This window comes from Falco cherrug, chromosome 3 (assembly GCF_023634085.1).
Source record: "Falco cherrug isolate bFalChe1 chromosome 3, bFalChe1.pri, whole genome shotgun sequence".
In the NCBI taxonomy this organism is placed as follows: Eukaryota; Metazoa; Chordata; class Aves; order Falconiformes; family Falconidae; genus Falco; species Falco cherrug.
In genome coordinates, this window is record NC_073699.1 from 37,780,350 (window position 1) to 37,924,528 (window position 144,179).

Genomic DNA, 144,179 nt, shown 5'->3' on the forward strand with positions numbered 1-144,179 from the left:
CCGGGAACCGCGCCGCCACGGCCGCGGGACACCCCGGGGCGCCCCGCCGCGCAGCCGCCCCGCGCCGTGCCCCCCCCGCGCCGCCCCGCCGCCGGCTCGCCCAGCCGGGGGTCCGCCCCGCCCCCCGCCGGCGCCCGCACGCGGCGGCCGCCGCTGCCGCGCGCCGCCCAGCGCCGCCGCCCGCCGCGCCCCGCGCGGCTTTCCCACGGCCGGCGGCGCGCGGCCGCGCCTCCCCCGCCGCCCCGTTCCCAGCCGAGGGGGCGGGGCCCGGCGGCCGGCCGGCGGCGGCAATTGGCCGAGGCCAGGCCGGCGGCGGCCAATGGGGGCGGCGGGGGCCGCGCGTGGCGGTGCTGAGCGGCGGGCGGTGGCGGGCGTGCGCTGCCCGGCTGTCTGCTCGCTTGCCCGCCGCCCGCTGCCCGCTGCCCGCCCGCTGCCCGCCCGCTGCCCGCGGCGGGTAAGAGACGAGGCGTGGGAACGCCATGGGGGAGACGGGCGCGGGGCGAGGCGCGGGGCGCGCGCTGGGCGCCCTCCTCCCGCGCGCCCCCCGCCGCCTGCCCGACGGCCGCCCGCGCCCCGCCGCCGCCATGAAGCGGGCGCACCCCGAGTACAGCTCGTCGGACAGCGAGGAGCTGGACGAGGCCGTCGAGGTGGAGAAGGAGAGCGCGGACGAGAACGGGTGAGCGCCGGCGGGGTGGGCGCCGCGGTTCCCTCCCCTCAGCCCCGCGGAGCCCCGGCACCCCCGCTCCCCGCGGGGTGGCGGTGCCTGTGGTGACCGGTGTCCCGCTGCTCCCCGCAGGAACTTGAGCTCGGCCGCGGGCTCCGTGTCTCCCTCCACCAGCTCGCAGATCCTGGCCAGGAAGAGGCGCCGAGGGGTGAGTGCCTGCGGCCGGCCGCGGCTCCGCGCAGCCCGGCCCGCCCGCCCCTGACCCCCCGCTTTCTGCCCCCCCAGATCATCGAGAAGCGTCGCCGCGATCGCATCAACAACAGCCTGTCCGAGCTGAGGAGGCTGGTGCCCAGCGCCTTTGAGAAGCAGGTAGCGCCCGGTGGCCCTCCGCGCTGCCTCCCCCTCTTGCCGGGGTGGAGGGTCACCCCTCTTAACGTCTCTGGCGCTGCCTGCAAGGTTCCGTGCTTCCCTTTCTCTCCTAGGGATCAGCCAAGCTGGAAAAAGCAGAGATTCTGCAGATGACTGTCGATCACCTGAAAATGTTGCATACAGCAGGAGGGAAAGGTAAAGTTTGGTGCCTGACAGCGGGTCAGTGGCTCCGCAGAGGGGCTGCTGCCAGAGGAGCGCGTTCCCTAGCATTTGGTGTGCAGTGTGCTGTGGGAGTGCCTGGAGAAAGTGAATGGGAACTCTCTTATGTTTTGTCAGGAATTTGGGACTTTCTTCTACTTGACAAGATTTGCAGCATCGCTGGCACTGTAACATTTTACAGTGCTAGCTCCGGGTTGTTCTAGGGGAGAGTGATTACGAGTCTCTCTAGTGATGTGTCAGCACTGTGAAGTGAAGCGGCTTTTGGCAACTTGGAAAACACGAGGTTTTTGTTGTGGTCAATTATTTGCTTCTCTAACTTTATGAAAAGTTCAGAACGCAAACTAGGAAAATATACAGGATGAAATGGGTAGTGAAGAGAACTAGCAGCAATGGTGAAATGCACTTTTAGGGAAAAAGCGTGTTGCCTGCAGAATTCCCCTCTGATAAGCTAGGACTAGTGTTTCTGATGAGTTTCACTGCACTGTGGTTTTGCTTGGACTGGGGAGTCGTGGAAAAAACAAAAGTACTTTCCTCCAGTGATAGTGTCCAATTCCAGTTTAAAAATGGCAGCCTGTGACTGGTCTTGGGACTTGCAGCATCACAGCACAGATAGAAAAGAAAAGCTTGTTGGACAAAAAAGAAGGAGGAAAAAAAAAGGAGCTTGGCAGCTAATCTATGGTTGGGAATACTAACCACATCCAAGCGAAGTATGCTTATAGGGGAGGGTGGAGTGGGGAGGCTACATGTAGGCAATGACTAGAAAACAACGTCTTAAGAGTCCATTTTTTGTTCTTTTCTCTTAGGCTATTTTGATGCTCATGCTTTGGCTATGGACTATCGGAGTCTAGGGTTTCGAGAGTGCCTGGCTGAAGTTGCTCGATACCTTAGTATTATAGAGGGTCTGGACGCCTCCGATCCTCTGCGAGTTCGACTTGTGTCTCATCTCAATAACTACGCCTCTCAACGGGAAGCAGCAAGTAGCGCACACACTGGCATTGGACACATTCCTTGGGGCAGTGCCTTTGGACATCACCCTCACATATCTCACCCGTTGCTGCTGGCTCAAAATGGGCACGGTAATACCAGTACTACAGCTTCCTCCACGGAACCGCATCACCAGACCAGAATTGCTGCCCCACATGCTGAAACTTCCTCACTCAGAGTGCCCCCAAATGGCAGCGTTGGACCAGTGCTCCCGGTGGTCACATCGACTACCAAACTGTCTCCTCCTCTCCTCTCCTCCATGGCATCTCTGTCTGCATTCCCCTTTTCGTTTGGCTCCTTCCATCTGCTCTCCCCCAATGTGCTGAGCCCGGCTACACCGACGCAGTCAGCAACCCTTAGCAAACCATACAGACCCTGGGGGACTGAGATTGGAGCCTTCTAAGAACTAACTCTTTAGTAAGGGTGGGGAAACCTACAAACCTAGCTGAGCTGGGTTATGCAACGCTTAAAGTTGAAGTTCTTAATAACTGGGACAAAGGTACAGCTTCACCTTAACTAAGTTTGTCTAAAAACTGTCTCTTTGGATTTTTCTTTTTGTTTTCTACATTTTTGTATTAGGAGTTTGTTTGTTTGTTGGTTTTTTTTAAATAGTTGCTGAAGTTGTCCAAAAATAAAATTACAATAGTCGTTAACGCTTGTGTTAGATTTGTGCTGAGCATTTAAATCACTTTTGTAAACAGTTTGTTTCAAATGTTTCATTATTCTTGAGTGTGTCAGACTGCCTTTTTATGAAGAGATATCACCTATTATTGTTAGCAACAGCCTAGTTTAGATATTAATTTTTCCAAGACCTCTTTTCTCAGCATTAACAAGCTGTGGGTTTGTTAGTATTGTGACATTGAGATGTCCTATAAAGAATTACTCCTTTTGTAAACTATATTTGAGTCTTATACTTCTGAACAAAGCGTTGACAAATCAGATGGACCAGCTTGACCAGGTTTTTCTATAGAGCTCAATTTCTATTTCTTCTGCAGTGGTTTGGTATATTTGGTGGTCTTATTCTAGTCCCTAGTGGACATTTACTCACATCTCAGAACTGCAACACTATTTCTTCCATGGAAAGGAGCAGTACATGCTTTAGAGCAAACTCTAGAGTGAGGATGGTGCAAAAGCCAAATTATATTGGTGGTGGGTTTAGTTGCTGGGGAAGTGAAGGGAAAAAAAAAAGTTGTCACCTGTAGTAGTCTTCCAGCCAGAGCTAGTCATATGCGCATCCATTTCATAGAGCCAGATTCTGCTCTGAGTTACAGTGGAGTAGTTGTTCTGTGACCCTGTGTTCTTGGGTAACTGAGGTCAGACTCTGTCCCTCTGCGAGCTTCAAATTTGCACCTGGAATGAATGATGCTGGTATTTAAAGAGCCGATGGAATGGCACAGTGGGGAACTGTTCAGTGCACAGCCTTCTTGCTCTACAGATGTATCCTAAACGGTTGATTTTTTCTGTCATGTTTTAGGTGCAGTTCAGACCACTCCTTGTTCTGTAAGGGCTCTGCTGAATTCTTGTGTGAGTGAGAGTGTGTGCATGTACATACATTTTGGTTGTTTTCATGAGAATTTTAATCTGAACAGGTTTTACCTAGTGAGATTCACTGGACGGGGTTTGACTGCTCTTGTATTTGTGTTGTGGCTAAATAAAGGAGAAAGAACAAAGTATTTTAAATGACATGATTGTTTGATATATATCAGTGGAGAATTCTGTGCCTCTGGGTGTTACGGGAGATGTCAAACAATTGCTACTTAGTCCTGCTGTGGGCATTTGTATTTACTTTTTTCTCAAATATTATGGCATACTTAGCTACAGTAGCTGTGTACATGAGGAACTGCAGTGCCTCAGGCTAACAGTGGAGGGAAGGATAACGTAGGAGTCATTTTGTGTGTCACTTCTACTTGCCTGGCAGTGTGTGGGCGACAGCAAAGGCACCAGGGTTACTGCTAAAGGAGAGGTTAAAGCTGCACTACACCTGAATATTCTTACTGTTTTGTATAAATATTAAAAAGTGATCATCTTTGCAGAGGCCTTTTCTAACTCGTGTCATATAGCTCTGTAACAAAGTCTTGTGCCTAGCAGTTGGGTTTAGCTTAATGTTCAGTGCATTAGTGCAGAGTCTACCCAGGGTCTCTTGACTGATCCTCTGTTTGTTATTGAGTGGTACTACCAGTGTCTTACACGTTTTCTTGAACTAACAACCTGTCAGGCTTACACGTAGATAGATTTTCTCCAGATGTGGTCTGTTAGAACATCAACAACTTCTGGAAGTACCTTGCTTCTTTCCTGTACATTTGAATTTATAGTACACTTGTGTTGGTAAATGGCACATCCTTGTCTGGATTTAGCTCTGCCAGAATAGCAGAAAGAGCTCGGCCCTGTGGGAGACGAGACCTTTTTTTAAAGACGGGCTCCCGGGCCAATTAAGGAGTGGCATTGATGAGAGGCTTTCTCGGAAGAAGGATTGCCGTGAGGCTGGAAAGAGTGGGAGAGCATTCAAGTGCGTAACCTTGTTTTACCTTCCTCCCTAGGCTGTAGGAGACCACTGCTAGAAACGAAATGCAAAACGCTGTGGGAGCTAGAAATATATAGGTGTTATTAAGGAGAGATTATAGAGCACAGTATTTCATGTAGAAACATGAAATAAGAGGCTGTAAAATTCCAAATCCAGTTTCCTTTTCACAGTGTGTATTGTCTCCTGTTTAATTATGCTCTGCCCTGTCCCTAATAGGTTTTTATACCAAATTAACAACTCCTACCTAGAAGATTGCTATAGTGCATGCAACTATTCTTTAGATCTTTTAATAAATGGCAATGCTTCTCAGCCTTTTAATGGTTATTTCATTGACATTCAAATGACTTTGCCTGCCTCTAAATAGCTGGCTCTTTTGTGTAGAAAGACCCCTATAATTATTTTCGTCCCACTGTCCTACTCTTGAATGGACTTCAGAAGCAGAGAGTGCAATAAAAGTTTAGCTGCTGGTGTTTGTCTCTATACCCACTGTCTTCTCTTTCCATTACCAGTGGCAAAGGTATTAATGAGAAGTACTAATTTTATTCAACTGTTGCACTAAGTCTATATTAATTTTTAGGGACTCAAAATCTACTGATTGTTATTGTAGAAAGAGATGAATGGATTCTAGCAACTGACAAAACCTAGTAATTCAAATGGGGAAGTGCAGGACTCTATTGCTACTTGTGCTGCTAACTTACTAAATTATGCTTGGCAATCACTTAATCCATGTCTGTGTTGTCAGCTGTGAAAAAGGGATGGCAGTGCTTGTTTTCCCTTCATCAAGACACAGTGGTGGTTAGAAATTTTCTATACGAATGACAATGCTGTTGTTTCTCAAAAACTACGGTTCTGAGATGTGTGGCTATTCTTCTTTCCTGTAGGATGCTAGGTTTCTATGGACAAAGTGAGAAAGGCAAAATAAGCTTGCTTCTACAGACAACAGATATCTCCTGAACCCAAAACATTTATTTGTTTACCCTATTGCAAAAGAGCAATTCAGGAGCACAGGCTTAACCAGAGGGATGCCGGAGAAGAAAGGAAATGCATATGTGACTTGATCCCATGACCCCCTGAACTACCTTCAATTGCTTTGGATGAACTATGTCTGTCCGGAAATCCTCAGGCTAAAGCTTTGTGTGGGATTTAAGATGATGTGTATTTCTTATAAGCTAATATTATCTTCCTTTATCAAGGAAGCTGGATTTGAGTGCAGAATAAATTTAAGAGGCTGGTGAGTGCTGCATAAAAGCAGATAGAAACCTTTGGAAATCATTCTGCGCTGTGGCGTAAAGGCACAGCTCATGAAAGTGACATTTTTTAGCTTTTGGAAAGAAGCTGTCAGTAGTTCTTAAGACAGTTTCTGTTCAGTGCTCCTGTCTTAACACTAGTAAGTATGACAGGGTTTATTAGGATCATGCTGAAAACCCCATGAATCCTGGCTATTGCTCTCTTCACTCACACATCAGCATGTGAGTCCCCAGGTGACAGGAGCCTTCCTAGACTATTGCATAGTGGTGGGAAGCCTGCCAGGTTTTTTTTTGCCTCAGCAACAAACAAGCCCAAGTGAGCACTGATAAACTGAAATCCTTCTTCCTGTTTTATATTGTGTGCATATTCACAAGTGCTGCTTGCCAGAAACTCCCAGTTTGGATTGTAACATACTCTGTATGGAGCTGGAAGTCTGCAGTGAATAGTGTGGAGGTCATGGGCTTTCTGCTGGAAGGCAACAAAAATGATTTACAAAGCCTGTTTCTGAGGCCATACATGAAAGGTTGTGGAGATGGGTTGTGGTACTTGTGACTCAGTACACCAAGGCATGAATATGTCCATGTATTAACCAGCCTGCCCTGCCTCATGCACTACATGGGGCAGTGTGTGCGCTGCCGGTAATTGAATGCCACTCTCTCTCCATTTGCCCAGCTTATAAATAAAAATTAGAGCAGTCCCTTTCTTCTGGAGTCAGAAGATGCAGGCATTGACTCATGCTTGCAATATAGTAGCTTGACTGCGGAAATAAATGTTGAAATGCCAATGCTTAGTAAGATACAGATACTTGAAGGTGTCTTTTGGGAGTCTGAAGTGTTCATTTGGTGAAAGCTTTTATTAAGGAAGTGCTTGAGTATTATATGTTGTTCTCTCATATTCCAGCTAGTCCCACGCAATTTTTCTCTAGCAAATTCTGCTCATCATTCTTGCAGCTTGAAGCAGTGGACCAAACTGCCTTGCTTTGACCTGTGCTGTGTACAGCTTGCCCAAGCCCTCCCAGCAAAGTAAAGTTCATAGGCAGTTGTTTTTTCATTTTTCTTGATTGCACCATGTAACACAACTGTATAATGCGGGGGGTGGTGGGGTGGTGGTGGTGGGGTATCTATGTGCTCAAAAGAGCTAAGCACTGGGGGCGTTCTGCCCTGCTTATAGAGCCCTTAACCACATTACGCTGCTTGGACCGTTTCAGACCAGGCCCCTTTCTTCAGGTGAAGCCTCCTGGAAAGGAAGAGGGGGTTGCTGGAGCCAGCTGTGCACATCTGCATTGCTGCTCGTCGAGGCAGCCTCAGCACAAGGAGATCTCTGCAGATGACTTGCTTCTCTCCGCATTGGAAAGGCTTCTTGGAGCTTCCAGATAGCTTGTCTCTCTCCAAGGTAAGCTGTAAAATCTAGGCACAGACAGTGGCAACAGGTTAAATGCTGACAGTACGTGCATTTCTCTGTTTTGCACTGCTTTCACAGAATAAGGGTGCTGGGAGTAGAAGAGTTGGTGAAACAGCTCTGTGAGAGAATGGCAGGGAGCAGGAAGGAAGGCTGATGTGCAGGATCAGAGGAAAACTGAGGCTGTGAACAGATGGATGAAGACTTGCATTGTTTGCATTGCCTGTTGCAAAGATATGGAAATGAGTGACATCAGATGACAAAATAAGCTGCATGAAGGTTTGTAAAGGATTCAGAGTAGGGAAGGCAATACTCTTGGTATTCATAATTCTGCTCAACAAGCCAGAATCAGATGAGCAACATAGAAAGACTGAGGCACATAATTTAAAACCAGTAAGGTGCTGAAACAAATGTGTGTGAATTTCTTCATTGTATTTGATGGGTCATCTTACTGGCTAGGGAGGAACCAGGGCTCAGATGGACTGTCGCTGGCTGTAAGAATGCATCACAGGATAATTTACTGATTGCATTTGTACGATCTGGTCAAGTGAGTGTAAGGAGTTCAAGGAATTAAAGCATGGTCCATGCATGAGAGGGGGCTTGTGACCCAACTTGACAGAGAATTTGATACATCAGGATAACTGATACAAGCACCTAATGACTGGCAGCCACTTCCACAAATCTCTCAGCCTTCATCAGTGGCTACCACCTAGCTGCTGGTGCAGCCACTTAGCTCCTGGATTTTGGGGTGGTGTTTCTGGGCATGTGTTAGCTGTCTACATAGTTATGAGGTCTCCTCCATCAGGTGAGTAGGGCAGCTGCACATTCAGTCCAGTAGTGGAAAACTGGCTCTTCTAGTGAAAGTGAGTATGGAACCTGCTTTTGAGATAAGGAACATCTGGTAGAGAGAATGCGGGGTTGTTAACTCGCTTTGTATTATATATCTACTATTGATAGTGCAGATAGTAACTTAGTAATACTGCTTCTTATTATCATCAAGCCTGTCTCCTTTAACAGAGGCCATTTCAGAGCCTGAATTTCAGTATCAAAAGATGAAATGAGAATAATCATAATCTGTTGTTGTTGTTCAGCAATGGTTTTGTAAAAGTTTGTGGGATTGGATAATGATTAAAAATGTAGAAAAAGGAACTGAAGTGTGTGCTGTAGGAACTCTTTTACATGGTACACAGCAGGTAGATCTATTTTTTACTTCATCAGGAAAACATCAATGTGATTGAAGAATGTTCCCTGTGTAATGCAGATGCCTAACTGTCTGTAGATTGCTCCTTTGAATTTCTCTGGGATCCATTGCGTCTTCTGTTAAGAGGAAATTATCAACAACAAGAGGAAATCCTGTACTAGTACTGAATAGTCCTTATTTTAAAGGTACTTCCCTTCTTGTGGGAATTGTATATAATCAGAACAACACTCCATAAAACAGACAAATTATTTTAGAAGGAGACAGGTCAGCCTTTTATTTAAAAGGTCTGACGTTATTGTACATAAGAAAACCAATTGTTAGAGTGGATGACATTCTTCCACGAGCTGCCTGTGCTTCCCAAAGGTGGGACAAAGTTTAAGGCACTGGTAACAGGAAGCTGGGGCTCCTTAGAGACTTTCATGCTTTCTGGAGCACGCAATGACAAAAATACTCTTTTTCTTCCCAAAAATAGCATCAGGAATAAGAATGATTGTACTTTACCCTGTTAAGGACTGGAATAGGTGGAGATGCAAATGATGCACATACATGTTGGACAAAAATAAATATCCATTCAGCTGGGGTGGGCACGAGTAAGGTGCATTAGCCAGCGGTGTGTTGGAAAGGCCATGCAAGGAGAAAGAGCAGCTCTTTTGAGGACAAACCCTTCCCTTCTATTAGGTTTCCAAGATCTGACCCTCTGTATTTCAGCTTCAGCTGCACACACCCTTGTCATCACACAAACCAGTACGGGCTGAGCAAGGGGCAGGCGCAGCTCCCACCTGAAGCCAGGGGCTGAGCTGCCACATGGCCACAACTGTCCCCCAAGATTTGGGGCATGAAATCAACAAAGCACACTGAGAGGTGTGATTATAGATCTAAAGCTAAGTGGTTGTCACTTCTGTTAAATCTGTGCCTGTTTCAAAGGAGAGGGTTGAAATCCCTGAAATCCCACCTACCTGCGGCGCCCCCCCCCCCCCCCCCCCCCCCCAAGCCCAACCAGCCATGAAGCTGTGAGAGCCCTGAATGAACCACTCACTGAAATAAATTAAAGGAAAATCTGTTACGGGGCTTTAAAAATCTTTGGGCTGTTGTTGTTTTAGGCAGAGCTTGTCTAACTTTTATCTCCTCTCTGGGAAGTAGGGAGGCTCCCTGCTTTGTGGTGCTGACAGAGGTCTGCAGGACTCTACACAGCCCCCCCGGCCCGACCTCATCCTGCCAGTCACCAGACTGAAGCCTCATTTTCTGCCCCTGCAGCACAGCAACATCCCAGGCTGAAAACACAGCTTCAATGGCAGGGCTGGCTGAGAGCCACAGGGGCCCAAGGCTGGGAATTCCCATGGTCTGCCCCCAGGGACAAAGCTGAAGGAGTGACGCATCAGGTTTCCGGGTAGAAAAATCTCTGCTTTTTTTTTTTACAGCATCAATATTCTCATAATGTGCTAGCCAGACAGTCTGACTTTATGCATTTTTTAAGCAAAGAGGGAGCAATAGTGAAATTATTCTTTAGCTTTCATTTTGGCTGTATACTTTCTAATGCGAAAGAAAAAAAAGGTTCAAAATCCTTTCCTGCTGCCAAGTCCTCTGCTAGGAAGCGCAGCCTTCCCTCCGCACGATTTTCATTGCCTTGCGTGAGATAGAAACCCAGCCTGTACCAAACGGCTGCTGAGAAAGCTGTGATTCAAGCTTTATATAATGAAATACTTTTTATACCAGAGTCTGTTGGGAAACAGCCTGTTCAGCTCCAGCTATCTGCATTGCATTAACTTTTATAACCCAAAACTCCCATCAGAAAGGAGATTGTTACGAGATTGTATTTGACACATCCCAAACAAGGTTCCTTCAACAACTGCGCCTGACTGGCAGAAAAAGGCTAGAGAAGACTTTGCCAGGGGCTAGTGCCACCTCAGATTTAATTCTTTGGCGGCAGTGCCTGCTCCTCACTCGTTTGTACTAGAAGAACTGTTGCACCATTGCTGCTAATCCTATGGGACAGTGAGAGGTGATGAAGACAAATTTGTACACCTAACTTGTACCCAGCACCTATCCCCACCTTGTTCCAAGATGGCAGAAGCTGCAGAATGAAATGTGTTCCAGGGGAGTGGGTAGGGCACAGGGGAAAAGCTGAGACCCCTTTTATGTTGAAACCTGACTCTAAAGAGGAGGTTTTGATTAATAAGCCTCCTTCTCCCTATCCCTAGGGCTTTTTAGTCTCAGCAGTATGACATTTGCCACCCCACCCCCCACCCCCAGTTATGTGATATTTGCAGTGTCCTGTGGAGGTGTAGCACTACGTTCTGCATAGGGAGTTTGGACTCAGAAAGTTGAAAACCAAATAGCTGAGTTGCTTAGCTGAGGGGTTTCAGGCTGGGTTGGTTTATTTCTGCAGGACTTCAGCAGTTCCTGGATTCAAAGCACAGCTGCTCCTGACTTTCTGGAAGACATAGAGTGAGTTCTTCTTCAGATCAGACGGAGCTACTTCCCGCGTCAGAGTTTCAGGCAATGAGGAGCACAGGGAACATTTAGGAAGCTTTTCCTAGTCTCCTACACTTAAGCAAATGTAAGCAAAAAAAAAAAAAAAAAAAAAAAAAAAAGAATCCAGTTCCCACAGTACCCTTCAGTACCCTTAACTTTAAGACTCTATTTCACACTCCAGAGTCTCCTAACACATTCAGCTATTTCAGCAACAACTGGAGTCCTTCACTATTCCCTGATGAGAAGAAATCCAGCCAGTGGTTGGAATGAAACAGATTTCTTAGGCAAAATTAATACTTCCCTTAGATGTGTTTTGTGTGTTTGATTTCACAACTCAACACTGTATTTTTAACACAGTCTTTTGTATATAATGTAGTAGGTCTCAAATAAATTATATGAAAGCACAGCTTCCTTTATGATGTCTCAGATAATCATATGTATGGTTCATCAGTAGGGCTGAAGGCCTTGGACTTGCTACTTAAAGCCCTCCAACTGAGAGGGATAGTTGGTGACACGTAGGTTATCTTCATGTGGACCGGTTCTAGAGAAGAGTGGGTTTAAGGGGGAGAAAAGTATCCATCTGAGGAGCTCTGTGTGGGGGTGATGGTGGAGGATGCACAGCTGAAGGCTCTGTTCAGATGGCACAAATTGCAAGTGTGGCACTGGGTCATGGTAGGGGTATGGGGAGGTGCAAGCTGGGATCCCAGTGGAAACTTGCAGTGACAAAAATATCTTTTTTTCTGTGAAAATGTGAAAATTGGCAGTTAGAATGCAGATTTGTGAGAAGTTACAGGCATGAAAGGAAACTGGCTGGGACTGTGTAATTGAGGAAGGGCTCGTGTGTGAAGGGAGAGGATACTCTCCTCAGTCTTCCTCGTTTTCCAGAGATGCCATGGTGGTTACCAAGACTGCATGACTCAGTAGTAACTTGGACACCAGAGGTAGGATCGCCACCAGCTGGGCTGCACCTTTACTCAGACTGAAGTTGCCTCCATTCATGAAATGAACGTAGTTACTTGGATGAGAAGCTGGCAGTAAAACATTTTTCCTTTTGCACAAGGTGACCCAGAACCTGAATTGCTGCAGACACAGCTGTGCTCTTACAGTCTTCCTTGGGCACAAGCAGTACTGTAGTAGATTATTTTTCCCCTGACTAATTGCTTGTTTCCCTCCTGTTACCTCTCTAGTTCTACTGCCTGATACCAGGAACAATCACAGATGTGTAGCCCTACACGCGGCTCGGTTGCTTCAAATAGCTGATCTGTACCTTGGAGTGATGGCGAGAACCTATACAAGAAATGAACAAAGAGCCCTTTTAACCTTGGATGAGTAGTCTCTTCATGATGTGTCAGGAAAAAAAAACCATATTTTGGACAGGAGGCTTGTTTAGGGGTCCCTTGTAAGAGAAGAAAGACTAAACCACCTTAGAGCAGGTAGGAAAATTTTTCCGGAGGACATGCAAAAATATGTCAGTTATGTCTCTTCTTAGGGAGTGTACAGAAAACACATTACAAATTAATGTCTCTGGAACAATTTCATTTTATGCTCTGGCTTTCACAAGACAGAGGAGGAAGGCTGTGAGGCAGCAGAGCAATCAGTGTATTCAGTGGCATGGCCCATGGGACCAAAGGAGTGCTGTTTGGGGCGGGGGTGTTGGCTACACAATAGCAATGGAGCTATTTGGGAAACGCTTTCATACAATTTTATGAGAGAGAGAAAATAGACGCCTATAGAAATAAATTTTACAACTCTGTTGGTTTAAAAGAGAATGAGAGTGCAATGAGGGTGCTTTTGTTCCAGCAGAGGACTTTATAGCATGTATTGTCTCCTGACGTCTCTGGCTTTCTGCAGGTTGGGGTACAGTGGGCTGACTCCCTTTGGTTTTCTTTCCCTCTAAGGCCAGCAACTGTGTCTGGGCTCAGTTCTAACATGTGGGGCACAAGGGAAAGACGATTTCCTTAAAATAAACAAAACAAACCCAAGAACCTGTGCAGAGGCTTGGCACCATGGGTAATAATTGAAGTTTCACCCTGCTGTCTTCATGGGGATGAGATCACTGTTGCAGTCCAAGAGTGCCATTTCTTCCTGGGACCTGCGGGATCAAGTGTTGAAAATGGTCAAAACTTCAAAATAATAATTTCAGTACCACTGAGTACTGAGAGATCCCTTACAGAAAATAATCTAGTGTCAGGAAATAACTTTCTGCTCTGGAGCTGTACTGGCATCTTGATGGAGCTAGAGCATTACACTTCTGCAAATACCTATTCCAGATGAGAAGTCATGCTTATGGTCTTAATAGGTTTGAATGAACTGTTATTAAAAAATGAGAAAATAGTACCGGGAAGCCCAGTCCAAAAAGTGGAATGCAGTGCACCCACTGGACTATCGGAGTCCTGCAGGCTCACAGACAAGCACGCCTAGAAAGTAACAGCAGTTGTGGGCGTCACTGCAGATCCTCCTTCCCGGACCCTGAACTTCCTTCTACAATCTCAGAGGTAACCTGGCCTGTGCATCACATGCAAGGGCTGGCATGGCGTGACCTTAACAACGTGCGCACCAATAAGGCATCCAGTTGAGCAGGGAAGGATCAGTGTTAACAATTTTTTTCCTAACAGATGCTTAATTCTAGACAATTTGTCGAACAAGTGCTGGTATCAAAACCGAACCAGGTCGCTTTGACTTTTAAGAGGCAGCGATGCCTTGGCTAGGGAGGGAACCTGATGATGGCAAAGCACAGGGTTTGCTTCTCATGTTGCTGAAGTGCCAGAAAGGAAGCCCAGGCTCCTGGGAGGGAATGTTTGCCATCTACTTCCCTCTGTTGACTGAGTTACTGAAGTACACTAAACTTGGGTAAACTGAAGGAAAACCCGACAGACAATAAAGCGGGGTTGAAAAGCAGACAATAGGCCAGATTCCTGGCATTTGTGAGCCGGTGGAGGTTTGCTCAAACTACTGCAATGGCTGAGGACTGACCCACTTTGCTCTTAGTTTAAGCAGCCTCCTTTATACAAGACCATGCACTCAAAAAGAAAAGACGTCTGATGTGTACACACTTTTGCAGGTGCTTCATCTTTTTAATGTCTAAATAATAACACTCCAACCTCAACTTTTCTTTGCATCAAACTGTCAGTCATTGCTGGCACTTGGCATAAAATCAGGGAGGAAAGCGAAACAGAACTACAGTATTCTTGTTCCAATGCTGTTCTTAAAACAGCAACTTCGTATTAGTCACCACAGCTACCAAATGTGGGCAGTAGTTCGGGAGAGCTTTCCAAGAGTATTGCTTTCTGTCACTGAAATGTTGGTAAATGCACACTGGCGGGAAGGCTCAGTTTCCAGTCCTTCATGGAGTGCGATAGAAATGTAATATGCATTACAGAGAGATACTTTTCTTAAACCCTAACAGGTCATTTGCACTGGAATCAAACAGCATAATATCCATCATCCTGTCCTGCTCTGCCTTGACCACAGAGTATACATTTCCCTCTTCTGGGCAGGGAGAAATGGCAGCAGTGACTCATGTTTGACGCTTATGTCATTTGACATGAAAACCATTTCCACTGGAGACTTGCAAGACCCTGGCTTGCAGTTTCTTTTGTTTTCTCACTACTTCTTTTGCACCCTCCTACGTGACATTGTGTTTGAAAATGCTGAAAGAGATGCTCAGTTGGCATAATATCCACATGATGTATTTTCTGCTGACAGAAGAGTGTTACTCAAAGGGGCTTCACCTCTCTATAAAGCACCCCTCAAATCTGAACAGATTTATGTTTGTGCTGGTTGCCTGAGGTGCACTGCAAAACAGCACGTCTGTGCCCAGGAACAGACTTCACCCGTGACAAAGGCACCTCCATGGCCTCGACACAACCCTTCTTCTGGGCGTACGGGTGGCTTTGAGATGTCCCCTGAATTGGCTGAAAGAGCACCACAAGCTCTGCACCGTCTTTTGACAAGTGAGCTGAAGTGCCCCATGACCTGCTGTACACTTTGCTGCAGCTCACCCTCTGCTGAGATGCTCCTGCCTGGGAAAGAACTTAGAAATACTGTGGATTTCTTTAAGAGAGTAAATTTCATAAAGCTTTTTGGCAACAAGATGCGATCATCTGCCCATCTGCAGAATATATTGGCTGGCCACCACATGGTAGTTGTCAAAAATAGCCATGGGATCTCCTGAACGTGCCAAGGAATGCTGCAGCTCTTTATTGGTGGCCTTTGATCAGAGGCACAAGCTCATGATTTTCTTGGCTCTGTTTAGCAGATATATGTTTTAGGACTCTGGTTTTAGCTGTCATCACCAGGCATCGTTTGTTGTTGTCTTTACTTCGAGCCTGCTCTGGTACATACAACTACCAGTGGATTTTTTCAAAGGTCAGTCATTTTTTAACACTGGGATGAACGAGGTTCTTCCCTCATTCAGCTCCTACATGATGCTGTGCTCACTTGGGGTACCCTGCCAGAATCCTAAATAATTCTAAATGACATGGAATCACTATTGTGCTCTCCTACTCCCAGCAGTTCCTTCTGGTTCCCTCAGATGTTCTGAGTGATGGACCACTGGGGCCACACCCAAAACCATTTATCATTAAATCAAGTGAGTATAAATGTTCTGTCATTTACATCTCTCTCCAAAAGGGCTGATAAATAAACTCCTCTTTGGGATGGATTAAAATAGATATAAGTAATCTTTGCAGTTACCTTCACAGATGCCTAGCTACAACCTATACAACATGTCCTTGACTTTGGTTTTAGCTGTCAACACAATGGAAGATTCAGATAGGATGCACAGGGCTGTGGCCTGACTTTCTGCTTTGAGGATAGGTTCGTTTGTGACTGGGAGTTATGGTAAAGCAGGCAAGCTCCTCCGTGCATTTCTTCTTGCTGTTGACATGAGACCAATGTTGCCTTGCATTCAACACATGACGTCTTGCTCTTAATACATACTACTGCTTAGATACTTTGTTGAGATGTAGAGTCTGTTATTGTCTGTATGTATTGTACCAAACCTACTGTTCTGACGGCTTCATTAATAATGTAACAAAGACTGATAAACTCGTGAGAGCTCTGGCAAGCTGGAAGGTAGCTCACCCAGAAAGTTCATCTGTGTCAGAGAGTGAAGAGATGCAGCTCCTGAGCTGAGTCCCACACAGAGTCACACACAGATATTTAATCAGGTAAATTCTTTCTTTGTAGGAAGCCAAAGACGGTATTTCGTTTGCTGATACTGCTTTTTTTTTCAATTTGCAGTCAGATACAGCTACTGTTTGGCTGCATGTGATGAATGAAAGAATGATTGCCATAGTTCCAGATCAACAGCAATGTGCTTTCCACTTCAGGGAAAATTATGCCATGGTATCCAGATAAAAAGAGGATGTTGTCTGAAGGGCTGTAGTGTGCGCCTTTTCTTATTTATTCAAGTGACTCTAAATGTTTCCTTTTTACAGTGACTCAGCTTTTCAGCTATGAGGTTATGAATGACCTGTTTGGAGCTTGATTCAACATTTACTGACACTGTAGTACACATTTCTGTTGGTATTAGTGAATATTCACATCAAATCCTCCATTAGCTGTGCAAAGATCAAATGAATGACCACATCTCTTAAATGTTATCTTGTCCTTTTCTATGAAGTTTACAGTTAATTTTCAATTGTGTGGTTTTTAACATGCAAAGGTTTAAATGTATAACTGAAAAGATTTTACTTTGAGGATGAATTTATTGTGACTGTTATAGCACCATCAGTTTTTCTTTAGAATAATAAAAACTGAGATAAAGTTTCAACATCAAAAATTGATTCAGTATTTCCTTAGGGATGAAAACGTAAATATCAAAACCAATTAAATCCTAATATAATACAAAACATTTGCAGCACTTACTAGCAATGTCCAGTTAAAGAATTCCATATATGCTCAGAATACCACAGCGATTTCATTTAGGATAGGATAGGATGGGATGGGATGGGATAGGATAGGAATTGGACTGGTTCAATTGGAAGGGACATACAACAGTCATCTAGTCCAACTGCTTGTCCAATTCAGGGCTGACCAAAATTAAAGCATGTTATTAAGGGCACTATCCAAATACCTCTTAAACACTGACAGGCTTGGGACATCGACCACCTCTCTAGGAAGCCTGTTCCAGTGTTTGACCACCCTCTCAGTAAACAAATACTTCCTAACACCCAGTCTAAACACCCGCATTCTCTTTTAAGAATTCATGAAAATGGTCTTGGCTTAAATAGATTAAGTAAGTCAGATTGTGATTAATGGGAAAGGGAAAGAAACTTATCCTTAAGTAATTTTGCAGATCCACATCTGGTTTTTGAGAGGCAAAGTGGATTATTCGCAAATTAAACACTTCTTCAGTTTGACAACAAGTTTAGATTCTATGCAAGTCCTTGTGTGTGACTTAAACAGTTTTCCATAGGGTAAGCATTGCACTCTTTCAAGAAGCACCTATGAATTGATGAGGTCCAAACACCCAAAATGATGTGTTACCTTGTTATTTATGTTACTTTACCCCCTTATGCAAATCCCAAAGAATGACCTGCATTTGCCATGAAACACTTTTACCAGGACCTGTGAGTATTTTCTTGTTTTATAGCATGATGGAAAAAATACAGAAGATGGGGTAACCAGGCATATTTTGGAAATTGTCTGCTGTCTCCTTTACATATTTTTCTCTACCGTGGTCTCTGAGACCTCTTTTGTTGGAAAATATTAAGCAGTTTGTAGTAAGGGTGGTGGTGTCCTTCCTAAGATGTTCAATAGCACCTGAGAAGTTATTGAATTCACATTTTCTTATGACTGCTGTACCAAACGATCCCCAGTGCCATGCACAGGCTTACTCAGAGGATGGTAACTTGTAAGGGTACCTAAGGCACTTGTTTGGGAACTTGGACCATCAGAGAGGCCCACTTAACTAAGGTAGGTATCATGTGAGTCCTCCAAAATGTGAGTGAGAAGACAAAATCAGAAAAGCTTTACTTTCTGCTTTGAGTTGCCTTGAATTTAATGCCATGTATAGGAACAGTATCTGTGCTTCCAGCGACTTTTCGAAGGCATCTTAAAATCTGTTAGTGGTGGCCAGATAATTGCAGCCAGCTGAATGCAGGACATTTTCACCAGAACCATGTACATATCTGGCCTGCTCTTTGCATGGGAGTGGCCATTCTGTGCCGTGCAGGTGGCCTCTGGTTCCTGAGGAGGCTGTTTCTGTGCTCGGCTATAGACTATTTCTCTTCTTGTACATGACAAATCCTCCTTGCTGGCCCCTTTGTCAGAGGGTGGGTTTTTTTTCTGCAGTGTTTTCAATAGTTATGTGAAAATAATTTTATAATTCCATATGGTGTGGTTAATGCTTCATAGATTATATTGCTTTAGGGACATATCATACCCAATGCCTATGAAGACACGCAGGTAACAGTTTCTCCAGTAGCAGGCTGATTGCTACCCTTGCTATTGAAGGTGCCACATCCTTAATTTTATAGTGGACTTGTTCCTCAGATTTAAATTTAATAAAATATCTGTGATTACTGACATGGTTACCTCTGTGGTGTAGCAGCTATCTCATGCAATGCAATAAATAGCATGAATATTCATGGTATCACCCACATACCCACTTGCTTTTGTCTTCCTAAAGCCTGTCACTTCATTGATGCAACTTATCTCCATCTCAGACATTTTCTCAGAAATAACCCTCAAGATGGTAAGATTCAAGAGCATTACCTAATTTTGAGAAAATTGTGGAGTTGTTCTGACTCTTCTGTAGGCATTTTGAAATTTCAAATTTATAGTTTTTCTTTAAGAACAGCTGCTGAATAAAACTGCAACTGCTCTAGCTACTTGCAGCTGTATTTTCAGCCAGCCCTTGTCTGGCTGAGTGTAATGGAGATAATTTCATATTCAATTTCTGTTTGCTTTCTTTTAAGACCGGTGTAAACATAGAGGTCAGCTGAAGAACAATACTGTCTTCATAGTGATGCAAAGATGCGAAAGCATGTTCTAAGCCTTTTTCTTAGTGAGATAATATGCACTGTGCAAAGGCTTTTCTGTGCTTTCAGTCAGCTACAGCTTCTACTAAAAGGCTAGTGGAAAGAAAATAAGTCATTGTTAACACCAGAATAACGAATAAATCACTGAATGAGAAAGATCATGTTTTCCCGTGTTACACAAACCAAGAAAGATTAAGTTTACGGGTATAGCCATGCTGGGAATCAGCATCAGATTATTTGTGTTTGATTTCCACTGCAGGGAGAGAAAGATCAATACTACATTCCGCAGAGATCAATATACTGCTTAGAAGCATGGTGTGTTTCTTTTTTAATTATTCATTTTTGTTTACACTCCAGATCTGTACATCATCCTATGCTGGGCATAGGACTTTAAAGCTACAAAATGCATACAGAGCTCTGTCAAGATGGGATACTTAGTTGAATTCTTGGTTTTGTCCTGCCTTTAAGTCCATTGGAAAATAGTCTGAAGTGTGGTGGAAAAAAGGAGAGGTACAGGCTATACCTATGTGCTTTATTCCCTTGGGAAGCAATTATCTTTGATTTAGAAACCTCTTGCCTTTCTCCTTTTTCCTGGAGAATCCGTAGAGCATTACAGGTAAAATAGTATCTGGCTGCATGGTGGTCCCCCTGTGTTACAGGACAGGGGAAAGCAGGGATCCCCTTCCAGCGAAGTGAATTATTTTCCTCCAAACTAAGAAAAATCTAATTTCTCTCAGAAACGAGTAAAATAGGAAGATGAAAAAACATTCCCTATGTTTTATTGGCCCAAATAAAAAGAGAGGAATTTTTCTAGTATTAAAACATAGAAAAAAATCCAGTTTTCCATATGAACTGGGACAGTGCTCCATGCTTACAGCAGTAAGAAGTAGCATCTCTGGGTGACCTGTGCTACCTAGGAGGGTTTTTGTGTGGCAGCTGTTCGCCCCAGGCCAGAAGCTTTGAAAATTGGAAATGAGCATGGGTATCCATGAGTCAGGAGAAGAACCATCCCACTCCTGAGACACTGGGTGGAGGGAGGCTCCCTCCTCAGGGGAAGGACTACGCTTTGGCTGGTGACTGCCAGGAACAGGAGCTGGCTTGTGCAGGCCAGGGAGGCACATCTGTACCTCCGTGTGTGACACCGTGGAGCATGGCTGTTGAAACAGAGCAAGCCTCAAGAGTTGCACTGCTTAAATGGGGAAGAAGTACAATAATTTGGCAATGTATAGACAAGCAAACTGTACCTTTGAGGGATGACTGCTTTCGTGCTGGTGTTAGAGTAGGGGTGGGTGACTAGGGTTCAGAGTGTTGGGGAGCTGCTGGTCTGGAGGAACAGAAGATCTTTATCCAGGAAATTTCCCTTGTTTCACAACAACTTCAGAGTTTCTTGCCTGCCTGTCTTTTTTTGAAAGAACTGATGAGCTTCTTGAAGACACAGCAGATAGCAGACACCACTACCAGGTAAAATCAAACACCTGTGGGGCTTACAGTCATGAGATGCTACAGATACCAGAAGTTTTGCATTGGCCTGAAAAAGTGATTAGACGTCTTAATAAAAGAAAATATCCATCAGGGATATTAATGTACTATGTAATTATTGCTCAAGCAGCTTTAGAAGTGCATATTGTTGGAGCCTGGAGGAGCATTGCCATGTGTCTGTACTGTTGCTATACTCATCTTTGAGCATCTGTAACTGGCACCGGTAGTGGCTGAGTACTGGGCCAAATGACTGCTTGGTCTCAGACCCAGTGCTGCTGCACTTGTAAGTGAAGGTTCTAAAGATGCAAAACCTTCAAGACATCATTCTTGCAGTTAGGGACTTGTCTAATCCAGAGGAAAACAGTAGGAAAAGAAAAAAGAGTCTGGAAAAGCTTAAAAAAATCAGTCAACCTGTTGGGGAGCCCTGCTCAGAGCTACAGGACAAACCCACAAGTCCTGCCCACACTCTTCCCATCCCACCCACCTCTGGCAGAGGTCTTGGCAGGGAGGTGCAGCGAGGGAAGTGGCCGAGTGGCTTTGGAAGTCAGCCTCAGCATCACAGCAGACAGCTGGACTGACCAAATGCCTCCTGGAGGAGAGAGGGAATTAGATTCACTTTAATACCCACAAAACTCACAGAACACCCAACGACTAACTGGGCTTTAATAGAAAAATACAGCAGCAGCCAGCCTGGCTGCAGGAAGAGTGAGGAACCATGATATGGGAAGCCTTGACCAGAGGAACCTGCTGCACTGGAGGAAAAAGAGCTGGAGTCTGGTTGAGGACAAAGTGCCAGCTCTGCCTTGACTCCAGGGTCTGCAGAGACCTGCGCAGCCGGGGTGGCTCTGCCTGCCCACTGCACCAGCCGAGCCAAGCCAGCGGTGAGCCGGAGCCCACCAGCTGTGCTACAGCAGCTGGGAGCTTGCGTCTGTGTGTGCTGGGACTCCCAGCATGGAGTTGCTTGACTGGGGAGATCCTGTTTTCAAACTGGCTGAGCTCAGCCAGCTCTAAGCCCAGGCCAGGGAGCTTAGGGCTGTTTGAATACGTCCTTGCATATGGGACACAAGAGCCAGCAGATGCTTTGGGCAATGCAAAGGACTTTGTATGGCCAAGACTGCTTGCTACATCTATGAACATTAAAGATGCTTTGGCCTGGAGGCCAAATGGTGCAAACAGCCTGGGTAAACAATCACAGCATCCAAACAGTGCAGCTGTGTGCAGGCTGCCTGGCGGGAGCGTGGGACTCCCCAGCCCTGCCTGGGACCTGCCAGGCACAGCAGCAGCTTGTACTGACCAAAAGCGTGCCTGGCAACACTGTAAACACCGTGTGTTCCAGAGCTCTGGAAGAAGATGTCTGGCTTATCAACTTCTTGGTAAAATGACTAAGTAGGGAAAACGGTATTAGGTGGGTTTTTTGTTTTTCACTGCCTCCTAGTCCTCCACAACTATGTAGCTCTGAAAGAAAAAATATCTGTCTTTGGCCTTGATATGGAGAGACTGAGCACCCTGGATAACCATAAAAATAATGGGAAATAATAAGGAAGAATCTCTGTTATTTCAATGTTGTAAATTCCAGCTTGGTTTGCTGATGAGCTGTATCAAAGTATAGAGGTACCCTCCTAAGAAAACACATATGCCTGCCTGCCTTCAAAAGTCATAATGGATCCTTTCATAGAAAATTACTAACTTTTTAAAACTAGTCCAAGCATTTGATTATTGCATAAAGCACGAGGGTGAAAATGCACTGAAAAATACAAAAGTATTGTAATTTCTACAGTCAGCTCTGATACAGAGCCAACAGCTGGCCAGGACCTGCAGGTAATGCCCAAAGCTGATGACCCGCTGTGAGCTGGGGAGTGCAGGGGCATGCACCCATGCAGTGGTGTCAGTGCTGAAGGGCATCTTGGATGGCTCCAGAGTGCAGCTCCCAGGATGCCCTGTGATCCCACTGTCCTGGTTTCAGCTGGGTTAGAGTTAATTTTAATCCTAGTAACTGGTACAATGCTGTACTTTGGATTTAGGATGAGAACAATGTTGATGACACGCTGATGTTTTAGCTGTTGCTGAGCAGTGCTTACACTAAGTCAAGGACTTTTCTGCTTCTCACACCACCCCAGCAGTGAGTAGACTGGGGGGCCCAAGAAGCTGGGAGGAGACACATCCAGGACAGATGACCCAAACTGGCCAAAGGGATATTCCATACCATACGATGTCATGCTTTGTGCATAAACTAGGCAGTAAGCTGGCAGGGGGCCGCTGGGTGGGAACTGGCTGGGCATTGGTCAATGGGTGGTGAGCAACTGCATTGTGCATCACTTGTTTTGTGTAATCTATTATTATCATCATCATCATCTTTATCATAATTGTTATCATTCCTATAATTATTATTATCAGACTTTGTTTCTCTTCTATTAAACTATCTTTATCTCAACCCACAAATTTTACTTTTTTACCCCATTTCTCTCCCTGATCCCACCTAGGGGGACAGGGGAGTGAGTGAGCGGCTGTGTGGTGTTTGCCTGCCTACCAGGTCAAACCATGACACCTGCACACATATCACCTTCCCACAGGACTCTCCTGACATCCCAGGGATGGGGGCGAGCTCAAAGCAGAAGTGACATCCCCACCTTTGCCCTTGTCCTCCCCCAGCCCGGCTGCTGCTGTCAATTTTCTGCTGTCTCCCAGTGGCAGTTGGCAGCCTCCTCCTTCTCAGCAGTTCCTAAGGGATGTCTTCTTCCCCTACAGCTCTGCCGCAGGCTGTGGCTGCACGGGCAGGCACCCAAGCTGACACACCGGGCTGGGTTGAGTCACACCAGGCTGGGCTGAGTCAGGCTCCCTCCAGCTCTGGTAGGGTGTCCTAGGGCCACGGCACAAGGAAGGCTGAGCTGGCCCTTCACGGGGACATCTAAAGGTCTAGCAGAAACTGTTAATTCAGGCACAGGCTGTGTTTTGTCCCAAACCTGTACCTGAAGGCAGAAGACATGCATTTATCCAGTGCTGCTCCCAACCTAATGCCTATGTCAGGAATCATATGCAATCTGGGTAACCCGTTCTTGGTTAATTGAGAACTGTTCATATGCCACTGCGCTCCACTGTTTTTTTCATCATTTGCAAATGTGTAAGTGTAAAACAGTGCAGGAAGAAATGAGTTGTTGAGTCCGGTTGCTTCTGCTGTGAGCATCACCCTTTCCTAGCCTCCCTGAAGTCCAGCTGAAAAGTAGTGAGGTTTTCCTGCTTCCATCCAGCACTCAGGAGAGCTGGTTCAGACTTACTAGGAGTAGGAACCAGCTCCTGAACTCCAGACTAACAGAACACCTAATTTTAACCTGTTTATTTAGATGACTATCTTATCCTTTGGCTTACATACAATACCTGCCTGGTGCTGTATTCTTAAGGAAATGTAGCAAAAGCAACGAATTTTGCCCAAGGAAAAAGTTCTATCTTTTATGTTTTATATAAACCCAAATCCAGATTTTAGGGCAAATGTAGAGCACCATCTCCACGAAGCAGGTTTCAGGATAGTGCACAGCTTGACAGGCTTTTCAAAATAAAACCGTCAGTACTTGCCTGTTAAATAATCAGAGCTTGCCCTCTTCTGGTCACGGGCAGTTGTACACGGGGATTTTTTATGACCGTGTGGAAATTATTATCTAAAAGACTCATTGGAAAACTGCACATTTTGAGAGTTAATCTTATTGAAATATATTTTATTATATTTTACTTGTTTTCCAAAAATTGTTTAAAAAACTGTTGCAACTATAATAGTTAAAAGAAATTTGAGGTGTAGCTCATTTCTTTTCTTATATCATACTTGTCCAGGCTGTATCTTGGATAATGCCTTTCATGTCCTCTATCTTCAGGAGCTGCCCAGAGGCTTCCTTTTCTGCTGCTTTCCTTTCAGACCCATCTGATGAAAGGCAGCCTGTTACAGCAGGAAGGCGTTTTGCAGCAGCTATTTACTGCCCCCCAGAAGAAAGGACCATGGCATCACATGGTAAACTTGAAGGAGGTAAATGTTTCCCTAAGTAAATTATCAGTTAGGTGCATTCTTGGACATATGAATAGAAAAAGGAACCTCCATTTATTTCCCCAGAGGAAAAGTTAAAGCTCACACGCTATCAGAGCATCAGTGTAACACTGCAGTTATCAGTGGCTTACACACAGACATTTTATTGTACATTGGAGAACCCCCTAATCTATTGGGAGTGCAGAGCATATTCCAGTTTCTGTTGCACATGCAGCTGTGGGTTACATTTACTCATATACTGTAGGTTGGATTTTAGCCCCCCTCTGCCTTGTGCCCCAGTTCCAAGTATTAGAGGGGGAGTGGAGAAAGTTCAGTGTTTTGAAGAGAGGCAGCTTCACAGGTGACCATCCTCCCTCCTCTGCTGGGAGATGAAGTCCACTTTTCAAATGTGAGAATAGTTTCATGGTTCATTTAGCCCCTGATCTGCTGATGGTTTTTGATGCTAGCTTTTCTTGCGCTTCCCTATACTTCTGACTGCTTTTATCATGTCCGTGGTCTTTCTTCTGAGCTGGCTGCTATGTGTTATCTGTTGCTTTCTAGGCATGTTTGAAACGTCAGTAATACAGATATTCCCCTAGTCACGAGAGTTTCTGATGATGGTGTTGCAACTCCTGGCTACTCCTTGTTCCACACAAGAATATCAGCCTTTGTTGGTCTTAACAGCTATCCATGCTTGTGTCACTCATATTACAGTGGAGTTAAAGCTGAAAACGTCGGGACTCAGACTTCAGATTTCAAAGTCACCACCTACCTTATATAAAGTCCTAGGGTAAACTGCGCAGCAGACATGATGGATATCCTTCAGAGGAAATCCTTGAGATCCCTGATGTTTTTAGAGATGATACCCATTATTAAGACAGACCACTGCATGGCACTATTGCACCAGCATCGCTGCAGCACCGGCCCTGAGGCCGGGGAAAGATTATCTGAAATTGTCCCATTACCTGCCTCCCAGTATCCCTTCTGCTGAGTGAATGGCTGCCTCCTTCCACCACTGAAATATGACCAGAATGGGACATGTGCTGCAAGATGGAAGTAAACCCTGCCTCTTCCCATGCAATCCTCTCTTCCTTCCACCATATACCTGATGAGAGGGTTTGATTCAACATGGTGATCTAACAACAGCTGGATAAGAAAGAAGATGTTCATGCTGCCCTAAATGGAGGTTTTAAACCATGTCCCTCTCCTTCTGGGAAACAAGAGACAAGTACTTCTCTTCTCTGTATGGTTTAAGGTGCTGGAAGTAAAACCCTTTTCCTCACTGGTCTCAGAGCCCATCCGTCTGACAGGACTGGTAACAGGCAGACAGCTCTGTGCACGTGTGCATAAGGTGTTGCTGTACAACAGTGATGTGTTTGGGAATTCTGGACTGAAGGAACGGCTAGACATTGCTATTTGGCTCTACAAAGGTTAGGATTTTGTTCCAGTCATCAAAAAAAACAACCATCCTTCACATGACAAGAGGCGTGATAATGCTTATCAATGTCTACAGGTATCTTAAGGGTGGGTGCCAAGAGGACAGGGCCGGGCTCTTTTCAGTGGTGCCCAGCGACAGGACAAGGGGCAATGGGAACAAACTGCAACTCAGGAAGCTCCACCTGAGTGTGAGGAAGAACTTCTTTACTCTGAGGGTGACAGATCACTGGCACAGGCTGCCCAGGGAGGCTGTGGCGTCTCCTTCTCTGGAGACATTCAAAACCCACCTGGATGCTCTAGGTGCACCTGCTCTAGAGGAACCTGCTTTAGCAGGGGGTGGGACTAGATGATCTCCAGAGGTCCCTTCCAACCCAGCCATTCTGTGACTCTGTGATAGTAAAGGGGAGAAAAAAGGCATTGATTTCAAGTTCTGGATCAGTGATGGGTTTAAACTCTACATCCAAACCTCCCGACCTTGGAAATGTTTGACTTGCTTTGGGCACACATTTTGTGGCTTCAGTTGAACCATGTGAAGTGTGACAGGTCTGAATCATTCCAGTTTGATTACTCAAGCAGTCTCCTCATGGCAGCCTTGACATAAGTGATGAACTAACTAATAGGAAATGGAGCCCTACCCATATTCCGAGGCGTAGTCCTGGGCTCTGCACAGACCACAGGTCAGAAGTGCCTTTCTACATGTGCTACACATCTCTGCCCTGCTGCTGAGCCATCATATATTTCAATGAGAGGAGGGAGCATCGGTGTGGCACAACACCAGCGCTCCAGGCTCCCACCTGTCCTGCGGGAGGTTTCAGGCAGCCTATGGAAAATGCTCTGCATGTCAGCATCAGCCACTCATGGCTCATAGCATGTAGTTTGGCATCTACAGTTAATCAAAGAAGCAGCCTATTTTATTTTTTTTTATTTAAAAGTCCTGAGCACTCCACTTGCTATGGAATTGAAAAATAAACTGAGATTATTTCAAGTAGCCAGAATGGTAATACTTTAAAAGTGGATGTTTTGAATGTTTTCTTTCTTTTCAAGGACATCCTTAATCTGTAACTCCACGTGAAAGACCCATGGCACCAACATGCTTTTGGTACCACAAGCAGTGAGGAGCTAGGAAGGCAGCACTAAAGCAAAGTACAAAGGAAATAATGTAAAGAAACAGGAGTAATAGAAGGCAACAGCAGCTCTCCAGTTACTTCTTTTTACTATTATAGATTAAATATGCAGTGTCTTGGCAAACTGGCTTTCAAAATATAGTTGTACACAAATAAAATGAACTCTAGACCCACAACTGTTAAAAGATCCAAGTGAACATGAGCAGAGCGTGGGCTCTGAGATGGGTCTATGGTGCTCACACTGCCTTGCTCTTCCCTCGTTTCCCTGGTGCAGCCTTGGTACCTGTTGAGCATCATTCCCCAGGCAATGCCCAGGTCTGGGGTGAGCGTGTGCTGGGGACCATCCCAAGGGGCACTTTGGGTGTGGACACCCTCGTTTGTGGGAGAAAAGAGTTTAGCCCCATGGGGGCGATGCAGGCTGCCCTGCTTGGCCTCAGCAGCAGAGATTTGTCCTTGGCCTGTTTTCAGGGCAAGCATAGCCAGGAGAAACAGGAAAAGGGATTGAGGCATGACCAGAGCTTGTTATATCAGTAGACAGGAAAAACTGTAAGTGACTTGCCATTGGGAAATGTAACTAAAATACAGGAGCCCTCAAACCAAGATTATAGACTTCAAATTGGAATATAAGCTTGACTGAATGACCTTTTTTACCGGGGCTTAAAGCAATGTACAAACTTTAGAGGCTTGGCAACTTTGAAGCTCATGACATCCAGATTCAAAGTTTGCTATTTGGCCTTTCTGCCAGGTTACTTCTTGCCAGAAAGACAAGGAATTTAGGCAAGGAAACGCAGCTGCCGTAACAAGTTGGAGTACTGCTCTCATTCTGCGGTACATAGCTCGCTGCACACAGAGCTGAGCTTGCAGCCTTGCACCTGCATCAGCTTCTGCTGCTTTTTGACTGCAGGCCGAGTCTGCCAGGGGCATAACTTGGCTCTGAAATAAAACAGGTTGCATGGGTCAGAAACCGACTGTTACAGATCTGGAGCTTTTGGCCCATCCCACCAAAAGAGCAAGTAAATGGTGCCACTTTTGTGACTTTAAATCAGAAAACTAATCTTAGAGGTAATTCTTGATCACCTGTCCAGTTCTAAATGGGGTCCAATTCAATTTTATATCTCAGTTCTGCAGCCCAGCAGCTTCCCTAGCAATTCTGTGTTTTTCAGTGAGTCCTGTAAATGAATCCCTTTTACCCTGAAAATCAGTGTGTTAACAGCCAGAATCTTGCTGCAGCTATTGATGTATGCACCCAGAGCTACCTTATTCACTTTTCTTTCCCCAGATTCCCTTTTTTTCCCCCAATATTGAGTCAAGATTAAGAGGTGCATGTGCATGTGTGTGTAGTTTGTTCTCTTTTTTAATAATCGCAGTGCTAGAGGTTACATTTATAGGCTCAGTTTATGGGGTAATGTTTCAAAACAACCAGCCTAAGCACTGGAAAACACATAGCAGGGGTTAATCCCACATTAGCAAAGAAATAGGCTTGTTTTATTCATAGGTCTTATTTAAGTCTCATTTCCATGCTTTTATGACTACATTAGGTTTTCATCTCACATGGGCACATGTCAGAGAAGTAATGGAGCGAGAGAAGAGACAAGCCCTTTTTCAGTTCACAGAACCCCAATTCTTTATTAATCACAGCTTGCTCACAATGACATACAGGAAAATAGCACTAATGAAGAGTAGAATATGCAGGCAGCAACCTCCAGGGGGGTAGGGACAACTTCAAAACTGCAGCTATTTTGGGGATGGTGTAAAAGGTTTAGTGATATTGTACTTGGCACAAGCACCCTGTCTAGTCATTCGTCCTGCTTCAGCCCTCTTAGTCCTAGAAGTCTGTCACTAGGTAGGGTTGGCTAACACTGAAGAGTAAAGGTCATGATGAATGGAAGTCAGCAGTGTCAAAAAAAAAGGTAACGACTGGCTCATGGGTTTCAGGTGAAATATTTGGTAGCCTCTTGTACTATTACGCATAATGTGGTAGCATCAGATAAGTATCATAGATCATGGCACCTACAGATAAAGCCACTTGATGCTATCTATTAGTTGCTCCATTGATAAATTTTCAAGTGGTGAATTAAGCTTGGTTTACAATTAGCATTTATATGGCAGTTTGGCATCATTCAAAATTTGTCACAGCTTGATGGGTTACAATGTGTCTCTTAAATTTGCCCCAAACTGATCCCACTTGGTTTCATTCTGTTGCACAGCCGTATTTGTTGCCTCTCACTTCAAAATCAGAAGCAACACATACTCTGCACGGCAATTTAACCTCAATTATACAGCACACTACAGAGTCCTGCAGCATAAGCTGTGTTTAAAGAAACTACATTTTAAGAGCCTTTTGTCTTGGACAGCTGAATGTGAAGTCACGATACCTGTGAACTAGTCACTGTTTCAACAAAGCTTATCGATGGCAAAGCATTCTAGGTTATTAGGCAATGACTGGTCTCTAGCACCATAGAACTACTACTGACCTCGTGGTGGTTTGGAATGAAAGTCGCAGGGAATGGAATTAGACATGAGGTGCTTCATATGAACAGACCCAGCAAATTCAACTGAGTGGAAATAGACAACATCAGAAGCCTGTTACAGGACATGTAAGATTATGAAATAACTTGCATAATGCAATACTTGTATTTTTTAACAAAAATGTAAGTATTTACAAAATAAGATCCAAGTTTTTTAAACATCAAGCAAATCATTCTGCAAAGAGACCGCATTGTTTTTGTTTTTATTTTTGTTTCTTTTTTAAAGTTTTTTTATTGAGTTCTTGATTTTTATTTTTTTTTTTAAACCATGTCATACATTTCCCATACTGATATCGCATGATCCATAATAATATAGGCAGGGGGAGTTTACTAATGGTGGGGATGGGTCACATCCACCATCGCTGTTTTCAGCCAGACAGTTCCACCTGGAGCTCCTTGTTTCTACGGACCTCTGCAGCATGCCTCTCCTGGAAAACATCAAGAAGGGAAAAATCAAACCTCTTTCTCATTCCATCTGCCCAGGGAAGCTCCTGATGACAACCTGTTTAGGTTGTGCATTTGATGCTTGTGCAAAACTTGTTTCACAGCACAACCATCTTTAAAGGATGCAACTCCAGAGAGGTGTCATCCACCAGACCCGCCTGAGGCACGTTTGATGTTTAACATTCTACTTATGCTGTGGAGCTCAGTCCTTTATCTGATACGACCTTATAATCCTCAGCACCTCACAGAGTTAAATTTTAAAGGCCCACATAGAGAGCTGCTGCATGCAGCGTAAAACGTGCCATGTACTCGTATTTGCCCTTTGAATTCCCAGATGTTGAAATACAGGAAAGGATGAGTGGGCTTGAATTAATTGCTTGAACACTGTATGCAGAAGTGTTGATGACTGTGTTATCTGTAGCATTTAGGAAGTATAAATAAATTTAGTATCACCAAGAGGGGTCAATCTGAACCTCTCAAACATCCCTTTAGACCGTATGATGAAACTAGTTGTCCTCTCCATTTTTTCTCTGGCTGTGATGGAGAAAGGATGCAGTTACCAAAAAACAGTGCTAGACCCTTCTGTCCACTTTCAGCCATGTTTTTTTCCTTTTACAAAAGCAGTCATAATTAATTAAGACTTATTTGAACCACTGTATATTCAGACACTTCTGTGGAAATGGATCTGTGGTCAGGAACAACAGCTGTCAAATGAATTTAGGAATGTTCTGCTTGAGATGTTTATAGAACTATGATTTTTGGCAGCTTCTGGGTTTTTGGTTTATGCTTCTGTCCTTTCAACTATCAGACTATCAGACTTCTACCTCTTGTGTCTGATCACTGGGAAAAAAACACCCCAGACATCCAAAGGACAAGCACAAGATGCCTACAGAAGTAGTCACTTAGCTGACCTTGGTTTAAGGTACTCCCTAGACTCCATGCTTTAGAGTCTTTTATGGTAAAAAATGCACAGGAGGCAACAGTTACATTTGTATTGTTTGAGTTGGACTATGGATCACAGGCCAAGGCAGCTTATTGCATCGATTGATCTTGTAAATCAGTTCTTAAAAGATCCATAATTCTGAATGCTAGAGTTTATAAGAGTTGTTCCTTGAGGCTCCTATTAACTGCAGTATACAGAAGTTATTTTTGATTGCAGGAACTTCTAGGCACCAGTACCTTGTGGCATCCACAGTTCTGTATAACTTTTGAAGATTTGGACCCAGATATCTCACTTCTTTTCCTGCATATTCAAGGGCTGCTTTTATGTTGGCAAAACTGTATAGTTACGCAATTCTTAATTACTGATCTGTACAAACATTCCAAAATGAGTTACTGTCATCTTTGTCCAGAAGCCTTCTTTGGATTTCATGCACGTATGCTGTCATACTGCTGTGGAAATGGGGTTTAACAGTCTGTTAATATTAACCTAGGACAGAGAGATGCTTCAGCTGTCCTTCCTATTTCCTTTTGGACCTCAAGGATGACTAATTGGCTTTTGCCTTTGTTTTCATGAACTTTGGAATATGTGCCTGCAAACTAATCTAATGCAAAAATGTCAAGTAATCTGGATAGAGTTCTTAAGCTCAAGAACCAGCCCATTTGTGTAGTTACTTGTACCACCATCCTTTGGTTTCTGTTGTTTCTTTCGTACTCTCTGAGACTTTGGTCTCCACCAAAGAAGCAGAGGTGCTTGTGGAGAAGATCTCATTGAAAACCCCTGAGAGCTATTTTCTTTCTGTTAGTCAATTTACTCACATATTAGAAAGTTCATCACTGGGAGAAACAAGTGATCACTCATGCAGAACTAATTTTTTTTTCTTAATACTTCTAAATCTTTATTTGCATGTTTCCCTCTGGTGTGTGGCAGGGTTGCTTTGGAGAAGGGCCCTCTTTGTCCTGCATGGTGGGGTTTGTGATTTACCTATTTCCTCTGGCTGTACCAAAGATCTCCAAAAGAAAATTCACACTCTTTTTATTGCAAGTTTTATGGAAGAACAGACCCCTTTTGATATATAGGGAAGATTTTTCCCCCACGTGTTTTCATCTTCCTCCTCTGAGAAACCAAGAACTACAGACACAGGACAATTGTTTGATTTGACCAATGAGTTTTCTTAAAAGCCCAAATCTAAACACAAGTGACCTTTCATTTGTTCACAGCACTTTTTAAAAGCTAGAAAATCAACCTTTCTCTGGAAAAAGTCCAGCCAAGGCCATGGAGATTAGGAAACTGGAGCATCTCAGTCTCTCCTACAAGGAAAAGCTGAGAGAGCTGGGCATGTTCAGCCTGGAAAAGAGAAGGCTCGGGGGGATCTCATCAATGTGTAGAAATACCTGAATGGAGGGTGCACAGAGCCTGGCTCTTTTCAGTGGTTCCCAGTGACAAGACCAGAGGCACTGGGCACACACTGAAACACAGGAGGTTCCCTCTGAACATCAGGAAACACTTTTCCACTGTGAGGGTCACTGAGCACTGGCACAGGTTGCCCAGGGAGGTTGTGGAGTCTCCATCCTTGGAGATATTCAAAAGCCACTTGGACATGGTCCTGGGCAGCCAGCTCTAGGTGGCCCTGCTTGAGCAGGGGGGTTGGACCAGATGACCTCCAGAGGTCCCCTCCCACCTCAACCATCCTATGATTGTGTGGTTATAAAAGTTCAGTCTTTTTCAAAAGTGAGTGGTGGTTTAGATAGGCATCAGGTGCTCTTAAAATTCATGGAAGTGTAGCAACTGAGATAAGAGCTACCCACAACATCCCTTTGAAATGTTCATAGGTTTTCCTTTCTAGTCTAAGGTGAGGAGTGATGGTGTGGTTACCTTCTCTTGGAGACGTTCAATAAGAGCAGCTAAATTAGCTTCACGGTTTTCTTTGATCTGTTCCATTTTCAGTATCAGCTTTTCCTCTGCCATTTTGCTGAAGTTATTGTTCTCCTCCAAAGCTTTTTGAAGCACTTCTCGCTCGTGTTCCCTCTTCTCTGCCAGATGTTTCAGCACCTGGGCCTCCTGGGACTGAAAACAGAGAGACAGAAATACTGATACGGAGCAAAGTAACCCCCATAGGGCAACAGTTCACTGCTTACGGAAACCGTGAAAAGTTTGTTGCTTGGTTGTTCCATGCACTGTTTGGAAAGATCACTTCTGGGTATAAACCAGATTAGATTTAGTAACAGGGGCTGAGAAGCACTAGCTAAATGTGGGGTATGTGCCTGAGGTGGCAGCAGCAAAGAAGTGTCCATAGCACTTCTGTTAATAAGAAATGCTGTCGTGTTACTGCTCGGGGTCGTCTGGGTTACTGCAGTAGTTGCTCAACCTCTGACAGCTGCAGTCTTTCAGCTATGAGCATTTTAGTTGTAGGGACAGGGGTCTGGGGGCTGAAGGCATGTACAGTGTTAAAAGGGAGGTTGCCGACACAGGAGAGAGGTAGGCTGGATCATCCTTTAATGTGCCTGAATAGTTAGTAACAGGCTTTGAAGTTTACTGTCCTGAAAGAGACAGAATCAATCCAGACAATGTGTTTCTTTTCCTGTGATATTTATGTTTGGCTTCGCCTCACTGATCAGGAAGGGAAAAAAAGTGGGTTTTTTTTTCTCTATAGAAAATAACAAAGAAGCTATTTTTAGTTAAAAGTTCAAATTTTGCAAGGAAGATGAAAACTGCAGGTAGGAATGAAATAGATGCAGCCCATGCACAATACTGTCATTCTTCTTTATAAACGCATTGCTCAGAACCATAAGCTTTGTAATTTATTTAAAATCAAATTACTAATATGAAACCACTAATCCTAGAAAAGAAGCCAAAGAACTTGCAGCATTGGGCCCATCCTCCAGGGAAGTCTAGTCAAAAAGACAATATATTTCAGAGCAGTTATTTGCAAATGATAAACAACATTGTAAGCTTTTGGATAAAATTAATTAGAGGGAGCATGAGAAGGAAACAGAAAACAGGGAATGGAATATGTCTCCAGGAAGCTAAGGGCGTATTTCAGTGCAGATCACAATGCACTGTTGCCATTGTTATCCGTAAAAATGAATTAGTCTAAGGCCTAAAATAAGGGCTTTAACCAATAATTACAATTAGCAGTAATGAATCCTATTAAATTCTATCATGTGGCTTTAAATGGAGTGCAAAAAGCTGCAATTCTTTTACACGAGTGAGATCCAACTAGGAGGAGAAAGTGAATATTTTAATGAAGGTAAGAGATACATAACGCCAAATGCACTGATGAGGCAAATTGAGCAAATTCTAGAAAAGGCAGAAAAACCCAGGCAGAACATCTTGCAGCAAGACACTGGAGTAAAATATATCTGGCTTTGAAAGGCTGTAATGGCTTGCCTGAGATCAGAGGAAAGCGCTGCTTTCATCCATCTTGGCCACTTAATATATTTGCTTTTTCCTCTGGCCTGGTTGCCATTAAGGGCTCATTTCTCAGCCTGTGATCCCTGGAGCACTTGTTAATGGGAATGGCCTAATGAAATGGTTGGTAGCTTCCAAAGGCTCTTCCTGGCTCTTACCCCCATTATAGTATATGCTGAACAGAGAGTAATAGAGCAAGCATGTTTCAGATCTTTGACTCAGAGAAAATAACTGCTGTGCAGGCCAAAAGATGTTGCAAAGAGAAACAAAAAGTCCCCAGACAGGTGCAGCCAAAAGCAGAGGGAGTTTCACTGGTAGAGAATACAAGGAGGATGAGCCAAAGGGCAAAAGAATTGGGCAAAGAGGGAGTTTTGTAGACTAATTGAAAAATCATAAAAGCCCCATAAGTCTAACAAAAACATAAATAATTTTAATAATCATATAATAAAAGTAGGTTAGTTTGGACCAAAATACTTCATTTCAGATACCTGGCATTCAACATTTCTTTAACTGTAGGCTATTTCAAAATGTAAAAAAGTTATTTTGAAAGACTTGGTACAATGTAAAGCTGAAACAATTGAACATCTTCATATTGCTTTACCACTTTTGGACCAAATTGAGTGGCTCAGTTTGACCAGCACTTGTGAAGTTATTCTGCATTTTCTGTTTAATTCAGTATTCAATGGCAACCTTTCATCTACTTTTGGAAAAGTTACTGTCATTAAATTTTGGTTGCTGATAGGAATTCTGTGAACCCTTTGCTTAAGTGATCTAAAAGCAACTTTGATAATCTAAGAATCTATTTCCCTTCCTGTTGGGAGTTTGCATAGAAAAGGTGCCATGATAGTAATTGTAATGTTCTCTCCCGTGAAGAGTTTAAGAAATGACTTGTTAATCTCAAAGGCTAACATTTCATGGTGTTTGTATGTATATGTAATATACATTATAAAATCAAACCTTTTCAGATTTGGAAAACAGACATTTCCAAGGACATATTCAGGGCCCGCGGAGATAAAAAGTAAGGTTTGGACTGTGCCTTTAGACACCATTTTTGAAAAAAGCATTGGCTTTCAGTGGGAAGTAGCAAAATGCCTTTGAGACTTTGGGGCACTTGCCCATTTTTCAGGATTTATTTTCTCCCATTCAATTGCTTTGCCTTCTGGAACTACTTCTTATTATCGTAAATTCAGGCAAATAGTGAAAAATTAGAGTTCCATATCAAAGTACACACAGTTCTGGAGGCTATGCTGACAGACAACACGTTCAAAAGTAATTTGTCCAATAATGCATGATAATGATGAAAATCCTTATACTCGCATTCAGTATTTACTGGATGCAAATTGTGCTTGGCACCAGTAAGAGTCTAAATAAAAGCTAAACCAAGCCTTGGGAACAGACTGCACACCCATTAATGTGATTTTCATTTACAATATGCCTTAGATGGCATCCCTTTTCCTCATTTAAAATCTTCAAAGTAACCACCGCTGGTTCAAAATAAAGGGACCCCCCTCCGCACCACAAAACACCCATGCGGTAAAGTCTCATTTATGCTCACGTCCCCTTTCTAAATCCATTGTACCCCTGCTGTGAGCCTGCCTGTTTCCCTGGTGTTCAGACCAGTTTTGAAATCCCCTTATGACGATTTTGGAAGGCAGCTGGTATGTTTTTGTACTGGATTGTCAACCTATTTTCTGTTTCCAACATATCTGGCAAAAGAACTTGGCCACCCTGTCCGTTCAAAGTCTACTACATATGCAGAAATGGGTAAATGAATGACCCCAGATACCCAATAGGGCTGGGATTAATAGACTCCCTTGGTTGTTTGTGTTGGCTTTTATCTGCTGTGTTTGGACTCCCACAGTCTCAATACAGGATTCCAACATATGTAGGAATTTTTATTCCAAGTTTATTTTCAGCATTGTACTGACTGAAGTGCTGGAAAAGATCTTTTCAAATCCTTGATAGTCCATGTTCTAACACACTTGTAAATGGCTTACGATAAGAGCTTCTTGCACAGCTATTGTGAGAAAACGAGTGAAAAAAGGCTGGAAATGGGATGATAGATAAAGAAAATTAATCAGGAAAGAAAAGTATGAAATGGTGGAGAAAGAAAAAAGCAATATTCAAGGTGGAATATCCAGAAGACTTTTTAAATATAACAAGACATAATCAATGTAGCTGTAGCTACAGCATCTAATAATAGATGTGGAGGAATAAAAATGCTGGTACAGATACCTTTGCTCCTAGACATGTACTGCTGTGTTAAAAAGGTGGCTCATGAAGGCAAACTCCTTTGATATTCATGTCATATCTGTAAAATATCATGGGCACCCTGAGTTTTCAGAGATGTGTGCTTCAAAAGGTAATGCACATCTCGTATTTAGCTGGCCAGAGATAGATGCAGAGAACTAAACACTCACTTTGTGAGCAAAATTATTTACTGAAACTGGCTTTGGAGATACATATATATTTTAGTTATTACTCACAGGAAGAAAATTCTACTTATCTGAGTAACAGGTCCTTTATTTCCTTACATTTATCTATTTTTCTTTGACATGTATATCCAAATATTGAAGCCATTGACGCAGAGATAAAATGAAAGGATTACTTTTAAGCAAGAAATGTGCTCAGACAACTGCTTTTAAACTAGGAATTTCAGTTAAAATGCATTCACTTTAGATACTAGGATCCATAGTTACCAGGATGTATGAGGCATGCTGCCAGTAATGAGCACTTCACTTTCATAACACATTCATTCACTGGCTGGATTTTTTAAAAATTCAGTTGTTCAGTAGAAGCTGCATTACCCTTGGTATTCTTCAGTGCATTGTGTATTTAAGGGATACTATTAATGAAGCAGAATGTGAACACAGAATTAAAGGCTCCTACTGCAATGTAAATGCCAAAGCGAAGCCTAGGTATTAATCAGAAAGAAATGGTGACTTGAAGTAGTGATGTTTGCAGGGGAAGGAATTGAAGTGGGGATTTTTCCATGTAAAAGCAAGGGAATGGGCTCAAGTTAGACCTCACTCATGGCACTGGCTTCTAATAATCTCTGCACGATTACATCTTATTCCTCACTGGGAATACTATTATTTCTGTTACAATAGCACCTGTTCTGGATGTTTTGAGGACTCACTGTCCCAAGCAGCATGCAAATACACAGGGAAAGCAGTTTCTCTCCCAAAGCAAAGAAGGTCTAAAGAGACACCAAGAAGAGGGGGATGCTCCTGCTCAATGGGATCACAGAGCAGAGAAGTGAAATGGCCATATGGCAGGAAAGTCAGAGACATCTGAGCTGGAACTGTAGGTGAGGTCCTGCTTCTACTGAAACTAGATCGTGTAAAAGTTTGCTTGAATTTAAATGAAGATTTTTTTTTTTTTTTTGTCCAGTCTGCCAAGGGATCTTTGGGTCAGGGCTACTTAGAACATGGAGTAACAAAAAACAAAGAGTCCATCCACAATGTGATTCAGGAAAATTCACTTTCTCTTCCTCAGCTGGCATACAATTGCTGCTTTCAGGGTTGTGACCTGTGAGAGTGAAAAAGGCATGTCAGAGGGATGCAAGAGGTACCACCTGAGCCCTCTGTCTGATGCTCACCCACCTGCTCAAGAGGTGTTTCATGATCTCCTGCTGTCTGAGGCCTGGCATTTTAAAGGTAATGAAGATCAATTTCAGTTTGTCTTATGACTGTTCATTAGCAGCAAAGCCCAGGGCAGGGGGAAGCTTTGCCAGCACTGGGACGTATGCTCTCTCTGCTCATGACTACATGTGCTCTGAGACAGACCCTGTGGCACCTAACATCAAAGCCTCTCCTAGCTGGTAGCAAACATTCTCCTGCAGGCACGTACTCTACGGGCTTATGCTTTTTGGAGGAGCAGCTGCGAAGTGGCTTGTGGTTTTGGCTTTTGCAAATGTTGGAAGTGAAGCACCATGCATGGAAATGCTGCAGTGTAAATCAAAATGCAGCAGAAACACCCGGTTCCAGTGCTGATTCCGCAAGTATTACTGGGACCTTTACATGGAAAAGCACTTCATGCTGTATTCCTTCCCCACAGCCAAGGGCCAGCAGTAACTGAAAGGGAGGTCAGTACATGGGCAACACAGGAGGCAAATGTCTTGGAAAATGTCTCAGCGAGCGCTTGTCCTCCTGCCCAGCCTGCTCGTATACAGATTTGGTGGGAAACCAAGGAGGGGAGCAGGAATGAGTTGAACGAAGAAAGCAAGCTCCATTTTTTGCCAGGGAAGGTGCCCATCCCTTCTCTGCGGGAAGTTTCGCAGGCCCCATGCAATGTCTAGGAGGAAGCATATGTCCCTCAGCACTGCTGCCCTCCGTGCCTTAGTGAAGCCTTTTCCCCCAGTAGCCTGCTGCACTGTGAGGTAAGGCACAGGTGTCTTTTTTGATGCCAAAGGAGAGATGGGTCAAGAGTGCTAAGAAGTGCCTCTGGGCAGGCTGTGGGGCTGGCTCAAAGGGCAGGGGACTGGGTGCTGAAGCCTGACACAGAGTGCAGCCACGATGCTGGCAGAGATGCCCTGGGCTGCCTGCCTGCGTCAGGAAGCACAGCCAACCTTGCCCGGGCTAGGCTGCATGGGTGCTTATCCTGCAGCGTTGCACAGTAATGGTATTAAAACCTCATGTAGCTATAAGTCTATACCCAACAGCATGAAAGTTAAAAAATATGACTGTTCTCCTGCGTTGTTCATAGCACTAAGCACTAGGGATAAGCCTGATTCAATTTCATCCCAATACAAAGATATTAAAAGGATTTAATTGCATTCAATTTTTCTCCCATAATCCAAAGTCTAGTAGAAATTTGTGCCCCTTTAGTGTTTAATTTGTATGCTAGTAAGTTGAACATGGGCAGTAAAGATATATAATTTGACATATGGCATTTAAAGTCAGGGGTAATAATAGCTGAACGTTCAAGGCCAATGGGTAAAAATTGATAAATGTTAAAGACTGTAAGAAATAAACTTCTGCTGCATAAAATGACACTGTGTTCTAATTTCTTAAGTGGGAAGGATGAAAAGATCTTTCTGATTATCCACCAAGGTGGGAAAATATAGCACACATATGCCAAAAAAATAATGGGATAATAATGACATGCTGTAAAGAGGATTCTATAAATGGAAAGGACAAATCTATAACTAGCCCAAATGGGTCTCACAGTGTGGTGCAAAAGGAAAAAAATGCCTTAGGTGAAACTCTTGGTTTGGTCATGAAACCAAGAGAGTGTGAGGTCATGACTGTCAAGTGCAGTAGAAAATAAGAGGGAGAAAAAGAAAGAGCCCTGTAAAAGCCTATAAGGGAATACACAAGAATGATAAACATGAAACAGCATAAGCAGGGTGCTGCTGAAGTGCATGTATTGCTGTAGACATTCTCATGAGTTTGAAAATTTGTTAATGAATACTGTCTAATTAACAGAGCACAACCTAATTCCTAAACAGTGTGAAATCAATTAGTATTTTTTCCAAAAAGGCAATTCTCATCCATTAGTTACACTTGATTTTAATTAGAACTGTGCTGGAAGGACACTATCTAGAATGGTCATGCCTGACAGCTGCTGTACATAGATTGAAAGGTATGATAACAGCTGCCATGCGGGATGTCAGGGAAAGTCTGTATGGTTTGTCTAGCAGCAGAAAGTGGAAGATGCTTAGGGAAAATGTAGATGAAGTTTGCAAACCTGCCTGGTCCTTTCCTTTATATATATATATATGTATATATATCTCTCTCTCTTAACAGAGAGACAGATAGATACAGCTTCCTAGCTTTTAGCAGTCAACAAGTTACATATTTTCTGACCCAGAGGCTGCATGCATATAATCTTTTCTTACAAGGTAGCACTCTATCAATTTTGCTATTACTTTTTTGAAATAAATAATACTTTAATGATCTATAAATATTCTGTGATAAAAAATATAGCTTGATTTTATAGTACATGAAAAGGTCATCCCCCCTCTCTGTTTTGAAATTGCTGTCTGATGATTTCAGTGAGGGTTTCTTCCCTTTGGATTGCATGAAACAGAATATAACTGTTCTTATTCATCTTCTCATTACCGTTCATGACTTTGTAGACTTCTACCTCATCTTTCATTTGTTGTCTCTTTCCAAGCTGAAAAGTGAACCATTTCATTTATCTTTTTATGGAAGATTTTCCATTCCTCTGATTGCTTTTTTATCCTTCTCTGCATTATACACTTTCAGGACAAAAATGAAGGCAGTAGTTAAGATAGGAGAGCACCAGGGATTTTAACAGTGATGTAATGAAGTTTTTTGCTCTGTTCTTTGTTCCTTTCCCAGCAATTTCTGCTGCAATGCTAATGTGGAGTAATTTGTCTATTAACATAACCAGTTATATGTTCATTCAAAATGAATATAGGTCCAAGGGGAAGAAATGGCAGGTGTCTGTATTGCTATCACTGATGACCAGTTTATTGCACAACGACTTTTATTTTAGGAAGAAATGAATAGTAATGAAATAATTGAAATGAAATCTCTGGGACATTCAATTTATATTTCCCACTAAGCGTATGCATAATATCAAGCTTCTTAATTGCTGCCATTTCATTCTGTGTCCATATCTTTGCTTGAGTATTTGTATGCAGCACAGAGGCACTTTGAGTCTTTGGGGCATACCATCACTTCGGTCTATGAAAGCTCATATTTCTGGTCAGGTGCTAGTGCAAATGCATATTCCTTTCACATACAGTCATGTCTTTTTACTGAAATTAATACTCTGACAGAAGTATTTCTTCAAAAGAAGCAATAGTGGTATTGTGTGTGCATTAGAAGCACAGTCGTGTTAGCAAGGCAGCAGAAATGGCAAATGTGGCAACACTTCGGTATTCATCTAAATTAATTGTTCACATTAGTGAGATCCAGAATAGCCAGGTTTCACTGCAAATCAAAACTGAGGGTGAGGTTTTAAGGACCTGTCAGTAATCCAGATCTACTGATTTCAGGGGACTCACATTGCCACCATACACCATTGTTAACCACTGAGTTTCCTGGAACCGACCCTGATCTGGTCAGACAGGTGTGAAAGAAGAGAATGGAGCTGCTTTTGTTGGAGCTGTTCCATGTGCTGTCTGTGGCATATCTTCTGTCCCTGGACTTCTGCATACATTTTTGTCCATATCTGGAAAAGATTCTGTAAATGTCAGCTTTAATAATAAATCACATTGTTTAAAAGATAAATGAAAGGCTTAGAGACCTCAAAGCTCATTTCATTTTCAGATACCTGCTACAAGGGACTCCATGGGCAAGTGGAAGGGGTTTCTAACTCCAGTTTAACTGGTGCAGGCAGATTTACCACAAAATAGCATTGATCACCTGGTTGAAGGACACAGAAAGTCCTTCTGTGGCTCTTGAGGCTTCTCTCACTTCTGTGGCTCTCCTTTTGTGCCATAGCAAAAGGAGATATGGATTAACCAGGACAATATTACCACAGCTTGAGTTTTCTGTGGCCATTGCAGCCAGCCGTGACTTTCCTGAAATGGTGCAACACAGCATAAACACTGGGCCCATACAGAACACTGCTATTTTTCAGACTGGCAATTCGTTCTGGCTATGGTGAGCGTCTCGTTGGCTTTGCCTGTCACTGCCTGACTTATCTGATATAGAATTTGGCCTTTTACCTTCCAAAAAAAAACCCAACCCCAAACATAAAGCAATCTGAGCTAGCTCTGACTTAGAACAAATAAAGACCTCTTCAACACATCGGTCATGATCAAAGCCAAGTAAACAGTTAAGACTTCCTGCTGCATGCACCCTGCATTTGCACTAACCTTTGCGAAGACAGTGTAACAACCCTTCCAAACCCTGTGTGACAAACATTGATTATGAAACAGGGTTTTACCATTATGGGTAAAGTCATAAAAAAAGTGAAGACTTAGTCTGTATACAATCTTACAAGGGCTATGCATGCTTGCATCTGCATTCGAGGGTGTGGTGGATCCACAACACTCTTTATTCAGGGCTGACATGCCTCCATGCTGCATAAGTAAGACATTTTAGCTGCCTCAGGAAGGGCTTGTGAGTAATTTCCATGGGTGTTACAAGGTGTCAAGATCCGGTAGCCAAGACAGTAGCTGTCTGAATTGCACATCAGTCTTATAAACTTAGACACCAGAAGAATTGTGCTGTTTTCAGCAACTATTATAGATGCTCTATGAGCCACTTATATTCACACAGTCAGCATGTGTATTTGAAACCACTTGGGCCTCCTGCCCAAAGTGATCTGTATTTTGTGGTGCATACTTCCCAGGCATCAAAAACAGTGAGGTTTGTTTGCAAACTGCTGAAAAAAAGTGAACCCATTTGCTTCTTTAAACATGTTAGCATTTTTTGTCCATGCAGACCACTGTGAGTCAGTGATGGTAATGGAAAACACAGAAATGGACAGGAATCTTGGCTGTTATTCTGTACACTAAGTCAGGTCTAATTACAAGAATTTTTTTAAGGAAAGATACCTTTCTCCTCTCCTCTGCAGCCTCCAGCTTTTTCTGGATCTCCTCAAGAGAGAGCTCTTTCTTCTTTGGAGAAGCTAAAGTTCGTGGTGCTTCTGAGACCGGAGATGGCGGCTTGAGGATCAGCTCAAAGGCCTGGCCTGAGGCACGTTTGTTGATTTGTTTCACCTCCATGTCTGCACAATGAAGTGAGAAATGGTAAGCCCTTCAATACCTCAGGAGTACTGAGGAGACAAGTAGCACAGATATTAGTGCAGGATCAGAAGTACAGACAAATGACTTAGCATCTTCTCCTTGGGCGTTTTAAATGCTGTGGCAGATTATGGACTGAAAATGGTTCTCAGGAGAAGTACATTCCATTTTATCTGTAATAGCTTAATTATACCTTAATCTCATAAACATAAAAACTTACAGCGGTTTTGGAAGCTTATTGGGGTTCTGTGCCGTTTCACACCCCCTGCGAGCAGTGCCCAAGCTGATTAATTTTTTAAGCATGCTTTCACCTTCTCTTAGTTTCCTTGGGAATTATGTCAGCTGTGAAGAGCTGTAATTCTCAGATGGGTAGTAGGAAAAGTACAGCTCGGTATGAGAGAGCTAGCTTTAAGAGTTTAGTTAGCTGCTATTAGGAACAATAGCCAGCATCACAGGTACTACACGATCAGTTGAAAGTAACAGCCCAAACCAGCAAATAACTTGTTAAATCAGCAAAATACTCCCTGACTAACACTATGGACTAGGATAGTGAACTGAGTCATTTCCCAGCACTAGCACATTGCCTGACCTGCAGGACGATTTCCAGTGAAAATCACTCACCATCATATTTATAGATGTTCATGTTGCGAGGTTCTGGGTAAAAACAGGAGCAGATCAGAGAGAGCATGGACAGCTCCTTCATCTTTTCCTTGTAAGCTGAAATGAGAGATCTTGTTAGCATGCTTCACTTCCCTGGCTCCTCCTTGGTGAATCTCTACCTGAGGTGACTGGCTGGGAACCAGCAAATCTGCTCTATCACCCACCTGGCAGATTTCTCTAGAATATTTACTTTCAACTATTTTTTCTGAACATTGAGTCTTTATCAAATCACATGTGAAATGCTCAATACTGCAGTCTGCTACTGATCTATACGACCTCAGCCTTGGGTGTAATGCAGACAGTCCTCTCTGGTTTATAGTATGTGAATGTGGCTACCAGGAAATGTATTTAGCATTAGAAGAGTGCTATGGCTCCAGCCTCTCCTGGCAGGTGGAGAGACATGAAGCTCTAACAAATTCTCTGACATATCTGAATGCAACTGAGAACAGCTCTGAAACGCTGCCCATGTGTTGCCATAGGCAGATGCTAAAGACATTATCTGTTACAAATGAAAATGTCATACAGATAATTAAAAATAAAGCCAGCAATGAGCACACATTTACCAAATCCTTTGCATAATGTCCTTAATATGTGTAACTACTTGAAACAAAGCTTTTTCCTTCGTCACTTACTGGCCAAAACGTATTGCTTCCATCTTCAGGTCTAGTGTATATCAGCTGAAGCAACAAATACACTTGCCATTTACCTTTACAGTTACCTTTACTGACTTTGTAATGCCTACAGGTCCCAGTCATGGGCTGAGGAGGAGGTGGTCTAGAAATGGTGATACCAATACATAATCATTATACAATGTTCTCCTCTTGCTCTTTCTAATTGCTGTCATCCCAGCTTATAAGTAGGAAAATAGTCTTCTATCTGCTCACTTGGCCAGCCAATGACAAAGCCCAGGCACGAGCCAGCTCTCCTGGGTCCTGGGGCAACACCCTTACCACTGCCCATGCTGCATAAAGTATATATATCTCGAGGGGTGGTGTTGCTTAAGAATTCATCTTGGCACACACAAATCCCTGCTACTATCAAAATTGTATCTACAGAGGCAGGCACACATTTGCTGCCAGCATGCAAATACATGGCTTAAAGTATAACTGTGGCTGAAAGTATTGTACTTAACAGATCAGACCAAATTAATCCTTGATGTTGCTAAAGGAAAACCGGGCAGGCCTTTGATCTTCAGGTTGTGGATACATATGAAGCTGTCATTCAGCCTTTCTCATGGACACTTTTATGCTTTTTGAATTTGTTTCTCCTACTCAGAAAGGCCCCTGAGGTTGATGAGGGCTTGAGAGCCTTTGAGTGCTGCTCAGTATAGTGATATTTGAATGATCCATCAGTTCAGGAATGGATTTCTAGTTGCCAGTGGATAATCAATTAACCTAATTAAACTTTGCATGGGGGCTTCTGATCATGGGTACTAAAAAACCCATCTAAAGGACATCCAGCTTTTTGGAAACCACTGGTGAAAGTCAGCATCTCAGGTCAAGGGTGTACTGAAGATTTTGCTTTCTGTGAACTGAGGTTGTCAAGGAAGGTTGGACTTGACAAGTTTTTTGGTTTGAAACTAAGTACCAATTTGCAAGGAATAACTAAAAAATCCTCTGAAGAGACAAATCATGTCCAACTAATGTCTGTTGATAGTCAAACATATTGAATGATATGTTCATTTAGGCCTCCATCCAACAAAGCATTTAACCGCATGCATAATTCTGAGCACACAGGTGTGGCTGTCCAGACTGTCCATTGAGGACAGCTGGCCCAGCAGGCTGCCCACACCACCAAAACTGCATCTTTTTTAGCAGGGCAGTTGTGGAGTGGGTGCACATGAGACCCCGCATGCTGCTTGGGTGTCTGCTACACATACAGAAAAAGGACACTGGGCTGCGTGTTAAAGACATAGGATCATAGAATCATAGAATGGTTTGGGCCGGAAGGGACCTTAAATATCATCTAGTTTCAACCCCCCTGCCATGGGCAGGGACAACTAGACCAGGTTGCTCAAAGCCCCATCCAGCCTGGCCTTGAACGCTTCCAGGGATGGGGCACCCACAGCTTCTCTGGGCAACCTGTGCCAGGGGCTCACCACCCTCACAATGGCCATTGATGCCACAGGCTGAAAGCTAAACATTCTTGTACAAGGTCTGCTCTATCACTCCTACAATGCATACCTTGAAATATCTTTGTAGACAGAGGCATGCAAAGCAGCATCCTAGGAATCCTGCCTTTTGGGGCCTTTGTTACTATTTTTTATCTTTGCTTGACACTGAATATGTCTTGTTCTCTAACAGCATTTAAAACAATTGGGAAAAGGTGTTTGTTCTCCCAGCTTGTCATCTGCAAAACATGGCTGGAGAAAGATACGAATGCACTCAGCTCTCCTTCCTTTCAGCACAATAGCTGCACTGAAAGCATGCTGGCAGAATCATTGTCCTATTTCATTCTGGCCACTGACAGAATTAGGATGACTTTCCATGCTTTACAAGCATTACATTTTCTTTTTTCATGGTATTCATTTAGTCTCCATTTGCCCTAGAAAGTCCTTCAACCATAGTGGGAACTTGGCTTGACTTCTGCAGAAAGTTCTGGAGGCTGCTGCAACCCTGGGCACCAAACAACCTGCTGTGTTGACAAGTACCCTTTTTCCTGTTGGAGACTTAAGGGCTGAGGGCTACAAAGGAACTGAAGAGCTGCCTCCTCAGGCATCCAACATCAGCATTGTGATGACTTTTCCCCCTTGACCAGGCAAAGAACAGCTTATGTGGCAGCACTGAGTAGCAGAGGCCCTGCTTTGATCACCAGTCCTTTCCCTAAAGTGCCGTAAATTATAAATAGAATAAAATAAAAGCAGTAATGTTAGCCCAGTTAGTCGTCTGATTAGAGTGGCTGGCCCATGTCACACAGGTTGAACAGGGAGATAACTGTGCTTTCCCAAATCCCGAGGTGTCAGTGTCCTAGTCATGGAAGCCTGTTGCCTCAGAAAGAAACATTTTTCTATTAAAAAAGCAGCACACTTAGGCCAGAAAGCCAGCAGCACAGCATTTAGGCAATCTTCACAGGACCTCTTGTGTTAACTGAAATAGGCACAAATATTATAGTGGAGCTTTTAAAAACACTTGAAGACAAGCAGTGATTGCAAAGTTTACTTTCCAAAGGTGTTTCAACTGGCTTGCTAATTATATAGCTCCTTGTGCAGTCATGTGGGGCACACATAATTCCATTAGCTGTGCAAGTTAAATGAAGGAAAGTAAATGATGGTAACCGTAATACTACAAAAGCATTGATAAGGAAATTGCTAGAAAATAACAGATGTTGACAAAAGACAGCAACAGAATCTTCTTAGTTATATGCAGCAAGATTTAAATGTTTATGTACATTAAAAGCTTCAAAGTTGGGCAAGAATAGAACACTGGTTTTTGTTAAAACCAGAAAGGATTTCAGTATTAGCAATTCTTGCAGTTTTGCTGTGAATATCCTAGTATTTACGAGTCTTCTTAAATTCTGAAACTGTGTGATTATTTCAGAACCTCATCTATTTTTTCAAAAATAAATTCCTCACATTCAGAGTTGCAGAGAAAGCCCTAGAAATATTACCTAATGCTGCTAAAAGTTTTGACAGCTTCAGAGAAGAAATTCAGAGAGCTCTGAAAATCAAGAATGTATGATTTTTTTGGTTAATAAGTCTCAAATGCACCTTAATATCATTGTTTTAAGCCAATCTCATCATTTTCTCAAACCTCAGGCATTATTTTAATAGCTAATTTATAAAATGTGAAAGCACTGCCTGTGTTGGGTGAACATTTCCATGCTCTTTGTGAGCTCTTTACTTGCTGGTCCAGGTAAAATTTCTGGGAGACTTTCAAGGGTGCCAGCACGATGTCTGCATGAACAAGCAGGGAAGCCCAGCAGGACTGGATATCCAGAGGGAAGCAATTCCAAGGACTCCATGCCCATGCTGTATATATTTTGGGGGTCTTTTCTTTAGACTAGTTCCACCCCATGGTTTGAACAACCATTAGTGCCTGAGGCATAGTAGATAAACTAATACACATCTCCCAGTTTCATTACCTATCAAGTAAACCTGTTTGTGCCCTCTGAGGCTGCTCTGTGGTGTGAACTAAAGCATGGTCAGCTGGGGTATTTTGATGATTCTCTTTGAACATGGTTTTCTGATCTCAGATAATGTGCTTATTCAGATACATCCCATATTCCTCCACTAATGAGAGAAAAGTAGTCCCGTTGCCAGTCCTGCAGCTCTCTTGCCCTTTAGTGAAGCTAAGAAGAAAGGGTGCTATGGCTGCCATTAGAAGTCAGCAACCACTTATTTGTGGCTGGGAGAGATAGGACGATTAGGAAAAGCACTGGTAAAACCACCCTGTCTGTTCTCATCTGTTATCCAGTAGCTATAAGGAATTTTTTACCGTTTACACTGTAAAATGAAAATCTGTCCTGACTGACAGGCCATGGGCAATTTGGGTCACATTTTGTTCCTTGGCAAAGCACAGCTAGGACAGATTGCTGTGTCACAGCAGAGACCATTATTCATAAGCAAGACTATTTTTAACACATGAAAGCAGAGAGATAAGTGTAAATGTTACTTATAATTAACATCTGATGAAGGCAAATCTGTTGATTCCTTTTGCCTTACTGAATCCAGTCCACCTATAATAAAGTGTTACTGATCTTTGACACTTCAAATTCCACTTGCCAACTAGTCTTGAAGCTCTGCACACCTGAAAGGAAACTGCAACTGGCACGTTGCCCATAGTCAAAATGTGCAACCTGTAACACAGCTCAGCTCCTTGCCAGGCACCTATGAGACAGTCAGCTGAGTGAACTGAAACCCTGCTTTGTTTTCTGCTTTGGAAGAGACTGCAGAAGTAAGAAGTTAAAAGAGTAAGTAAAGCATGAAATACAAGGTAGAGAAGACCTACCACACCCATCCTTTAAATCAGTTTCTCACAGATGTTATTGACAAAGCAGTTTGTTACAAATTTCACTTTGTTAATGCTCCCTTTGAGGTGCTAGAGTTTTTGATTTGTCAAGACAATGCTTTAAGTTACAAAAAGCCACGCCATTTTGTGAACACCAACAGGCACACTCTGTTGGCTAGTAATTATTTTTTTTATAATCCATTTCAAGTGTGCTGCATCCTTTTCTGTCAAACAAAATGGTGTTATATGATCATAACTGTAGTTTTTTCCCCATAGCTGGTGGTGTATTTGAAGAAAGCTGCATGATGAGTGCTGGTAAAGTGGTGAAAGAGCACATGGGACTGGGATAAGTAAAATTCAAGATGGGGCACGAGTGATAGGTATTCTACATATCATTTAATTTTTGGCACTCGTCTGAAATGTGTGAGTCTGGGATTCACTTTAATTAATGCTGGACATCTAATATTTAAGACAGCTAGTTTGCAGCAGTCATAAAAGCTTTGTTTTTAGTCAATGGAGAGAGAAGCACCACCAGAGAGGAACTGTTCCCATTCCAAGAGAGATGTCTAAGATAAACGAATTAGGTTGTGTTAAAGCCAATGTATCTCTCTCTGCTGTCAGAAACCCTAAGGATTTATAAGCTTATGGAGTCACTAGTGATGGAGGGAATGAAAGCAAAAGCCCCTGCAAGGAATACATGGAATCACAGAACCATAGAATTGTTTAGGTTGGAAATGACCTTTGAGATCATCCCTCATGCTCAGTCATGAGTGACATCTCATTTTGGTCGTTCACATAGGTGTGATTACTGTTTATGTGATCAATGTTACACATTACTGCCTCTCTGAATGCAAAGCACTGCTCAACAGAGAATTTGGTGTGAGTCCATCTCACAACCTTATGTATATGTGTGCTTTTCCAGTTTCCCCCTCCAAAATAGAGGTTCCTTTAAATTGTACTAACAGTTTATGGGCTCTGTAATGCCCTACAGTGCTCACCTGTTTCACTGGTGAGAAAGATGGCATGGGACCCTCAGTCACCCGAGGCCATTCTTTGGTGGCTAAGTCTTTAAAATTGCACTGTTCGTGTACTGCAATGTAGTTTAACATAGAGACAGGTACAGAGCTTTGGTCATGTCCCCTGCCCTTGAATTTTTTGATGTTTCTGTATCTAAGCCATAGAGTAAGCAGGTACTATGAAAAGGAAACAAGAAACAGAAAAAATAAGGAAAAGAAACTGGGAATTACTGAGTTTCCTCTGTCAACAGTGACTCTAGTGTTTCCTGCCATATGTCCAGAAAATGAAAAAGAAAGAACTTGGACAGATCTAACATGCTTTTATGACAACTGAGAGTTTTAAAAAGCCGTTTTAGGCATTGATTTCTGTAACCCTCATGACTGTTCTGAGTGACTAAAGCTACACAGGTTTTGGCAGAAGTATTAGCAATTTTATTCTCTCCAACAAGAGAACATTTTAACAAACAGCTTTAAAACAGTTTGGGGTAGAATCAAGAGTTAGTGTCATTCATAAAACCACAGGATGGCAGTGAAATCAGGGAGCACTGTAGCACCGGTTCTTCAAAATTCAAAAAAAGATGCAAGTGACAGATTTGACCCTTCAGCTTCCTATTAAGACTGTGTCAAATTGTGCCAATGAACCCTGTCCTCCAGTGCAAGTCCTTGCATACCACTTCTATAGCATAGTTCAGGCAGCATAGGATCTGGCTGGAAAACCCATCCCAAGGAATACACAAGCAGCTGTTTGCATATGCAAAGACTGCCCAATAATGACTGTCTTGTATCTACGGAGTGTCAGTGCAAACACATGCAAACATGCAAATTGGAGGGTGGCACAAGTCTGACTGATAATTGCCCCTAAATTTACAGCTTCATCGCTGATCATGGCTATGGATTTTTGGACTAAAATGCATTACTCTGGATGCCGTGGTCAGTGATTTTTACTTAATGTGTGTATGACTGGATTCAAATGGGTTTGTTCACTTTGTCTTCTGATGTCAAAAGGTAAATACCTAAGGTTACTATTTTGTATTATTCAGATTTATGTAATTTGCACTGCTGAAGCAATGAGAAAAATAATTTACTGAGCCCTGACTGTTATGGTCATCTGTGACATGAATTAATGGGGTTATTTTGTTGGGCTAATGCAGCCACATTGTAAAAATGATATTTCAATAGAAGTTTTTTTTTGGCTTTGGGGAAAAAATATCTTGTCATGGTTACATGAAACAAATTGTAATGCAAATGCTTTGCCATAGTCACTATTAGAGAGTCTTGGGTCAGACTGTAGTGCCTGTTTAAAGAAATGAAAACGCATACGCTTCCTTGCAGTGTGCAGGGAATACAGACATGTGCCTGTCCAGAGCCTGTTGGTGCACTCAGGGCCCCGACAGCCTCACCACACTGCATGCTGGTGGAAACATGGGAAGAACAGACGAGAAAGCTGTGGGTAAGCTTCTCCAGCTCTGCAGAAACTTGTCTGTAGCAGTGGCAGAAACAGATGCTGCTCTTTTTCTTCTGGGCCACCCCTTTGGAGAGCCAGTGCATCACACTGGCATGAGGAATCCCTTAGCAGTTCAGTTCCAACAGCCCTCTGGGACTGAGGAGGAGGCAACATTGCCCAATGCTAATACAGAGGTCTGTGGCCCTCCTGAAATCCATTTGAACTTCAGGAAACTTCAGCCAGGGTGAAATTCCACATTTTTTTCCCCCAAGGGGAGAAGGCCTCCTTCTTTAAGGTGTGCTTTGCCTTTGCAATTTTTTCAAGTAATATCCCACCCTATTTCTCTTCCTTCCTCCACACCACTTCTCTCTTCCTCCAGTTCTCTTCCCATTGAGCTTTTTACAGAGGAAAGGATCTGAGCTACCAAAACAGACTTTGAAGGCAATGGAGAGGATGAACAGCGAGGAGTAAACTCAAAGGCTACAGTACTCCTAAGACAGCTTTACTTCCTGCTGGTTAACCAAAAATAACTGTTTAATTTTTTTGCAGAGAAGTTCAGCCCCTGTTCTTCAGATGCTTTAGCAGGATGCTGATGATTAAGCTGCTGGACTTACGCCTACCTTCGTAAGAGGCCACCACAGCCATAGATAATTCCTGATACACTATTATCACCCAAGTGTGAGAGGCAGCCTCGTACAGTAACCATTCCACTATCTGCTGTCATGTGTAAAGCACAGAAGACTGCAGGAATTCAGCTATGGGGTGATGTGAACCAAAAAGACTTTCCTGAATGTGAACTAGATGGAAAAAGATCAAGGGAATAGGCTGTGGCAGCTGCACCAGGAGGAAACTGCCCTCCTAACTTGACTCATCTGACCTGTTTGAGGACTGTTGGTTTTGTTACATACCTGCACACAGGGGAAAACAGTCTCTTTTGACTGGTATTGTAGCAAGCTTGGCTCTGTCTTGCTGTACAGAAAAATCTTCAGTTTTACTTCTAGTTTAGGACTAGTGATAGAGTAGTAGCAATGGTTCTGCATATATCATTCTGGGTCTGATCCTATCATTAGTTTTCCTGTTCTCAAGAAAAATCCCTATCCCCTGAGACATCACCAGAGTCTTATGTGAATGATTTAAGAATCAAAACCTTAAGCCCTGGAATTTCTGAATGGGCAGATTTCCTTTCCAGGATTTAATACTCATTGTGTGTAACGTATCTCCTTCTCATCATATGCTTGAAGTGTTGTGACAAATCCTTTTGCCAGTGCACAAAGCTGTTAAAACTCTTCTACTTCTGAGACAGGTTACATATCAAACAGCTTAAAAAGACAGATATTTCACTCCAAAACTTCCACTAACATGGCTTTGAAGATCCCGCCTGGTAAGCAGCACTGAACCAGAAACTCAGCCTTCATTCAGGCTAAAAGCAGTGTTTTCAGGCCTGCTAACATTCATGTGTGAAGGCCAGAGAAACAGAAGGCTTCTCAGAGGCTCTCCCCCATGCACCCATCCCAGCCCTGCTGTACACAGCTTATCTTGCCTCAGCATTTCTGAGATCTGGGGCTACCACCTGTACTAGCCTGCTGTAACAGCAGCCTAGTAGAGTTTGCTTCAGGACTCCCCTGCAGCAGGACAACCCCCAGATTCATGATCCTTCCCTCAGAAGTGGCTGTGTAGTGCTCAGGACCCCCCCGAGCCATGCTGTCTCCTGGCTGCAAAACAGTGGTGCTTGGCTTGGTCCTGGGGCCACGCTGGTGGTTGAGGCACCAGGAAAGGACTTGCAAAGGAGGTGGTACTTCTTCGGTGTCTTTGTAAGTGTGGTGTGGGGTAGACTAGGTTACAGCTTGGAAGCTGCAGAGCCTGCAGGAAGCCTGCTTTGCCCTGGCAGCCCTGGCGTGCAGGTGTCAGCCACCACAATGGCAGCATGCCTAAAGCTTGCTGCTGATCCCAGCACTACGTGGGAAGTGCAATTCTGAGTCCTCATGTGGAGCTCACCAGCTTCCCCTGGAGCACCCAGCAGTCAGGGTCTAGGCTATCAGAGACGGCTGCTGTCTGCTGGAACTCTTTTAAGATCATCTCATTATTGTGTTGTGGGAACATATGGAGGCCTAGCTGAGATCTGCACTACTTTCTGCACAAACATGTCTGATATGAACACCCTAGGACAAAGAGCTTATGGCATAAATGAGAAAGACAGGCATGGGATGCTGGGGAGAAATGACCCAGAGGTGAAAAAAAACCTGCCTCAGGTCACAGAACCGCTCTGTAGGGAAGCTTCATGGAGAACACAGGTCTTCTGATTTCTGGATGAGTGACACCTCACAGGCAGTCTTTCTGAGAGTGCTGCAGGCAAAATGGGTGCTGGCTGGTGAAGCCCCTAGACTGAGGATGCAAATCTAGTATGATGAAATAGAACAGCAATGGTTTAGTTATGCAGCCTACTATGATCAAACAGCATCTTCCCAAGGTACAAATCATGCTGTGGGTTCTGTTGTAGCACAGTAAGACTGGGTTACTAGAGCACAGTGTGATGGAGCTAGCTGCCAGCATTTCTTTTATTTTTCTGAATCTCACCCTCAGCCATGTATGTTTGGAAGAGTGGCATTTATTCATTTTTTTCCAATGATCTCTTCAGAGGCTTCCACTGACTTAATTTTGCATCACCCTGACAATCCCTTTATGTAGGCTCAGCAAACTCTTCCCGGTCTTGCATGACCTGGCCATGCATCACCCACTGACATGATGTCATTTTATTCCATGGCGGCTGTATATTATAATGCCCAGAGAGAATGGCAGTTCTGTTACTGTTCCTTTTCACCTGGACACAGTAGATCCTTTCTGGATTTGTACTAATATTATTTCAATTAGGTTATGAAATCCCTCCCCCGTCTTTGGACTGAGATTACAGTCAAATTGTTCTAAGAGCCATACTAAGCTTCTTGAGAGAGCAAATTTTTTGCACAATTACCCACATGTTCTAAAAGCAAGCCATTAATACAGCATCAAGCAAAGGAATGGCCCAAGATGCTTTAGCAAAGCAGGCAGTTAAAAAAGAATGGGTAAAACCCCCAACTTTTTCTGTTTTCATGATTTAGGGAGCCTCAGCTGTTGTGGAGTACCTCAGTCAAGGGAACAGAGATGCATTGCTATGGTGCCAGTTCTCAGTGGCAGGCTGGTCCTTGCTATTCTTCTGGGATCAGATATACATGTGATTTTAATAGAACTGTAAGTCAGATATAAAATGTGTCTTCCTTTTATAACTCATGTGAGGGTTGTAACCACAACCCTCAGTAATACACAGCCTCTGCCACTCCAAAGTGCAGGTATCTTTGACATCTTCCAGTATTTAAAAAATTGTGCTTTGAACTGATCAAAATATTAGTCTTAATTTAAGACTCAGAAAACAATAAGAAAATTAAATTGCAAGGTGCATTTTTTTTGCTTTAGGCAAAGAAAATACTGAGGGCAGTCAGCTAAGTAAAAATTTTTGTTTATATTGTATGGGATAAATGCAATTATAATTTGCAATAGGGTTGGACTCTTGATCTTTACATTCCAGTAATTAAAGGTATTCCTTGCTTGCTGAGTCATTTCATTGAGTGCAGAACATATTGCAATTATTTTCACATCATAATTACCAGGAGAATCCATTTTACAGACAATATGCTACTGTGAGGGCCGTGGAAGGTACCCCTCAAACTAAGCATTTCATATCGACTAGAGACCCATTTTATAGTGTCTGAATAGCAAACGCATAGAAACAATCATTATTTGGTTTATATATATATGTATACATAAATGTGTATCTATATAAAGCTTTTTTCACAAACATTTACTGGTTGATTTTGAGCAATCCACGTATATTTGATGTACTTAACCCAAAGCCAAATATGTGTAACTGCATCTTTATACTACACAATCACTCTTAGTGGCTGCCATGACTACCGACTAAATGTCAAAATGCAAAAGACAATGAAAGGAGACAGTTTGAAAAATCCAAATTTCTTCTGGGTTTTGAATAGAATTTTAATGTTGTGGGACATTTTAGAAATAAGGATGTCTCATCAGTTTGAATAAAGGCATTAGTTTGCTTTCTATACACAGTTGCAAATGACATATGTAAGTAGATTACTTAAAAATGAAGGATTCCTACCCTTGCAATAATACAGACAATGGTATACACATTGTAATTGCGTTAATTAACAACAATATTTTAAATTTGAATGCCAGAACAAAATAAGCTCTTAGTAAATGACTTTTAAATTTCTGTATAATAAATCTGATATTAGAGTTTGCCTGTTGATGTAACTCGTATTTGTGGAGGATTTTGCTTTAAACCCATGGAGTTGTGATAATGGAACCTGTGTTGCAGATGCCCTGATACTCTGTTTTATACTTGGGTGCATTATACTGTATAGCTTAACTCCCTTTTTTTATAATGAAGGTTATAGAAATTTAAATGCTTTTATACAAATTTGAGAGTATATGTTAGAGCAAGGGGCTGCATTTATGTAATTAAAAGTTATTCCAAAGGACTGAATTTCTGGGTTTAGGGAAATTTTGTCCTTAATTTAAGAAAGTCTCCCTACGCAGGACGCCTGTCAAAGGGGTGTTTATCTTTGGAGAAATCCTTTGGTTCAAAAATAATGACTTTAGGTTTTGAAGGACTTTGAAAGCACTGCACAGAGTAAGCAAAGATGACAGCAACTCCCTGATCAACCATGTTGAAAGCGGATTCTGTAAAATTCATCTTTTCATTTGGCATTATCTCCTTGGAAAAGCATCTTTTGGCTAGTCCCCAAATCTAGAAACTGGGGCTACTTCTAGACATTTCAGTGTTCAACACGTTCACCATGAAAATCTATTTTCATAGCATTTAAAGACATAAGATAATTTTCTGTTAGTCTTCTACACAGTCCCAAAGAGAGTACAGATGCCCAAGTGAAAATTCAGATGGTGTTTCAGTGTGATGCTATGTAAACTCCTGATTGTCAGTGCTGAAAGATGAAGCCTAAGCACCAAAACAAGAATGGATACTGGGCAGTGATTTTTTTAAAAAAGTAAATTTACAGAAATAAATTCAGCATAAGTAGGTTGGCTCTGAAAGTCTCACAAGGAAGAGTTTTTTTGCTATTTCTTCCATCTTTCTTTTAAAGGGGTCAGATGGGGAAAATGGAGAAAGGAAGCAGGCCAGAACCAGCAGCGTGTGCGAATCAACAGGAGGGGACATTGGGTTCACCAGTGGTTGAAAGTGTTAGCTGCTGTGGAGCTGCACCTGAGGTACTGCACCCAGTTTTGGGACCCACAATTTCAGAGGGACATGGAGGAACAGGTGAAGGTCTAGTGGAGAGCTACCAGGAAGGTGAGGGACCTGAAGCATGTGGCCTGTAAAGGGGTGGTGGAGGCAGCCAGGTTTGTTCAGTTTGGCAAAGAGGTGGCTAAGGGACAATATACTAGCTGCTCGCAACTATTTGGAGGAAAGATCCGTGAAATGACAGACCCAAACTCTTCCAGATAACAGAAGGAACAACAGCTACAAATTGTGGCTTGGGAAGTTGTGAGATCATCCATTCAGGAGCTGGCTAAACAAAGTGATGATGGTCCCTCCTCAAACAGGATAGGCTAGATAATTTCTAGACGTCCTTCCAACCAGTTTCTCCATAGTTCGATTCCCAAAGTGAGCTCAATTTTATGTGTGCCATTGCAGGAGGGAGGGCTTACTAGCAACTTAGAGCCCCAGCTGTACTCCTCTTCGTTATTCACATCTTTTAGTGTTTGCTGTCCTAACAAAAATCCATCCCATCTCACTGGACCTCTGCACCATGGCTATCATTCAGGATTTGTACATTAGCTGCAGACTTTTGGTGAGCTCATCCCCATCACATTACAGAACCAAATCCCTCAGGATCCCTTCCTGGCTCTTCCCCCAACCACTCATTCACTTGCTGCCCTCCATCCTACTTCTTCTCTTGCAAAAGAACCTCACGGTTTCCTTTTGCCACATTCCAAGAGCACCTCATTGGGCTGTCACTAGGAAGAAACTGCAGATGTTCAGCTCTTGGACTTCAGATGTGGCCATCACCATAGGCCATTTCTCCAGTCATCCTGCCTCTTTCTGAAATGCAGTCTTCCAAGTAACCTTTCAGATCTGGTAAAAATTCTCTCAGCATTTAAGCTTGCTTGGAAAGCAAGCAATAAACCATATAGAATAGACACAGGCAATACAAAAGATACATAAAAGCAAATAAAAAGGGTTGAAATTATTCTTTTACATTTTGGCTTTGCCTCATTGGGAAGATTTTGTATAGCTTGTGGAGTCTAAATGATCATTCCATTCTTGGAACCGTTGCAAACAAAATAGCAGCCTGGTCATCAGTGAGTATTAACTCAAGTAACACAACAAATCTGGTGTCTCTGCAAGTTTTGTTATTGAGCAAAACTGTAAAATCATATTGGAAATAGAGTATGTGGATATAAATGTGCCTATTTTAACCAGAAATTGGCACAATTGAAAACCTTTATATACGTCAAACTTAGGACCTAATCCAGACCATAAAATAAATGAGACATTTATTTAATGGGACATTATGGGAAAAAGCACATGCAAAGCATGTATGTTTCAATAAACTTCAGCTTGAGCACCCATTGAGCTGTGGCCATTTATCAGTGGTCCCCTAGAAGCCCATCTAGAAGATATGGCCCATGTCCTGCATCATTCAACTGTCATGAACTTCTCCTAACTCCCAGTAAAACTAATTACAATAGTTGGACGTTTTTGCCAGTCCTGATCTTGAGCTGATTAATACTGTTTTACTAGCAATCAGATCATTCACAGATGAAATACTAGCCTTGTTTTAAGTCAAACAAAAAGTCCTCTTTGACTTTGGTGCATTTAAGTTTTATCCAATAGATGCTTTCTGGGGGGCTTTCTAAGATGAAATTTTTGCATTATTCGTCACATATATGTTATTCTGTGGCTTTTAGATTTTTCTGCATGATCTTTCACTGAACCATCTATGCAGGCATTATTACTAATCACCTGATTCATATTTCTGCTATTGTATCCTGCCATGTCTTTATGCATATATTAAAACATTTGATTGCCTCCATTAAGAAAATAATGATACCACTCAGCAGCATATTGTTAAAATTTATCATAGTTAAGCACAGATTATAAATATTATTGAGTACTTTAATCAGAAGATGTGTAAAATGAATGAGAAAAGAAAAATAAAGAATGATGGCCTCTTCTTTGAAACCATGCTGATGGTGCAAAGAAATTAGTATATTATTCAGAATTTATTAAATTGGATGAAAGAGAACATTTGCTGATGGGATATTTTTGTTACAGTTGATGCTACGATAAAACTAGAACAGGAACCATTGTTCAGAGAAAGTGAACTCTGTTTTAAGTAGCTTTGCTCAGGTTTGCATGATAGAAATACATTGATTTTTGAAGATGTAGAATAAATGTCTATGTTATAACAATTTATGTGGACTTCCAGTAATGAGACTGCTCCCAATTAAATCTTTCATGGTCCACCTCTGTTCTTCATCTTTCTCTTCTCCTTCCTTCTTTTACATTGTTTTTCAATTTAGTGATTTTTACCCTGTTCTGAAATATTACTGAAGATTTCTAGAATTCATTTGTTCTGTCACTTTATTTACCTCTCTGTAGCTATATATCTATCTGTTTCTCTGTTTTTCTGCAGTACTGGCCTTCACTTACACAGAAGAGGATCTTGATAAACCCAGAGACACCACTCTGTTACTAAATTAACCACATGAGGAGCTGATCCCTGCAGAGATGCTTCATTGATTTCTGTGGGGCTCTGCTGTGAGGGTGCTTGGCTCATTTAGAATAAAAAAGGTGCATTGTGCACCAGCATATCTCAGCATCAACGGTCTGTCATTAAAGGCAAATCAGAACTTCTTCTGTGTTGTTCAGACGGTTCTTTATAACAAACTTATCAAACTTCCAGGACTGGTGTGCCCATCCTATTTTTCATTATCTTCTAAAAGTAGCAGGAGCTGGAGTTACACAAATGTCAACTCATAACGGCTTGCTTTTTCTTTTTTGTTGTATAATCAAATTCTTTTTCCCGTATAAAAAAGCCTCTTTTCCTGCATAATCAAATTATCCTTAATTAGTGTATCTGGCTTTTATATGACTTTTCAAAATAATAAAGGAAATGTTTCCTTCCTAAGCTGATCCTTCAGGAGATTTAAAAGGGGGAAAAATAGGTTAATCAGCTGTAAATCGACATGGGTCTACTACCATAGGTTTCCACTGGTTTAGGATCTAATTCTAGCCAGACTGGTGTTCCTGGCCTTTGCATATCTTAGCCACTTAAATGCCTGACCACACACCACAGTGAGCCATTGCTATTTCCACTTTTATTTCTTCCACTGCATTAGAAAATACGGGCGTCCTCCTTCCACTGAACATCACTTTGTTAAATTACAATGATCTGCCCTACAGTTTTCTTGGCTGGAGGGCTGCCTCTTGGTGAATTTTGGAGAAGCTTTTAGCAAAAATCATTTCACTGTTTCTGGGAAGTTGACTAGGGTGAACTAAATAAGCACTTACTCTATTTGTCTGAAAGGCTCTATCACTTTGTGCCAGGAAATCATTCCTCATTTGAAAAACCTGCCCAGGCCTGGCTGTAGAATAAGTATTTGAAGTATGTGATTTCAGGATTCAGCCATGGCTGGGAGAGACATGTCCAAGCTTTACAGCCAATTTCTCTGAAGACACTTTGTGCTGGACATGACTAATTCCCATGGGCTGAGAGCGATGCTTCAAGGACTGCTCCTCCTGTTTGCTGTGGACCAGAGGAATGGTGGAAACTGGAAAAAGAAGAGGAAACAACTATCCTGTGGGCTTAATTCCTCCTCTTCTGGCCCCACAGAAGTGTGAAGGATTATCAGAAGGGCTGCATGAAGGAACAATAGCTGAATTTGCCTGATAGAAGAAACTGCCGAGAGCAGATGATTTAAAAAACAAATAAATAATTAAAAAAAAAGAAGGTAAAGTCAGTCAGGAGATGAGGGGGTGGGATGATTGAAACTGGACCAGGAATGAGGGTGACACAATGACTGACTGGATAATGAGACTGGGTTGAGAAAATGAGGGGATGGGTACCAAGGAAACAGATTGGGGCTGGAAATCAGTAGGTGGTGGGGAAGAAGCAGATGGAAAACTCTGATTAGGATAGCAGATTGTTCACAAGAAAGTTCAGAGTCATCTGGAAAAGAAACCTTCCTGACTGCTAGCTCAGACTTTCCTTTAATATGTAAATGACACTAAAAGACTAGAAAAATATTAGAGTAGCAGTTCAGGGACAGACTAAGGTCCATCTGATATAATATTCTGTTTCCAGGGTACTTTTTCTTAATGTTTTATTTTAATCTAGAAAATCATATCTGTGTATCTACATAGAAATGTACTATATGTAAATTTGTAATCTTTGTGTTGTAGATAACTCCTATTTGCTTCTCTAAATGCCTTGAATTTTCTACCAGGGTTCAGTATTTATTCTCAATATTGCAATTTTTTACCCTTGACAGTGCCGTTCACATCCTTTTTGCAGAAATCAGGATGCCAGCAGAGCCAAGACCTCTGGAACAGCATTGCCAAGCTACGCAAACTGATAATTACAATTCTGCAGAACGCTTAAAAGTACTTCTGTCATGTTTAAACCTGCTTTTCAGGCCTCCCACCACTAAAAGGTAAAATTCTTTACACTGTTAATCTAATGCAGTATGATTCCCTAAGTAAGATATTTCCCTTAATGTTTCACTGCAAAAAATGTGAATGCACTTCAGAATGGAATAACTTGAATCCTCAATGCAGATTAAAATAAATATCTTACTATTATTTTTCTTAAGAAGTTATTATTTATATTTTACTGGGAAAATAATGTTTAGAGGTAGATCATAGTTTCCACAGCAGGAAGCTATTTGCTTTGAGAACAAGTGTTCTGTTGACAAAGATTAAACATTTCTGTTTTTAAACCACAGTGAGCATGAGCTTCTTTCCTATCTACAACCTATAGTATTGAAAGCTCCTTGACTGCAGTTTTGACAGCATCAAAAAATATCTAAAAATTTCAAAAATATATTAGCTTAGAAGTAGTCTTTTATATTACATATACATAAATTGAATAAATGCCAGTACCTAGAGACAAAGACTGTATATTCAAGTGACTATAAACATGAATGCTGAGTGACATCGGTTGCTCTTTCTTTTCACATGAATGATGTAAGAAACAAATATACCAAAACAGTTAAATTTGATATTTAGTAAAGACTAATAAAATGGGTTACAGAAGTGAATTTCTCTTCCAAAAAAAATCTTTGAAAAATTATACAGCTTGATTCATGCATTCATTTTGAATTAAAAGATTTCCTAGGAGCACATGTTTCTTACAGTTTCATTCAGGTAACTGAAGGATTGGCAGTACAAAAATACTAGTAACCCCAAAAATTTAATTTTTGCTGCACTTTTAGATGCAAATGTAGGCAAAAAATTTTTTGCACGTTTAACCTGGCTGTGGTCTCTACAGTCTTTTGAAAAGGAAAAAATAATAATAACAGTAATAACATTACACACTTCAGGGAGCCTTGCCAATGAAATCACATCGGGAGATCATCCTAGTGGAAACCAGAGGATGAATTTGAACAGGTGTATATCAGAAATCTTAAGCCAAAAGGACAATTTATGTTTTCAATAACTTTAGAAAGGGTCAAAGACAGTATCAACATCAAAATTTATAGCTACCTAGACACTTACTGACTAATGAATATATTTAAATGTAAAAAAGCATCTAAGGGTACTTTAGCCAGCTTCAGATAAAGTATACTTTAGTTTAAGGTAAATTCTCAATTTGTAGACTTCTACACCAATAAGTAGTATAAAATATACACAGTTTGTTACTTTTTCTTTACCTAAAAGATTCCCTAAGGATTATGAGAACTGCCTGAAAAGCACGGAATGCTAATACAGCTTTAGAAGGTAAATTGCTCTGTTTCCTAATCTGATGAGCATGAATTTTTGCAGCTTCTCATATGTGAGAGCATTGCTACACATTTCCATGCAGTATGGAACACAACCTTGAACCACAACTCTGAGGTTAGTATGTGAGAGTACCCCCATCTTAATGTAGAGAAAGTCAGGTCATAAAATGATTAAGGGACAAATCCAATAAAGGAGCTATATACCTAAAATTATATTTAGAAAAAATCAGGCTTCTACATTCAAAATACAGATTTTGCAAATTCCCACATGGCTGCAGAGAGAGCATGAAAATCCATAAATACCACAAATTGTGCTCTTCAGATTGGTGGTGTGTTATAGGGTGCTACATTTTTGTACGAGCAAGGGTGCCTCAGACTTGATATGTTTAATCCTCTAACACTGGGAAGTGGGTGTTCTTCAAACCCAGACCCTGTCCTCTGAAGAAATCTGTGTAGCCCATTACCTGACAGCATGTGGCACACATAGATAGGACAGGGTCCTTCACAAATGCAGGAACAGCCACTGCTTTCTTTTAAAATGCAGGTGTGGGGAAACATTGCTGGCTGTCTTACTGCTGCCCTTTGGGACAGCTGTCTACAGTGACCCCCTTCGACAGGGAAATGCCAGAGCTGGGTTCTATCTCTTTCAGAAATGAGGGGATCCAAGCTGAAGGGTCTCAACTGCCACCCAAAGAAACTCAAGTTTTACTTTCTGCTCCCGAAACTGTTTCTATTTTGCTGTATCATGCAAAATCCAGTGATGATACCATACACCCAGGGTTTCCAGTTACTAGGAGGAGGTCATCCTTCCTCTTGTGTGCTCTCTTGTCCTCACTCCACCATGACGTTCTTCCTATAGGAGGGTGGAAAGAGGCCACAGCTTGGTGGCTCTGATGTTCTCTGCAGAGGCAGGACAAGCAGAGACAATCCAGCACCACACTCGGAGGCTAACCACCAGCTGTTTGACTGAAGGCCAGGAGTGCACCCATTGGCACCTCTTTTTCCTCCCACCATGATGGAGAAGATCGAAGCAGGGCTTCTCTGCAGGCATGGATGAAGCGCCCAAGGGATAGTTGAAGTCCCACAATTCCCCCCTGCATTTCTCTCTGGGTCAGTGAGTGGTGAGTACATTTACTCTGGGTAGACCTCATCAGTGTGCTGTTCAACCATAAGCCACAGGTGACTCAGAGCTTTACTGACTCTGTCCTCGGTCACCTCCCTAAACTAAAGACCTGCTTGGGCAAAACTGGTGGAAAAAACCCCACCAAACCCCAGCAATCCTGTTTTGTGATTGTGTGCATGAAGGATCACAGTTTCTCCACACAATAACTGCTACAACATTGATGGGTTTTGTGTATTAGAATGAGTGCATAAATTATAATTTATTTATGACCTTCCTGGATTAGACAGCTATACCTTCAAAAAAATAACATTTCTAAATGTATTCATCAAAGACTAAAGTTTTGTGTAGATGCTGTGCATCAGTTTAAAACTGCACATCTTGGCAGAAAGAGCTTAAATTCACTTCATTTGTTAAATTCTGTATTAGCAGACAGGAAAAAGAAAAACATAATAAGTGCAAAAGAAAATGAAATAATTACAGAGCAGCTTTGTATGCTGGTATTGCTTAGATACACAATGTCTTGAATATTTTGTTCCCAGGAGCCAGCATTTCTGCATTAGTCCATTTTCTTTTGACTGAGGATGCAGGTCTGTGCAGATTGAGGTCTCCAAAGCAGTTTTTTCTGGTTTTGAAAAGTGCTGAGCAACCAGAGCAACAGATACTGCCTGCACGGCAGTCATGGGTGCTCAGCACCTCGCAGGATTGAGGTATGTGTCCCAGGTAGAATTGCTGGCTGGTGTTCACAGGGGAACTCACATCTCCAAGTGGGATCAAGAGTAAGTATTTTTAAACTGAATGGAAACCAACAACTCAGACTGCATCCACATTATTCATAGCAGGAGGTGTGTAGCCTAGCAAGAACCGTGAATACCAGCTGTACCTCCAAATCAGCTACCAATGTCTGTGTCCCCATGGGCTAAGGATCAGCTGATAGTGTTGAGGCTAGTGGCTGAACTCGGCTGGCTCCAATGAAGCAAGACTCATTTGCAAAGTTGACCCATCTACCATCCATTTTATGGATACTGCTGAAGAAGACACGTTCTCTACTAGCCACCTAATGACAGCAACACTTTTTGTTTATAAAGGTGACTTGCATGGAGAACTAACATTGGATTTTTGAAGGTAGTTACTGAGAATTAGGCAAGCACTGCTGGTTCACGATGTAACATTTGCTCCTTCTTAAAGCACTGGGCAGTACTAGTGAGGGTGCCAGGAAAAGGGCTTTGAAGCCTCACAAGTTGAAAGGTAAAGGTACTCAACATATATACAGCCTGGGGGGGAGCACACTCTGTGAGGAGACTTGTTGGAGGACATCACTTCCAGCTACGTTGTTGCCCACTGGTCACAGGGCTAGGAGCCACCCTCAGTCCCTTACGTTTGAACAGTGGCTTTCTCGCCACTTTTAGTGGCAAGCTTTTAGTGAGTTAATTTTCCAACTATGTCAATCATTTGAAGTGACACCATTTTAGGGTGCCTACTTGAAGACACCTAGGGCTTGATATTTTTCAGGAGTGCAGAACCTCTCTTGTTCCTTTTGACTATGCACTAATAAGGTAGTTAAATTAGACCTACATGAAAATGCTGCACAGGTGAAGCATTGCCCAGACCTACCTGTTGTGGGAACCCTCTGATGTCTGTGTTTCAGACTATACAGTAATGTCTACTTGTCACAGAAGGCTTTTAGGAGAATTAATTAGTTAATTTTGTATAGTCTTTGAAGGCTAAAATGCTATCTAAATATACTGCTGGATATGAGTGTCCATCTCTCTTCTGTAATGAGTTTTTTAAAAAATTAATGCTATTAATTTGAAAATGGAGAATTCTTTTCTAAAGAAATGAATATAAATGTCTCCTGAGAAAAAAATATAACCATGAGGTTACATTACACATGTATTTATAGTAAAAAATAGCTGCGCAAAATGTGATCTAGAGAAATGTACTACTGTAGTATAAATACAAAAGAAATTTTAAAAAAATCCAGGCTTCATTAATTAATTGAAGGAAATTAAAATTGACAAAATCAATATGAATGAATTACTGGAATACATTATTAAACAGGGAAGCCTTTAGTATAAATAGACCTTGTATTGGGACAAAGAGATGATGGAGGTGGGTGTGAGAGAACATTTTGGAAGTGTTCAAGCTGCTGAAGTTTGTTTTTATTTCCTCAGCATATTATGGGATCTCTTCCACAAGATGATGGAATAGATGACGCTCCATCCTCCCGCCTGTACACTTCACAGGATAAGTAAGGAACTGCTATGAGGCAATATAAATTCTTAGCCATAGGGACTGTTTTAAAAATTATTACCGCCTCATTTCTCAATAGCAGGAAGAGTACTCTACTCTAAAAACAGGAAAAGAATGTGAAAAGGTGCTAGTCTTTATTTCTCCAGTGAACTGTACTTGCCAGCGACTTTATATTAGCTTAGTAATCAAAATTGTCAGAAAAATAAACTAATTGGAATGTTTCTTCTGCTAGATCTTGACAAAATTTGGAACAATGGTGTCTCAGTCAAATCACATTTCTGCTAACATTATAAGACAATAAACTTTTCTGAATGTCTGCATTCATTCTCATCTTAAAGTAATTTCCTATTTGTCTATTCAGATACATAATCTTCTGACAGTTGAAAACAATTCAGTACTGGCTTGTGTTCATTTATTTATAAAAGTGAAATAATTGTATTTATTTATAAAAGGGAAATGTTAAAACCTTCTGCTAAAAACTGCATAGTATGGAAAGGAGCATGTTCAGTCCAAGTTCAGCCTGGTACTTAGCCATATGTTGTTTAACCTGAAGCTTGTTGCTGCCATTGATGTCCAGATGACTACTCATGTGCAGTTGTTGAAGATCAATCAAGTGTTTAAGTGCACTGGCAGATCAGAGGCAGATTGCTTACCCCTTTGCAGTAAAAAAGTCTAGTTAGTAAAATAATTGAACCAGTTAAACTCAACAATCATACACTTACTTATGACTTCATGTGTATGTTTACATACCAGATAAGCCAGTAATGTAGTACTCTGTTAATAGACAGGTTTAGCAGTGACATAACATCCATCAAGCTAAGTATGGAGGTCTGAGCTTGTAACTAATATGCAAATGACAAAGCAGAACAACTCTGAAGTACTTTCACAACAGTTTAATCAGTCTTACTGAGATATGCAAAGAAGGCAGCATGGGGCTGCCTGAATTCCCCATACCCTCATAATCGCAGCCATTTATCAGCTCACAGAAGTCATGACTATCTCAAAAGGAGTCTGAATTAAAATCCTTTTAACACATTATTAACACATATCCCATGTATTTCTGTTAAACAGCTTCCTATAAAATAAGAGCTGTAATTGGGACTTAGACTTTCTGTATGATAATTGTCTGAAGATGTTTTCATAATAAATATTATTTAAATTAAAAGTTTATCCAACCAGGTCCATGGCCTATCAGGTCTGTAGTGACCCCACCTGCAAAAGCTGCTGATTTATGTAACATACATCCTGTATGGCAGGGGGCATAAGATATGAAGGAGTCCATCCAGACAATCCAGATTTCATTTGGAAGATGGCATCAAGGGGAGGGTGCGATTTAAAAGCCTCCAGAATTTCTGTACAGTCATGTCATATGAAATTTTAAAATAAGATGCACAAATATAGATAATAGGGGTGTGTGTGTGTGTGTGCCTGGTACACATCATTCATATGCTATGTAAACTAAATAGAAAGAACTTCATGAACATCCAGAGTGTCCTGAGCTCCAGAAGTTCTTGTAGCTGTTGAAATTCCTGTGTAAACCAAAGGAGCTTTCCTTGAAAACCTTTTATTTAACAAAGCCTAGGAGAAAATGAGGCTTAATTTTGCCTTCTATGGCAGAATATACACACAGATTTAGCAAGGTATTTAGCATCTGCCTAACCTGAGTTATGTGAAGAACACTGTCCAAAGCCAGTAGGACTATTCACATGCTCAAACTCAAAGACACCTGCTAAGTGCCTTGCTGGACCAGGGCCAGAAACATAACAGTGGGCCAGCTTAAGCTGATTAGAAATGTTCTGTTGGCTTCAGTGGCAGCAGGATCCGGCTTTTATTGCCACTTTGCAAAATACGGTGCTCAACAGGGGAAAAAAATCAGGCACTGTAGTCCTTTCAGTGGTCTATTGGGTTAAGCTTGAGTACAAAACAAATGCAGCTTAGCACTAACTGGAAATGTGTGTGACTGAGAACGCATCTGTTTTTCCGTATGAAATTAAAATTTGTTGCCTTGAAGAAACTCTTGAAATAAAGTGGCTTATTCTAATAGGCTGTGTAGATCCCAATTTTCTCTACAAATAAATATAACAAGGAAGAATAAAGTCGAAAGAAATGGTGAAAAGGATCCTCAGCCTCTGTGAGTTTAAGGAGGGAAGACACTTTTAATAATATATTTTCCATTTTTTAATTGAATGCCATTGTAACTAGTATTTTTAGAACCCCCAGCCAGGTAGTTACATTGCTTTTTATGGTTCGTGTATGTAGCTTGTTAATCAGGTATTAATAGGCAAACTGGTGTGACACAGCCAGTTTGTCTCTGGGCAAACCTAACGATTCCAGGCATCTCTCTGGCTGCAGAAACCTTTATATTTATGTGCTGCGAGATCATTAACTGTAGGCCGATGAGCCCTTTACTTCCCTAGTGACAGAATTCCTACCAGAGCCTTCTGCAGCGATAAGTCTCCGACTGACTACAAATTATCAATACTGATTACCAGATTGCTGCAGTGGGGAGGGGACGGCGTGCTCGGCACTGCAGGGCTGGCCAGGCTCCCACAGCCCTTGTCTCCCTCCTCTATTTGCGTCTACAGCTGCCTCATGCCTCCTTCCCAGGGGTGCCATGGCCAGGTTAAAACGCTTGCAATCCATGCCGATTATTCCTCAGGAGTGGAACATCAGCATTCATGGAAATAAATGTATAAAGCAGCAGCAGTTACAGCCAGTGCCGGGAGAATTTGGTGTAACTTTGTGTAACGTGATTAGGAGCGGTAACAGAGTCCGCACGGAATGGGAATCAGAATGGGATTTGCTTCTGGGGGGCGCGTAATAATTGTGTCGGAGCTCTCCATCCTTATTTTGTGGGATTTGTGTGTGCGTGACTTTAATGGTGAATGATTGTGTAAACTAGAATTTGAATGCATCAAGCATAGAACCTGCCTCACTCTCGCCCCCCCCCCCCAAAAAAAAAAAAAGAAAGAAAATTAAAAAAAAAGAAAAATCAAGGAGCAATATGGTCTGGATGCTTTCAGCAGCCTGACACCACGGCTGTTCTCCTTCTCTCCCTCCCACACCCTTCCAGTGCGATTTTCCGCTCCCCCACCCACCCCGCCAGCCTCCCTCGAACAAAGGGGCCGGGGCCGGGCTGCTGCCGCCCGTCGCGCCGGCCGCCGGCGCCAGGACAAGGGACCCGCGGGCGCGGGGCTCCCCGGGGCCGCGGCTGCGGCGGGTACCGCGCAGCGCCCCCGCCCCGCCCCGCCCCGCCCCGCCCGGCCGCTCCCCGGGGCCCAGGGGGGGGCGGCGAGCCGCGGCGGCGGGGCGTAGGGTGCGGCTGCTGCCCGGGGAAGCGGGGTGGGGGGGGCCGCGGGGGGTGGGAGGATGCTTGGCTTGATCTGAAAAACGCACGGTAACAGCAGCCCTGCAAGCTGCCCCCGGGGAGCGAAAACCAGTGGGAACTGGTGGAAAACACCAGCTATGCGCGGTGCGGTGACCTACTTCAGCCGCCCCCCCGGCGGACTGCAGGTGCGGGCAGCGGGCAAGCGGCGGCTCCTTGCGGCCCCCCCGCAGCCCCTTGCGCCGGCTGGGCGCGGCCGGCCCGCAGTGCGCGCCGCCGCAGGTGCCCGCCCCGCCGCAGCCCCCTCGCCGGCACCGCGGCCCCGGTGCCGGCCTGACCCCCCCGGTGCCGGGTCTCCCTAGGTGGTGCCTCCCCGTCTCCCTCGCCTCTTCTCCCCCCTCACCCCCCCGCGGGTCGCGGCTCGTTTCAGAAGCAGCGGGGAGCGCTGGCCCCGGCCAACGGGGGCTACGGGAGCGGCAGGAGGCGTGTGATAGCAGGGGTAACTTTCCAAAATTGGTATCCTTTTTTTTTTTTTTTCTTTTTTCTTTTTTCTTTTCTTCTCCCTTTTAAATGCCGCAATCTATATATTCATATTTAAAATAATGAAAGCCGTTTCAAAATTAGGCTGTGCTTATGTGCCGACAACCCCCACGCCCACCCCCCCCCCCCCAGCAAATAATTAATCTGATCTCGGGACGTTAAAAAAGCCCCGGGATCCCGCACCCCCTCCCTTTTTTTCTAATCCAAGAAATTAAAAATATGTTTAGCGTTGTCTTGATTTTTTTCCAAAATTCAGGCACACTGAGAAGATCACCCAGTGTAGGCAGCGGTCCTAGGAAATAGTGGCCTTGGTAGTGGCTGAAGAAAAAGAGATGCGGTTTCTTACCCATTGCTGTTTTAGCCATGGTGGGATGTGCAGGCTCTCAGAGGCGGTGAAGGCAAAGGGGTCCAGCTACAGCAGTGGAGAGAGGGAGAGAAGACTGAATAAGGCACTGAGTCAGCAGAGTGGGGCTGTGCGAGAGAAGGAGCAAGAGGCAGGAGCCCATGAATAATTATCGCTCCTCTACCCAAGCAGATTGGCTCTAGAGGTCCCCTGACATGACTCCTGCAGAGCCAGAATCTCCGGGCATTAAATATTGATCCACCAATGGTGCTGGAGTACAAAGTGCCAGAATGCAGTTTGAAATGGAAATCAGTCCTTGAATACCTTTCCCCCCTTGGTCTGGCTTTAATAGTACATTCCATGTCAAATGTTTTATGTCTTACATGAAAAAAGCCTATTGGTGTTGAAGGCTCTGCTGTTGCTACCTGTAAAACATGCACAGATTCATTTTAACACATTTTATCCCAAAGATATGACCAAAAAAAAAAAACAAAGGACACACCCACCTCCCAATGCAGGGGATTTTCTGTACCATTTCAGTAAACCAGCTGCTCATATTATTTTTACCTCAGCATCCCAATTCCTACAAAGGTATACAGATACCACATACAATTGTTTTCTACTCAATGTTTCTGCATTTCAGTGTTAGCATCCCCAGACTCAACCCTGGAAACTTGAACTCCCCTAAAACTTGGGGAATGGCAACAGGACCTGCTCACACTCTTGAAGGGCTCTGGAAAGGCAAAACCAGGACGAATGTGAAAAGAAGTGGACAGCCATTTCCCTGATGGACTATAATGAGAGCCACTGGGAAGCTGTGAGCTTGGTTCACTTGATAAAGTGTGTAGAATGGCACCTGATGGGATTATTACATGAAAGGGGATGGATGCATTCTAAAGATTCTCTCTACATTGATTTTAAGGATTCTCTATCCCCAGCAAGAGGAAAGCCAGTGACATGATCATCAGCCACTGAACAAATGTGGGTGGTTAACCGAAGTTTTTGCTAGAAACATGGCATTGAAGGGACCTGTTTGCACATCTGCTAGGGCTGGAAGCAGTTGGTGGCCTAGAGGAGATGGTATCCAAGATGGTGGTACAAAGAGGAGGACACTCCATCTTTACTTTCTCATCCTTACACTGTCCAGCTGGAGCTTGTGTGCCTCTCCCAGGGGGGAACCAGCCTTATTGTCAAAAGCTTACGGTGATAACAGACTCCCACACTGTTTGCAGACAGACTGGGAATAGGGCAAATGTTCAGCTTGGAATCTGGAAGACATTTGTGGAATTGTTCCATGGTGTGTATGGGTGGGTGAGAAAAGTAGGGGAGCAGGCAGAGGTGGAGCTGTCTTCTCTCTCCCAGAGCAGGCAGGGCATTGGCACTGTTCTCCTTCCTTCAGCACTGCCATTTGCACAGTCCATGCAGTGTGCCATCACTAACTGTGATGCTTTTCTTCTGTGTGTGCTTCTCTAGCACAGGTAACAGAGGATTATGCTTTTCAAGCTTCTGTGAGGTAAGCGAACAGCATCTTTGAGTAAAGCAGGGCCCAATGCATGAGTCTGAGGCCAGCTTTCTCTTCTGAGTCACTGATCATTTCTGAATTGGAGGACCTAGTTGTGTTGGGGTTTTTTGTTTGTTTGTGGGTTTTTTGTTTGTTTTGTTTTGCTTTGTTTTTTCCTTCAGATGAGACTAGTAAAGCATGGAAGTGAGTTTGGGGAGAAACATCCCCGAAGCACACAGCCGAGAGGCTCGCGTGGTTCTCCAGCATGTGAGCTGCCGCACGGTGATGCGGGATGGCTCCTTGGGCTCGTCGGGAGGGCATGAGGCAGGGCTGCTGGGATGCAGCGGGGAGCTGCCTTCCTGGAAGGCCCAGCTCGCCCGGAGAGAAGGAAGGCGGCGCCGGGGGCCCTGTAGCCTTTTGGGGTGAAACACTTGTGGGCCTTCAGCTGTGTGGCTGCGTGTGGGGTGGGGTGAGCGGGAGACAGAGGTGTCGTTGTGCCGGGACGCCTGCAGGGAGAGGAGCTTATTCCTGAACGGGAATGGTGAGAAACCACCGAGTGCCGCGCGTGTAAGAGCGCAGGGACAAGGGACACCTCACGGGGCCGGGGAGCCGCGCCCTAACCAGGAGACACCACCCGGCCCCCGGCGCTGCCCCCGCTCAGGCGGGTGCGTGCCGCGGCGGGGGCTGGCCCGGCCCGGCCCGGCTCGGCTCGGCCCTGCAGGGCTGGGCGCGGCCCCGGCGGGGCGGGGCGGGTGCCCGGGCGCTCTCCGTGGTGCTGGAGGCGGTGGCGCTCCCCGGGGCGGGGGCGTCCCGGCCAGGGCGGGTCGGCGGGGTGGGGGATGGGCAGGCAGGGAGGGCGCGGGCAGGGAGCCGGAGTGGGGGCAGGGGGCAGGCGGGGAGGGGGCAGGGAAGGCTGGGAAGGCAGCCGGGGCGGAGCGGAGCGGCTGCTTGTCCCCACGCACCCCCGGGCCCTTGGCCAGCGCGGGTGAAGGGCCGCGGTGCCGCTCCCCGCCGCCCTGCTGGCACCGGGGAAGCGGCTGGGCTGGGCTGGGCTGGGCTCAGCTCGGCTCGGCCCTGGGGGGCTCGGTTGCCCGGGGGCGGGGGGGGCCACCAAGGCTGCGCTGCCATGCTGCCATGATGCGTCTTGGCTGGGCTCGCCCCCCGCCGCGGCACCCGGCACGCCCAGCAGGCAGCCCGCCCGCCTTGGCATCTGTCTCGTTAATGTAATTCTGCTTTTCCTCTCCGCCCCGCCAGGCCAGCGGCAGCGGGCGGCGAGCAGAGCGGGAGGGAGCCGGCGGTAGCTACCGCCGCAGCGGCGTTTCCTCGCTCCCTTTGGCGGCGCCGCCGCTGCCACCCGCCGTGCCGAGCGGCTCCCATGACCGCCCCCGGGTCCCCAGATCCCCCCCAGCCCCTTCCGAGGCAGCCGGGCGGTGCTGGCGGGGGGTGTCGGGCCGGGGCCGGGGGGCACAGCTCGGCTCTGCCCCCGGAAAGGCGTACCGGGCTCCTGGACCCGGGGCTGCCGGCAAAGCGATGCAAGAGACTGCGTGCAATCACACCCTTGGCACGTAGGGCAGCAGGTATTAGACGCCCCATATATAATTTCTGATCCGCTGCCACTGGTCAGCGTCATGTTTCGCGTAAATTTTAGAGGAGCGTGAATTAAGATCCAGCATGTCCTAGCAAGGCTGCAGCTTGTTTTCTTTCACAGGCCGGGCCTTCTCTTGATTGACATTAAGATGCATTTGCCGCCCAGCCTACCTCCGGATCTGTGGGTGTAGGGGCTGCAGGGATGTGCTGCTGAGCAAAGCGTTCCTCAACAGCTTCTGCATCGCAGTGGGATATAACCGGGCTTTCATCCCACTCTTGTTGGACGCTTCTTCTGTGGCCATGGCCAGATCACTGAAAAGCTTTTGTTCTTTTTTCCTGTTTGTTCTTTTCTTCATTTGTTAGAAAGGATCTCACTTTTTTTTACCCCCTTGCAGACAAGGAAGAAGGGGAGGTGATACTGGAAAGATAAATGTTTATGCAGCACTTTGAAGACTATTGTTGCTAGGTAAATGAACTACATTGGCACTGAAATAATACAAATGGCAGAGATGGGAATGGGTCATGCATCTCTTCCTGTCTGCCTGTGCTTTGTGTCTCTGCTGCATAGGCTGGGAGGCTGTGCAGCCTTGTTTAGCTTTCTTAAATAACTTGAGAAATCTAGCTTTTTCTTATTGACTTTTAGGAGACTTGTTTACACTTAGCCTTTGTCATTAGGAAATGTAATGGACCTTATTTAGAGCAGCTGAGATTTCCCCCACTGCCCCTCCCCCTTTGGTCACTCCTACTTCTTTAGGCCTTCAGGAGCAATTTCTTTTTGTGCCTATGCAGTTTTAGAAAATAAAGCAGTAATTAGTTCATGATTAGATTGTTTTCACCCCTATTGCTTCCAACCCCTCACTAAAAACTATGGTAAAAGGTGTTAGTCAGACTGTGTGATGAGGTCCTCAAAAGTCAGAGAAGAATGGTGCCTGTGCAACCTTAATTACACTTCCTATGCATATATATCATGATACAGTTTTTAATGATATATTCATGTGCAATTTTTTTCCACTAGATTCTCTGTACATGCATAACAAGATGGATGGTACTCCCTTGGTGAGCGCTATTTGGTATTTTATTTTCATTCTGTTCTCATAAAACAGAACCTTGACACAGTCCTCTCTGCCCTTTAAAGCATGGGCACAATGAAGGTTTTCTTGAAGAAGCATCTGCCAGAATGTTTTCCTAACATGGGTGAAAAAACCTTTTGTCTAGCCTTATTCTTCACAGCAGGTTAAGTACAGATTAGAAGATTTTAGCATAGTTTGTATTTCAGTTAGCAACTAAACCCTGTGTGTTTTAATGTGAAATTTAGAGAGACAAGACTACAAATGTGTATGTGATTTTGTAATTTTTGTAATGTTTTGGCTTTTTTTGTAACATTTTCTGAATCTTTCTGCAGAACTCTATAAATACACCAGGCAGATGAAAAGATTAGCTGTGTACTGAAAGCATAGGGAGAAAGAAAGAGCACTCATACATATGCATAACTGTGTCTTCTATCTGAAGCATGGTCACCATTTTCTTCTTGAATTATATTTTTCTTATCCTTTCATTTTACTATGTAACATTTGAGTTATAAAGCAGTAATGTGCTGTTATGTTTCCATTAGCATTTCTCTGCTTCTGAAATTGTGCTTTTTTGCTGGGCATAGCCTATTTAAAAATCATCTTGTTAAAGCTTGATAGTGGCTTGATAATTCAGCTGCAAACAATGTCACCATTAGTGGTTTCAGTTGCTGCTCATTCCACATACGTGTTAGAATAGTGTAGATTTAGTGCTTGCCTGGTTTCATGAAAGGTTTTATACTTGCATGGCTGCACGTGGAGTTCCTTTCAGCAGCATTCAGGACCACTGTGGGGAAGCTGAATAATGGTATTGCAGTATTTGCCTCTATTTCTTTTTCCTAGAAATATGTAAGCAGTGGCTTAATGCTCACACGGGGATTGTACGTAATGAGATCTCCGTCAGCACCCTTGTCCACAAGACATGAGCTACAGCTGTGCAAGGATGTGTGATGGGAGCGACTTGGTTGCACCTAGACTCTGTTCTGTGCTGCAAATACATACACCATAGGCCTTATCATGGAAGATGGGGCAAACTGAGGAGGAAAACAGTTGTGTGATTCCAAATGAGGACAGCATGTTCATGAGATTGTAAGAACTGTTTTGTGGGATCGGACCAAGGGGCCATCTATCCAATAGCCTGTAAATTGTATATCCTCCCCTTCCAAGGCCCCACCAGATAAAAGGATTTTCTAGTCAGTGACATTCTTGCCTTGGGTGAACCTGTCATCAGCAGCTCTTAGAGGAGGCAGCTTGAAGGGGAATGCCAGTGCCTGTGGACTGATTTCGGTTTTCTCATCCTGACCCATCACTGGGTGGGCCACTGCTGGGCAGGCCCCTCCCCCCCCCCCATCTTTGCATACAGTCCAAGTGCCCACAGTGCTATTAGAGATGCTCAGCTTGATGTCCTCCTGTGAATCCCTATTTTCTACATTTTTAGTCCTGTGACTCTCCCCTGCTTTGTTATTTCCACTTCCATATTCTCTTGCATTTGTTTTCCCAAGTTTTTCTCTTTAGTTCACTGTTCGCAGGTAAAGTCTTAGACTTTTTTTTTTTTTTCCTGTAGAAGAGCTGTCTCTGAGATGGGAACCTGTTGTAGGAAAAGTAGCCATAAACACAGGCCTAGGAGTAGCAGCAGAGGGTGAGCATATGTGATAGAGCTCCTGTTATTCCCCAGGTATAGGCAGTTTGAGGCCTTCCTGTGGTCTCTATACATTTAGTAACCCTCTAGTAGTCCAGCCTGTCCCTATTAATACTGGCTGTAGGTGAAGGCAGGAAAGCTGAGTGGAGAAGCAAGTGCTGTGCTCCCTCAGGGCTCCTTCCAGCCACTGACTGCTCTTAGGAAATGCCTGAGCCTGATAACAGTTTTCCTACTCAGTAATCACTGATGGACGTTTCCTTCTGCTACAACATCCACAATGTCCCGTGGCAGCTCGTTCCACAGGGAGGCTCCTGGCTGTGTAAAAAGGCATCTTCTTTTGCTTATTTTAAGCATGTGTCCTCCCAAGACCTATTATGTTTAACTAGATGTGGGATACTAGCTATGCTTTCAGTCCTAGAATCACAGGATTCTTCACTCCCTAAAGTAAAATATAATGGAGAGAAAAATACCAGATCCAATTCTCCTTTTAAAATGGGAGGAGACAAGTAGATGATGCAGAAGGAGTTAATTAGGCTGTTGGGGGGCAATGCCATCTGCTGCACCTCAGAGGTTCACAATTAATTTTTCGTAGAAAAACAAAGGTGGCAATATTCAACATATCTAAATCACAAGTCATTCCAAGACCAGGAGGCTTAGTTTGAAAGTGTCCTCCCAAGTGTCCTCTTGAAATGAGGTATATACTGGCATGTTTCTGATCTGGTTTCCTGACTGTAGTTTTCTGAACAGAAAAATGCCTTGTGTAACAAGAAATCAACAATAAAATTATGCTGTCAAGTGACTAACTAGCTTTGCTCTGTCTCCCTTACTGTTTGCAGTGAGAAAGTATACAAATAGTTTAACTTTCTTTTGCTTTTTTGTTCTTCTTCAGATTGACTAGATTTCTTGTGACTGTTGGCTGGTTATCAACTGTTTCATCATGGCTTTTGTCTCACACCCCTTGGAGAAGACCAACAGACTATTTGATGCTCCAAGTATGTTCTAGAACACTTTTTTCTATGTAGTCAGGCATATCTATAAATATGTGTGCTTTAGGACAATAAGTATTATGTTATTACTGGCTGTCAAACAAGGATCCAGTTCTTGATATCAGGCTCAACATCTATTCTTTTTGCAACTAAAATTTACTTTGACTTGGTGATTTACCACAGTAAAGATAACAGATGATGATTAAGGAAAAACATTCTAAAGATAGTTAAAACAGACTTTGAAGATAGTAGTTGCATTTGGGTGAAATTCACACTTAGAGGGAAACAGTAGCAGAAACCCACTCTGAGAATGAAGTGTAGGAGAACTTTTTTATTTCTAGTGTTGCCCTTAGCTCATTAAAAAGTTTACAGGAAATTTCATTAAACAACTGTTTTTGCTTACAGCTTTGCCAGACTTCATTATCTTCACCTGACATTTTCAGTGGAACATGCCCATTGATTATTGTTTGTGTTTGAAAAAAAGTCAGCTGAGATGTCTCAGCTGGTTCTGAGGAGAAATTTTATGCTATATGACAATGTTTTGCTCATTTCTAGTGATTTTTTTCTTGGAAATGCAGTAGCATGCCCTATTCTGCAATAGATAATTGAAATCTGGCAGGCAGTTGTTTTGGTAGCAGAGGGATGGACTGCCTTTCCACTGTAAAAATCCACTTAAGCTTGGCAACATTTTAATGACTTAGAAAAAACTGTGCTTTATATTGCTTTTGGAGACACTTGCTAAAATCTTTACAGCTAAAATGTCTATAGTTCTGTCTTCACTGAGAATGCTTTTTTTGTTGTTGTTTGTTTTGGGGGGGGGGGTTGGTTGTTTTGTTTTGTTTTTTAATAGTATCAGTCTCATGTTTTGGGACTGAACTGGTCAGGGAAATAGAAACTGGGGCGGACCAAATGCTAATTATGAAGAACACAAAGACAGAATAACAACTGGAGTGATGAGGGAAAGCAGGTACTGGCTGGACAAAGAAACTGCAATGAAGAAGCCTTTGGGAACAAGGGTAATTAGGGTTGCAGAAGCAGACAAGGGAAAGAGTAGGGTTGTGAGACAGGGCCTGGCATTTGTTTGCTGAAGAGATGAAGGACAAGGATTTGTGGCATAATGTGGGGAGGTGGTTGCCTGGCAACCTTAATTCGGTCCCCTTATGATACATGTGTGATCACATATTGGTTTTATGCAGGATTTCTGGCTCAAGCGTTGTGCAGGGTAGACCTGCTCTAGGGATGTGCTAGGGCTGTGCAGGAGAGAAGTGGTGCTCACATGGCTCTTGCCTCATTTATTGCTTGAGGTGGGAAGTCATTAATGAATGAAGCAAGGGAGGGTAAAGGAAAGTCGTGTGACTGAAATAATTCACTGTTGTACTGGTCTTTTCCTATCTACTGCTAATATAGCCACTTAAACCAGTTCTGTGACCTCTGTATGTGGGACCTCTAATAGCTTCTAATTACCTAATTTTTAATGACCACCTTTAGAGTCCTAAATCCAATTTGCTTAGCAGTCACACCTGTGACTAATGCTGCAACCTCTGTGTTTGAAATATTGGTAAATACTTTTAAGTTGCATCTACGATGTCTCAGAGAGGACATCTAAAATCACTGCATACCTCTGCCTCTAATTTTTCTGTGCCTCCACACCCTTTATTTTAGACAGCAGTAGTACCTCTTCTTTGCCACTGTGGATTTTTGTGAAGCTAAATTAATTTGCATTTGTGCAGCACTTGGATATTGAAGTGATGAGCACCATTGAGAAGCCCTGGAGGAAAATAATAATTCTGCCATCATAACACAATTGAATAATGGGCAGTAAACAAAGCATGGGCCACACAGTAAGTTATGAGGTGAAAGCAAGATATTGATTAGCTGTTTGGTGAATGAAGCAGTGGTCCTATGCAAAAAACAGTGATTAAGGACTGTCAAAATACATAGATACAAGATGTTATTATCACCCTTGTGCAGAAGAGATTTCCAAGAGGAGGATTAAACAATGTACTGATGCCCCACGTGCCGCCTCCTGTCTCTAGGGCAGGGTTGTTTGGATGGTATGGAGTTTCAGGCTTGTGGTGAGTACTTTAACGGCTATCCTATTTTAAATGTGTAGGGTTCATGAGCACACTTTGTACTGAGAGGAGGAGGTGATGGAGGTTTTGGAGGTTGTTGTCCTTTGTGGGAATTTGCTCCATACTGTGCCCCATATAGTCACTGCCTCCGAGTAGCATGGTTGGTTACACTAGTGCTTAGGTAGATATTTAATTGGTGCCGTGGAAGATAGTGGCAGTGCATTAACAGCTTGTACCTGGTTGGAGATTAAATAAACATCTTTAATGCTACTGTTTCAAGGAAAAGGGTGTTACAGTAAGAGTTAGAGGTAGGGAGCTACCGGCTTAGTAACTCACAACAAAAGTCATTCAAGGAGAATAAAGGATTATTTCCTTTTGTATTGACTTTTTTGATATACACAAGATGTTTTTTTTTGGTAACATCTGCTCGTGGGTACTGTAGGTGTGGGGCAGAATAGGAGTCTACATTTTGGATCACATAAAATGTCTCCCCTTGTTTGTTGGTGAAGCTCTGAATTTACAAAAGCCCATGTACCACCTGAGTTCTGACTTTGTGGCATGGGTGATGGTTCTGCTGACTGGCATACATCTGACCTTTCCCTTTTTGCCTTTTTTTGTGTTTATTTTTATAGTCACGTCTGCAAAGCCCATAGAGTGCAGTCCCATGTTACAAAGTGCCCCCTCAGTTTTTGTCCTGTGCCATAATTAAAGCAGACCTTTGCATTTGCCGCATGAAGGTGGTAAAACACCAGTGCTACCAGCAACCGATACTATTTATGCTTTTTGCTTTGCATAGCTGTTTCCTTTTTCATGTCTGGAGTTTGAATGTAATCACTATGTCCAGAAGGAATGAATCTTTTCCTGTAAATCTTCAGACAAAGAAGTAAAAGGGAGTCTTATTAAGCCACAGAACGTGAAAAGACCATGAGCTATTATTCATATGAGCTAATTCAACAGCCAATTAAAGCAGTAACTCACTTTTATCTTTTCTAGGGCTGAAAAATTCCTGTCTGACTTCTGATTTCCTATTCAGTCAAGTGCTATTAAATTCAAGCCATGTAAGAACTCTAACTTTAGCAAGAAAATGGGGGAAAAAAAAAAAAAAGTGCAAATGTTGCTTGCTTTTGTGAATGGCTCCATGGTACGCATCCATTGTAATAACCAAACATGGAAAATCACATTAGATTAAAACTTCCAGTTCAGCAACTGAATGGGACTGCCTAGGAGTGCGTTTTCATACTGCTTTTTTAAACTTAAATTCAAATTTTTCAAAAGTCCTTTGATGTGTGGGGTTTTGGAGTGGACTACTTTTATTTCTCCAAAGAAGCTGGTAGATAGAGAAGTCTGGGTGGGTCAAAGTGCTGGTAACCTACAGATTACAGCTTCATTCAACACATAAAACCTCTTTTTATCTGGAGGGTGAAAAGCAGGGATGACTGGGGGAAGTTCCTGGGGAACAAATGAGATTATAAATTGAAGAGTGAAGCACTCCCTTTCTAGGGAAGATTGAGGTAGGAATCTACCCTGGCAGATACATACGTACTGCTACATATGTACTGTTAGTATTAGCCACAGTTGTATTCTGTGGACTATCATAGAATATCAGCTTCCAAAGGCTGTTCACTTTTAGAGTTAGGTCAATTTTAGGATTGGAAATATTCCATTACCTCAAATTTCAGAATTTAGAATACCACATTTATATGATCGTTTGCAGTAGAAAATCCAGCTTGCTTACCCAAACATTTTTTGCTGTCCTTGGTGTTCTAACACATCTCTAATGTATAAGTAACAATTTGGTGCAGACTGAAGCTCACAAACCCAAGAAAACTAAGTAAACTCATCTCCTTTAGAGGCTGTTCCATCAAAATATTGCAGCTTATATGTGACATGAGATCATGCAATGTGAGGAGGGTACTACAAATGTTAACAGTATGACTTCCAGGAGTACAAATTTAAGGTCTTGGATTTACAGAATGAATAGTTAGGCAAGGTTCAAATTCCATTCTTTTAAGATGTGGATCTTCTGAAATTGCTTGTTAGATGCCTGATTAGCAGTGAAATTCTGGCAACAGGACTCACCGAGCCAGAAAACTTTGAACTCCTTTAGCTGAAATCCTTGCTCCACTGACTGTCTAGAAAGTACCTCTTCAGATAAAGATTCTGTGCTTGCTATTGTTATCTTCAGTCTCTCTGGTCAAGCAACCTTTAGACATTTAATGCTGTTCACATGTATTTAGTGCATTTCCAAAAATCAAAGCATCAAATTAGTTCAAGTTGAAGTGTATCTTACAGAAATGTGTTACATGAACATAATGAACTTGTATCCCTTGTGAGCTTTTTCATGATATTCCTCAAGTACCTTTGTGGATGGACTGAACAGAATAGTAAATCAGAGACTTTCTTTCATTTATTGAAAAAATACACAGTTCCTCTTACACTCAAAAAAGTGTTTGGCAAAATGACATATTAGGCATATTTTCCTAAAACTTATCTAGAAAGGTATCTAGTCTTAACCCAAAGGCACTGAGAGATGAAAAATCCACTAATCTTTGTGAAAAATATCTAGTTTTTAATTTTAATTTGTCTGCCTTCTGAGTCCATCTTCTGGTTTTCTTTGTGTCTTTTTCTTTCCAGTCTCTTCTCGGTTCCTTTCCTGAAAAATTGAGATGATCTAGCCCCTGAAGTTTCTTCCTTTAAGGCATTATCTTAGGCCTGAGCTTTATGGCTGCTCTTAATCCATTTCTGTCCTTTTTCAACATCTTTAAAAAAATGGTGGTAGACAGGGACATATTATTCTAAAATTATTTCATCAACAGGCAAAAAATGCCTCTCTGCTTTTGCTCATTTATTTTCTTTTAACATGTTCAAAAACTGTATTAGCTTTTCTTGCCATAATGTACCTGCTTAAGAGTTCATGCCATTTCTCCACTGGGACCTACAGATCCCTTTCAGATGCTGCTTTCCAGGTTATATGCTAGACAGCCTATTTCTGGATCTATACCTTGGATCGGATTGGAACATATTAAAATGCAAATTTACATTATTTGCAAAACAGATTTCTACAGTAATGATGGTGTCGAAAAATAAATCATTTAAAGTTAACTGGTAAAAGAAGCAAACCAAATATTCTTTTACATCTTATTTTTAATGGTGTCATTTCATCAAGAATCAGATTCTGCAATTTACACGTTTCATGAGTAGCTTTATATTTGTATGTAGGTAAGTAGAAGATATCTGAAGTTAATGAGAAACTCTCCCTGATTTCACTAGGACAAGCAGGAGGCTTCTCAGTAAGCCACTCCATGAGCATGAAAAAGTTTGAATGTGATGTTTGCAAAGAACTGGGGCATAGTGTCATCCTGGTAAGAACTAGGTTTAATTCTGTGAACAGTTTCATTAATTAGGCCTATTGAAGGTGCAGTAAATGCTCCATTCGATAAAATGTCACCAGTTCATAAATTTTTAAGGCTGAAAAGGGTTATTACTTTCTCTGAGTCATTCTGCAAATAATTATTTATGAAGCCACAAATTTTATTAGTATTTTCTTATCTACTATCATCAGTTTAATAGTCTGATTTAGATTACCAACAAATGCTGTTTCACATCTGATTTAAAGTAGGTCCCTTTTTCGAGAATCTGTCTGGAAAATACCTCTTTGGATAAAGATGCTGTGCTTGCTATTTTCTTTGGTCTTTCTGGTTAATCAGCCTTTAGATATTTAATGTAGTCACATGTATTTAGGGCATTTCCAAAAATCAAAACATCAAATTGGTTCAAGTTGAAGTGTATCTTACAGAAATCTGTTATGTGAATATAATGAATTTATATCTCTTGTGAGCTTTTTCGTGATATTGCTCAAGTTCTAATTCCTAAGACTAAGTAAATACAAATTTTTAAATGGGATTCCTGTGTATAATATGGATCAATGAAGTATTCCTGTGTTGCCAAAACAGTTCTGATTCCAGACATTGAGTTTTACTTGCAATCCTTCCTCTGTTAATAGATTTTACAAATGGAAGAAATTCAATTGTCTGAAAGGGTGATAAGAATCCTGAGCAGCGAAAGGAATGCAGCATCCATCACTTCTGAGAAATCATGTATCTCTGTTGCTAAAAAGTAATAATTTCGAAAGTAATTAAGGCACATTTTGGAAAGCTCAAATTTTCAATTCAGTAATGCATTGAAATTGGCATTATTAACCATCAGTTGTGGCAGCAGTGATTCGAAAGTGAGAATTGTCAGTTAAAAGTTTGCAAAATTTAGGAGGTTTGAACTAATATAGTACAGCCCGTTCCCTTTTTCATCTCAGTAGTCTTCTATCTCATCATTGTATCAACAGGATAATAGTTTATCCTATGTCCACAGTGGCTCTAGGGGCTAAGAATTTGCTTTGATGAGCTCCTGGAGAAGAAAGGACTGCTGCATAAAATTAATTTTTTAACATTAAGGTGGCATAGTTGTTTGAAAATTTCGATCGTGATGAAGAATGGAATTGCTATGAGAATAATACAGCAAGCAATTTTTCCTTTTTCCTGGTGTGTCAGGTTAACAAGATTTCATTCCAGTTTTATAGTTATGGAAACTGAGGTCCAGTGGTAACGTGACTTTTGAAAGGCCTCAGATTGACAGTCATCATGTTTCACTGAGAAATTTATTTTCTTTACTGAGGAATCTAGGTGCTCAACTAAAGGCTTGTATATTAAAAAATCCTCTCACATAGTAACTGTCAGTCTTCTAATATGATTTTATTTCATCCAAAGAAATCCAGTTTGCATGCTCCACTCAGTGGTAGGAAGACCATTGATACATGGATTCCTGATAGGAGCATGGAGGTGTCTTACTTCTCTGCACAGAAATGTAATTTTGTATCCAGTTCTTACTCATGTTTTAAAAACCGTTCAAAGATCTGAGAGAACAAGGCAAAGAACTACCAAAATGATTCATGAGCTGTGAGAAATATCTGATCCCATGAGAAATAAAGAAATTGGCGTATTAGTGAATTAAAAACAAGTCTCAGAGGTGACCTCATTAAAATGCATGAGCATATTCACAATAAGAAAATTCTGAGTACTACAGAAGCGATGGCTAGAAGCTGTCACCAGCCAAATTCAAATTAGAAATTCTGTGCCCATTTTTAACAGGAAGAGTAATTAATCATTGAAATACATGATGAAGGGAAGAGATGGATTCCCCATGTCTCATTTTCAAATTAAGACGGGATGTCATTCCGGAAGATGTATTTAAGTCAAACACAAAGTTACTGAGGTGGGTACAAAGGTAATGGCCTGTGATAAGTAGATCAGATTAGGTGATCACAAATGGCACTTCTGGATTTAAGCACTGTGACTCCATGGGATCATGCCTCTGCCAAGAGCTGGGTGAGCAGCTAGTGTTTTTTGCATGGATCATAAATTGTACTGCTTGTAAAATGCAGGTTGCCCAGCCCCTACACTAGTGTCATTCACGTGTGTGTGGAATGTGATCTAGAGGAACTTCTATGTGATAATCCTAGCAAAATTAACTAGACCAATTCAATGACCAGAGAAGACACTGAAGACTGTTGATTTTCATATATCCTGGATCAGGTGACAAAATTTCATCTATTAACACAGTATAAAAACTTCTATACCAACTGAAGTCACTTGTCCATGTGGCCCTCTAACTTGTCTCTGATACCAGCCGGGTTGTTAACAGTGTAAGAAAAGAGCATCTGTAGAGAGAGATGTAACACAGTTTGGGTTGGAAGGTGCCTCAGAAGGTCTCTGGTCCAACCTGCTGCCCACAGCAAGGCCAGACTCTGAGGAAAGACCGGGTGGCTCAGAGCTTCCCAGCTTCTGGTGATCATTGGTCAAGAGGTTTCATAAGCAGCACCTGGAATGCTGTGTTTGATGCCCTGCTCCCCAAATTTGTCTAGGGCTATATATGTCGTCTGTCCTTGGATAAGATAATAATGGTTTCCACAATTGTACAAAAGCCCTGCCTCACTGTACCTTAAACCTGCTCTTTACCCACAGTTTACCCTGTGAGAAATAATAAATAATCATTTTCCTTTTTTCATGGTCTACATTTTACTAAAGATCTAGTATAGTCCCCTTCTTTTTGCCTGGTGATAAAATGCAAATATATCTTTGTGCTCTACCCACTTTAATATAGGAGATTAAAATGTGATGTTGATAACATTAAAAATAATGGAGCAAACACACATTGTTCCTAAAGGTCTTAGCTGTAATGAATTTTGGCTTCACTCAATAAAAAAATTTCAACAATGCAGAGCCTGTTCAAGACTGAGTAAACTGTGGAAAATCAATTTTCCATGGCTGCTTTGGCCTTGTGCAAAAGCTTAGTGGTTTTTACAGTGAACTAAGCCTTTTGTTTTATTATTTGTTCTGCTTATAAATTGTGAGGATTGAGCTAATAATTTACAAAGGACAAACAAATCTTGTGTGACAGTTTAATCACCTAATTAATATCTTAAGTCAAGAATTTTATTTTATTTTGTTGCATTTGTGGGATTTTGCACATTAACACCTGAGCAGGAACATGTAGTAAAATGTATCATGAATTTTATCAGATGTCAAAACCCATGACACAGCTTAAAACTATAATTTTTACAATGAAATTATGTTTGAATAATTGTCATGTCGTAAAACAGCAGCCCTGTGGAGGCTAATGGAAAACTACATTTCAGTATAATAATGAGCACTGCTCCCAATGCATCAATTGGGAAAATTACCACTAACTTTGCTGAGATGAGGTTGGGGTCCAGTTTCTTGGAATAACAATCTGATTCTGTTGTGCACACTCATGTGCCATAAATCCTCTGCATGTCAGGGTGCCAACTTTCAAGCCAAAGTATTGTACGCTGTGAATAAGCTTGGGCTCAGTCCTACAGGCTGTGGATATTAGTGCAAAGAGGCCTGAGAAGACAGCGTGTATTATTTGCTTAGCAGGAGTGAAGCTGCGTTTCTGCGCTCTGCAGAGCTGGAAACATGCATAGCCCCAACAGGATTCCGTGAGTGAGCAGTGACAGGCAGCAGGGTCTGGGGAGGAGGAGAGACCTGGCCACACCACAGTTCTTTCACTGCAGTTGATGAGAACAGCTGGCAGCTCTCAGGACTTGATTTGATCCCCAGTAGGAGGTGGAGGTAGCAACCTCCTTGGCCAAGGCTTGCAAAGCTCATCTCTGAAGAATTTTGGCTTAGAAGGATTTTGGCAACAGTATCCCAAAAAGCTAGCTGCTGAACATCCCAAGGTGGATGCTAGGCTTAGCTTTCACTGGTGTCTTGTGTTTGTTTCCCTCGTCTTATTAAACTGGAAAAAATAATTGTCGTGCTCAGCAGCTCAACTGGTTTCTCAGCAGAGTTTTTATAAATCAGTTTGTTGGCTCCCTGAATGACATAAAGTTATATATGATGGTTCTGACCAGCTGCATTTAGCAGGCATATTTCCGTAGGTTTATTCTGGATTTATACCAAAGATAACACTTTTACAGTGATATGTAATTTTGGGTTAGATCATTGTGATACCAATGACATGAACTGTTTACAGTGATTTCTGAAACTGAAAGCTTGCCTGAACATTGGCTTTTATTACTAACTTCAGTCAGCTTTCCTGAAAGCTTCACTCAAGCTTAGGAAACTCTAGGTTCATGCCTGAAGGTCTTTGCTTCAAAGCAAACCCAAATGAAATTCAGTGCTTCCTCCGGGTATCACTTTGAAATTTAGAGTTCATTTGAAAGTTCCTGCAGATACTTCGGAAATTCTGTAGTGTGGAAGCAATGGGAGCTATCCAGGATCCTTGTAGCCTTGGGTGGGGGGTATTAAACCTTTCAGAAGAGTTAGGAGCAAGCTTTATTTCTCAAAATTAGGCATTCAGGTGCCAGTCCTACTCCCATTACTCCAGTGGTGAATTGATTGATTTTCTAGTGTGTCTCAGAGAAGCGTATGTGCATGAGTGAGGAAGAGAAATAGAGCAAAAAAGAATACTGCTTAAAAAGAATATTGAAGATGTCTGCTTTTACACTATCATATCCCCAGACCTGTACTGCGTTATTCTGTTTGTGGGATAAAAAGAGATTACATCTTTATATACACATATAACCATAACAGTGAAGGAAAATACCAATATTTGGTTCAGTTAGTGTTTTGTCTCAGACGGTTTTGAGTTTAGGATGGAAGGCCATGATGTGTGTTTATACAATCATTTTCCAGGTTTTGCCCCTGAGATTGTCAGTAAATGTGTTCATCCCATTCACATAGCAATGATTGCTGTAAAGCTGTCAGATATTGCAAAAAGAATTGTGGGGCCGTTACCATGGTGTGCCCTGCTTTAGCTGCTGGAGTAATAAGCCAATTCAAGTGAACTGTTATGTAAATGTCCTTGTGGTGAAAACATCAACAGCTGGAAGGACAGGACCCACTTATTAAAAAAATAAGGTCGCCTAATCTATTGAGCTCCCTGAGGAGGAAGAAAAATGGCTTCAGGATAGTTTTACTGAGGAACTAAAGTTTGATAATGGGACCTTCATTTTAGTAAACCCAGGTGTAAAAAAAAGGTAGAGACTGAAAGTTGAAAGAAGGTGATTTCAGCCTGTAAGCATGGTTTACATTTTTAACCATGGAGGTTACTAATAATCTCAATTATTTCTCAAAGGTTGTGATGGTTTTACAGTCACTGGCCTTTTTACAAGTCCAAGTTTTCTTAGAGGTATGTTTTTATCCAAACAGAAATTAATTCAGGAAACATCTATAGTTATAGAAACAATTGTGTTACTTTATCCCAGTACCCTTGGCTTGCTTGGCAATTGCTGAATCACTTGCGTTTTTTGACTACAAAAGGCACAATGACATTATGTGCATTGACTTGTATATGGTTGCTCTAAGCACTGCCGTGACATGAGCATGGGTACTTCACTGAGGTAAAACCAGTCACATAGAGAAGTACATTTCTATGTGCTGCTTTTGTCTATAATAATCATTGTTTGCCGTGTAGCACTTTCATGCGCCAAGGCTGTCTTCCTCTCTTCCTCTGAACTTTCATCTCTTTGGTTGTCCACCAGTGGCACCTGGCTCTGAGGTCACTGCAGCCCCAGGTCGGGTGGCAGGGGAGAAGGAGGTCAAGGTGGTCCCAGTATGTGCTGGGAGACATCTTTCTCTTCATGCTGCTGGTATGAGGGAGCACACCATTGCAGCCTTCAGCTCCACACAGCAGGTCTCTACCCAGTGTATATGGGACTGTGATTTGGATAGCCCAGTGCCGGGACAGATGTCAGGAGATGAAGAACTGAGGTAATCTTGCCTCCTCTCTTCCCCCTTGATCAGTCCATGCCTATGAGGGTTCTGTATTATTGCTTAAGTTCTATGGAAACCCTTGTGCTGTTCTGTGCTGCATCATCTGTAGTGTCTTTTAAGACACTGGGATATATAGAAAAATAACTGTAACTTTAATAATTTCTAACACATTGTCTGAATCTATTTCAGTGAACGTTTGGTGAGTGCTGATGAAACATACTATGTGTCCTGTCTAGGAAATCTTACATCCTTCAAGTCTAGTTACTAGTAAACATTCTAGTTACAAAATGCAATATTACATAGCAAATGTAGGGGCATACACTTTTTCCATGTACAGGAGAAATGGTAAAGTTTCAATGCCCATGTGTTTGACCTTCAGCTAAAAAGATAACATAATAATAGTGATTGAATGTTCAGCCTATTTAAATTAATGACAGCAATGAGAGAGGTGCATTAGTCTACAATTGGCTTGATGGTACCCAGCAGAATATTCTTCCCTCAAAAGTTCTTTTTCATCTGACATGATTGCTTTCCCTTTCTATTCTGTGGGGACTCACCTCCAGACCTGCTGGGTTTAGAATCAGTCCCATTAGTCTATTATTTTTCCTTTCAGCAATGACATCCTTTTTAAAACAGGCCCCTCTTATATAGATTTTAAAGGTTTTTTGTGGCTTTCATCGAAGCCTGACAATTACTAAACCATCTGTAAATTAGCCCTGTTGCTCTTCAAGTCATTGTGGCATTCTTAAGATTTTACCTTGCCTCCAAGGTCTTTCAGGAATGACTTCTGTTGCTCACAGACCCCCGCCCAACCCCTTCAGCCATGCTAAGCATTCCTCATTGCTGTAAACATAACAACATTTTCAGTGCAAATGCTTCATAGGCCCTTGTGCACATAAGGATGTCTCCTCTCACCTGTGAGACCATTGCGACAAGGGATCTTTTGCTGTCAGTCAGAAAGTGCAGTGTAAATATACATTGTTAATGGGCTTTAATAGCAATAAGCCCATAACTACAAAATAAAACCCTTCTGGCAAGGCAGGGATTGAGTAAAAGTTGAGAGTCCTGAGTGCAACATCACCATCAAGTCCTTGTCAGATGGCTTGTAGTTCATCATGTGAGCTGGCTGGTTTTAGCTTGGTTTCTGAGCATTTTCCTCTTTATTAAATCTTTTCTTTATTCTGATTGTGTTTTTAGTCTTCTTCATTATTTTACAGCATGTTGCCCCTTATTCCATTTTGGGAACTTCTTCACTGTGTAATCTGTGCAAATGGCTTTCAAGATTACTTTCAAGCTTCCCTTGAAACATTTTCAAGGGCTTACCAACACTTCTGATTTTCTGTTTTCTTTTTTTTCCCCATCTGATGTCAAAAATATTATAAATTCCGATGGATCGTCACTTTACACTTTCAGCCTCCACCTGTGTTCAGTTTTTCTCCTAATGTTGCAATGGGGTCCTGATTTTTCATTGTATTGTAGGACAGCCCATGCTGTTCTGCCTTCTTCATTTCCCGTTGTAGGGGATGGGCTGTTCTTGTGCTTCCAGGAGGTTGTTCTTGAATAATTTTACAGAATGTGAACATGTGGTGCTGCCAGAAAGTAGGAGGTCAGAACGCTTCTTGCCGATGTCAAATTGAACATAATTTCCCTCACTGATTTGGACCCTTGTTCATTATTCTTCTACTGAGGACCATTATCCTTGTAGCAGTTTAGTTAAAAATGTCTCTGCAGAGGGACATGGGGAGTTAGCCTTCATGTATACTTGTGTAGAGCGGTGAGTGAAGTTAATCTTTCATAGCTAAATAAGAAAACAGGATGAAAAATGTTTAGTTTTTCCAAAACAACACAGAAAACTTTGGATTCATATGTTCCTCTTGGATTCTCATTGGCCATTTGACAAAGGGGAAGGTAAATAGATGTTATCTCTGTCTTGGGGATCTGCAGAAATGTGTGTAGCTATGAGAGTCAGGAAGCTGCAGTTTACAGTTGTAGCTTTACTACTGTATCTGTTGAAATTTTGATCCATTAATCTCCTTTTTTGTATCTTGGATTCATTTTTGATGATAAGATGGAATAAACAAAACCTCACAGAAGTGTTGTAAACATTAATTAGGGACTGTTGACTAAACACTGGCTATTTACCATGTGGACTGATATATAGACATGCCATTTTTTCACTATAACCGTAGAAGTGAATGAACATCCCAAAGGAGAATTTTATGGTAATTTTAAATTATCAGCAAATAGGAATCATGGATTATCAGAAAATCTTGAATGCATTTCTCCAGAACTGTTAATGACAAAGCAGAGTATCTGGAGTTAAAATCTTTAACTTTAGAGTAGTTTAATTTTCTATTTTAAAATCAATAACTCTTGCTACTGCTGGTGGGGTGTGAGACGTTATTCAGGTCATTTATTCACTATTCCTGATGGAGCAAGAGAAGTCAGATACAAAACTAGTATTCTTTATCATACCCAATATGAAATTTTCCAACAAACCTATCAGATGGGATTGGATTTCGTGGAAAATTCCTTCTCAGCATTTCCAGGGAACCAATTCCCTATCAAGGTGGAGCAGAATACATAACTGCTTTAATTTTACTGTAAAAATAAAATTATTGTATCAATTAAAACAAAGATGAGCTTATACAGGTTTTTTTGGAAAGTTTAGTTGGTTCAGTAGTGTTTGATTTCACAGGAGGAAGGTGCCTGTGAAATGAGGGAAGAGAGATTTCTTTTTCTGCCAGTTACAGTAACAGTCTTATGGTTTTTTTCTTCCCACTGAGGATGGTGACCCTTTGTTAAAATATAGTGTGATAGGCTATTATCTTTTTGTCTTGTAAGTCATTTTTATGCTTTTTTGGCAGACTGTCTTCTGATTCAGAAGAATTTGTACTGAATTGTTATATGAAGTCCAGTTTTGTGCCAGTGCTAGGTACAAGGTGCATCTTGTAACCATTGGTGCATCCCTGGAACATTGCCACAGCAGGACGATGTGGTTTTTGATTTGGGCATGTGCTTGAGAAGCATTTCCATTTGGAGGGACAAAATGTTTCATTATTTAGATAGCATGCATCAGATCAGTGAACGCTCCAGAGTCACTCTGCTTAATCAACTAATTATGTTGCCAGCTGTAACCTAAACTAGCATCCTCCGTGAGTCATATTAGAAAGCAAAAGGACATTGTCAGGAATTCCTTCAATTCCTTGTTTCTGAGGGCAGAACAATAGTTAATTTGATCATTAGATAAATAACTGTATATATTTTCAACTGTAGTTTGATAGTGTGTTGTACAGAACAGTCTTTGGATGCATCCCTTGGTGTCTCCCTAAGTTCTACAAAACCCCAGGAAAAAGGAAAGAATCTCTGTAATTAAAATCTATTGTCATGTTTTTAATGGTCTTTTAAGTCTCAACTCTAAGCAAAAAACCAAAAAACCACCAAACCAAAACACGCTCCCCCCCAACCCGAAATAAATCTCATTAGAAGTAATCCATCTTCCTCTGCATCCTTTTTGTAAGATAATCCTGTCAGCCTTTCTCCTAATTTTTAACATGTCAACCACTTGGTAATAGGATCCATTTCCTAAATAGTTTTATATTGCCCATCCCATCTGTGCTATGCTGTCCTCAGTACTTCATGACAGAGAACATATTTCATGGTAACAGCTGAAGTGGGAGACTGCTATGAAAACATTAAAAGCAAGTTTCTATTTGCAGTTGTAATGGAAATTACAATAAAAATTACTTACAGAAATTGCCTGTAGAATACTTTGCAGTTGCAGTTCTGTATACAATAAAGATTGATTGAATTCATTGTAATGAATATTCAGTGCTTTGAAATCTGATTGCAAAATGGCTCAGACACTTATATGAAGCACCTGAGGGACTCTAAGGCTTTCTGTTTCCCTTGACACACCAGCTAACGTGTCTACATTAGCCGGTACTGTGGTCCAGAGGGAGCAAGGTCTGTACGGTGAAATGCCATGAGACCCGATGTCCATACTGAATGCATTTCAAGAATTTTTACTGTGGACTAATTCTTGTTGTAAGCATTGAAATAATGTTTCTGAGAGCTAAACAATAATCAATTTGATTCAGGTTTTTTTCTGGAGTATAGCTTTTTGTTTAGTTAAATTCAGAATCTCAGCTCCAAAACCCTTCTGTGGTGCAAGTCAAAGTGATGTAGGTGGGGGATATCAAGACATTTACTGTTACGTCTTGCACATAATAGCACACTCCTGAACTGAACTAACGAAGGTGTACCATTTCACATAGACCGTCGCTTCCAGAGAGCATGTTGTGCAGAGAGGGTATGTAGCATAGAGGTGGGTGTAACTCTGTAATGGGTTTTGTTCCTTGGTAGTCCTGTGTTGCCATCTTTGCTTTGGATCAATTCCTCGTTACTGTCTATCCCCACTGACCAGGCTGGTTCAGCTTCATGCCTGTCAGAGGACAGAGAAGCCTTCATGAGGTGCAGATGGATATTTGCTCTATTTTTTTCTGAGCTCTCCTGCCTCCTATTGTAGGCTGCAGTTCTTGATGGTATTTTTTTCACCCAGGGCTGGACTGGGTAAATTGAACTGCAGAAATGCCCAGGACTGGGAGAAGCTTGTTAGTGGGGGTGCAGTACTGTATGAGTTTAGATACTTTGCATACAGCCTGAGCTGCCTTCCACGTTGCCAGATAACTTAGGAAAACAGTGACAAAAAATAGGTGTATTAGTAAGGCTCATCTTTACAGTATCTATGTCGCTTTTAATAACATTTTCTAAGTTTGCTAAATGTCAAGATGTCAAATCATATACAGTAAGCTTCACGTTATTGGCATATGTTCCTTGACCAAGTATTCCGGGATGAAACTCCAATCCCAATGAGAATTTTTCACTCTGAAAAAGGGAAAAAGTTAATTTCTGGCATATTATTCTCAACTTTATGCTTATGTTTTCATTTAATCTAAGTGCAAACTTCTATTGATCTCTTCTGGTGATTTTTTAAACCAGATTTCACTTTTTCATGTGCTAAGCATGTTGGAAGGCAAAGTCAGGCTCTTCCTTACTCTGCTCTGCATTAAAGAAAGCTGGATGATAATCCCCCTTCTCTTTGCCTCCTCTCCCGCCCCACACCCTGACCGATGGAAATGGAACCTTTGTAGGAGAGAGGGAAATGAATCTTTGAGGTGAAAGACATGTACCAGGTCAAGCTCAGGGTCCAGCCAGTTAGCTGGAGCTGGAGGAAGAATGTGTCCCCCATTCATACGTGGAGTGGGGCTTTTCCCTCCCAGCTATTGGATGCTACAGGCAGGTTGCTGCCCGCCTTTTGTCTTTATCTCAAAATGTGGGAGCTGTGCCTTCTAGCTTTTTGTGGGCTCTGGCAAGTTTCTGCAAGTAACTGTTCTTTTCTCTGAGTTCAGTTGAATTGAAACAAATAGTGCAGGACGGACCAAGTAATTCAGGTCATCCCTAACCGACAACATTTTAGGGTGCTTTGTTTTTAAACAAATATAAAACACAGTAGGTCAAATAAATCTAACAGAACATTTCAGCAAGGGATTTAGTTTTTAACACTTTTAATCCCCTTTTTAAAATGCTGCAAAAGAATTTTTTGGGGTGGTTTTTTTGTTTGTTTGTTTTGGGGTTGGTTTTTTTTGTTTTGTTTTTTGGTTTTGTTTATGTGAAAAGTCTAAATGATCCCTTTTGGAAAGATTGAGCAAAATGCATTTGGAAAGGTAAAATTATTTATGAAATTAATTCTTAATGTGCAAGTAATTTCACTGTCCCTCATAAAAAACTGTATTAATTGTCTCTCTTTCCACCTATTTTTCTTTCTTTAGTCTCCAGTCCCAGCTATTGTTATAATTGGCAGCTGTCATAATTGTTTAAGCCTTTGTTGAAGGATGTCAAAACTACATATTTAAAATTCATTTGAAATAAATTAGTCACATTTGGCAAATATAGCTTGTTCATCAGTTTACGACATCAGTATCTTAATGTATTTAGAATAAAATTAGGGAATAATTTAGCAAAGATTAAGGTGGCATCTGAAGGACATGGAAAATTTTCCAGTGAGGCTATGTTTAAATAGGTTTGCTCTAACTCAAAATATTTGAATGTTTACCTTGACCTGCTCAGATCTGCTCCAGTAGGTAAACTCCAAAGAAAACGTATTAGAAAAAGCTCCATAGGTGAAGCTGATGGAGGAGCACTGAGTCTCTGAATCCTGCTAAAAAATAAACAGGTGTAAATGTTGGGTATTAAATAATTCAATATTATTGGCATTTAAGTTATCCTAGCCAGAGACAGTCAGGCAACAAGAGAATCTTTCTGTTAGCAAATTGAGCACCCAATGCTGATGTTTTCAAGCTTCACTCTACAGACCTGGGGAATTCTTCCATTATTCTTGGGGTCTTAAAATAAAGCAATTTGACAGTGGCCATACAACAAGTCACACAGTCATGTTTATGATGTTCACTGAAAAATGTCTTGGGCTCCACAAACTAAAAAGATGAAATCTCTTGCAGAAGGAAATTTGGATGCCTCTCTGGTTAGGCGGTAGCTAAGTGCTGAGTGTCCCCCTCAATTTCCACTTTGCATGCAGTGGTTAATAGAAGAATGTAATGTTAGTCCAAAAGATGTCTAGGCAACCGTGTCCTATTCTGAGGCTTTCTCATACTGATCTTAATTTGTAAAGCAGAGCTAATAACCTCCATTACAAATATTGGTTTTATTTGCTTTGAAATGAAATGTAAACATTCTCTTTGAGTTCAGTGTGGAAGGACCAGGCTTAATAGCACTTCTGCTGGCTCTCAGCAGGATCAAGTTGTCCTGAGGATTGCCCATCTGCCTGCTAAACAATAAAATACAAATTATCACCATTCCCTGTTTGGGGTTTTTTATGTGCAAGTTTTCTATTTGGGGGCACAATGGTGGAAAAAAAGATGAAAACAAGAGGTTCTTGAACAGTGTTAAGCTCTTAGTAGTCCTCCCCAGATATTACTCCATATGCTTTACATATGAATTACTCTAATCACCTCTGGGATGGCTTTTAATGCATATTTCTATTTTGCATCAGGAAGGGAAAAAATATAAATAAAACTCCCAAAGGTGGAAAAAGGCTTATCATTTGAACTAAATAATGAAGGAAGGAGCACTGTGGACAAGGAACTAAAAAAATACACCAAAAGGAATATTAAATCAGAGATGATGACTTGATAAAAACATAAAACTTGTACATTTTACTATTCATCACTTAACTGTTATGGAAATGTATGCAGTGGCTCCACTATGATGCATGCAAATCTTTGACCCGTTCTTGTGACATTCTCTATTTGCATGATCTTCATTAACTCAACCTTTTTAGGTCAGTTTCAAGTGCTTCTGTACTTGTATTTAAACTAAAAAAAAAAAACAAAAACCCACAAAGAGAAAGAGAGAGAGAGGGAGAGAGAGGAAAAGTGTTCCTACTGCAGTGTAGCATCATAGTATCTATTACCAGAAGAGCATGCCTGCAGGAGCTTTGATCTGCTGATGTGTGTCCAAGTCTCCTGGTGATTTGGTGAGAAGACATGAAACTGATGCTATGTGTAAGCAGTTTGTAATTAATTTCTTTGCTGTGTTGTCTCCCAGCTCCCTGCTTATTCTTGGAGGGGTGTAGTGGAAAGGTAGCAGGTAAGCACTATCAGCTTCCATCTGCACAATTTTTCTGAATGTGTCTGTTAGAAGGACAAACTTCCCTCCACTGCCTTATTTCATGAAGTGGGGAATTTAACCTGTCAGCTCCAGGGACATTACAGAATTACAGAATCACAGAATGGTTGGAAGGGACCTCTGGAGATCATCTAGTCCCACCCCCTGCTAAAGCAGGTTCCTCTAGAGCAGGTTGCACCTAGAGCATCCAGGTGGGTTTTGAATGTCTCCAAAGAAGGATCTGTCACCCTCCAAGTAAAGAAGTTCTTCCTCACATTCAGGTGAAACTTCCTGAGTTGCAGTTTGTGCCTGTTGCTCCTTGTCCTGTCACTGGGCACCACTGAAAAGAGCCCGGCCCTGTCCTCTTGGCACTCACCTCTAAGGTATTTGTAGATGTTGATGATATCCCCTCCCAGCCTTCTCTTCTCCAGGCTAAACAGGCCCAGCTCTCTCAGCCTTTCCTCAGAAGGGAGATGCTCCAGTCCCCTCATCATCTTTGTAGTCCTCGGCTGGGCCCTCCCCAGTAGTTCCCTGTCTCTCTGGAACTGGGGAGTCCAGAACTGGACACAGCGCTCCAGATGTGGCCTCACCAGGGCAGAGCAGAGGGGCAGGATCACCTCCCTCACCTGCTGGCCACAGTCCTCCCAGTGCCCCCCAGGATCCCATTGGCCTTCTGGGTCACAGGGACACACTGCTGGCTCATGGCCAGCTTGCTGCCCACCAGCACTCCCAGGTCCCTTCCCCACAGAGCTGCCTTTGAGGAGATCAGCCCCCAGCCTGTGCTGGTGCGTGGGGCTGTTCCTCCCCAGGTGCAGGACCCTACACTTGCCTTTGTTGAACTTCATGAGGTTCCTCTCTGCCCAGCCCTCCAGCCTGCCCAGGTCTCGCTGAATGGCAGCGCAGCCTGCTGGTGTGTCAGCCACTCCTCCCAGTTTGGTGTCATCAGCAAACTTGCTGAGGGTGCACTCGGTCCCTTCTTCCAGGTCGCTGATAAGTTGAACAGGACTGGGCCCAGCACTGACCCTGGGGAACACCGCTGGCTACAGGCCTCCAGCCAGACTCTGCATCGCTGATCACAACCCTCTGAGCTCTGCCATTCAGCCAGTTCTCGACCCACCTCACTGTCCATTCATCTGACCCACACTGCCCGAGCTTACCTATGGGGATGTCATGGGAGACAGTGTCAAAAGCCTTGCTGAAGTCAAGGTAGACAACATCCACCACTTTCCCCTCATCTACCCAGCCAGTCATTCCATCGTAGAAGGCTACATCAGGTGTGATTTTCTCTTGGTGAATCCATGTTGACTTTTTCTGATGACCTTCTTTTCCTCCACAGGCTTTGAGATGACCTCCAGGATAAGCTGTTCCACCTCTGTTCCAGGGATGGAGGTGAGGCTGACCAATGTGTAGTTTTTGGGTCCTTCTTTCCCATACCAGAAGTAGGATTCATAGCCATTTCTGCTGAGGCCCTGCCAGCGTGTTTTTTTCCTGAATTCAGGCCTTTTGGGATCCTAAATAGTTTAGGCTTATGCTTCATTTTGAAGAGAATTCACATGCATGTCCCCATGCTGAAATGCTTTATTGAATCACTACAACAGAAAGGGACACTGCACAAAAATGAATTGCAGTACCACAGTGATGAACCTCGCTAAAAGAATTTATCCTAGGGCTTATTCTATGGTTTTGTTACTAATCTGTTATTACCATTCTCAGATAGAAAATCCCACATACTGCCATTCTTTCTAGCCTCTAATATGCAGTGTCACATAGTAACTTGTAGAAATACTTGTTAATCTTGTCCAGGAACATTCTAAATATATCTTACAGGAGTGATGGCATTTCTGGAATGCTTTTAAAATGCTTACACACTTTAGACCCAATATGTACTATAGCACAGTGGGGAGCTCTACATGAGACTGCAGTTTCTGAGAAATGTCAAGTCAGTAAAATAGTCAAAGCACTGAAATCCTGCCCTATAGGACATGCTGAAATTTCAGAAATTTTGCCTTACCCTGAATTAAGATGAAAAATCAACACTTTGGAACTTTTCATGATTATTCTGCAAACCTTGCCCTGGTTAACCACACCCTTTTGATGATCCTATAGGTAACTCAGAGGTTGTATCAAGTTTGTTTATCAAGTTGAAATGGAGTATTTTAGTAATTTCCTGAGCAAATATCTGGATTTTGCACCAGTTCCTGCAGATTGCTTCATCTGAGAACTAGAAACTTGTGGGAAACACTAAAATTAGTGCTAAAAATGATGGTTTAGTTAAAATTCATTTTTTTGGGGGGAAATTACACAATATTTTTTGGTGCTGAAGTTATATTAGCACTAGAAATCTGAATGATCCAGAGTGTACCTGAATACTTTTAAAAATTATTAATTATTAATTTATGAATACAGAAATTATATAGGCATTTGTGCCTGTAAGAATGCCCATAAGAATGTAATTTACTGCATTTCTTACCTTTCCCAGCAGTGCTGCTTGAAAGAGAAGACAGAATGTGGGAGAACTGAATTATATCATCAGAAACTGAAAATTCCTGTAATGCTATGAAGTATGTCTTAGAAATAAAGCTATGAAGAAGTGTGGCTACCTGGAAGTCAGAGATATATCAGCAGTCACTTTCAGTAGATGTCTTCTATTTACAAACTGATGAGTCTGTATTTGTGAGTTACCTTACTGAAACATTTATTTTTGTGTTGCTTGCTGACTAGCAGCTCCTAAGCGGAGACTGAGGCTGAAAAGATTCCCAGAGCTGAACAACTCCCTCAAAAAGCATCTGTGTCTGAGGATAAGTGTCTCAGAGAAATCCTGGGGCCCATCAGATCTGCAGTACAGGGTAAGCTGCTGATGCAGTCCCATGAGTGCCAGCTGGCGATGATTTCTTCAGGAGCACATTTCCAGCAGGCTGTGATTACTGGTTTTGGTAGATGCTCTCGTTTAGCATCACGGCAGCTTTCTGTGCCTGAAAAGAAGAGCAGGTGGGCAGTAAACTTGCTCTGGATAGAAAATTACCCCAGATCAATTACTGACTGGCTGATGTTGCCTAAACACGATCTTTGGCTTTGTGTAACAGTTGCACTGATGCTTGGTGCAGGTATTTATTACGTCCAGAGCCTAATCCTTCATTTAGTCTTTGCACTTAAAGTTGTTCCAATACATATGTTTTCTGATGCTGACAAGGTCAACAAGCAGAATTTGCTAACACTGTCATTGGCTTCCTTTGGAGACTGGTAGAGCTCTGTCTTGCAATGACTTGATCGTAAGCCGGGAGCTACATTTACATGCTGGCATGTAACATGAGGGTATGGAGACCACAGCCCTCTGACTCTCCCCATGAAGTCAGAGCCCTTCCACTTTTCTAAGTTGTTGGCTTCATTTGTGATAGGGTCATGTAAACTGCTAGGTCAGAGCTGAGATTTAGGCATTTTTAGTGTAAAAAGTGAAACGGATTCTGCTTTGCAGTATACCCCGTTACTTTAGGTTCTATCATTTCTATAAGATCACAATTTCTGTAAATGTTTTAGCTGATTAAGTGAATAGAAGAAAAAAACCTCCATGCCACAACATTTCTAACTCCTGTGGGAGATCCAGAAATGGAAATCAAGAAAGCAGAGTTTGGGATGTCACAGCTATGCTGGTGGTACTGGTGCAAAGGCATCCTCAACAAGGCAAAAGCTGAAAGGGGTTTTAATCACCCCTCTGTCAGAGTGAAAAAAAACCCAGACAACTACAGCAGAGCAGCAAGGTAGTGATTTTATGTAATGGTACATTATATAGGTATCTATGTGGCTCCTGGAAATAAGGAAACTATTGCTCAAGACAGTGAAGACAAAGGCCAACCTTCTTAGCTAGGAACTCATTGAAAATGTATGGTGGTGAGTGGAAGCGGAGTTTGGTAGCTTATAGTTATCCATGTGTGGCTGTAAGTCAAGGGAAAGTGAGAGAAGCTAAAGATTAGGGTGGGATAACCCATGGGGTCCCTCATAGACTGCAGTGTGGGTATCTACTCCACCATGGTCCTCTATGGGCTACAGAAGGACAACCTGCTTCACCATCACCTCTTCCACAGGCTGCAGGGGAATCTGCTCAGGTGACTGTGGCACCACCTTCCCCTCCTTTTCTGAGTCTACAGGGCTGTTTCTCTTGCATGCATGTAACATATGTATATATAATGAGACTGAGACAAGAAAGCCATATTTTACCATCAACATCTCTCAGAAACAGCTTTTGGAACCTGTGAACACCAGCTAATGCCTCAGCCCCTGTAGGAAATATTATATATAACTTAAACATTTAGAGCACTGGATGAGTGGAGTGAATAAATTGTAATTTTCATTTGAAGGGAATATTTGAAGAAATTGAAGAGCCAAAATCCTTTCAAGAGTGTTTCTGGATGTCTGCACATATGATTAGCTAACGACTCAGTTTCTATGGAGCAATATATCAAGAGGCAATGCACTGTATAACACTGCACATCTGTAAGTGCCACAAGCAAGAAAAGAATACAGTTAGCACTGACACAGCAGCACATTAATACACAGTATAGATCACTAGACCCATTTTAGAAATGAAAAAAATAAGCTTTCAAGTACCTTTAGGGACCTTGCTTTTATTCTTTTTTCCTTAGTTTCTTCAAAGAGTCAGAACACGGTTTGTAAACATAATCGAAGGCTTAAAGGAGTACTCAGCACCTACATCCAAATTTCCTGGTGGTCCTCATAAAACTGCTGGGCTGTTTCTGAGTTCCCAGAATAAATTGGTTTCTTGACATAGTTAGGACATCTGCCTGGTTAAAATCAAACTGGAGCTCTAGTGATGACTTGTGCATTTTATTTAATGGCTATTTAACATTTAATCCATAAACGGTGACTTTTGTCTTGATTTTTGAGAAAAACTACCTGCAGAAGATGTAGACTTGAGAACCCCGAGTGAAAGGATCCACCTCCTCATAGCACTTCAGATGCTTTGCAGTCCTTAGGGGTGGCAGAATTCAGAAGTCATTCAACTTTCCCTAGTGGTTAGGGTTTAGTAGCTCTGGCCAATCTTCACACTTAGCTGTCATCACACTTTACACACAACAGGTGAACTGCTAAGGGTTGCCAGTGCCCCTGCAGGGAGCAAGTCCACAGTGCAGTGCACAAGCAACCTGACTAAAACTGCACTTGAAATAAGAACCCAGACAAGAAAGGCAGGATCCCTGATGTGCCATTTCTTTGTCTTAAACACACGGGCACCTTACTTGTTTTAAAAATAATACTTACTTAATGTCTTTGCTTTGTTTTAGGTATTAAATAATTAACTTGAGAGATTTTACCTCTTACCTCTAGGTGTTTTCCGATACATAAAATCATTCCAAGTGACAATCTGTCTTTGAAAAATTGTTGCAAGGGCAACACTTTGATCACAGGAAATTTTAAAGCATTTAGAATCTGACAGTCAAGCATATATCTTTCCTAAACTAGGAATACATTGTAATGAGAACAGTCTTCCCAAATGCATCTGAAACTGAGCAAGAAAAAATTTGGTTTTTGCCATGCACTATGTGGGATCAGCTTTCTGCTGTCCTGTGTACAGTTGCAAAGACATGCCTCATGAAGTCAACTCACTGACAGCCACTCTGACTCCCACACTGGCAGTGTAACAATAAGAGCAACAAAATTCCAATAATATGGCAAAGCTAGCCCAGGATAGCTGTTATGAGCAAAAAATATACAAGTCTTGGTTAAAGCAAAACAGGTTTTGTGAGCTTTGGAACACAACAGAAAAATATTTGTGAGACCATCTGCCATTTTGGCTGCATACAGTGCTTCAGGCCATTGCAAAAGTGGAAAGACATCTGGAAAATCAAACTTGTTGAATGATATAGCAAGATGTCCTTTGAACATGGTGATATGACTACAATTCCCATTAAGGGTCATGGAGAAAGAATTTGAAGAATACTAGACAGTGACATCCTGATCTCCTGTATTGCTCCAATGTTTCAGCAATGCTAATGGCCTCATTTCTTCAACATGTACCTTAAAAAAAAAAGATAGGGTTTACAGGCATATAGTATTTTATAGGAATATTAAATATGTCTACAGTCTATCACTCTAAAATGGATTGTGACACTTGTGCTTGTTATGCAGATAGGGATGTTGTCAGTCCTGTTAATTTATCAGACTGAAGGACAAATCTCCCATTTGTTCACTGACAAAGCCTTTTAGGAACTTGGCTTTTCCCTGCCTCGGTACCAGTGAGAGTTGCCCAGCTAATTTTAGATTCAAGTAATATTTTCAGATGGATTGGCTGATTTCGCTTATTCCTGAAACCCAAAAGTGATGTGACTTGCTTACGCTTGGCATGAGATTTAAAGAGAAAGTTATGCCCTTAATTCTTCTGTGGAATCTGTTCTAGGCTCCAGCCTTTGAGGCTTTGGCTTTTTATTCTGAGATTGTTTAAAGAGCAAAACTATCTTTGCATATGAAACTGATCCTTGGCAAAGTTTAATGTTGCCTCAATGCCTGTCTAACTTTTTCTGCTACCAGAAAAAATGTTCTTGCAGATGGAGACTACTGTTGCAAAAAGATTTTCTGTGTTTGTGCTTGAAGTGTCAATAGGAGTTGCTCTATTACAGAGCATAGCTGCCAAAATGTTAGGCTAGTGGGTTTGGTCATCAAATACTCTTTGAGTTTTGACAAATTTGCCTTTGTTAGCTACTCAAATATGTCTTGTTAGCAAAGGGGAATACAACACAAGAGTTCAGCTAATAGTTGCAAGGGGTCAGTTTCCACCTGTCTGCACATGAATGGCATTTTTTACTGTATTCTTTTGTGCTGCATACGGTTAATGTACGAAAGACATTAACATCCTAGTGAAGAGTTACAGTTAGAGTCTTACTATACTGTATAATATAAATACTATATATGGTTACATTCCCTTATACCATTAGTCTTTATCACTGTACTGTGCAGTTGGAGGGCAGTAGAGGTATGTGTGAAGGACATTTTGCTGAAAATATTTGTCAGCTACTATACACAGCCAAATCAAGTCCCCAGACATATATGGTATATACCAGGCAGGATCTCAGCTCAATATTCTAATAGGTACTGTTCAGAAAGATACTATTGATCAAGCTTTACCTAATTCTGTATACTTAGGTACTCACTACGCAGTGTAAGACCTTCTTGTGTCATAGTTGGTTTCTCAATCAATTGAATTTATCTTTGACAGGCAGACTTGTAATTAATTACACAGACTTGTAATTAATTTTGTAATTTATGAAATATTTTGCACATTGGATGTAAATAGATTGATTTCCATCTTATTTACTGGTTAAAATAGAGGAAATAATGATATGTTCTATCTATATCTGAAATCTCTATGCTAATGTTGATTGAGCAGACATAAGACTGTAGTATCTTAGACTGTCTTTGTATTTTTAAATTGTCCCATCTCCTAAGAAAAATTACATATAGAAATGCATAAATTTATTTTGTCCTCCTTTCTTTCCTTGTACCTGCAAGAAAGCCAAAGGTTAAAGATGCAACATGAGCCTTAATGTATGGTTGGAGGACTGCATCAGTCTCCCTGGCATCTCAACACTCAAGGTGCTTCTACTGTGGCCAGCTCCAGTGCTGCATCAGGTGTCCTGTATTTCTAAAACGATGGAATGAAAACCTCCAAAACAGTAGTAATGGCATTTTAAGGAGAAATTAGTCTCCTAGCTCTGCTCCCTGATGCTGACTGTATGAGCAAGGAGCAGGAGAGGATTAGCAACTTCAGCTTTTGACTGTAGTGAAACAGAAGTGAGAAGCTGTGAAACAGATTGTGACATGAAATTAACGGAGAGTATGTTGAAAGAGTGAAAGCATAGATGAGGACTGGAGAAGTAGAGGGCCAAAGAGCTAAAGTTATACAGATGTGGTTGAAATATCATAGTCATGAAGCAGGGTATGAAAATAAGGTTCCAGAGAGCTGCTCTTCCATAGCAGTGTGACAACTTTTTATTGTTTGTCACACAATGGAAAAAAGCTGGTGCATGAAAGCTATGACAGCTGTAGACAGTAACTTTAGTTTTGATCAAGGCTCAGTGAAAACGGGTGGAAATACAAATGATTATTCTATAATGACAATGAGAAATATAGTTGATGACACAGGCTCAGATCTACTGACTTGAGAGCAGGGCCAAAGTGATATGAAGACAGGCGGAGATCCATGAATAAACATCCTTGAGATGCCAGGGGAACAATAACAAGACAGCTGCTGGTGATTATCTTTAGGTGCCTATTGAGGGGTTCAGAGCTGCAAATCAATTGTCAGCTATGTGACCATGAACGCAGGTCCTGATAAATTATGCTGCATGCTATCCCAAAATATGAATAGCAAAACTAAACTATTTCCTGAGTTTGGTTGCACAAAGAAATGTTTACTGATTGATGCACTAACTGTATCAAGCCTAATAAAAAAGGTGTCTGCTATTCTAAAGAGCATCCGTCTCTTTATGTGCCAAGGATGTCAGCCTACCATGCACAACGGATGAGTGGGTAGAGTGTTTTAGTCAGGTATCAGAGGACACGATAGAGCACTTCTTAATTAGACCACAACCTTTTTTTGACACCCTGCTTCTTGTCTAGGAGGAAACAGCAAAGTTGTAATGCCTGCAGCCAAAAAGAATATTTGTGTTGTAAGACTGGGGTAAGGAGGAAGAAGAGAAGTTTCCAGGTGGCCTGAATGGGTACTGTAACCCATTCTATGTAACTATAATACCCACAGTCAAAAAACAGGGGACAGAATTCCAACAGACTTCAAATATTGCAGGGAGGTTTGGAGTACAAGCTATTTGCAAAATGGCAAGGATCCATGTGAAATACTTTGAAATAGAAGCTGGTTGAGCCACAGGTGCAAGAAATAGTTTTGTGTGAGGAGAGAGAGAATGCAAGGCTTTTAAGTAGCACCTTATCTCTGTAAGCCTAAGCTGAGCCTAATCACAGAAGTTATCAGAGGAAGTGCAAATAGGAAATTGAAGGACAGTACAACACTATAAACCTTTAGATTATGTGGTACAGAAGTTAAGGGATGTGTTCTCCCAAGGATGAAGCAAATGCATCTGTTATCATATCTAGACACTTCCATAAAAATAAAAAAAGTCCTTGAATTAAGGTCAAAACCCAGAGAATCTGCCAGTCAAAAACAAGAGCTAAGTGAGATGTAAAAATAAGAAATGACAAAGGAATCCCATATCCTGAGGGAATGGTAAGTAGTGATGTCCTAACCCAGATGGCTTTCTGCTAGGTAAACATGAATCCAAATCTAAGATATATTGAATGGAGTGTTAAATTTGCAAAATTGCCATGTCTATATTGTCACTGTTTTTAATCAAGGGACCTTAATGTATTCCTCTGACCAGAAGGGTTAAGGTGAGACAGCAGGCAACCTGGCCTTTCTACATCTGGAGTTCAGAGTAATGTCATCTGGTCCGGGTCAGTGGATATAGGTTTGGTTTTTTTTGCAGCATTCAGTTTATCTGGCCCCATCAGGAATGTATAAAGACATGTTCAAATGACACTATGATTTTCAGTGAAGAATGGAAAGACAGCTACATGTGATCATGATTTTTTTTTCTGAATTTTATTAGGCAGAAAGAGTGAGAGCAATCCTTGGGTACCGTGCGTGGAGTGCCAGTGAGTTTTGTCCTTTGGGCTTCGAGACAAGATGCATATAAAACACAAGACTGAATAATGCCCAGATGCAATGCAGACAACCACAAACAGAAAGGCAGATGTATGCATTTTTTTTGTGTATTGGGTAGTTGTATCTAAGTTCTTCGAAGTGGTATCACTGCTTCCAGAACAAAGAAAGAGAACAGCACTACTGCTGATGGTGCCAGAATTTCCAAGCCATTTATAGTCCAGACAGATACTTCCAGCAAGGTAGAAAGAACTGCATTATATTGATATAACATTAAATATACTTTTAAATATAGTATTACCTTAAGCACAAAGCTATCAACCTAAGAAAAAGCATATTCAGCTATTGAGAGGGTGTCCTTCCCAGCTGGTGGGAAATTACAAGCCTGATTCACTATCTACTAAGCACTTACTTGCCGTTGATGGATATTATGTATCCCATCCTCCTTGGTAAACAGTTGTAATCATAAATTACTGCTGTGTTCCCTCACTTACAGCTCTTTTCCTTTTCATTTGAACATGGCTTTGGGAAGGTACAAAGACAGGTTTCTGACCCTCACCATGGTTTTAGGTGACATGGGGAAAAGTTGCAGTGAGAGATTAGGCAGCCTATATTAATGCTCATAGTACCACCAATGGAACAGTGTCTCTGATTTGTCCCCCAGGGAGCACTGCCCACTGAAGTAGCCCCTCCATCCAGGGCAAGGCCAGGTCTGGCCTGAAGTGAAAAATGGACCTCTGGGAGAAGGGGAAGGTAGAGATCTAAAAGCTGGTCATGGCCAAGAAGCAAAAGGACAGAGATGGCTAGGTAGGTAAAAGCAGCAGCCTCCTGGGGAAGAAAGCCTGAAAAAGGCAGCCAAAAGTGCTCGTCATGAGAAAACATCTAGTGACAGTGGTGCAAAGTATCAGCTGAGTCCCACACAGATGGTCATGGAGATAAAAACCCCAGGTGTTATCAGAGGCCTTCTTTCACAGGCAATCTACAATGCTGATGTGCTTGAGGTAGAAGAAGGCAGTAATCTCTCCACTTTATGTCTGCTGCAAGGCAAATGCCCAAATACCATCATAAAGCATTTTTATGAGCTTAGGTAGTCCTGATTTTCAGACATGCTCATTTACCCATAGTTGAGACTAAGGCAAGAGCAAAGAGCAACTAGAAATCTAGCCATAGCATGTAGGATATTGACAAAGCTAAAAATAAGTCTCTGCCTTCAACACAGGAATATCAAAGCATTCCTCACAGCTGATATCAGTGTCACAGAGAAAGGTAAAGGCACAGACGAAAAGAGAACATCTGATGTCTTGAGAAATGAAAAAGAAATAAACTGGACATTGTGCAAAACCACTTTTGACCTGGAACATGATGGCTGGTAGGAATAAGTTATAAAAAGAGATATAACAGCAAAAAGCAAAAAGATGTCACAGCACAAACAAACTAGTACGCTGTAACAAGGCTTTTACTGTCAGTCAGTATCTACTGTCCATGCTGTTCCTCCTTCCTCCAGAGCTCAAACCACACTACTCCTCCTTCATCCAACCCCCTCTCCCACCATCCTCAGTGCTATTTAACCACTTAGCAGAAACCAGCTACAGCTGCACATCATCCATGTCAACCAACCCACTGCCTTCGAGGCAAGGCCACAGCTGCATATTATCAATGCTAATCAACCCACTGCCTTCATTCCTCTACAGTAAGATGCTGCTACAAAGCAACAGATCCACTCTACCTTTAAAAATAATCTGCTGCCTCATGTCCCAGGCTCCATGAATGTCAGGGCTATTTACAGGCTAGAGTTTGCAGTGAAGACCCATGGCCCAGTACTGCCAGCCTTAACGCTAAACTATGTGACAGATCTGGAGTGCTCTGTCTGTTCAATGCTCCTGTAAGCACTAGATACAGGTGTAGGTCACTGCAGAGTTAAAGCTGCTTTGGCATCTACTCATGGTTTTTGCTAATGAACCATCTGGCTTAGTAAGAGAGGTAATTCAGCCACAAATCAGCAGTTTTCTGGCAGATGTTTGCTATGTCTTAATTCGTTTACTCCCGGCTCCTCCTTTTGCCTTGCACAGCTCTCATTTTGCCATTTGTCTCCATTCTTTCTGCAGAGGTAGCTTGGATTACAAATATATTAGTCTCTGGGATTATTATTATAATGAATTCTTTCTAGGTTAAGAACACCAGATTTTAGCCTCTTGGAGGTATAGATTTTCCATCCGAAATGAAGGTATGACATCTTCTGCAGGCTCTTCTGGGGTACATTTCTGTCCTGGATGTACAGAGTTAAAAATGATAAATATTGCAACCTACTTACCTCCTCTTTGAATTTCATTTCAAAGGCTATTTAAGGTTATGGACAGCATAGTTTTCCTTATGACAAGGATGTAATCGTTTTGAGGTGCTGAAGCATGTCCAGGGAAGGGCAGTGAAGGTGGTGGAGGGTCTGGAGCACAAGGCTTATGAGGAGCGGCTGAGGGAAATGGGGGTGTTTAGCCTGGAGAAAAGGAGGCTAGGGGGGACCTTAGTACTCTCTACAACTGCCTGGAAGGAGGTTGTAGGCAGGAGGGTGTTAGTCTCTTCTCCCAGATAACGAGCAACAAGACAAGAGGAAACAGCCCCAAGTTGTGCCAGGCAAGGTTTAAATGGGATGTTAGGAAAAGTTTCTTCCTTGAAGGGGTGGTCAAGCATTGCAACAAGCTGCCCGGGAACGTGGTGGAATCACCATCCCTGGAAGTATTCAAATAATGCTTAGATGTGGTGTTAGGGCCATGGTTTAGTGGTGGACTTGGCAGTACTAGGTTAACAGTTGGACTTAATGAACTCAAAGCTCTTTTCCAACTGAAATGATCCTATGATTCTGTGATTTTGCTGTAGAAGAAATAGAGATGTGCTATATTCTACTACACTTTTGTAATTTATATAGCACCTCGTTCACAAATATGTCCAAGGGATCTGGAATAAATGCTTAGGAAATTGGGCGTTGCTCTTGGAAGAAGCTAAATTCTGTGTTGGTGTAGAAGAGAAATTCTGCAAAGGAGAGAGAAGCCTCGTGATCTCAGGGCACTTTTATGAACTACAACATCCTATTTAATTTCTGCCCTTCATTTTATTTCAGATGATACCATTTATATGCATTTTCTTTTACTCACCTCCTCCTTGGCTCTGGGGGTAGTATTCCATTTCCCATGCAATTTACATGAAAATTAACCTTTCACATTAGTGCAAATCTATGCGGGTGGAAATCATATGGTCTGTACATTACTCTGTATCCAGAGGCTTTTGAGCAGACCTTGGAAGGCATTTAGTAAAAACTAATTTGCTATGCTTTCTGTAATAATAGATCCTTTCCTAAAGCTGTTCACCTCCAAGGTGTTGCTGTACTGAGTCAGCATGGATTTTAAGATTTTATAAAATGTTACCTGTGCATCTAGATTTTTTTTATCTGAAACGAAAATAATAATAATTAAAAAAAAGTTAAGAAAATGTGATAGAAAACTTAGGGCCTTAATCAATAGCTGTGTGGGAGACAACAATGTCTGCAGCAGGTATCAGCTTCCCAAAGGATTGCTTTTACCTATTTGTCTTCTTCCTGCAAGTAGTGAGTTTAATGGATAGAGTCTCTTCAGGTGGGCAATCACAAAACTATAATTTTTATTTTCCTGACAGAAAATTGCATCTCTTTTTCCGACTAGAAAATGACATTTCCCCTAGAAAATTCTGATGCTTTTGCATAAGTGGTTTTCCTTGTCAGAGTATCTCTCTGAAGCAACATTTACCACTGGTTTTAACAATCTAGGCAAATTCTTGAGCAAATTCTCCTTCTTCAGTCATTTACTTTTAGTTAACATGCTGCTCTGGGGGTACCGTTTCTCCCTAGGTAGCTTGGGAAACGGGTGGAGACCATAGTTCCTCTGTCTTTAGTGCTACCAGATTATTTTGAGGATAAGAGAGATGCTTTAGAGATGGTTTTGGTCTGCTTTTGACTGCTTTGGAAAATTTTCCAACAATTCATCAGGAAGGATAAATAAACCTCTGTGCTCAGGGTAACAGCTGAATGTGCTGGAGGTGGGGTGGCTGTAATGGTCTGGCCCTCATTTCTACAGGTGCAATCACTATTCTTACCAGTACAAGACTCCTCAACAGAACAAATTATGATTATTGTGTTGTGTCTTTTCATGCCACAACTAGAAGAACCTTGGACCTCTCTTCATCAGACTCTGTCCTGTCAAGCTAGCAACATCCATGTCCTGTGGAGTACTCTACCTCTTGTTAACAGCTTTCCTTCCTTAAAACGTGGGTATCAGCGGCATTTACCCGGTGCATTTAAGACTCCATTTTACTTTGTTACACTGGATGTTTCAGAGATATGTATTACTGGAGATCTCTTTACAAAGAGCTGTTAAGAGGAGATTCCTCTCCTTCTTACAGTTCTGCAGCCTTGTGAACACCAGTGGTGCCAAACCACATGCTGGCCACTGCTCCTCATCATTTTCATGGAGATGGTTTCATCCTTTGAGCAGAGGCTGACGGTTGCTCATAATCCTCCCTTCTTAATGAGAGGCAAGCTTTGCAGAAAGGCAGTGTGTTCAAACCTGAAAATGACAATTAAACAAAGAGTAAGCATTGGCTTACACCACCAAAAATGATGAAAGTCATAGCTCTAGCTAGAATCTTAAGTTCTATTCTGTTCCCAGAGAAGTCCTCAGATATTTTTTTCCCTTAAATTCCGAGTCATAAAACATGGCAAAATGAACGTGGATGTCAGTGAGGAACAGCACCGAGGTCCTTAACTTTGATATTACAGTTAAGTTTATATCAGACTCTTGGTATTGCTTAAGTAGATATTTTTGAAATGTTTATACTCTTATGCACAGGTTTTGTATTTAACAGCCCTATGCTCAATGGACCTTGAAATTAATTATAGAACATCATTCATCTAAATTATCTGACAACCTCTTTTGCTGCTTACTCTCTTTGAAACCTTAAATGTTATCTTTTTGTCAAGACAAGTTGTTGTGAGGTCTGAATTCATTAATAGGGAAGATCCTCTCAGCCATCTGTGAAGTACTCGGGGGCAAGTATTTCAGTCCTCTAGAAAACCTTAGCTGTGTGATGCTGTGGGGTACGCAGATGTTTCCAATGCCCTGTCAGAAAATCCCATCAGGTTGCAGGTTATAGGTGACCCCATTTGCTTGCACTAATTGGATTGCACTTGGATTTCCCCTGGGTTTGGTAGGGAAAGCATCTCTGGTAAGGGATGAGAAGAATAAAGCTCATATGCTGGTATCGGCTGTTCTGCTAGGAAAGAGAGGGAGGAAGAGAAACTTCCTGTGCAGGTCCTGAACCTGGAGCTACGCAGTGAAAGCACAAGTGTTATTACTTATGGTCCTGATTACAGTGGTGGACAATACTATACAGAACTGTTTCTTCTGTACTTTACCTGAAATCCAACTCAGGCTTCCCTATCTCTTTCCTTCTAGAAATTAGTCTTTCTTTGGGCATTGGACCCCCTCTTTCCCTCCATGCATAACGTACCTACTCTGACTGATGGGAGGGGCTGGGTGGACAGCCCAGTGTCACTTTGCAGATTGTTAAAGGAGAGTTCAGGGAGGGGCTTTGCAGGATTTGTGCATAGTCCTGAATTTGAACTGGAAACAGAGTCTTAAGCCAGTCAGGCTGCCCTGCGCTGGGAGTACTGTCACCAGGAACACTGCTAGATATTTAGTTAACTACTGGTGGCTGCTGTAAAACCAGAGGACAGAGTTGCATCGTCTAACTTTGGTTTCTGGGGCATTCATTTTAGGAAGACAGTCATCCCTTTCTAATCACAATTAGAGACACTCACAAAGGCTGATTCTGCATCACACTCTGATCACTCCCTGTGGCAGCAGCATAATATTACCAGAATCCTAATTAAGTTTAAAGTGAATCCGGGCTGAACCTGGCCTGTGTCTGTAACAGTGATGAACAATAAAGCTGCCTTGCCAAGCATCTCCAGACTGGCAAATGCACAGAATAACTTCCAGTTTCCCAGAAAGCAAAACTTGCTGCATCAAGAGCCTCGCTTACTGGGAACACATCCACAGTTGTCCTGCAACAGTAGGTCTCATACTTTTTCTCACCACAGATATCAGCTTTCTCATAACTTATGTTCCTCAGGAGTTATGAGATCACTATTAAAAGGCAATTTCAGTGGAGAGGGACCTTGACTACTAACTGTCGCAGGACTGTGGGTATTAAGATGGAGTCATTTAGTGGCCCTTCCAACAAAGGTGAGGTGAAATTCACATTTGTGTTGACTTTCCCATAATTGCAACCCAGTCAACAATGTCTGAGAAAAAGGAGTCAGAGAGGGATTAAACCTCAACTTGTTTCAAGACAAAAAGAAGGCAGGATGACAGACAAAAACTAGTATTCATGTACTCTGCAATTTCATATAAAGTGGAGTTAAAGATTTTTAGATCTTTAGCAGATCTCAAAGCAGTTTCCTCATATGCATTGAGTAAAGTATGTGTTTAACTGTTACGCTTAACATTGTTTTCATACACTTTTCATTTTGTCACACCTACCTCCTGCTACTGCAGTAGGCAAAAGTTTACTGATGACTGGAATGCTGAACGTAAGTGATATAGATGTGCTGTCCTTTGTATGGATTGGTTAGTCAAGCTGGAAATATATTTGTTGATGACATTTTGTCAAAGACCAAAGGCAACTGCAAATATTATTTACAGGTAAATAATCTATGCTTTTCAAAAGCAGTTCATTTAGATTCTTTAGTTGCATTCATGCTTTTTGGAAACAGTGTTCTCCACCTCTAGACTTAGTTTCTTCTCCTAGGTAAGTTGTTGCACAAGAATGTGGTGCAACCAAGATTTTTCATTTAGAAAAATCTGATGCCTGTTGCTTGCTGAGATGTTAGTTGTCCTGGTCAAGTCAGACAAACTCTTTAAATGTTTGTCCTCACATACAGTTTGATCAGGCAGGTGGGCAAGGTTTAGGCGGCTCTCTAAGGTGGTAGGTGTGGCTGTTCAGGTTACCCTTGCAGAATGACCATGCTGCATTGCCTACACCCAGCTTGATTATTAAAACCAGACTCACCATTTCTGCACACTCAGATCTGCTTCCTTCTGATCCTACTCTATACCTGCTTTCAGAACTTTGTTTGATGTACTTCAGCTAACCTTATAGTAAAGCGAAATGACAAAAATTAGAACCAAAAAGACTCTTACCTTGTCCATTTTTTTTGTAGTTGATTTCTAGGAGAGGTTTGCATATAATCACAATGAAATGTCCATCAGACTGCCCTAGTTTCCCTTTAACATTACTAAAAAACACACAGACAGTCTGAGGAACCACACGTGCTTTGCCAAAAGTTTAGTGACTTAACCAACATACAGATAACTAGATAGATGGCATTTATCAAGAATCTCAAAGTATAGTTCAACGATTGTATATAATGATATACAGACTCTCAGAGAGGAAAAATCAGGTGTGGAGTAAATGGGAGAGGTGTGGCTGGCCTCACACACACACAAACACAGAGATAGATACATATAATCAAACTTGAATTGAATTTACTTTCCCTAGATCATACAGGGTATGAAATTTGTCTTGATCCTGTTGAATACAGACATTTCTGTTTACTCCTTTGCATGATGCTCATCTTTTAACCCTATACATATTTATTTCTAGTTTATCAACTGAGTTCTCAGAAGAGGTAGAGAACTGCTTACTGCATTACTGGGAGCTATTTACTGCATTATTTCTTGTGATGCACTTTGGGGTTTTAGGAAAAGAAATATGTTTGAAGGAATCTGGTTACCTCTGAGTGTACTTGCACTGTCCCATAGATATCAGATTGATTTGTAGAGAAACACTCTTCATTTTAAAATTATCCTCACTAGCAATATTTGATTTTTAAGGATTGCAGAAAATGGGATCAATGAAAGACCTGTTTAGAATATGCTGGGAAGACAGAGTCAAAACTGCCAAGCCCTGGAAATTCTGAGAGTTGCAAAAATTAGAGGCTTTTATTGCTAGAAAAAGTGGCACTTATAGCAATCTGTCCTTTTTATCTGGCAAATATTTTCAGTGAAAATAATATACTGCAAAGAAATCTTTATGCTTCTGAGCAAAACTACATTGATCAGGGAGAACAGACCTACTGATGCTGTGAATAACTGACTTTTCATTTCCAGGTACAAATGACAACGCAGCCTTTTCTGAGACTCAGAAGATGCATGGAAGTTCAACTTTTACTCCCCTTTGTCATACTACTGTTATCATTGCACAGGGGAGAGTCATTGCATTAGTCACCATGCCGTCATCATTGCACAGGGGAGAGTCAATGTTAAGAGTAAATTTTTATATGGTGAAGAGGACTTTAAAGTTGCTGGGGGAGGGGAACCTCAACTGATCCCACTCCTACCAGTTTGATGTCAGTGGCAGTGATAGATGCCAGAGCCTGGAGAGGGATTGCAGGTCAGCAGGAGAGCAGCTTATAAGCAGCACAAAGGAATTCCAGCCACTCCAGCTACTAAGTCAGTTTCATTGGGGGCCCAACTTAAATTCCTCTATGCAAACATATATAGCATGGGGAATAAACAAGAGGAGTTAGAGGCATGCCTGCAGGGCTATAATCTTATTGGCATCACAGAGATGGGGTGGGATGTCTTCTATGGCTGAAGTGTTGTAATGGAATGATACATGCTCTTTAGGAAGGACCAGCAGGGGAGATGAGGAGGGAGTATCACCGTCTATGTCAATGACCAGCTGGAGTGCATGGGGCTCTGCCAGGGGACAGATAAACAGCTGACTGAGAGCTTATGGGTCATGAGCAAAGGGCAGGCAAGGGCAAGTGGCATTACAGTGGTGGTCTGCTACAGGCTGCCTGACCAGAAAGACTGAGGGGATGCGTCCCTCTGTAGATAGAGAGGAAAAGCCTCATGTTCACAAGCCCTGGTCCTCATGGGGGATTTCAACCACACCAGTATCTGTTGGAGAGACAACACAGCAGGGCATAAACAGTCCAGGAGGTTCCTGAAATGCGTTGGAGATAAATTCCTACTCCAAGTGACAGAGGAGCCAACAAGGAGAGGTGCTATGCTGGACCTTCTTCTCACCAACAAGGAGGGGCTGGAGGAGAATGTGAAGCTCAAGGGCAGCCTTGGCTGCAGCGACCATGAAATGGCGGAGTTCAAGATCCTTGGCGCAGCAAGGAGGGTGCACAGCAGGCTTGCTGCCCTGGCCTTCAGGAGAGCAGACTTTGGCCTCTTCAGTGATCTGCTTGGTAGAGTACCGTGGGGTAAAGCCCTGGAAGGAGCAGGTACCCCAAGAAACCTGGTTAATATTCAAGGATCACATCCTCCAAGCTCAGGAGTGATGCGTCCCAACAAATAGGAAGGTGGGCAAAAACGCCAGAAAACCTGCAGGGTGAACAAGGAGCTCCTGGACAAACTCAAGCATGAAAAAGAAAGCTACAGAGGATGGAAGCAAGGACAGGTAGCCTGTGAGGAACACAGAAATTGTCCAAGCAGCCAGGGATCAGTTTAGGAAAGCTAAAGCCTGATAGAATTAAATCTGACCAGGGACATTAACAGCAACAAGAAAAGCTTCTATAGGTACATCAGTGATAAAAGGACGACCAGGGGAAATGTGGGCCCTCTCTGGAAGGAATGGAAGACCTGGTTACCCTGTACATGAAGAAGACTGAGGTACTCAAAAACTTTTTTGCCTTGGTCTTCAGTGGCAAGTACCGCAGTCACACTGCCCAAGTCACAGAAGGCAAAGGCAGGGACTGGGAGAATGAAGAACCACCCACTGCAGGAGAAGATAAAGTTCGGGACCATCTATGGCATCTGAATATGCACAAGTCCATGGGACCTGATGAGAGGCATCCACAGGTCCTGAGGGAACTGATAGATGAAGTGGCTAAGCCACTATTCATTGTATTTGAGACATCATGGCAGCCTGGTGAAGTTCCCACTGACTGGAAAAGGGGAAACACCCCCCATTTTTACAAAAGGGAAAAAAGAAGACCCAGGAACTGCAGACTGCTCAGTCTCACTTCTGTGCCCAGAAAGATCAAGGAGTAGATCCTGCTGGTAACAATGCTAATGCACATGGAAAATGAGCAGGTGACTGGTGACAACAAGCAGCCAACATGGCTTCACTAAGGGCAATTTATGCCTGACAGATTTGATGGCTTTCTACAGCAAGGTAACAGTGTCGGTGGGTGAGGGAAGAGCAACTGATGTCATCTACGTGGACTTGTGCAAAGAATTTGACACTATTCCACATGACATGCTTGTCTCTTAAACTGGAGAGACATGGATTTGATGGATAGACCACTTGGTGGATAAGGAATTGGCTGGATAAGGAATTGGAGTTGCAGTCAATGGCTCAATGTCCAAGCGGAGACAGGGACAAATGGCCTTCCTCAGGGATCAGTACTGGGACCAGGGCTGTTTAACATCTTTGTCAGTAACATGGACAGTGGGATCAAATGCACCCTCAGCAAGTCTGCTGACAACACCAAGATGAGTGGTGCAGTCGACATGCTGGAGGGAAGGGATGCCATCCGGAGGGACCTTTACAGGTCTGAGAGGTGCAAACCTCATGAAGTTCAACAAGGCCAAGTGCAAGCACAATATACAGGCTGGGTGGAGAATGGATTGAGAACAGCCCTGAGGACAAAGGCTTGGGGGTGCTGGTGGACAAGAAGCTCAACATGATCCAGCAATGTGTGCTTGCAGCCCAGAAACCCAACTGTATCCTGGACTGCATCAAAAGAAGTGCAGCCAGCAAGTCAGGCCAGGTTGGACGGGGCTTTGAGCAACCTGGTCTAGTGGAAGGTGTCCCTGCCCATGGCAGGGGGTTGGAACTAGGTGATCTCTAAGGTCCCTTCCAACCCAAAACATCCTGTGACTGTATGATTGTATGATTCATGGTTTCCCATCCTTTGCATTGCTGGACCTTGCATCCAGTCCAGTTGTCTTTACAATTGCTTTCCAAAACCATGTCAATAAAATCTCCAACCTGGAAATCTTTCAGGAAATCCATGCCAAAAATCACCTCTACTGAAGGACAAGATTTAGTAAGGTGATATGGACCTGCTGATATTTTTTCCATTATTAGACAATAATGTTAATTCTTGTGAATGAACTAGAGACCACCTGCTTTTCAAAATAATTTTTTGTTTGTATTGAGTGACAGTCTGATAAAACCCTTAGAATTAATTAGTTTACAAATAACTGATGAAACATTTGGCATCTTGAAATCCTTAATTAAATATACCTACATTACCAGACCTAGGAAGAGAGAAGTCAGATATGAAATAATTCCTATCAGTGAAGGCTATGGGACAGTGATCAACAACCATTCCCTTTGGGTGGCTCTATGCCTTTATCACCCAAGTTAGATATATAGTCAAGAATAAACCAGAAAGGAACAGTTGCAAGCTACATGTGGAATTGTAGAGGAATGAATATACAGCTGTGGGCTGGCTTCAGGGGCAGTGGGTTGGCTGATGTGGATAAGGTGCAGCTGTGGCTGGTTCTGTTAAGCGGTAAATAGCTCTAAGGGGAGCAGCCAATGAAGAGGGAGGGTGTGTGTGTTCTGGAGAAGGCAGCAGAGGCAAGAAGCAGAGAGACTGGCCTGAAGAGTATGAAGAAACAGCATGAACAGTAGATGGGCCTTTGAGACCTTGTAGGGGATTGGTGGCTGTGCCAGGGCAAGGTGTGCTAACTACTTATTGAAGTTAACTTGGTATGTGATGGTAAAAGCGTTGTTGCAGCTGGCTAGTTTTGAGAGTGCTGCAACATGGAATCTATTGAGAAGATGTGTAGATCCATTTGAAAAGATTTAGGTCAGTTCAGGCTTTAAGAATAAACATTTAAAGACCAAGAGTAATGTCTGCAAGTAACTCATGCATTTTCATTGGGTTAAGTGCAAATATGGAAATATACACCAGGGTAGATCTGACCCTCAGTGTTACCCAGAGCATATTCCTTATTCACAGAATGCCCTCTAAAGGATGAATGTAATAAGTAATCTTATTTGATAATATACATTCACATCTCAGAAGATGCTGGGGAATTATTAGCCTTTGACAGACTTCCTTTTGGCTTTGGCAATTAGCAGAAATGAAATTGTTAAGATTAAATTTGTCCTTTGAACCATGCATAATTTTAAGACTTTTTCTATAACCCCATAAAGCAATGAAAGAAGCCAAGTACTGAATTTTCAAATAATTGTGCAGTCATTTAGCAAGCTCCTATTGAAGCTGTTCAGTCTATGAAAATGACCTATATGGAAATGAAATTCATGGCCTTTAGAGAGTGTGCCCTCTTTCCCCAGCATCTGACAATAGCATGTGAGTATAGGGAGTTGTTGAAGGTAGAGAGGGGGAGCAGGGTTTGTGGCACTGCTTAAATTATTGCCCACATATGTTTTAAGTTAGATTGAAAGTATCCTCAACATGGAGACTATTGCATTATGTTAGTGCTGGGAAAGTGAAATTGCTGTATAATGCAGTGCTGAAGCCTTTCAGAGGAATAGCAGGGGTCTGTGCCTTATTAACCAAGCTTATTGATGCAGGTAAATGAAATGAAAGTCAGTAAAATGCTGATGGAATGGAGTTCAGTGAATTGTTTAGTCCATTCCATGCTGGATTGGTGTCTACCGTACATTACCCTCCACCCTGCCCAGCTCAGTTTTAAATAACATGAGTCCTGATACTTTTCTTGTTACATTTGCAAAAGTAAGGGCTTCTTCCTTCTGTTCACTTGACGGGCTAAAACATATTTAAGTGGGAAAAAACCTGATGGTAAGCCAGTATTGGTCTGAATTGCACACAGAGTTCATTAAAGCAGTAGCCACCAGTGAAAGTTTATTAATGTGTAAAGGTACCTGCAGATTGGTCGGGATTCCTGGTGGCAGCTGAGCAGAAGTAGCCACTATGGGAGGAATTTGATAAAGCTGCAGTTTGTCATGATTACAGCATTGGATGTAGCAGGCACATGAAAATACTTGTCCTTACTCATTGACAAATACATTATTTCTATCACACAGGAGGGAGAAACTTTGAAAAAAAATGAAGCAGAACTGAAGATGTGGATTGGATATTATTATATAAAGTCAACTGAGTCTAGGAAATCCTTCTGGAAAAATCCACTGACTACAGTAATTTGCAGACAGGTGTATACACTGTAGGATCCTATAGGCTGACTAAAGGAGATCAGAGGTGAAATTTTCTATTTCATAAAAATATCGTAAGTAATCAAGATTCCTGTTCCTGTTGAATACTAACAGACCTTTCAAAAATCTGTTTCAATGGTTGGACAGGACAGGGTTGCGGGGGCTGGAGCCCAGCCATGCTGTGGTGCTGCTGGGGCAGGGGCTAGCATTCTTCCAGCTGCCAGCTGCACTGGGCTCAGTGGGGCACAGGGACTGTGCCTACCTTCACCACCACAGCCCTGAACCAGAATGAACCCGGCTTCATCTTGGCATGAAAAGCAGCAGCAGGGAGGTTGTAGGAGTCTATGTTAAAGCAGTGGATCCCTGTGGTTACAGAGCTCTTGAAATCCTGGCTACGTGAATGGCCACAAAGCAGGGCCCCAAGCCACTGGTAGCTGTGTGAAATTAGAAATAAAGGCTTGGATGCACTATTGCTTTAGAGAGTGCTGCTGACGTTTAGGATGTGCATTTGTCCTAAGGAAGTCTAAACACTCACTGATGCACGGGAAGGCATTGGAAGGATGAAGTGGCTATTACTGTCTCAGACTAGCTACTATTTGCAGCACAATCAGAAGGTATAAAGTATTTAAAATGCCTCTGCCTAATTATTATTTCTATGAGTGACTATCAAAGCCTAAGTAGCACAGGTGACAGACTTTTAAGCATGAAGTAGTAAGCTACCTAGAGAGAGACATACTTCCTCCTCCTGGAGTAGGTTTGCAGTATTTTTATTTCAGTCCAGCTGGCAAAGCCTTGAGTGATGCCGTAACATCTGGAGGACTATCTAAATTCTTCAGCGCTGTGGGACAGGGCCAGAGGATGACAAACCTTATCTGAAGAAACCTTTTTTTGCAGTTCAAAAGGCTCCTTAGGGTTTACACGGTCCAGGCACTGGGTCACCAGTACAGGCTGGATTTCATCCACAGAGTGAGATGGAAAGCTCAGCACAACCCACCAGTTATTGCCCTCCTCTTGTGATGCAGCCTGAGAGCAGAACCCTCCTGGCCAGGCCCCTTCCTGGCACTGTGCATCGCCAGGCCTTCCCCTGTGCTGAGAAAGGGTCGCCAAGTCAGCGTGTCGGAAGCCCAGTTGGTCAAATAAAGCCATTCCTGCTTTTCTGCGTTCGTCTTTTCTGTCTGGGGTTCTCAGCACTGGGATCTTTCCCTGCTAGAGATGGAAAGGACAGTGTGTGCGAGCAGGCACCACCTGCCTGTGGGACATGCCGAAGTGTGTTCGTGCTGAAGACAAGCAGTTCAAGAGCTTAGGAAGGTGCTTTGGCTGCTGCCTTTGCTCAGGGAGAGCCGGGGAGACTAGGGTTGCTTCGACATCGACACAAAGAAGGCCAGGGAATTTGGGTTAGCTTCTTTCTAATTAATCTTTTTATCACTTTTTTTTTCAGTTGAGACTAAATCTATTTAAGGTTCCCTGCTGGTTTCAAAGAAGGAAAGAAAAAGGTTTTTAATTAGAGCTGTACAGTTCATGTACCTGATGAATCAATAGTAACTGAATACAGTGGAAGCTTCTTCAAAGCAGACCCGTGGAGTATAGTAAATCCTTCCTTTAACAGGTTTAGTTCCATGCCAAGTGATCTTTAAAGAGGATTCTTCATCATATATTGGCCTGAATGTTTTTCCCATGTTTTCTTTAGAGTTTATCCAGGTACTAAGTGCCTGGATGACCAGTGGTATTAATTGTAGCCATTTTTTGAGATGTGGGTATTAGACACGGTCACACACATAATTGTTGATTAATACACTTTCTAAAATTGTGATCTTTGTAGGTAGTTTTAGGAAGTGCTAAATGGGTTATCCCTACAGACTACTGGAAACGTCCTATAGATTTTCATTTAAATTGTTTTAACCACTACTTTAATTTAAAAGTTAAGACTACAGAATATCTTAACCAACAGATCGGAAAAAGCAAATTCATGCCATCAGAAGGAGAGGCCTTCCTGAATCAGTGAAGCCTTAGCATTACGTCAGACACTCTTCCTTAGTGAAAAAGAGATTCATAATGAAGCACACTTCTCCAGATTGAGAAATCATTGTGCCATACAGAGGTTTTGGAGAAGATTCTTCTCTAAGGAAATCCCCCACAGCTGCTCCTTCAAAGAAAAGCCTTTAAGTATGGGTGCAGAACTGGACCTTCAGAACTTATCCATGATTTTTGAGGACATTTTGAGGGCATTTGAGGACATAACCATAACAGGTTTAGGATATAATAGTTAGTGCCTCACTGACGAGAATGACTTCTCAGCCTCACCAAAGGTGCCTTTATAGTGTCTAGCTCATTGTGGTATGGTCACAGATATAATCTGCATTGGCTTAGCTGTCTTTGTCCTGCTGTGAGTTCATCTGCACTGGCAGCTTGCAATGGTGTACCTGCACGGTTCACAGGGCAGAGCACTTGAGCAGATCTGTGCTAGCTCTGCTCAGTCCCCCTCCTGTGGAAGCACATGCCAGCCAGGATGGAGGGGACTGTGCAGGAACAGCTCAGCACGTAATGAAATATAACTTTGATTTCTCCAGTAATTCAGTTTCTTCAGGAATTTCACTGATGCCCAAAGGATTTCTGCCTTGTGCAAACCAAGCTATTGTTCTGTCTTGTTTTGGGATTTTATGTGGGGTCTTTTTGTGGCAGATTAAGGAAAATAAGCTTTTCAACTGAAAAGCAAAGACATTTTGACTGTGACAGAGTGAAGAAAGTTCACATATACACACACCAAAACCACAGTGTGCTGTAGATGCACACCTTAAGGTAATTCATCCACACTGCAAAGGCTCAGCCTTCAAAAGCACAAGGGTGTTTGCCTCGAAAAGGATGGCTTTGTAAAACCTAAATCAGAGTACAAGAAAACCTAAGCTTTCATTTTCAAAAAGCTCTCCAGACTTCATTTTTATGAAGAAAATGCAACCTGAAGGCATGCCAAGACTATAAAGCCATAAAGCATTAACATGATCCATACATATATTTATATATAAAATATTGCAATTATAGAATACAGATGTTTTATTTAGCAGAATGTATTAAGTGTATTTAATCTCACAATTTTCAGTTTAATATCCTCCTTCTCAAGGGTCTCTGTGCTGATTCTGGAACATTCATAGCTATCAACATTAAAAAAAAGCCTTCCTTAAGAAAGAAAATTAAAAAGCTACAATGCAAATTTTTGGACCAAGTGATTGAAATCTGAAATTAAAATTCAAGCTTTTTTTAGTTAAGCTGTTTCCATAAAATGTCTGATGTATTGGCTAGCTAAGATCTGTGTTATGTCCTGCCAGAAGATAGAACCCAGCTGCAATGTCTCTTTAATATATATATTTTTTTTTTCATTTTCAAAAACTTTTTTTCTAGAACTTATCTTCTGGTGTTACGTATTAAAATTAATATAATTCAGCAGATTTATTAAATTTAGGAAACATTTAAAGAATTTAACTCTCACAAGGGTCTTGATAAGTAATCTAGAAATTCTCAATATCTCCGTGTAAAAAAGAAGTAGCTTAGCTGTGCTTATTTGAACCTGATTTATTATCATCAGAGAATGCTGGTGCCTGGAGCACCTGAATGTCCTTCAAAAGGTAACTCATGGTAAGTGGCGAGGAACAGCCAGGCAGTCCAAAACCATAATTAACTTTCAGATGCATCTTTTCTGATATGATAACCCAAGGTTACAATGTGTTCTTTAGGTGGTACTAGTGTTCCCAAATTGCATTTTGACTGGAAGGATCTGTGCTGGAAGGAGCTGTACCAGAAGGTATTTTCCAGGATTCCTTTCCAGTTGTGGCAAATTGTTTATCTATTAGAAATAGGATAAACGTAGAGGAAATTCTTTGCTCCACTGATGTAAAAACTCCCCCTCATCTGAGTTTGTTTGTCCAAGTGGGTTTATCTCTTCAAAAGTTGATGTAATAATGTATAAGTGTATATAATCATGTTTACATGCTTCAAAATAACATTGCGGGGCATAAAAGGCTGATTAATTAACTTCTGTGCTATGCAAAATTTTTCTATCAATTCTTAGATTTCATATATGTCTGTCAAGAATCAGATCGATAGATAAATGTGAAGAGATGCATACAGGGAAAAGCAATTTTAACTCCACATATAAAATGTTGTGTTGTGAGAGACCATTATGACTCAGGAATGAGACCTTGGGGAGATTATAGGTAGTACCATCAAATCGTCAGCTTAGTGTTCAGCAGCAGTCTGAAAAGCAAACAAATGTTCAGAAATGTTAGGAAAGGAATAGAAGAAAAAACAGAAGACATCATTATGACAACAAATACATTCATGATTTGCCCATACCTTGACAGCTGTGTGCACTTCTGGTCCTTCCATCTTAAAAAGTATATTCTTAAAGGGGAAAAGGTTCAGCGAAGGACAATTCAGAGGTATGGAACAGCTTCTGTATGAGGAAAACCAAGGTACATCTACCCAGTTTTAGTTCAGATCAGGCATCCGGTTTTGAAACAAATCTTCAAATCATCCTCATTTGCTGCACTTTTATTTCAAACACAGGACAGTCTTGGGGCACCCGAACTGAATTACTTTTGAATGAAACAAAACTAGCTCATGTCCTGGAACATGTCTAGCAGAATTCTGGAACATGCCTAGCACAATCCAGCTGCTAATGGGTATACAATCTGCAGGACCAATTTTGTTAGTTGCAAGCAAAAAAGCTCCCCCCCTGCCCTGAGGATGCTGGAGACTCTGCATCAACAGTTTTGTTTTACAAATGCACTCCTATTATCTATCCACTATATAATGTGGGCATAGCTGAGGTGGACTTGGACACTTCAACCTGAAAAAGAGATGATTTATTGGAGGTATGAGAGAGGTCAACACAATTATGAGTGGCATGGAGAAGAATGCTAGAGATCAACTAGTTGTATTTTCAGATACAGATCCCATAGAATTAGGTATGACATTAATTTGGATCAGGTTCAAAACAAAGCAAAGGATGTGGTTCTTCATGTGACATGCAGTAGACCTGTGGAACTCCTTGCCAAAGGATGTTTTGTATGGATGAAGTTTAGGTGGGTTTGAAGGCAGACTGGATAAGTACTTGGAAGAGAGATCTGCTGACATTTAGTAACTGTGTTACTGATCGTGTCAGGATCGGGAAATCTCTTGGGCTGAAGGTGGCTAGATCACATAATATTTCCTTTTTCTTTCTCTTCTCTACATGTCTACTTGTGATTACTGCTGGAGACAAAATGCTGATCAAGGTAATCCCTTGCTCTGAGCTGCTGGTATGTCCTTTCTTATGTTATGATCTATATACTTTTTTATTATTATTATTTTTTTTAAGAAGTGCTGTAAAAATGATATTTGAATAGACAGACTTGAATTTTACCTTTGTGGCTGGTGCTGGTGCCTTCTATACTAGAAATATTTCTCAGAAACCAGTGCATGTTAAATTAAAGTGTGTTTTTCTGAAGAAGTTTTAAATGAGTCATTTAGATGATTTTCAGCATCACAGGCTACCTAGACTCTAAATGACTGCAACAATAAAAGTTATTCATTTGAAGCAGCCACAATTTCCTGATGATATTTTATGTTCATTTCGATTTAAACTTTATCGTTGCAACACTACATAATTTCACAGGTGTACAGAAGAGCTGGGTGTGTTAAATATGCAGTTGGAGAGGAGGAGGGGAGATAGCTGAGGGACACCCCAAGTCTTCTTAGCTTCAAGGTTTATGTCATTCATGGCAAAATTAACATTTTTTTTCTTATATATATATATATATATATATATATATATATATATATATGAATGTGTAGTAGTGAAATAAATCCATATTTGGGTTGAATACGACAATTTTTAGCAATAAACAGCAACACTATATTTGACATTTATGACACAATGAATGCAGTGTCTTATTGTGATGGTCAAAGATTTGAAACATTCTCCTTAGAAATACAGTGTAGTTAGGTGATGCTGTGCCAAAGCCATAAGAGGATTGTCAAACTGAGTCAAAGAGCAATTGCTTTAGAGTGATGAGTTAAAGCTCTGTGCTTTGGGAGAAAAAGGAGCTTGCTTGATCTAATAGTCAGAAATGGTCAGCACCTTTTTTTTTTTTTAATTTATTTTTATTTTTTTGTTATTTTACCCAGGGTGCAGTGCTTCCAGCTACACCGTTTTCCCAGCTGCTCTTAGGGGAGATATATGGTTATGGAGGGGCAGCTGTTTGTAGTGCTGGACACCTGTTCTTGCTGCACAGGGTGTCCTGGCTGGCTGACATGGCCTTGGGTGCAGAACGTGGCTAAATCACAGCCTGGGGCGGCATTGCTACAGGGAATACTTTTTATTACAGCTGAATGACTAAACTAACCAATAACAGTAAATATTTAATGTGAGTCAGGCAAGCCTTATGAGTCAACACTTCACAGTATTACGAGATGCATTTTCTTACAGTTGAGGACTTTAAATTCCTGTAACTGCTCTGCTGGTAATGATCTCAGATGATGGGACGGCACAATCTGGCTGTGTAGCTCTGTCATGGACCAAGTCATTTGGGTGCCAGGCAGTGCTCTGGCTCCCTATTGCTGGTGTGGTTTGAACTGTGCTTAACCAGAGAGCAAAGCACCACAAGAGACAGAAGCGTTGCCAAAAAGAACATACTTCCACTCTGGCTTCTGGCTTGGTATGCTGAAAAGACTTGTCATTTAAGAGATATGTAATATTCTTTTTAAAGATAGATGGTCTTAACTTATTTTTAGATACAATTTAACATATAGTGGGAAAAGCGTTTATACAGATATTGGTTATCAGCACCTTGCAGTTGTCAGTTTTTAAACTTGCAGAGGGGAGAGAGACCCGCAGAACCTTCTGAGGGTCATTTAGAGAGAGCTGAACCTCAAGAGGTTGATATATTCCTGCTGCCAAGTTATCCTTTGATTGTGATAAGAATGACTTCATCACCAGTATTCTGCTCATGTAGCTGTAAATACTTGCTTTGCTCTAGGAGAAAGCTGTGCCAGAGTTATTATCAATGCACATGATACCATGCACCAGGTGTTTTCAGTATGAAAAATGTCTTTGCAATAGCTCAGTAGGAACATCATTTCAGAGGTTTATTTTGTTTATTCTCATTGTACCTTGTGTGTATGCAAGAAAGAGTGCACATTCACTTTAATGTAGGCAACTAGAAATGAGAAAAATGCTAAAACACTAGAAATGCATGGGTAAAGCACCTGTGGAAAGGCAATTGGGGAGAAATCAAGATTAGGGAACACATTTCCATTTTCCCCAGCGTTTTTTAAATTGAGGGATGATATAAAACAGAGAAACCTAACCTTTGACTCCACTTTCATTCAGATGTTTGATTTTTCTCTTATTTTCCCTTCTAATATGACAAAGATTTTCATTTGATCATGAGATGTTTCTGTCTCTGAAGGTAGAGGAAAGGGTTAAAGCTCTACCAATATGTCACCATTTCCTCCTCTCAAAGGCTTCGATAATGTATGGGAAGGTCTGTAAGCATGGCATTTTTGTATTTTAATCCACTTCCATTAAATTCTAATGACCGGTTGCTAAACGATGTCATGCATTTCCTGCTCCTATTATGGGGAGCTGGTTTATAAAGCAGCAGCTTGGAAGGGAGAAGGAAGCAGTCAACTCTGGAATTGATTGCATTTCTGATAGAGCACTTTTGTACTGTATCCCTGGAGAAACGCTGCGGGTCATAATGGCTTATGTTCTCCTTGTAGCTGCAGCATAACAATTTACAGAAGTAGAGCAAAGACAGAAGAAAGATCTACCATCTTTAAACCTCTCACTAGACTCAGTTTGCTCAGGGTTTTTTGTTTTTTTTTTTAAGAAAGCAGTTCATTATTTTAGTGGAGGGATATGTACAATACAATGAAAACCTCTGGCTCTGAAACAGCTGACATTTATAAATTGGGTGGGAGTATGACCCGCAAGAAACATGTCCAATTTGATCAAGTGATGTGGAAAGGGCAGTTGAACAAAAGCAGTATTTGCATACATTGGGATGGCAGTAATGATCGGGTCCCTTCTGTCTGTCACATGGATTCATTAGAAATGGGCCAGCCATTAAGCTTTGATTTTCAGTGCAGATAAGTAATGAACAAGCAAATAAAGGAAACAAAGGCTGGCCACACTGCAGAGCAGTGTGGGGATCTGATTATGTGGAGAGGCTGGCTGCCACCTTCTTGGCTGGCTGTTCAGTGTGAGGGGATGCTCCCCACCATTTCTGTTTCCATAACTGTCCTCAGTCAAATCTTAGTAAGAAATGTGTGGGTGTTACATGTGTCTTCCCTGGAAAATTGCTTTCCTTGGTTCCTGATAGAAATCAACAAGACAGTCTCGGGAGTGAAATCTTCCTGATGTGCCAGATTTAGTGAGTGCATGGGTGTGCAGGAAGCGTGTAGAAAAAAATCTTTTGAGGTTTATAAAACACATGGCATTTGCTGTGGTTTCTTTTTCCCATTTGCAAGTGTGTTGGTCCTGAGAAATATATAAAAAGAGAGATGGTTTTTACCCTTTATTTCTGCAGATGCCTGAAATTTTAACATGGGACTAAAGGCCTGTGCCAAATAATAATCGGCACTGGATATCAATCATTCTGCTAGTATCAGACTGTCACAAGCAATGTTTTATGACCAGACTGGTGTTAGCCTGAGCAGATTTCCCATGATACACTTACACAGCAGCTCAGGCCAGGTTTTCTTTAATACTCTGGTAATTTGGATGTTCATTGGACCATGAACTGCCTTGGCACCAAAACTGTAGGTGGGCCAAGATGTACTGCTGTGACCAGGGCAGGGCAAGGCTACTTAAAATTTACTATTAAATGTACCTCTGGCTCCTACTATATTTTAGGAAGGTCACTTACCTTCTCCTTGTTTCAACTTGCCCATTTACGATACGATGATAATACAACATCATTGAGTGCAGTGGAGTTTAACAAATAAATATTTGCAAGGCATTTAGAGATCTCCCATAAAAGGTTTTGCAGTAACAATGCCTGAGAAGGCTGCAAAGTCTTACCAGTGAAGTCCTTAGTGGCCACCCAGAGATGAGACTGCTCTTGAAAACTCTTGAGAGAGGAAGGGGTGGAGAAGGGGGCCTTGGGCAATGAAAGGTGAAACAATGTGGAGGCAACACCCTCAGTGACAGAGATGAGGACTTTTTCTCCTTTGCTTTTCTGATCTGCTGAGTAGCACTCAGCACTGTGTGTAAATCAATTGCTTTCAAACCTTTTCATGTAGGAGAATCTAGCCTGTTCTTTTCCCCAGAATTGTAAAAATAAGCATGTAATAGGGATGAGAGAAAGGAATGTGCAGCATATGATTAATGGAAGCTCGATATAATTGATATGATTTTCACTAATGATGTCACTAGCTCCTAATGATGTGCAATCATCTTTACATTAAGGACAAAAATTAAACCCCAAAATACAGCTATCTTAACCTGTCATTGATCTTTTGTTATATCTGCTCTCCCAAGTCCTAGATTTGTGTAGCAGTGGAAAAGGTACAAAGTAAACAAGCAGAAAAGCACTTGAGATTCTTAGTTATTACCTTTTTTAGCAAGGTGATTTTAAAATTCACATACATGATTTATGTTGTGTTGTTCTCTTGGATGTTTTGCTTCTTGCAGTCGACACTGGGCTGAGAAGATGAGGGTTTGTGGAAAGCTAAGCCTGCAATTCCTACCAGAGTTGAATTGTAAGGATTCCTTGTCCTTTTTGCTGGTGCTCCTTTTGGAATGATTTAAATGAGTTGAATTGATAGTTTATTCTGTAGAGCCAGCTAATCACACAGTAGTCCAGGAGTAAGTGGCAACACCAGGACAAGTCAGGAAAAGAGTAGGAAAATGCTAGAAACCTCAGAAGAATCACTGAACATCAACTCTGAAAGCACAGTGCTGTGAAAGGAGTATGAGTGACAACGATGGATTAGTGACATCCATTCTCTGTGCCTTTTCTCTATACTGAAATAATAAAGTAATTTCTTGAAGAACTTGTTACTGATTGCCGGTTAATGTTTATATTTGAGAAAGGAATGATATTAGAAAACACTATATTCATATGCCATTAAATTTGGTCATAAGACGGTCAGAGATTTTGGCAAAACAATCAGAAAAGGACTACCTGATCTTTAGTTTTGAACTTCCTTTTTTACTCATTGAGAATTTTTTAATGTGATGAACATGTAGTGCTGGAAAGACACATCCCTATTTCAGTGCTTTTCCTACTTGGGTCTCTGGGCTATTAGGAAATCAAATTTTACCATGTTCCCTTACATTTGAATAAAGCTGGGCTCTCTTTCTGTGCAAGGCAGGAAGGAGGAATTGTCACTATTAACATATCTATTTTCCATGGGTCAATTAGGTGGGTCATATCATCTTTGTAGCAGCAAAAAGACAATGTGATGAGTGTGAGGAATCTGGAATAGAGTAATAAGACTTTTCTCATATGGAAGCCAAAGAAAAGTGTGGTCTATAGAACTAGGCTTTTGCCCAGGGAAGTCAGAGAGGTGACTGCTTTTCCCAGGATCTTTCCTTTCCTTCTCCCTCCTGGATGAGGGATGGACTCTATCTGTAAGGTTCAGGAGAGGTGTTAAGGAATAGCTGAGTTAGGAGTAGACTTATTAATGCTCCCTTATTTCCAGAAGCTCTGGTCTTTAATGGAATGATGATTATTTGCTTCTATTTCACCCATCAGTAACAAACCCCTGCCAAGGAATAGCCCTAGATGCAAGCTTCAGCAGAAAGGAACATACAGGAACCTGAATGCAATCTTTTTGGCAATTTTTATAACCTTATTCTGCCCACCATTGCTGTAAAAATCCATAAGTACATTTCCAATTCTTCTCAAGCTACTATCTTAGAGTTCCTGAATATGTATTTTACATTAACAACTAGTATTTACAGTGGGCTTGCTCTCTGTGCATTAAAAAACATAAGTAGCATCCCTAAGGAAATCAAAGCATTAGGATCATGCAGTAAGACCTTTGTAATGGTAGTTACAGAGAGAGAAAGCAAAGTGACACCGTGTTTAATGGAATGCCTCCACAGCAGTCTCACCCCTTTAGATGGTGACAGATTATATAGCAACATACCCTAAGCACTATAAGATGCAGCCAGCACGTCAGGTGAGCATTCAAAAATCCTATGAGCAGACCAGTCCCTAGCTAGAGTCACATACTCAGTGCTCAGGGAAAAGTGTTGATCATGATGCACCAGGCAAAGAAATTTAGGCATTAAGAGAGTTATTTTGTAAGCATGGTATCTCCTTGATCTATATGTCCTATCTTTTTTTTTTTTTAAAGCCATTTTGATTTACATACTAAGAAACAGGCAACCCAGTGTCTTACTAGCTAAGCTATTTAAGTAGCTGTTAAAAAAGTGTTGTAAATTCTTCACAGTTTTTGTCTATCCAGGGTCCATTTTTACCCTTGGGATCGCTTCATGTGTTTGTTTTGCTAGATTAAAGAGTGGTCTGTCATCAGAAATCTTTTCTCAAACAAATATTTGTAGATGACAAGAAAGTTGCCTTGTCTTGTGAATAAACTGAACAGGACAATCCTTTGAACTCTTTCAGGATGAGGCATGTTTTCAACAGATTTTTAACAGTACAGCTGGTTACTACTAGTATATTACCAGTTGTGTATATAATATATATATAGTATATACTTTATACACTTTATATATATAATATTTAATATCTATATCATATATATTACTAGTATATTACTAGCAGTCACAGTTATGTGCTAAACAAAGGAAATATTCCCTCAAACACCTCTTTCTATACATCCATTTCTGCTTGCTGTCCTAGTTAGGACAGGGTGCAGATACAGCCGGTCTGACTTAACCGATTATGTATTGGGACTCTGAGACCCTTCTTACTGTCACTGCTTTCATGAATTCTTTAGGTAAGGTTCATAAATGTGTGACACTCCATCTGGATACATTCAAATGTGGTGTTAGAAGATATTTTGTTGCCTTCATTTTTCTAAAAGATGAACTCTAATGGCCTCTGTCACTCTCTAACTATGACTGTGGCAAGTAGGTCATGCAAAAAATCTCTCTTCTGAACATTCTCTGATTTGGGTTATTTCATTCTCTCCACCAAAATTCTGCTTGCAATTTTAGGTCTCCTACCCAGTCATCTAAGACTGTAACAGAGTGATGCTCCTGTATTCTGCTCCAGCTCTGCAGCACGCTGGTAGTAGAGTTTCTTATATATCTTGTGCCCATCCATCACTGGGCTGAATCTTCTGTTGTCTATGCCCTATTACTAAAATCTACTGAAAGGAGGAGGAATAAACTAGGAATTAGCCTGTTTCCTGGAACGGGAAGAAAGTTGTACATTATTGTACTATTCCTGCTGCAATGTTTCTTGCACATTCACCAGTTTTCCCTTCCCAATCAGCATTTCTCTTCCCAGTCAGCATATGTCTCTACCTCCTCAGCATCAACAAATCAAAGGCTGTAGTTGTACAGCTTAACATAACTCTAAATTCTCTGGATATTTTTGCAATTAAATCTTGACAAGTAATTTCTGTTAAAATATTTTGCCTTATAATATAATGTGTTCCGAAACTTATTATTTTTTTAACATATGTCTGATCCTTTTAGTTTAGTGTGAATTTTGGATACGTTTTCCTACTGTAAATAATGTTTCCATTAAGCCGTATGTTTAACATTGCTCAGCTTCCTGTTAGTATTTACCCTGCAGTAATCTTCAGCAATAGAACAATGAAAGGTTCTGTTTATCATTTGGTGCTCATTTATTATTAATCTAAGATTTGACAGACTCCAAGACTCTATTGTTTTTTGTTACGGCACATAAGTGAGCTAGAGGAACTGACAGATTTTTCAAGTTTGATGGAACTAGTCATATGTGTTTTTCTAGAGTATTGTTTTTCTGAATACACTATCTGCTAAAGGAGACCTTTTTGTGATCTTTTCTACTACTTTTGATTTAAAAATGTATCATTGGAAAACTCTATTCCAAATTTAAAAAATAAAGGGAAATAAAATAAAAAGCACACCATAAAACATCTGTGTTCTACTGGCATAAACTGATTTTTTTTTTTAAATGTCCTGTAATACACCAGAGAGCAGTCAATATGTTTTTCATGCTTTCTAACTCCGAGGCCAGTAAATCACATACAGGTGTGGTAGTTTTGCTACGTTTGTAAATTCCCATATTTTTCTTGCATCAGAATTCGTATTAAGGAGACTATATTTCTAATGGTTATCCCCAATGTTCTTTTCACAAGTATGCTGAGCTTCTAAATCTGAGTCCAGCTACCACTGCTACTCTCAGGGAAATTAAAACAAATGAAAATGCCTACATAACAAATGATAACATTTAGCTGCTTTGGGAGTGGGTACTCCGGATGTGGAGTTTTAGCAGATACAATTACTTTACTTGCACCATGCCCTCCCTCAGTATATTATCTCTGGTGCAAGATTTTCTGTTATTTCAAACTGCTGTTATCCTCCTGCTGTTTCATTCGGAATGTGTCTTAGTGAGATGTGTCGTCTTCATGCAGATAATAACCACTTACCATCCATCTCTGAATACGCTTGGAATCTTTCAGTCCTTAATCAAAGCTGTCACCTGCTCCCATTGCCTTACTCAAACTTATTTGTCATTAGGTTTATTTGACCTTTTGAGGTAGCAATGTCAGGTCTGAAATGCTTTTCATCTATTTAGTGCCTAATATTGAGCAATATACATAGAAAGAAATTTTGTAATTTGACAGATGGCAAGGCAAGTCAGAGTAGTAAATTCAGATCAATTTGTGGTTTACATTCTTGGAAATGGTTTTAGTCTTTAAATTGACTTTAAATTAAAGTGGGCTTTAAATTGATGCAAAGCACTTACTGAAACAAAGGTAAAGATTTATCAGACATCTGTTCATGGTTAAATATAACAGCATTCAGGAAGGTGTGTACCCACATGACATTTTGCTAATCATTTTTTCTTTGAAACCGTTGTAGAATTGCTAGTTGAGGTTTTTATGAATATTGCAAAAATCAAAAGATACCCGAGAAATTGAGGAGACAGATAGTAAAACCAGATAGTAAAAAGTAAAATTTTGAGGCTTTAAGTTTCAGACTTTCCGCAAAAGTCTGACAATTATTCCTATGCCAATAATTCAGATCTGTTCCCTGTGTATACTAGCTAAACTAAAACCTGCCAAGCAGAAATATATCCTTTGCATGGTCAGACAAATAAGTTCTGTAGGTGCAGAGTACACGCGATGGTTTGTGTCCATCCTGCTGTGAGCGATCTCTCCACTCTCTGTGTAACCCCAGCGGAGGAAGCCTGCAAACCCACCAGTTTTTATTCTTCCCCAGGGACCAGCATGCTGTGAAAGTTGTACTGCTCAAATGATAAGGTACAGCCCAATGCAAGTAGGGGGGATCAGAAGGGTAGTCAAAGTATTCTTGGAGCAATTGCCAGAAAAGACCCAGGAAAACAGGTTTTAAAAGTTTTCGTAAGCTTTCTCATATAGTCGCAGGCAGATGGGCAGGCAGGCATGAACACATAGGCATGTGCCCCCCATAGCCTCACTCATAGCTGTGCAGTCACGTGCATGCACACACACTTTTGCTCCCAGTCTAAGTCCAACCTGGAATTTGAAATAGATTATGACCTTGTGCTGTGGGAAGAGCATCTGTATGTGGTTGCTGCCAGCAGTGGCAGGAGGGAGGGGGAGAATTACCCTGGAATTTGAAACACAGAACAGTGCATCCTAATGGTCTCATAATCCTAACAAAGTTAGCCTGCCTCCATAACAGAATCTGATTATGGGGGAGCCCAAGATTGTCCCGTGCATGATCACAGTCTTCTTAGCCTAAAAACAATGCAGTGAAGAAAACAGAACATTAAAGGCCCGATTCTTTTCCTAGAACATTTTTGAGTAGTGAACACCTATCAAGAGCATATTACACTACAGTGGTAAGGAATTGGCTTTCATGTTCATTGTTAGCATTTTGAAGGTTACATTTGGTCCCTGGGTTAGAAGCAATTAAGCAAGTGTTGTGGCTGGAGTATGATTCTTTGTTATTCTTTTAGATTCCTCCAGGAATGTCATCTGAGTCCCAGCCACCAATGGAGGAGGCAATGGGGCTACTGCAGGACTAACCACGCTTTCCATCTTCTTTTGATTGTCCTGGATTTTGAATTCACCCTGGGACTGAAGTCACCCTGTCTGTACTGCCACTATATGACACTGTTTTATGGGCACCAACAGACAAATTATGATGCAAGATTTGATAACTTTTCCTGTCTTTATAGTCATGGTTGTCAGGAGAAATTCATGACCACTGTGAAGGTACATTTAATAGGATCCATATGAGAACACTGATAGGTAGGTAGATGTCACTTGTAGATGGTAAATTATGAATGATTTATCTAAACTATGTATGCTATAACACTATTAGCTCATATCATACTGACAGATTCACATCATGTCTGAGAAGTCAGTCACTTTATTTTTTTGAAACAACAGTGTTAGTAGTAAACAGGCAAACCATTACCTAGTCTTCCATGTGACTGTCCATCCCCCACATCTTCTAGCATCTTCATTGACTTGTACCGTAGAAAGTGATGATTTCACAGCCCGTAGAATATAACTCTCTTTTTTCTTTCTTTTTCTTCTGGAACAGCAAGAATGCAGTTTGATGTGTGCTCTGCAGAGTATTAGGTTACATCTGTGACGTGAATCAGTTTTGCCTCACTTGACCAGAGACTAGTTGACTTGCTATTACTTGTCTGCATTGAGACTTTGCAATTATTAAATCACTAAACTTATAAAATATAGGTTGTTTATTTCAAATCAAACATAACATGAGACTGCATGGCATCTGTAATACAGAAACAATTCACTAAAAGTGTATCTGTGCTCCTAATGTTTGCAGAGTTTATAAATCCACCATCTGATGCTTCCAGGAAATGCTGCTGCTGCAATGTGGAGGAGATCAATACCTTGTTGGTAGGAGATTGCCTTTTTGTTAAGTCTGGGAGATCGGTGTGTTCAGAATACAGGGGGAAGGGCTCACAGTTGATGGTTTATGTCTGAATCGGCTCATTTTTTTTCTGGTAGAGTCAGATATTCCTGTTCTAAGTTTTGTTTGGTAGGTGCCTTAACCACAACATCCTAAACTAAAAGTAATCGTAGTCTGATTTCCCACCTCCATAGATTTCCTCTCTGTCTGTCAAGAAAGCAGAGAACCCCATTCTAGTAGATTTGCACTAAATCTGCAAGTGCCTTATAAGGAATCAAATATAAGTTTCCTGAAAAAAATGGCGATACTAGACATCTTTGATACATTTTAATATAAGAAAATATGAAATCTGACAGTCTGTGTGTGCAGTGAAGACAACCAGCAGTAAGGGTTAGAGACAGTAGAACTAGCATTACTAATGCATTACTGGATTTAGCCAGGAGATTTAGGTTACAGGGGTCTGCCCTTGTCTGATATGCGATACAGAGCAAGTGTTATCCTCTTTCTGTGCTTCTGATCACCAGTCTTTAAAACAAGCATAAAGCTGCTGACTTACTTGGGGGGGAGAGAGAGGTAGAGAGAGTGGGAAGAGGGAAGGAGGAATTCTTACTCCTCAGGGGAGTAAAAATCACTCTGATTCATGTAAAGGTATTATAGACCTGTAAAGGGAGGACAGAAAGGGGGATTGTTTGAGAGAAGTGATGATGTTATTTATGTCAAGATGAGAGCCAACTTATGAGCCAAAACTTGTAGAGTAGGGATGCAAGGTGATATGCTCTGAAAAGGCAATGCTGCAGAATTAAGTTGACCAGAATCAGGTTTTTCTCTTCCTAGGCTACCTTTTTTGCCTGACAAGTGGCCACAGCAGATAGTTTATTAAAAGGGACATCAAGAAGGGACTTGGTTAGAATGTTTAAATGTTTTCTTGGTTCAAAAATATCCAAGAAGAAGAAGAACCAGTGGCTGGAAGTCAAAATCTCAGAAATTAAAATGAAAAATAGCATGCACATTCAAATTGAAGGTGGATGGCTTTTGGGAAGATAGGCTTTTGCTAGACTCAAATTATTGCACTCGGAATGGGTGTAATTGAATGAAATCTTTGGCCTCTGGTAGAAAGATGCTCTAATGGTTTCTTTAGCTTTAACATGGGAAGCTATAGCAACAAATGACTGCAGTAATAAGATTCTCTCCCTTCATTAAATGTAGTAGTTACTATTGAAGAATCTACTATTGTTGTCTTCCCCTGAAAGTCTGTGACACAGAAATTTAGCTCCAGAACCAAGGCAGGTTGCCAGGTTGAGCTGAATGAATGTCCTCTTCCTTGCTGCAAGTGAAGGTGGCTGTAATCAGCCAACAGAAAAATGGCTTTCAGTGTGGTAGTAAAGGGCAGAGTTGAGGTTTTCTGTTCACCTTCCTTAAAATGTCATACTTTTCATAGAATCACAGAATGGTTGGGGTTGGAAGGTACCTCTGGAGATCATCTAGTCCAACCCCTGCTAAAGCAGGTTCCTCTAGAGCAGGTTGCACAGAGTCATGTCCACGTGGGTTTTGAATGTCCCCAGAGAAGGAGACGCCACAGCCTCCCTGGGCAGCCTGTGCCAGTACTCTGTCACCCTCCAAGTAAAGAAGTTCTTCCTCACATTCAGGTGGAACTTCCTGAGATGCTGTTTGTGCCTGTTGCCCCTTGTCCTGTCGCTGGGCACCACTGAAAAGAGCCTGGCCCTGTCCTCTTGGCACCCACCCTTAAGATATCTGTAGACATTGATGATATCCCCTCCCAGCCTTCTCTTCTCCAGGCTGAACAGGCCCAGCTCTCTCAGCCTTTCCTCAGAAGGGAGATGCTCCAGTCCCCTCATCATCTTCATGACCCTCCACTGGACCCTCTTCAGTAATTCCCTGTCTCTCTGGAACCGGGGAGCCCAGAACTGGATGCAGTGCTCCAGATGTGTTTTAAAATACATTGATATGGTCTGATTCCTCAGCATTAAAAAAACCAACAACCAACCACCAAAAATGAGAATCTGCTTTCTCTTCTGGGTGTGTTCTGGGTTTTTTTGTTTGTTTGGTTGGTTTAGTTGTGATTGATTTTTGGTTGTTTTTTAGGTTTTATTTTTGATATAAATATCAATTAATAAAATATGAATTTTATTAAATTCAAAATAATTCTTTAGTTTCAGGTTTATATTTAGTGTGCATATAGCACAAATTATAGACAACATGCAGTGGATAAAATCACTATCTGAAAGACTTTCAGTGTAAAAAGATGATGTACATATTAGTCATTTTATGTTTTCTGAGTTCTGGTTAGTGAGATGCATTGCACTATCTACAATAACATTTCCTGCAAACGTATAGTAAAAATTCATGTATTTAGATTTGTGTATGTACAATTGCATGAATTTGTAGGTGAAAGGCATCCTACTACAAAGCCAAATGAATAAAAAATTTGTGCCAAGATCCCTAGATTCTGCATCACTGCTGGGAATGTGGGCATTTTGCAGGAGCTTCAGATATGTTTAAATGAAGGTTGAGATCTGAATCTGGACAGATAACCTTCTGTTACTATTGCTTTATTATGTCGTGGTGTTCCCACTCTTTCTGATGATCATTTCCTGCTTTCAGAGTTTCAGAGTTAGCAGCCCTTCAAGATAAACGATGTTGCTGAGAACTGTGTACTGTTGTAGTCTGCTTGCTAGTGCAGGAAGACATGACTGTTGCAGTTGGTATTCAGCTCACATTCACAAGCTTTTCCTTGCACTGCAAAGGCTTTGCTAGAGCTGCTTTTGTGCATGATGACAGCCAAGTACCTGGAACATATTTTGCAGCAAGGGACAAACTGCAGAGTCACCAAATCATGTAATGTACAGGACCTTGCCTGTAGCAACAGATCTACCTCTGTGAGTTCACATGGATACTTAAGTATCCATGTGGATGTAATGAATGCAAATAAATTAACTGTGCATAATTACGCGCTTACTAACGCAGAGGGAAGTAGGTTAAAATTTCATTTGTCATGCTGAACCATAAGTATTTGTAAGCCAAAGGAGTAAGGCTGGGGTTTTTCTTGTTTCTCCTTGCAAGTGGGTTATTTTTTTTTTTTTTTCCCTAATTCATATCATCATTCACCTTATAATGAGTCAGATCTTTGTGCATGGGCAGGTACATTTTAAGAATATTTTTACTCATTATATTGGGTCTGGCTGAGATACAGTTAATTTTCCCCGTAGCAGCCCTCATAGTGCTGTGCTTTGTATTGGTAGCTAGAAACTGTTGCTGACACACCAGTGTTTCGGCTACTGCTGAGCAGCGCTGGCACAGCATCAGTGCTGTATCTCCCACATTCCCCCCCCTCACCACTAGGCTGGGGGCTGGGCAAGATCTTGGGAGGGGACAAAGCCAGGACAGCTGACCCAGACTGACCAAAGGGACCTTCCATATGATACAATGTCTGCTCAGCAATAAAAGCTAAGAGCAAGGAGAGGAGAGGGGGCATTTGTTATTATGATGTTTGTCTTGTGGAGTAACTGCTATGTGTACTAGAACCCTGCTTCCTGGGAAGTGGCTGGATATTGTCTGCTGATGGGAAGTAGAGAACAAATCTTTTGTTTTCCTTTGCTTCTGTGCATGGCCTTTGCTTTTGTTTTTTTAAACTGCCTTTATCTTGACCCAATAGTTTTTTTCCATCTTATTTTCTCCTTCCCCATCCTTCTCAGGAGCGGCTTGGTGGGCATCTGGTGTCCAGACAAGACCAGCCCACCACACTCATTGACAATTTACATCATGACTAATGGATGACAAATAAACTCAATGTCACCAATTACAGGGTCATCTGCAGCTGGCTAGGGATTTTATTTCCATCACTATATATACTGTCACTACAGAAACACAGATAATGAAATGCACAGGAAAATGATGATTCAGTATTCTGTTATAAGCAGTACTTTCCCGCAGTTGAATGCAAAGGCTGTGAATCCCTGTGCCTAAGAGCGCAATTGGTATCGTTAATTATGAGCATGGGGCAGAAGGTTTCATCTTCATCTGAAATTTGCCTTGAGGTAACAGGGTGGTATCAAACGCTTGTCCCTGGCTTCTGGGCATCTTTAGCTACCTGCCTCCAAGTTTCTAAGCACTGGGTCTCCCTCTCTGTTGTTACCATGACAACATCCCTGCTGTCAGCATGCTGAACCTTTCTGTCTACGCTCCGGTCACTCGGAAACCCTTCCAAGTAGTTTAAGCAGTATGGAAATAATACAGATGTATAGAAAAGTGAATGCATAAAGAACATGCATTTTCTTCCTTCCCTTATGGCTCCTGGGAAGCAAGTGACCATGGGGAGTCCTGCAATGTATACAAAAATCTGAAACGCTGGCTTGGTTGTCTTCCTGGATGACAAAACCTTCTCTCCATGACTTGTTAAATCTGTCAGGTTTCTAGTGAAGTGTTGCATGGGGAAAGAGTGAAAAAAAAAGCAGTGGAAGGTGGGGGAGGGAGTAAGGAGGAGGCAAGGGAAGTGCCTGTTTGTCTGCTGCCAGCTGAGACCTGCCTGAAGCACCTGGGGCTTTCAAGTCCCTGCTGCTGCGGCGCCTGTGTGTGCCTGGGGCTGAGCGGGTGAGGATGTAGTGAGAGTGCCCAGGGTGCAGTCCCAACGGGGTGTTCAGGACCCCTGGTGCAATCTGCTGGCCCTAAATTGGTCCCCTATGGTTTCTCCAGATCGGACTGCAAGCCTAGATTTGGGTCTCTCTCTCACTCCTAGGACTGTGCTTTTAAGAGTTGTGGGTCATAATGCACCAACACCATAGCAAATAATATGAAAGATCACTCTCTTTGCTGCCTGTTGTTGCACCTGAATGCACTGGCCCTTTGTTGTTGTGCCATCTCACTACCTGAACTGGCCACAAGACAAATTTTATTTCTCAGTTCTTGATGGATGAATTAAATTCCTTGGATCCAGCTTCCTGTGTGTATAATAGCAGTTACACTGCAAAATTTGCGCTGTGATTTTCACAGATCCCCTAGAAACAGATGCAGCAGGAGTAAAGCTCATCTGTGCTGCTGCTGTTACAACCCCCCCCAAAATAGGAGCTGTCCTCAAGTCTCATCCTGTACCCTGTCACCCAAACTCTTGCTGTCTGCCATTTTTTTGCCAATGCAGGAATGACATATGTCTATGTATTAGTAATGGACTTGGCACAGTTTTGGGTAGAGTATGCTAGAAAGTAAACGAGCAGAGTTATGGATATTCAGATGAATCATTAATGGCATGCTAAACCTTACAGAAGATGATTTGAGGAAGAGGGGGAGCCTAAAGAGACTATTGACCCATTGGCAATCATGCTTACTACTTTCCACAGTAAGGATTCTCTGTCTTCCAGCTAGAGCTGAAGGCCATCTGGGTTGAGGGAAAGTCTGCAGGCTAATGCAAAGAAAGATTTAGGGAAGTGGAAATAGATGTGTAGAACCTAGTATTTACTGTCTTTTTTTTTAGTTTTGGTGTTTTCTTGAGGTGCAGGAAAAAATACTTTGTTTTGAAGAAGCTGTTTTAGAGTAATTTTGTTGTCTCAGTTGTTAAATTCTTTAGCCTTCCAAGCTTAATTTCTTTGATTAAAATAGAAGGAAGATTTGAGGCAGAACCACAAAGATTTGGTTTTGAAGGGGTAATGCTGCATGGTTTTGCCAGGCTGAAAGCAGGGAGACAAGAAGTCTTTCACCTGACAGCTGTGGGGCAAGGGCAAAAAAATCCCCTCTCATATAGCTGGATCTATAGCATTGAGTCTATGTAAAGCAGCAAAGAATTGAACCCTAAAAAAGAAATTATTTCAGTAAGGATCATCTCGTACACAGTGGATACATGATGAAAATTTTGAAGTTTCCATCTGATTATGGCTCCTGTGGGTTTCACCTTAGTGATTCCAGGTCTGTCGTTTGCAAAAGTTGTCCTTCTGTTAACCTCTCTACCTCTTGGCAGCAAATTAGACAGACACATACACACAAAAAAGCAAACATACACCTATTTTAGGGAAATCAAAGAAAAGTGCTCAGAGAAGTCTGCCACTTACTATTTATTTTTATAGTTATGTATAACATTATAAACAATCAAACCCACATAATTAATAATTTCTGCATACTCATGCTTTTTTAGTACATAATAGTGGAACTTTAATCCTTGTCTGTGTTACTACATCCAGTCATGCATCTACTATTTATTTAAATCAGCGTTTTAGGAAACACTGTGTGAAGAAAAACAAAGAGCATCTGAGGAAGAGGCTGTTCTTGAGCCCCTTGTTGGGTCAGAGTCATTTACAGGATCACTAGAGGAAAAGGCCAACGTTCCTCCTACAAATGGATGGGGACCTGTGGTTGCTGTGAAAGACTGACGCCCTGGCTCTGTACACTGCTGGACTTCATGGGTCCTTAAAAAACTTGGATCCTGGCCTAAGTTTTGCAAAATTCTCTTGCGTGAGCTGAAGCAATACCCTGCTTTGAACCCTGAATCTAAGTATTTTAAAAATAAATAAAAGCTGTAGCTACTCTTCTAAACCTATATTTAGGCACCTGAACAAGTGACCTGATTTCTGAAGCACTGAAGTAAAACTCTGAATTAAGGTTTTTGCTGACATCTGTGGGAGTTGTTATGTGTAAAAACTTCAGAAAATCAGGTCATTCATTTTGCAGTTCTGAATTTCTAGTAGGAATCTAATTCTGTGCTCTTAATTTTTGAAATCTGAGTGTGTCTGTAGTCTATGCTCAGATCTGACTTGGTTTGGAGTTGGATCCAAGTTTAAAAAATAACTTGTGGAAAGCTGAAAAAAACCCAAACCCTCAGCAGCACTACGTTTGCTAACTTTGTAAGGGAAAGAGACCATAGAAGTGTAATTTAAGTGTTGTTGATGATAGGAGTTTAGGTTACATGTTGGCTAAGGGAAAGAAATGCAGGAACCTCATTGCCAGCACCTTTCTTTGCCTAGCCAAGGTATACGTTTTAGGATTTTACATCTCCTTTCTTTTTGCTGCTTTCTCCTGTGTTTCCAATCCCCATGCTGCTTTACAGAGGGCAAAAGCAGAAAGCAGATCTTGTATGCCAGTGAAGCCCTGTGAGATGTTAGTTTACTTCAGGCAACATTGAAACCACCTCAGTATCAGTACCCTGGCTGTGCTGTGTCATTGCTTCACTAGGGACAAACCCCACTCTGATGGCTTGCTGCCCCACCGGTCTATGGCCATCCTGCCATAGCTCAGGATTGTGGCTTCAGTCATAAATCTGCCTTGAGCCTCCTGCCTGCCGGTCCTACCTACTGCCCTGCTTTGCCTCGGACTGCCTGCTGGATCGGCACTCAGATCTTCTTCACTGCATCCTCAGGCACTAAACGTGAGGGCAGGGGGTCCATGTGGCAAGTACCTTCTCTGATGTGTATGACCAGTAGGTATTTGTTCAGAGGGGATGACGTATAGGCATGTAAGGAAGGAAAACAGAGAGTGAGGTTACTACTAAAAAATGTGATGCTTTTCCTTGTTTTTAATTTAGTACTTTCACACCACCTTTGTTTAGGTGAGAAGGCTGTGAAGAGCTGTTTGGAACAGAAAGAGTTACTGCAGCTTAGCAAGTCAGCTCTCTATGTGCAGCTGTCAAGGCAAATGTGATGGAGTTTTAAAAGCAATGAATTTCACTTAACAAGTTCTATGCTCAAGTTTCAATTGCAAACGTTCATCCCATGAACTAATACAACAATTTAGTCCATTTTTCTCCTTAGAAATCAAATATGAATACATTCTCTACTTGCTCATCTGTTGCTGACACCTGACAGGTCAAGCCAGGAAACTTCCCTAACTATTGATGGTGATTTGCAAGAGCTTGTACTAACAAACGGAAAGCAGGAATTCAGATATTGTAACAACTCATATCCTCTGTGGATTAATGTGGCCAGGGGACATAACAGACATCCACTGAGGGCTGTGTGTGCATTCAGGCATAGGTTACTGTCTTTTCTATCTTCATCAGTTAATACGAACTTGACAATATCAATCAAACTTATTAACTTTCTCACCTCTTTTATTATCTTATTTATTTGGGTTGTAAGTGCTTTGGCCCATGAAAAGCGTTTCATCTTCAATTAATGCAGTTTGCCCTGGCCTCAGCTGCGTCTTTAGATAACGCTTCTATATGACATTATAAAGCGATGATTACCAGTGACTGATGGGATGATTCCTGTTCCATCTGAGTAGCTATATAAAACTTTATGTGCTGCCATACAGAAAATGGGTAAGGCTTGGTCATGTTCTGAGTGCACATGGACCTCAGCTGGCCCTGCTTTAGACATTTACAGGAATTTAATCCGAGCACAAGGAAGTTTATCCTAGAAACCCCAGTTAATCCTTCTGCTTGGAGCCCATTGAGACCTCTCCAGTTATTACAAGGGTGCATGGCAGCCTGTCAGTGACTTCAGTGGGAGCTAGTCACTGCCCTTCAGCTTCAAAGAAATACCTGGAACAGCTGAAATGCAGGAATGCCATGTAAAATATCTGCTTTGAGATCTTCCTCAGTTATTAACCAAGTATCTTCATTACCGCGAGTGCTCCTTAATCATTTGAGTGTGTTGCCACCTCTAGTGAACATAATAGTAATATTAGCTTTTTATGTCATCCTTATTTTCTCCACAGCAGACTGCTAGCTGTATGAAAATACTTCACTTTTAGTGATGGTGCACTGGTTAAATACTGGTATGTATTGAATAGTGAAATCAAAATAATCAAAGCTGACAGTATTAACATCTCCAATACTTTAACTATGTCCTTGTTAAAGTTGACAAACCTGGGCAGGACGTACTGCAACACGCAGTCTGATCACATTTGCAGATGCTTGTGTTTTTCTTCTGACTCTCCCCTCATCCCATGGGAGGTGAGCAGCTGATGTGAACACTTGAAGCCCTGGATCCAAATGCATTTATTCATGAGAGGCTGTTCTTCTGGTTGGCCATCCTTTCCAAGATGGTGATTATATCATTTGCTTTGCATACTGAAACATAGTGCTCTTGTGAAAAGGTGCATATAATTTAAGTATTGCATAGAACAGATGCTCTAGCTAGCATCTTGCATGAGCTAGAATTTACATGTGGTTGATATGCACAAAAATAATCTCTATAAACAGAAAAAAAAAAAAAAAGGAAGAAAAGGTTTTGTCTTATCTAGTAAACTGATATGTTCTCTAGAGTATGATACCTGAGGGTAAGTACCATAGCAGGTTTATATCCATGACTAAAGTTTCAGGAAATTGTCAGGAAATTCTATTTTGACAATTTTATCTCTGCCTTTTCTTAGATATATTTCTTCCACTAATTAATAGATAACCTTTTGTCATTTGTGTCTGTTTGCAGTGAGCAATTGTAGCTAAGTAAGTCCTTCTCTGAAGAGGAGGATGGATTTTCCATCTATTTTTGTTAGATTAAGAACAGCCCCAAAGCCCCTCTTCTGGCAACAAAGAACCTAGGCTTTCATGAATTGTAACCATTAAGTCCCTCTTATTTTTAAGTACACCTCTTCCTTCCACCCACTTTTTTACTATCAAATGCAATGAAGAAAATAGTCAGTTCTGGAAAAAGGTCAGTCCTGTCACTATTACATATTTATCAATTCTTTGAAATTAAAGGTTTCTTTGTAATTGGCTCAAGATTGGGAACG

The 144,179-nt window shown here is 41.9% G+C and overlaps 2 protein-coding genes and 1 long non-coding RNA gene across 3 annotated transcripts in view; 1 reads left to right on the forward strand and 2 right to left on the reverse strand.

Annotated features, from left to right (window-relative positions):
- The first annotated feature begins 296 nt into the window (after positions 1-296).
- HEY1 (hes related family bHLH transcription factor with YRPW motif 1) lies at positions 297-3,909 on the forward strand. The gene is made up of 5 exons (XM_055706269.1): positions 297-676; positions 797-872; positions 950-1,033; positions 1,147-1,228; positions 2,056-3,909. Exons 1-5 carry the CDS (start codon positions 480-482, stop codon positions 2,637-2,639), a joined length of 1,023 nt encoding a protein of 340 aa, XP_055562244.1. The 5' UTR covers positions 297-479; the 3' UTR covers positions 2,640-3,909.
- A 24,799-nt stretch (positions 3,910-28,708) lies between these two features.
- STMN2 (stathmin 2) lies at positions 28,709-70,063 on the reverse strand. Its single transcript, XM_005432215.4, has 5 exons — positions 69,771-70,063; positions 43,723-43,818; positions 42,913-43,085; positions 32,898-33,089; positions 28,709-30,066 (listed from the first exon to the last, which is right to left on the reverse strand). Exons 1-5 carry the CDS (start codon positions 69,787-69,789, stop codon positions 30,007-30,009), a joined length of 540 nt encoding a protein of 179 aa, XP_005432272.1. The 5' UTR covers positions 69,790-70,063; the 3' UTR covers positions 28,709-30,006.
- A 63,954-nt stretch (positions 70,064-134,017) lies between these two features.
- The window catches only part of LOC114015131 (uncharacterized), a 12,722-nt gene continuing 2,560 nt past the window's right edge, over positions 134,018-144,179 (reverse strand). Inside the window, exons 3-4 of the long non-coding RNA XR_003558903.2 lie at positions 143,314-143,517; positions 134,018-134,159 (exon numbers count right to left, since the gene is read on the reverse strand). This is a non-coding gene — a long non-coding RNA (uncharacterized LOC114015131). The remainder of the gene's footprint in view (positions 134,160-143,313; positions 143,518-144,179) is intronic.

Bases quoted from the DNA above. Each gene is read 5' to 3' on its own strand.
- HEY1 (XM_055706269.1), top strand. From the start codon at position 480: ATGGGGGAGACGGGCGCGGGGCGAGGCGCGGGGCGCGCGCTGGGCGCC. The intron at 1,034-1,146 runs GTAGCGCCCGGT...TTTCTCTCCTAG, and splicing joins CCAGCGCCTTTGAGAAGCAG to GGATCAGCCAAGCTGGAAAA. The intron at 1,229-2,055 runs GTAAAGTTTGGT...CTTTTCTCTTAG, and splicing joins GCATACAGCAGGAGGGAAAG to GCTATTTTGATGCTCATGCT.
- STMN2 (XM_005432215.4), bottom strand. The intron at 43,086-43,722 runs GTGAGTGATTTT...TTCATTGTGCAG, and splicing joins GAACATCTATAAATATGATG to ACATGGAGGTGAAACAAATC. The intron at 33,090-42,912 runs GTATCTTTCCTT...CTCTGTTTTCAG, and splicing joins CTGCAGAGGAGAGGAGAAAG to TCCCAGGAGGCCCAGGTGCT.